The sequence below is a fragment of the Theropithecus gelada genome, chromosome 1 (genome assembly GCF_003255815.1).
Source record: "Theropithecus gelada isolate Dixy chromosome 1, Tgel_1.0, whole genome shotgun sequence".
Lineage (NCBI taxonomy): Eukaryota > Metazoa > Chordata > Mammalia > Primates > Cercopithecidae > Theropithecus > Theropithecus gelada.
In genome coordinates this window covers 203,049,967-203,194,145 of record NC_037668.1, presented here as the reverse complement: position 1 = coordinate 203,194,145, position 144,179 = coordinate 203,049,967, and the positions used below count along the sequence as shown (strand labels likewise).

The 144,179-nt window shown below is 43.4% G+C and overlaps 3 protein-coding genes and 1 pseudogene across 5 annotated transcripts; 1 reads left to right on the top strand and 3 right to left on the bottom strand.

Annotated features, from left to right (window-relative positions):
- Positions 1-7,186: 7,186 nt before the first annotated feature.
- LOC112615709 lies at positions 7,187-7,277 on the bottom strand (annotated as a pseudogene).
- A 41,395-nt stretch (positions 7,278-48,672) lies between these two features.
- On the top strand, positions 48,673-69,386 carry CCSAP (centriole, cilia and spindle associated protein). The gene is made up of 4 exons (XM_025391140.1): positions 48,673-49,043; positions 49,442-49,856; positions 65,167-65,435; positions 66,759-69,386. Exons 2-4 carry the CDS (start codon positions 49,490-49,492, stop codon positions 66,933-66,935), a joined length of 813 nt encoding a protein of 270 aa, XP_025246925.1. The 5' UTR covers positions 48,673-49,043; positions 49,442-49,489; the 3' UTR covers positions 66,936-69,386.
- A 17,128-nt stretch (positions 69,387-86,514) lies between these two features.
- Positions 86,515-88,047, bottom strand: SPHAR (S-phase response (cyclin related)). Its single transcript, XM_025401382.1, has 2 exons — positions 88,044-88,047; positions 86,515-86,916 (listed from the first exon to the last, which is right to left on the bottom strand). The coding sequence occupies exons 1-2, from the start codon at positions 88,045-88,047 to the stop codon at positions 86,693-86,695; spliced, it is 228 nt and encodes a 75-aa protein (XP_025257167.1). The 3' UTR covers positions 86,515-86,692.
- Positions 86,515-121,280, bottom strand: RAB4A (RAB4A, member RAS oncogene family). Of its 3 annotated transcripts, none has more exons than XM_025391146.1 (8): positions 120,972-121,280; positions 105,024-105,104; positions 102,795-102,909; positions 96,166-96,228; positions 94,433-94,587; positions 92,988-93,083; positions 89,059-89,195; positions 86,515-88,238 (listed from the first exon to the last, which is right to left on the bottom strand). In XM_025391146.1, exons 1-7 carry the CDS (start codon positions 121,000-121,002, stop codon positions 89,080-89,082), a joined length of 657 nt encoding a protein of 218 aa, XP_025246931.1. In that variant the 5' UTR covers positions 121,003-121,280; the 3' UTR covers positions 86,515-88,238; positions 89,059-89,079. The 3 variants fall into 3 exon arrangements, with proteins under 3 accessions (XP_025246931.1, XP_025246932.1, XP_025246935.1); XM_025391147.1 differs by having other exon boundaries at positions 94,433-94,549; positions 120,972-121,238; XM_025391150.1 differs by lacking the exons at positions 102,795-102,909; positions 105,024-105,104 and having other exon boundaries at positions 94,433-94,549.
- Positions 121,281-144,179: the final 22,899 nt, after the last annotated feature.

Sequence of the window (144,179 nt, the reverse complement as noted above, 5' to 3'; positions counted from 1 at the left end):
TAGGATCGAAGTTGGGTCTTCTTGGCAGAACAGGCCCTCAAGTCCCTACCTGGAAAATCTTTCTGTCCTCTGAAAGTGGTAGGAAAACAGGCTAAGTATGAGCCCTTCAAAAACTCTGTGTGTGTGTTCATGTATGCGTGTGCAGGTGCACGTGTGTGCTCCTTTTGCCTTGAGTCTTCTTGTGAGATTTCAATACCCTTATTATTCTCAGGTAAGGCAGGTGCTTGCAAACAAAGATGCTGATTTTTGAAACTCTCTCTGGTGTGGGTTTTAGGAGCCTGGTTTCGAAGTCAAAGTGAGCATACACACACTCTGCCATCTCTGAGTTCAGCCTCTTTAATATGAGAGTCATAGGGTGGAAAGGAAGTTCCAAGAATAGTGATAATTCCAGATATTCTTCTGCTTCGTTAAGATCAACAGATGTAATGACTCATACGTCTCAGACTGTGTTCAAGGAATAAGAAAAAATCTGAAAGAACCAGAATTAAGCAACCTTGGTATGACGGTCTCAACTTCTCTAATGCAAAATGACAGATGTCACTTTTGTTTCAGTCACTTTTCCGTATGGTCCCATGAACTTCCAATATGAGTAGAAGAAAAAGGTGTCCTCTTAGGAATGACACTGATTTTGATTATGTATTTGAAGGGGCTGAAATGATATTGCAATGAGAAAAGAAATGGGTAAAAATGTAAACAAATGATTCATCATGTTGGAAATGGGCACGTGGCTCAGCCCTTCTTACAATGTGTGAGCAGATCATTTTCCACAGACAGGGATTAAAAAACACTTTGTGCCTTTATAGAAAACAAAAGTAATACCGCCACTCTGTCCAGCTTGGGTTTCCAAAGAACAAAATCTTGAGCATTTCCTGTGAGCCTGGACTCCCGAGCAGAAACCACCTCATCTCCGACTTTTGCAGGGTTGATGTTGGAGGAAGTAACACAGCGTTGTGCATGATAATTATGAGAGGACTTGGTGTTTTTCCACCATGAAAAGGTGGGTATAAACATGGTGATCTTGCGGGCTTTAGACACAAAACATTAAGGGCAGGCGCGGTGGTTCACACCTTTAATCCCAGCACTTTGGGAGACTGAGGTAGGTGGAGCACAAGGTCAGGAGATCAAGACCATCCTGGCCAAGATGGTGAAACCCTGTCTCTACTGAAAATACAAAAACTAGCCGGGAGTGGCGGCACGTAGTCCCAGCTACTTGGGAGGTTGAGGCAGGAGAATTGCCTGAACCCAGGAGGCAAAAGCTGTAGTGAGCCGAGATCACGCCACTGCACTCCAGCCTGGGCAACAGAGTCAGACTCCGTCTCAAAACAAAACAAAACAAAACAAAACCCAAAAAACGTTAACTACTTGTTGGACTTTTTGTTGGATGAGCTAGTCTTAGTGAAGCCTAGTTACCTTCCCCTTTTTTGCCCACAAACTTTTCTCCTTTTGAAAGACTTTGTCTCTGAATATTCCCTTGACAGATAAAATAAATGTTATGATCTGAATAGTCATACTTCTTCCAAATTCATATGCTGAAGCCTGAATCCCTAAGGGGATGGTATGAGGAGGTGAGGCCTTTGGGAGGTAATTAGGTCGTGAAAGTAGAGCCTTCATGATGTGATTAGTGTCTTTCTAGAAGAAGAAGCAGGCCAGGTGCAGTGGTTTAACTTCTTGGTCTGCCTCTCCATCTGCTCAGACATCTCCAACCAGCTACCGTCACTGTCCTGGTTGAGCAGAAGAACATAAACTGGGGCCGGGTGTGGTGGCTCATGCCTGTAATCCCAGCACTTTGGGAGGCCTAGGCAGGAGTTATTGCTTGAGGTCAAGAATTCAAGACCAGTCTTGGCAACATAGTGAGACCCTGTCTCCCCAAATAGTTTTTTTTTTTTTTTGAGATGGAGTCTCGCTCTGTCGCCCAGGTTGGAGTGCAGTGGCGCAATCTCCACTCACTGCAAGCTCCGCCTCCCGGGTTCATGCCATTCTCCTGCCTCAGCCTCCCATGTAGCTGGGACTACAGGCACCCACCACCACGCCCGGCTAACTTTTGTATTTTTAGTAGAGACGGGGTTTCACCGTGTTAGCCAGGATGGTCTCGATCTCCTGACCTCGTGATCAGCCCGTCTCGGCCTCCCAAAGTGCTAGGATTACAGGCGTGAGCCACCACGACCGGCCCCAAATAGTTTTTTAAAAATAGTTGGGTGCGGTGGTATACACCTGTAGTTCCAGCTACTTGGGAAGCTGAGGTGGGAGGATCACTGTAACCCAGGTGTTTGAGGCTGCGGTGAGCTGTGTTTGTACCACCTCTCCCTGGGCCACAGAGTGAGACCCCAAATCGAAATAAATAAAAAAGAAGAAATGAGAGAGCTTGCTCTCTCTCTCTCTCTCTCCACCATGGAGGATACAATGAGAAGATGGCCATCTGCAAGCCAAGAATCGACCCTCACCAGACACCAGATCTGCCCGTGCCTTGATCTCGGCCTCCAGAACTGTGAGACACAAATTTCTGTTGTTTGGAGCTGCCCAATTTGTTGGTTTTGTTATGGAAGCCTGAATAGATGAAGACATCTACCATTCCCGTTTCTCCAGAGATCTCTTTAAAGAAGGAATTCCTCCTCACCCCTAAAACTTGCTGTTACATTCCAGGACAGAGCTATTTTCAACTAAATGTGTAACAAATACCCATTTATGACTGTACAATAGGAGGTCACGTTCATGACCTAGCTGCAATGCCTCTTTTTCTATTTTTGAGACGGAGTTTCACTCTTGTTGCCCAGGCTGGAGTGCAATGACGCCATCTCGACTCACCACAACCTCCGCCTCCCGGGTTCAAGCAATATTTCCTGCCTCAGCCTCCTGGGTAGCTGGGATTACAGGCATGCACCACCATGCCCAGTTAATTTTGTATTTTTCAGTAGAGACGGGGTTCCTCCATGTTAGTCAGGTTGGTGTCGAACTCCTGACCTCAGGTGATCTGCCCGCCCCGGCCTCCCAAAGTGTTGGGATTATAGGCAGGAGCCACTGCTCCTGGCCTGCAATGCCTTTTTTATGAGCTGCAGGATGTTGTACTGTGGGGTTCATGATTATTTCTTATAAAATTATCGTATGTCTTTTTTCATAAGGTGCAAATCCTCGCAAGAGGCTGCAATGTTTTTTTTTCTTTGTTTATTTATTTATACATTGTCTCATTCCAGGAAGGATTTATGATAGTTTATACAAGATTATAGAAGATAAAATAAGAATAACTAAGTGAAGAAACTGGGATATAGAGATTGGAAAGCTAAGATGCATCTAGGAGTGGATTAGTAGTACACAGGCAGGTGCAGAGTGAACCATAAATTTGGTTCTGAGATTATTAACAGCTATGCTGAGAGGGACATACAAGCAGGTTTATGACTGATTTATCTTTGTGTGTGTGTGTGTGTGTGTGTGTGTGTGTGTGTGTGTGTGTGTGTGTGTGATCGAGTTTCGCTCTTGTTGCCCAGGCTGGAGTGCAATGGCGCGATCTCAGCTCACCGCAACCTCCGCCTCCCGGATTCAAGCGACTCCCCTGCCTCAGCCTCCTGAGTAGCTGGGATTATAGGCACCCGCCACAGGCCTGGTTAATTTTTGTATTTTTAATAGAGACAGGGTTTCGCCATGTCAGCCGGGCTGGTCTTGAACCCCTGACTTCAGGTGATCCACCTACCTTGGCCTCCCAAAGTGCTAAGATTTCAGAGATGAGCCACTGCTCCCGGCCAATCATGACTTTCTATTCTGATGCTTAGACATTTTGGGAGCCTTACTGACCCTGGAAGACTGTCCTCCCAGGGTTGGCCAGTTTCCAAAGATAGTAAAGGGCTAGGACTCTCAGCATGCCCTTCAGAAGCAAACCAACTACTCCAGAGCCCACAGCCCCAGCCACCTTCTCTGTGGGGCTGTCATCCTCTGGACCACTCTCCCTTACCCAAGTCACCAGAGGGCTGGCTACCAGACAACCGGGGACAGTTTCTATGTCCCAGAGTCTGCTGAAATAATAGACACCAGCCAAGCCCAAGCTTGCATGTGTTGCCTTTCCTTCCCTAGATACCACAGTCAAGGCTCTTCCCCATCGTCCTCTCCTGCTCCTTCCTCCTGACCCACGCTGGTGCTTCCCCAGTGGCCCTACATCCTGTACCCTGCCTCCTGTTTCTAGGGACCTGTGCATACGAACTGCTTCCTTCCTGACAGTCATTTCTATTCCTGTTTTTCTTACCATCGCTGAGTAAGACAATCCAGGTACAGTTCACAATAATTCATGGTGTCCAGTGAGAAAAAGAAGCCAATTGCTCAGAAGTACAATGGTTCATAAAACTGAGGCCAGATGTCACTGCCTCCTGTGAGCCCTCTTAAAGAAAGTGTCATGAAGTAAGCAACGTCCTCAAAGCCACATCCATAGTGGAGCCCCCCGGGACCCATTAGAATGCTTCCTCAGCAAGGAATAGGAAACTGACTAAAAGGGACCTAAACGTGAAAGTTCAGAGGTAGAGTGGTTCCGGGGAATTTACAGCTCCAGCGGAGCTTGGCTTGTTTAGGATTTTTTGGTTTTTTATTTGTTTGTTTGTTTTTGCTTCACCCCTGAGCACTTTCTGATACCTAATAGATCTGTTTAACTTAATATTATGGGAAAATACTCCCTCTGTCCCCCAGACTGGAGGGCAGTGACGCCATAATAGCTCATTATAACCTCGAACCCCTGGGCTCAAGTGATCCTCCTGCCTCAGCCTCCAGAGTAGAAGGATTGGGCGGCAGGAGATGAAACCCCTGCAGAAGGGCAAGTCAGGCAGAGGTGGACTGAGGCCAGCACCTGCTCCCTAAACTTGCAGCATTGCCTGAGTCTCCCAGAGTCTCCACACATCCCCAGGGCACAGCAGGGTGAGGGTGGGGGAATAGCTCATTTAAATCCTGAAACAACTTCATCATTAATCATTTAATGGAGTTGGTATGGAAATAACACGATTATTTGCTCTTGGGAGAAAATAGGGGCTCAAAACAAAAGTAAAACTTGATTATAGAAAAATCCAGGGCCAGGCGTGGTGGCTCAAGCCTGTAATCCCAGCACTTTGGGAGGCCGAGACGGCCGGATCACGAGGTCGGGAGATCGAGACCATCCTGGCTTACACGGTGAAACCCCGTCTCTACTAAAAAATACAAATAAAATAAAATAAAGCCGGGCGAGGTGGCGGGCGCCTGTAGTCCCAGCTACTCGGGAGGCTGAGGCAGGAGAATGGCATGAACCTGGGAGGCAGAGCTTGCAGTGAGCTGAAATCCAGCCACTGCACTCCAGCCTGGGCGGCAGAGCGAGACTCCGTCTCAAAAAAAAAGAAAAAAAAAAAAAAAGAAAAATCTGGTTTTGTTTTTGCATGGTTGAGCTCTCAGGTTCCAGGGAAGCTCGGTGCACAGTATTTTGGCATTTGCTGTGCAAACAGTTGTTTCGTGCTCACTAATACCCAGTTCTGTAGCTGTAGGCAGGACTCAGGGTGAGCCTCAAATTTTCTCTTTCGTTCTATAGGAAAATAGTTTGTCTATATTTCTTCATTTTTTGACAATGGGCATTATTGCTGTGGCGTTTATTTGGTAAGTAAACACTCCTGAGGCACTGTTCTAGTCAGTGGGCACAGGTGAGTGAATAAAGCGGAAAGTGTGCACCCTCATTGAATCCTCACACGTGCATGAGAAAAGGTGTTTTAATCCCAGCTCAACCATTTACTAGCCGTAGAACCTTCGGCAAATTATCAAATCCCTCTGTGTCTTGGTTTCCTCATTTGCCAAATAGAAAATGGTAATAATCAAAATTTGTTGTTTAGAGTAAGTGAGTTACTATCATAACAGTGTCTGTTCTGTAGTAAGGAGGAATGAATGCTAGCTATTATAATGTGTAATCTTACGGCCAGGGGTAAATTTATTTGTGTTTTATTGGAAAAGTGTCAGATGATTAGGGATATTGTAATCCCTAATGGCACGGTACATCAGTTTGGATTAGATGCAGCTGTGAGTAAGAGACACTGTTAGTGACAAGATATAAATGTATTTCTCCTTCCTATAAAAGTCTGGCAGTAGGTAGTCCAGGGCCAGAATTGTGAGTCTGCTCCACAGAATCCTCAGACACCCAGGTTTCTTCTATGTTGCTGTCCATGATCTCAATTCATATGGTTGCCTCCTGGTCCAATATGGTTGCACAGGTCCAGTCATCACACAAACATTCCAGCCAGAAGGAAGGAGGAAGGGAAAGGACATGAGCGGCTGTCTTTACGGAAAACTTTTGGAAGCTGCCATGGGATACTGCCACTTACATCTCATTAGTCAGAACTTGGTCATATGACCATATGTTACTTCAAAGGCGATGAAGAAAAGTAATTTTTATTTTGGGGGTGCATATGCTCAAATAAAAATTGGGGGTTCAATGAAGATGGAAAAAAGGAGAATGCTTTTGGATGGCAACTAGCAATTTCTGATGAACACAGTAGTTTAGGTATATTTTATGTATGTCCATGTACTTAAAAAAACACTTGTTGAGACCAGCCCTGGGCAACATAGTGAAACCCCATCTCTATAGAAAATACAAAAATTAGCGGCCGGGTGCGGTGGCTCATGCCTGTAATCCCAGCACTTTGGGAGGCCAAAGCGGGTGGATCACCTGAGGTCAGAAGTTCGAGACCAGCCTGGCCAACACAGTGAAACCCTGTCTCTACTAAAAATACAAAAAAATTAGCCGGGCATGGTGGCAGGTGCCTATATTCCCAGCTTCTCAGGAGGCTGAGGCAGGAGAATCACTTGTACCCGGGAGGCAGAGGTTGCCGTGAGCGGAGAGTGCACCACTGCACTCCAGCCTGGGCAAGAAGAGCGAAACCCCGTCTCTAAAATAAAATAAAATAAAATAAAATAAAATAAAATAAAATAATTAGCCGGGCGTGGTGGAATGTGCCTGTAGTTCCAGCTACTCACGAAGCTGAGAAGTGGGAGGATCACTTGAGCCCAGGAGGTCAAGGCTGCAGTGAGCTGTGATGGTGCCACTGCACTCCAGCCGGGGCAACAGAATAAGACCCTGTCTCAAGAAACAAACTTATTGAGCATGTAGGCAAGGTGGGTCTTAGAGGTTCCCTTCTGGGCAGTCTTTCGTTCAGTCTCTCATGAATGATCGAGGCAACATTTCCCATCTGATTTGCTTTTGCAGACAAATTTATTTGTTTATTCTTTTTGGGGAGGTCATGCTAATCTTCTCCGTATCGTTGCAATTTTAGTATATGTGCTGCCGAAGTGAGCATTCCGAGACAGATTTCTTAAAAAAAATTTTCCACTAGCGATGTTGTCTGATGCTGAACTCTGAGGGTAAATCATTCCGTTTTACTTGCCTGATACTTTGATTTTTGCTGGGGAGTCACCCTTAGCCTATAATTACCCCTAGGCCTTGAGTGAAAATAATCGACCAATATTAAATTTCAGCCAGATGCAGTGACTCATGCCTATAATCCCAGCACTTTGGGAGGCCAAGGGGAGTGGATCACTTGAGCCCACGAGTTCAAGACCAGCCTGGGTAACATGGCGAAAGCCCACCTCTACAAAAAATACAAAAATTAGCTGGGTGTGGTGCTGCCTGCCTGTGGTCCCAGCTACTCGGGAAACTGAGTGGGGAGGATCACCTGAGCCTGGGAGGTCGAGGCTCCTGTGAGTTGTGATCACACCCCTGCACTTGAGCCTGGGTGAGAGTGAGACCCTGTCTCAAAAAATATATATATTATATTATTATATATAAATTAATAATTAATATATTAAAATAATAATTAATACATTAACATAATTAATAATATATATTATATATTACATATAAATTTAATATATATATATTAAATCTCTCTGACCCAGAATCACAGAACCTTAAAGCTGGAATGGCCTACGAGAGCATTCAGCCCCTACCCTTCCTTATTCACATGCTGAGAGGGGCGGTGGCTTCCCGGGGCTCCCCTTGCTAGTGCTAGGGGCGTGTGGCCCCATCAAAACCCCTCTGCCTCCTGACACCAGGGGAAGGGTCAGCATTCAGGCCGAGGCCAGCAGGCCTCAGTCACGAGGCACCAGGCTGCGCTCAGGGAGGTTGCAACTGACGCTTGATTCTCCCTTAATCCCCCAGTGACCTGTCCCAGTTCCACAAGTACACATTTCTGAGCCCTGCTTGAGACAAAACTCCGCTTTGAACTTGTATCCTTTTGCTCTCTGAGCATCTCCTCCTCCTCCCTTCAGCCGCCCGCTCCACTGTCTGCCCCACCGCACATGCCAACCTGTCATTGTACCCATCCCTGGGGGTGGGGAGGAATTCCATGCCCTCTGGCCAGGTCTAGGTGCCCCGAATAGCTGGATTGCATGTAGTCTGTTGCCCTAATAGTAAACAATCCAAAGTGATTAATAGTAATAATAAACCATCTGCTAATGATTGAGCCTGTGTCTGATGGGTTAAGATGGTCCCTCGATTGATGCCATTCTGACTCGCATTCTAACTTTTTCAGGGTGGGCCAGAAGGGCTGGAGTTAGCCTGGCACTGGCATCCCTGGGCAGGCTGTCACAGAGGGGCACTCCAGCCTGCCTGGGTGACAGAGTGAGACCCTCTTCTAAAAAAATTTTTAAAAAGCAAATGTATGACCTGTTCTTAGAAAAACAACAGTTTTATAGTTACCCATGCTCCCAGTTAAAATATAACTCTATATTTAGAGTAAAAATATAACTCTAATGTAATTCAAATAAAAATACTAACATTAATTCCTTTTTGGGGGAAAAAAAAAACCCACTCTGGTTTGAACCATCCTTTAATGCATGGGGCAGGGAGGGACCTGATAAATGTAGGGGGAGAGATGGTGTCTATTTTGATCCAGAATGCGGTGGTGAAAGTGCTGCTTGATATGCTGGAAGCTCTTTTCCTCCACCTGCTGCTTGCTGTGTGTGTCAGCCCAGTGAGGGTGGTGTTTCCTGATGACTGGGCCTCAGGCCGCCTCATCAGAGTCCCCTAGGGCAGATGGGAACATGCAGATTCCAGGGCTCCCATCCAGTCAGCAACTAGGGCAGGACACCTGGACCCTGCAGATTATCTAAGTCCTGGATGATCCTCAAGTGGATGAATGTTGGTGAATGTTTGCTCCAGGGAACAGAAGTGTCCCATCCCCAGCAGAGCCTAGGTTGCTAAGGTCCGTGGGCTTGTACTGCTGCTGTAGCCCCAGGTCTTGGCCCCTGACTCCTGGAACTGGGAGCTGTGCTTCCCGGGATGGCTCTGACAATTAGCACTTCAGATCTTGGGATAAGGAAGGCCTCCAGGCAATGCTGCCTTAAGGAAAAAACAACTCAGAAGGGCCTGATGCGGGGGCAAGATGGGGAGGGCCCTTCATGAACATCGCTTACAGCTCCAGTATTCGTCAAAGAGCAGTTACTCATGCGGGACACAGGCGGCAAGGCGGTGGCCCCTGCAGAGCTGGCAGGCAGGACCCTGGATGCTAACCCAGGATGCAGCATTGATGTCCTCTGAGGTGGCGGGTGGCAAAGTCTCCCAACAAATCCACCTTCAACACTGCAAAGAAATGCGTTTTAGCATGGCAGGCTCTGCTCCTGCCTAGCCCCTGGCAGGGCATTGTCTTGTGACACCCCTACGCCCCTAGGTGTACACACACTCTATCCTGTGCTTGTAAAATGTGGGTGACATGTCATATACAGATCTAATCACAGGCCCCCCAGAGAATCATCGAGCAGATGGTGTGGTCCCCTTGACATTCACACCTGGTGGCTGCTGAAACCCTAGAAAGAGAGTGCAATTAGCAAACAAACCACCTTGGCTTCATATATTCGTTTCTCTTGCCAAGTGAGAAATTTCACCCTTCAAGAAAGATTTTTCTTCCATGAAGGTTGTGTTTTTCTGCCTGCTCAGTGTGAGACTTTACAGATGGCTCCTACTTTAATTTTAAAGTAGATGATAGTAACAACCCTAATATGACCGCTGCCGCCAACAGCTACTGAGATGCCCTGCATGGGTAGAAGGACTCACACTTTGCAAAGCACTCTTCTGTTAACGCAAAATCTATAGAGACAGGGAGCAACCAGTTCTGCCCCCTCCCCTCATTCCTTCTGCAAATTTGCATTGCGTGCCTACTATGTGCAAGTGGGCTTTGCAAAGAGAAGAAATCCAGCTCCCGGTGCCAAGCCAGACACAGCATGTTGGCAGGACAGAAGCAAGCAAACAGTGCACGCCACTGTGATGAGGGCAAGGAGAGAGGTGCGTGTGGACAGAGAGAGACTTCCAGAAAGGGGCACTGCCTCCAGAGAGCCCTGGACATGGATCAGTAGATTCACAGGGAAACATACTAAGGATAGAAGGTTTCTCACCCAGAGATCTGTGGATGTTCAACACAGCATTGCTGGAGCTTAGGCTAAGCGTGGGCTGGAGGAGATGGGGATGGAAAGGCAGGCAGAGGCCAGAGCGGGAAAGGTTTTTTGTATCCTGCCAAGGGGTTTGGCTTTCCCTCCGCAGGAGCTGCCTAAGACCTTAAGCAATGGGGCACCTTAAGTAAGGTTGCTGAGGAAGATGCTGGAGGAGGCGTGTGCAAGCCTCATGCACAGCTGACAGCCAGAAAGAAAGACCTGGCAGATGAATTCGTTCTGCACTTGATCCAGTAGAGGGAAGTTTGCAGACTTAAGTGTCCGTTATGGATCAGTTTGCCCACTACCCTTCAGGCTGTGTTTCAAGAAAGATATCAGTGTCCTGGATAGATCTATTGCATGAAGACATCCCTCATGCCTGAGACAGAGGTGGCAGGACTGACAGAACCAGCCACCAAATTCATCTTCAAACAATCAATGGGGAAAACACTTGCCACAATCTGAGAGACAGTTAATATATTCCTACCTGAAGAAAACATAAAATTAACCTTAAAAAGACCCAAATAGAAAAGCAAACAACGGACATATGTAAACAAATAAGAGCTTAAGGTAAATAATATATAGAAGCACTGGGAACATAAAACAAGAAATCTCTAAATCAATACACATGAAGAATATTTAACACTGGGAGTGACCGAGGTAGTGATCATCTAAGCAGCTTAATCAGTCCTTTCACAAATCAGATTGACAGACTAAGAACCAAACACAGACCTCTGAGACGTGCCGGGGAGCTGCAGTGAGGTGGGCCCTCCCGCACACTGCTGGGGGTATGGAAATTGGAAATGTTTCTAGAAAGCAATTTGGAAAATGAAAGCCAAAAGCCATAAAAATGTCTTATTCTGTGTTCTTACTTTCAGAAATCTATCTGAAGGGAATAATAAAGGAAGCAGCAAAGATGTGAATCTGAAGACAATGAGCGTCGTGCTGTTTACGCTAATCCTGAACTGAGTAGGAAGTGATGGGTCATGTAAGGTTACAGCCTAGCATGACGGTTTATGGCCTGTGGTCTATGATGTACTGCTGTGTGGCCACTAGAGGCATATACTCAAAGGTTTTGAAGTGATATAGGAAAACGACTGTGACGCCATATTCTATAAAAAAGCAGCATATTACATCATAAAATCAGCATGCTCCCAATTTTATTTTTTAAAATGTGTATAAGCTGGGTGCAGTAGCTCATGCCTGTAATTCCAGCACTTTGGGAGGCTGAGAGCAGAGGATCTCTTGAGCCCAAGAGTTTCAGACCAGCTTGGGCAACATAGCAAGACCACATCTCTACAAAAACCAAAAATTAAAAAATTAGCCAGGTGTGGTGGTACAGGCCTGTAATCCTAGTTAGAGGCTGAAGCAGGAGGATTACTTGAGCCCAAGGTTTCGAGGCTGCAGTGAGCTATGGACAGAGCAAGACCCCTGTGTATCTTAAAATACATAAATTAAAATTTAAAAATAAAAAATAGGTCGGGCACAGTGGCTCATGCCTCTAATCCCAGCACTTTGGGAAACCAAGGAGGGCAGATCACCTGAGGTGAGGAGTTCAAAATCAGCCTGGCCAACATGGTGAAACCCCGTCTTTACTAAAGATACAAAAATTAGCCAACTGTGGTGGCGGGCACCTATAATCCCAGTTACTGAGGAGGCTGAGGCAGGAGAATTGCTTGAACCCAGGAGGCAGAGGTTGCAGTGAGCAGAGATCTCGCCGCTGCAGTCCAGCCTGGGCGATAGAGTGAGGCTCTGTCTCAAAAATAAATAAATGAATAGATAGATAAATAAATAAATAAAAATAAAAATAAATAAAATGTGTATGAAATAAACTTAAATAAATACTAGAAGCACATGTCTCCACGTGGGGAGGTTATGAGTGTTTTCTTTTAAAGGAATGTTTCTAATTCTCTAAATTTTGCCAGTTTTCTTTTTTCTTTTTCCTTTTTTTTGAGATGGAGTTTCGCTCTTGTTGCCCAGGCTGGAGTGCGGTGGTGCGATCTCAGCTCACCGCAAACTCCGCCTCCCGGGTTCAAGCGATTCTTTTGCCTCAGTCTCTTAAGTAGCTGGGATTACAGGCATGTGCCACCACACCCAGCTAATTGTGCATTTTTAGTAGAGATGGGGTTCCTCCATGTTGGTCAGGCTGGTCTCAAACTCCTAACCTCAGGTGATCCACCCGCCGTGGCCTACCAAAGTGCTGGGATTACAGCCATGAGCCACCGCGCCCGGCCTTTGCCAGTTTTCTACAATAAATATGACCTCTCTAATAATTATTTTAAAAAACTTAACCTAAAATGCATGTTTACCACATTCAAATGGCCTTGGTGAGTCCCTGAAGGCACAGCAAGTTGGTGCCGCCTTCAGCTGCGGTTGGGCCAGATGGAGTGTTGTGGGCTCTTTGGTCGGCCAGGCGGGGAGAGGGTTCTGTTCGGGCTGCCTCATCTGCCCCTGCAGAGGGCCTGCGCAGAGGTGGCCACTCAGTGCTCCCCCATGGGTGAGGGAGAGACTGCCCTTCTCCCTGCAGGGGAGGTGGGGGCTTGGGTGCAATTATACTGCATGGGGCAGGTTCTCTGGGCCCTCTTGCTTCCTTTTCTGTACCCGTCCCTTACTCCCTGCACCCTCTCCTACCCCACAGGCTGGCTTCCAGGGCCTTCATGATGCCACCTGGCTGAGAAGCACCCTCCTGCGTGTGCACCTGTGCCACCTGTGCCGCAGTGAGCCAGTCTTAATTTCCAATCACAGAGAAAAGGGAGCGGATTATACTCGCTCTGGAGAAGACATAAATGATAAATTGACTGACTTTACTAAGCCAGGGATTCCTTGTATTTTAGAGTGTTTCCCAAAAAACACAAAGGTCATGATCTTAGTCCCTATAGGTGACTATAACAAAATACCACAGACTAGGTTGTTTATAAACAACAGAAATGGATTGTTGACAGTTCTGGAAGCTGGGAAGTCCAAGGTCAAGGTACCAGCAGATCTGGTGTCTGGTGAGCGCTTCTCTGCTTTACAGATGGCGCCTCCTTGTTGAGTTCCCACACAGCAGAAGGGGTGGACAGGCTCCCCTGGGCCTCCTCATAAGGGCACTGATCCCATTCATGAGGGCAGAGCCTATTCATGAGGGCAGAGCCTACTTCCCAAAAACCCTGGCTCTCAATCCACCACATTGCGGATTCGATTTCAACAGATGAATTTTGCAGGGACACAAATGTTCAGACCAGAGAATCATCTTTATGGAAGTATTTTAGGCCATGGGACGGGCCGATGAGAGCTATTTTGGAGCTCGGGCTGTGGGACAGTAGCTCATCACTCACCGCAGAGGACTGGAGGAGGTTTCTCCTTACCTTTCTGCCCTGCAGCAGAGGCAGGGAGGCTGAGGTCAGAGTGGGCTCCTTACCTTTCTGAAGGGGTGAGGGAGTAGCTCTGAAAGCCTGATCCAGCAGGATAGTTTGAATGTTTGACCCTCCAAATCTCATGTTGAAATCTGATTTCCAGTGTTTGAGATGGGCCTGGTGGGAGGTGCTTTGGTCATGGGAGCGGATCCCTCAGGAGTGGCTTCTGCCTTTCTCACAGTAATGAGGAAGTCCTCACTCTTAGTAAAAGAGCCTGGCACCTCCTCTTTCTCTCTCTCTTTTTTTTTTTTTTTTTTTTAGACAGAGTCTCGCTCTGTCACACAGACTGGAGTGCAGTGGCACGATCTCAGCTCACTGCAACCTCCGCCTTCCAGGTTCAAGCTATTCTCCTGCCTCAGCCTCCCAAGTAGCTGGGATTACATGGGTGCGCCACCACACCCAGCTAATTTTTGTATTTTTAGTAGAGATGGCATTTCACCATGTTGATCAGGCTGGTCTCGAACTCCTGACCACAAGTGATCTGCCCGCCTCAGCCTCCCAAAGTGCTGGGATTACAGTCGTGAGCCACCGTGCCTGGCCTTTCTCTATCTTTTCCTTTCTCTCTTGATGTGTTATCTCTGCACATGCTGGCTCTCCTTCCCCTTCTACCATGAGTGGAGGCTCCCTGAAGCCCTCACCAGAAGCAGATAAATTGACTGACTTTACTAAGCCAGGGATTCCTTGCTTAGTACCATGCTTCTTGTACAGCTTGCAGAGCCGTGAGCCAAATAAGCTTCTTTTCTTTATAAACTACCCAGCATCAGGCATTCCTTTACATCAGCAGCACAAACAGGCTAAGATACCCAGTGACCCTGGGATGCTATTGGGATTAGCCCTGGACCGCCCTGAGAAGTTGACTCTTATAGGGTGCCATTGGGTTTACATTAACAGCCATGAGGTGTCTGCCGAGTGGCAGCATTGTCACAGGCATTAGTAGTACCTATGGGCAGCTGTCTTTTCTGTTTTGCTCACTAGCTGGAAGAATGTCTGCAGAGTGAACATACAGTGACAGTCATATCCAGCTTCCATAGGCTCACAGCACAGACAGTTATGGAGGGCTTCTTCTTCTTCGTTTTTTTTGATATGGAGTCTTGCTCTGTCACTCAGGCTGGAGTGCAGTGGCACAATCTCAGCTCACCGCAACCTCTGCCTCCTGGGTTCAAGTGATTCTCCTGCCTCAGCCTCCTGAGTAGCTGGGATTACAGTCACGCGCCACCATGCCCGGCCAAGTTTTGTGTTTTTGTGGAGATAGGATTTCACCATGTTGGCCAGGCTGGTCTTGAACTCGAGACCTCAGATGATTCGCCCACCTTGGCCCTCCCAAAGTGTTGGGATTACAGGCGTGAGCCACCGCACCTGGTCTGGAGGGCTTCTTTAAGAAAAGGAGACTGGGCGCAGTGACTCATGCCTGTAATCCCAGCACTTTGGGAGGCCGAGGTGGGTGGATCACAAGGTCAGGAGTTCGAGACCAGTGTGGCCAACATGATGAAAACCTGTCTCTACTAAAAAAATACAAAAATCACCCAGGCATAGTGGTGTGTGCCTGTAATCCCAGCTACTTGGGAGGCTGCAACAGGAGAATTGCTTGAACCGGGAGGCAGAGGTTGCAGTGAGCAGAGATCTGGCCACTGCACTGCAGCCTGGGCGAAGGAGCAAGACTTCGTCTCAAAAAAAAAAAAGGTTCAAAATAATTTATTTAGACTGAAAAATCATAACAATTGTAGGCTTTATAGAGAATGGTGTAAACCCAGGAGGCGGAGCTTGCAGTGAGCTGAGATCCGGCCACTGCACTCCAGCCTGGGCGGCAGAGCGAGACTCTGTCTCAAAAAAAAAAAAAAAAAAAAAAAAAGGCCTTGCAGGCCATGTTATCCTAAGATGTAGGACAATCACATATTTTTTGTGAATTAGCTCACTTGCCTGTCTCCGAAGTGCTTGTCTGCAGACTAGCTTCTGTCACCATTGATTTCCACTCTGTTGTGTCACCTTTGCTCACATGCCCAGTGCTGGGCTCAGTAGGGGACATTCAGGCCATGGCACAGCTCCTGTGCTGCACCATGGCCTCGGGGTGCCCAGTGAGTCAGCACAGTGGGCAGGAGGAGGTGTGGGAGCTGTACCCGAGATGGCTACGTGTGGAAGTGACTACCACTTCCTGCTCATCATCAGACAGCCCGCCAGACCCAAGTTAAAGGATCTCCATCCCAACACCCCTCTAGCTAGATCCTGAATCCCCTGTGGCTACCCCTTCCCATGTAGAGGGAAGTGTAATCAAGGGAAAGTTGTAGGAAAGATACCTTACTTTTGCAAACTTTACCAAAACCTGACCTTTTACATAAGCATTGAAAAGTTCCTCTCAGAGTCTTGATAGGTACCTGTGCAAATAAGGGTCCCTAAAACTGAAGCTTAATTAGCTTTACTATACAGTCACTTTGGTGAATATTTGCTGCAAATATTTGTTGAATTGAGTAAAAGACATGGGCCCAGGCTTTGAAAAGCTCACACCACAGTGCAGAGACCCAAACTTGCAGAACCCAGGACATCTTGTCCCAAGCTAGGTTCCTGAGTCTACCTGAGCACGGCCTGTGCAGCAGACCGCAGAGCCAGAGAAAGCCTGGATTTGGCCTGACCGCTTAGAGAGTCAAACACTATTCACCCTTCTAGAGCCTTCTTTCATAGTGTGTCTTCATACTCAGATATCAGGACCCAAAGACTTGAAGCTGAGGGCTGCCGTGGAGAACAACAGGACCACTTGTCCTAGTTTCGCAAACAGTGTGTTTTTAAGCAGTTTTAAGGAGTGGACCACAGAGGGGGCCAGCAGTTTTGTTCAGAGGACTTGGTAAAGTGGCTTGTGTTTTTCCAGATGTTCCCTAAAGTGGCTGAATAAACCTACGCCTCAGTCCCTCATTTTGGTTGTCAGGGAATGTGTGTCATGTTTCAAACCACAGCCCTCGGTGTTCTATGAGCTGTGGATGGAAGCCGTCTGCCCGGGTTTAGGTGGAATACCACCAGGTAAGGATGTTTGTTCTCTGAATCACTTCTGCCGGGCATTCTCCAAGTAGATTCCATTCCTGTTTCTCGGAGAAGCTGGATCTAGTCCTCTGTCAGTGGTTGTAAGAAGATGTTGTTGAGCTCTCCACTGATGTGTTGTGAGAGGACTGGGCTGAATGCAATAGCAAATCAGAAAGCTTAGAAAGGGGCCAGACACAGTGGCTCATGCCTGTAATCCCAGCACTTTGGGAGGCCGAGGTGTGTGGATCACTTGAGGTCAGGTGTTCGAGACCAGCCTGGCCAACATGGCAAAACCCTATCTTTACTAAAAAAAAAAAAAAAAAAAAAAAAATACAAAAATTAGCCAGGTGTGGTGGCACACACCTGTAATTCCAGCTACTTGGGAGACTGAGGCAGGACACTTGCTTGAACCCAGGAGGTGGAGGTTGCAGTGAGCCCAGACCACACCACTGCACTCCAGCCTGGGTGACAGAATGAGATTCCATATCCAGAAAAAAAAAAGAAAGAAAGAAAGAAAAGAAAAAGAAAAAAGAAAGAAAGAAAGCTTAGAAAGGGTTTCCAGCTTCCCAAACAAATTAGGTCATCAGTGTCTTTAGGAACTAAGTCATATATTAACATTCTATTTCACATCTCAATTCTTTACATCTTCCCCTCAAACTTAGTTCCCCAACCTCTAAGGAATTTTTCCATCATGTGCTGACTAAGCCATTATTGTCATAAAACCCAAAATCTGAATCCCAAAGAAATTAATCTGAAAATCCTTGATTCTGTAACGGGCTTGGTTTGCTACTTCCATTTCATGCAAACTGCCTGCCGAAAAAGAACTGTAAAATCTCTCTCCTTTCTTATGCAGCGAGTGCCCTTTTTCTGTGTGTGCAGGAAGCCTCCTAAGCTACTGCAGAGAAGTGGGGAGCTATTTATAAATGCAGCACACGATGGTGCTGGGCTCGGCAAGTGCATCACCCAGAACCGGACGTTTAGGGAGGAGGACATGGTATCATTTACCCTCTAATCTGCCCTGGCCTGCTGCCCAGGGAATGCCATCTGAGCCCTTGAGGGAGCCCCACGGGAAAGTTCAGTCCCTGAGGACCCCAGCTGGTTGGTTTGAAAATGTCTGCAGCTGTAACTTGCACTGGGCGTGGAGAACTCACTGGCACTCAGTTTTCTGTGTCAGTTCATACCCCTAGAGAAGTTCTCATGAGTTACAACGGAGATTGGAGTTTCCCACAGCCCCAGCATCCTGCGCTGTCCTCTGAGGTAACAGCAGCGTGCAGGGCAGAGCGAGATGTTTTAACGGAGCCGCAGACTCCAGGCCCAGATGATCCAGAACTGGGCTTTCCTATGGTGCTCCATGCTCCTGGATATAATTTGAAACTTTTTTTTTTTTTAATGATTTTTAATGCATCACAGGGAATGGTAGAAGTACCGAAAAGATTAGAATCAGGTAAGCATTTCTTCCTTTTTTTGAGAAGGAAAATAGAGTAGATCGTAAGAAACTGTCGGGTTGCTTGACGTAGCTTCCTGAGCACTCCTGGGGTTGATTGCTGAGCATATGATTTATGAACATTAGGAAGAAATACAGATTGCCAGGAATCTGTGCTAGTTCAGAAGAGCAGGCCATGCCAAACTCACACTATTCCTTGTTTAGAGGATAGTCCTTGGTTCATACCTCAGAAGAATCCCATAGAAAGCATATTTTAACATTTTATCAAGCATTTGACATAAAATCCCATGTATAAAATAAAGAAATATGGTCTTGGTGGTAGCACAGTTGGACAGGTGAAAGGTCAATTGATTGAACATCTACATTAAAAAACCTGCACTGTCCCAATTACCCTGATTTGCTCATTACACATTGTACACATGTATCGAAATATCACATGTATCCCCAAAATATATACATCTATGATATATCACTCTTAAAAATAAAAAATAAGATAAGAGAGGAAAAAACCCTTGAAGGTAAGAACATGGATCATGTTTAAGGATCTCTTGATGTGGTTGCATAAGAGATTTTAGTTTGGGGTAGGTTAAATTTTAATCACTAAATTCCCTTCCAACCATAGAACATCTATTCACAGTGTAAATTTAAAAGGAGAAAACCACCTTGGGACTTTCAAAAATACTGCGATGTGGTTAGAATCCTAGAGTTCTCAGATTTAAATATGTCTACCCCATATGTCATTTCCACGCTCCTTTTTGAAGATTTGCTGTATTTTTATTTCTCACTAAATTTGCATGGGGCTAAGTGTAATTATTTGTATATAATAAATTATATAATACAAGAAAAAAACTGGATCAGTATTATCCTGGAGAATGAAGTAGTCTATTTTTGAATTTCAATGTTCAGAAATATTAAACTTGCTGCCAAATCTGTCAATAATAAAATACTTATAGGGAAGGCTAGTATGTCAACAACACAATTCAACTTAGAAGCTTGACAGGCCTGGAAAGATGGGCTCAGACCAACAAGTCAAATGAGAGCCCGGATAAATGTCAAGTTTGGATTTAGATTTTTAACCATGGGGGAAACATCTTGGCAATTCATGTGAAAAAGAACTGGGGAGTCAAATATAAAGAATTTATTTTATTTTATTTTTTTTTGAGACAGGGTTTCACTCTGTCACTCGGGCTGGAGTGCAGTGGTGCCATCACGGCTCACTGCAGCCTTGACCTCCTGGCTCAAGGGATCCTTCCACCTCAGGCTCCTGAGTAGCTGGGACTACAGGCGTGCACCACCATGCCTAGTAAACTTTTAAACTATTTTTGGTAGAGATGAGGTTTTGCCGTGTTGCCCAGGCTGGTCTCAAACTCCTGGGCTCAAGTGATCTTCCTGCCTTCGCCTCTCGGAGTGCTGAGATTACAGGCATGAGCTACCACGCCAAGCCAGAAACATTTTAATGTTTAAAACATATGTATGTTTTTAGTTTTTTACTTTAAGAAAACCAACAAAATGCATATTATAAAAATCAGGAAAAAATAAAGAAGCAGCGGAGAAGAAAAATGCCCATATTCCCACCAAGGAGAAGCCATTTGTAAAGGAGCAAAGATGAGGCTGGGGAGGCGAGGAGTGAGCTTGGCCAGGGCTCAGGGGCACGGATTTGGCTTCTGAGGTTCCATTTCCTTATCGCTAAAGCGAAGGGATTGACTCGATGATCTGTTAGGACCCTTCTCATGTTAGGAATGAATGACTTACTGATAGGATATGGCTGTCTGCAACAGCTGAAAGGCTCTGAGGCTATCAAAGGAAGCAGATTGAGCAATGCTGTTCTGAATTTCAGAAGATGAAACCCCACAAGTGGGTGAGGTGATACTTAAATAAACCAAGAAAACTTTACTCTGTATTTCCAGAACTAGAGAGGGCTACTTGTGCTATGGTTTGAATATGGTTTGTTTGGCCTTGCCAAGGCTCAGGTTGAAATTTAATCCCAGTGTTGGAGGTGGGGCCTGGTGGGAGGTATTCATGATCAGGTTGGTGCATCTGACCTCACAGTAATGAGTGAACTTTCCCTCTACCCGTTCCCATGAGAGTTTGCCTGAGAGCAAATTGTTAAAAAGAGCCTGGCACCTCCCTTCTCTCTCTCTTGCTTCCCTCCTCTCACCTTATGACCCCTGTTTCCCCTTACCTCTCACCACGAGTAGAAGCAGCCTGAAAGCCCTCCCTAGAAGCAGATCCTGGCACCATGCTTATTGTACAGCATGCAGAACTGTGAGCCAAATAAACCTCTTTTCTTTATAAATTACCCAGTCTCAGGTCTTCCTTTATAACAACACAAACTGACTAAGACAAGTTGTCAAGTGTCAAGTACACTGATATGGGGTAAACCAATGATCACTTGTCACTTTCAGTTTGGTTAAGAGAAGATTTCTTTTTTAGACGGAGTTTTACTCTTGCTGTCCAGGCTGGAGTGCAATGGTGCGATCTTGGCTCACTGCAACCTCCAACTCCCAGGTTCAAGTGATTCTCCTGCCTCAGCCTCCCAAGTAGCTGGGATTACAGGCATGTGCCACCACGCCCAGCTAATTTTGTATTTTTAGTAGAAACGGGGTTTCACCATGTTGGTCAGGCTGGTCTCGAACTCCTGACCTCAGGTGATCCACCTGCCACGGCCTCCCAAAGTGCTGGGATTACAGGCGTGAGCCACCACATCCGGCTGGCTAAGAGATTTCTGAAATTCCTCTAAATTCCTGAATCTCAACCCCTATAAAAGCCTCATTTGGCAGGGCGTAGTGGCTCATGCCTGTAATCCCAGCACTTTTGAAGGCAGAAGCAGGTGGATTACCTGCAGTCAGGGGTTCGAGACCAGCCTGACCAATGTGGTGAAACCCTATCTCTACTAAAAACACAAAAATTAGCCAGGGTTGGTGGCGCATGCCTGTAATCCCAGCTACTTGAGAAGCTGAGGCAGGAGAGTTGCTAGAACCCGGGAGGCGGAGGTTGCAGTGAGATGAGATCATGCCATTGCACTGCAGCCTGGGCAACAAGTGCGAAACTCTGTCTTGGAAAAAAAAAAAAAGAAAAAAGAAAACCTCATTAATCCACACACCATTTATTAAGAAATTGCATTTGTTGAGAAAGGAAATTCCTTCCAGGCAGTGACTCACGCCTATAATCCCAATACTTTGAGAGGCCAAGTCAAGTGAATTGCTTGAGCCTAGGAGTTTGAAACCAGCCTGGGCAACATGGTGAAAATTTGTCTCTACAAAAAACACAAAAATTAGCCAGGTGGGTGGTGTGCACCATGGTTCCAGCTACTCTGGATGCTCAGGTGAGAGAATCAGCTGAACCCAGGGAGGCTGAGGCTGCAGTGAGCTGTGATTGTGCCACTGTACTCCACCTGGGTGAAAAGTGAGACCCTGTCTCATAAAAAAAAAGGAGAGAAATTCTTACTCAATGCTAAAGGTGTTGAAATAATTCTTCCTCTGCATTTTCAAAACACTCCGAGAGGCAAAGGCAGGAAGATCACTTGAGCCCAGGAGTTTGAGACCAGCCTGGGCAACACGGCAAAACCTCATCTCTACCAAAAATAGTTTAAAAGTTTACCAGGCATCCTGGCTACAACGGTGAAACCCCGTCTCTACTAAAAAAAATACAAAAAACTAGCCGGGCGACGTGGCGGGCGCCTGTAGTCCCAGCTACTCGGGAGGCTGAAGCAGGAGAATGGCGTAAACCCGGGAGGCGGAGCTTGCAGTGAGCTGAGATCCGGCCACTGCACTCCAGCCTGGGCAGCAGAGAGAGACTCCGTCTCAAAAAAAAAAAAAAAAAAGTTTACCAGGCATGGTGGTGCACGCTTGTAGTCCCAGCTACTCAGGAGCCCGAGGTGGAAGGATCCCTTGAGCCAGGAGGTCAAGGCTGCAGTGAGCCGTGAAACATAAAAACATAAAAAAGGAAAACATTATTAAATAGCAAGGCTTTTTCTTCTTTTGAGACAAGTCTCACTCTCATCCGGGCTGGAGTGCAGTGGTGTGATTATAGCTCACTGCAACCTCAAATTCCTGGGCTCAAGCCATCCTCCTCAGCCTCCTGAATAGTTGGGATGACAGGTGTGAACTGCCATGCCTGGCTAATTTTTTCTGTGCGTGTGTGTGTGTGTGTGGAGATGAGGGTCTCACTATGTTGCCCAGGCTGATCTCAAATTCCTGGCCTCAAGTGATTCTCCCACCTTGGCCTCCCAAACTGCTGGGATGACCGATAGGACCCACTGTGTGCCTGACAAGACTTTTTCAAAGAGAGCCCAATACATTGAAGATCATTGCTATACCTTTTCATGTTCCTGGTCTAACTACAAATGTATACATATGAAAGGTTTTTTGTTTTCACAGCATGCCATTACATAATGATGTCTAACTATGAAAGCCTGGTTATGCTCATTAATTAGTCCTACAATTAGCTGTACCATTGCAAAAGCATGTAACCAACCTAAATACTCATCAATTGATGTGTGGATAAAGAAAATATGGTGTGTAGATACACCATGGAATACTACTCAGCCATAAAAAAGAATGAAACAATGTTTTTTGCAGCAATTTGGATGGAACTGAAAGCCACTGTTCTAAGTGAGGTAACTTGGGAATGGAAAATCAAATACCATATGTTCTTACTTATAAGTGGGAGGGGAGCTAAGCTATGGGTACACAAAAACATACAGGGTGGTATAATAGACTTTGGAGACTCAGAAGGGGGAGGGTGGGAGGGGAGTGAGGGATAAAAAACTACACATTGCGTACAGTGTACACTATTCGGGTGATGGGTGCACCAAAATCTCAGACTTCACTGCTATATGTTTCATCCATGTAACCCAAACCCACTGGTATCCCAAAAGCTATTGAAATAAAAAAAGTATGTATTAGTCCCTTATCACATTGCTATAAAAACTACTCAAGACTGGGTAATTTATAGAGAAAGAGGGTTTAATTACTCACAGTTCCACAGGCTGTACAGGTAGCATGGCTGGGAATGCCTCAGGAAACTTACAATCATGATGGAAGGTGAAAGGGAAGCAAGGAAAGTCTTATGTGGCCAGAGAAGGAGGAAGAGAGAAAAGGGGGAGATGCTACACACTTTTAAACAACCAGATCTCGTGAGAACTCTCTCACTATGATGAGAACAGCAAGGAGGAAGTACGCCCCCATCATCCAATCTCCTCACCTCCTACCAGGTCCCTCCTCCAATGTTGGGGATTACAATTCAACATGAGATTTGGACGGGGACACAAATCCAAACCGTATCAATATATATAATAAAAAATAAAAAGGTGGATAATAAGGAGAAAAAAATAATTATCTGTACCCAGATGCATTTTAATTTGCATTATACATTGCACTGACGTCCAGAAAAATATAGCCCTTTAAATACTATAAATCAAAAATTTTCACAAATTTTCCTCTCCTACTGGCCTTCTTCCTGCTTTTTCCTTTCTGCTTTTAAGTTTTCAGTGATAAGGAATTCTCTGTAGATTTCAGTATCAGCCTTGATTTTAAGATGGTGATTTGCTTGGAAAATGCTGGTATTCCTGCAAGACTGGAAGTTAACAACTCTCGGATAAAGTTCAGGGAGGATAACTGCGTGGCTGACAGCTCTTGAATCCTGCTCTCTCACAAATGTCACACACGTCACAGGCTGGTGGGAATCGGGAAGACACGGGGGTCCCGTCGCGAGCTGTCTGACCACTCTCCTTCCTCCTCTCCCAGCCAGCGGAGGCATTTCTTCTCTCAGGCCTTTCATTTACTGTCACCTGTGCCTGGGACTCATTTCCTTGCCATGTTTGCACAGCTTCAGTGTCTGCTCAAATGTCCCCTCTTCAGAGAAGTCTTCCCCCGGTTTACATGTCCTTCAATTCCAGAAATTATCCTACTTGCTTTTTCACTTGTTTGTTCTGTGACCTCCTGGAGGGCAGGTCTTGTTCATGCTGTACCTTCTGTCCCTACACGGGTGCCAGGAACCCAGGAGGGGCTTCATCAGTATCTGTTGAGCAGATGTCAGGTCCCTGCCTCAAAGACCTTGCAGTCTGGTAGGGAGAGGCGAACAACAAGGATTCCACAAGGTAATTCCTGAAATGCAAGTACGTGCCAAAAATCGTCTGGGAGAAGAAGTGCTCCGTGTTTCCTGAGAGTTGGTGCTCGTCAAGGTATTGAGGTATAATATTCCTGAGTTGAGTTTAAGGACAAGTCAGAGTCCAGCCACCTGACACCAGGACAAGGGGGTTGCAGGGGGAACAGCGCATCCAGACAGAATCCCAGAAGTGTGGTGGCCCATCCCACATTGGAAGGCCCAGATGGCTGCCCTTGGCAGAGACAGAGCTCAGTGAGTAAACCCATGGGCTCCCTTGCACTTTCTATTTTTTCAGTTGAGGTCATGTGACCAGATCTAAAAATGATGCGTGATACTTCCTGGCCAAGGATGTTAAGAGCTGGTGTGTCTCCTCCCTCCCTTCCTTCCCTTTCTCCTCCCTTGGGACCACGGATGGCCATGTTGCGATGGCCGTGTGACAAGAAGGGGTCCTGGATCTCTGACTCACTGCCTGGCAGAGAGCCTGCTCTTTGTCTGGGTGAGTAATAAATCTGGAATTGGCTTCTGTAGATGCTGGCGGTGAATACACCCATCTGATACACTGACCGAGTACAGAATGCTCACAGGCATTGTCCTTATCCAGATGAGATGAACAAAAAGTAAAAATCTCATATAGCTTTCTCTACTTTTCTAGAGAGTGAGCATTCTCACCTCAGTTTCATCTAAAACAACACTTTTTCTATCTATCTTGCTTTGTCTTAGATCATTGGTGTTGCTTTAAAGAAATATCTGAGACTGGAGGATTTGTAAAGAAAAAAAGGGTTATTTGGCTCATGGTTCTGCTGATCAGAAGCCTGGGCATCCGGTGAGGGCTCACGCTGCTTCCACTCATGTGCAAGTCAAAGGTGAGCTGGCATGGGCGGAGATCACATAGCAAGAGAAGCCAGAGAGAGAGCGAGAGGGGAGGTGCCCGTGTCTTTCTACCAATCAACTTTCACAGCAATTAATAGAGAGAGAACTCGTTACTTCAAGGACTGTACCAAGCCATTCATGAGGGATCCATCCCCAGGACGCAGACGCTTCCCATTCAGCCCCACCTCCAACTTTGGGGACCACATTCCAATATGAGAGTTGGAGAGAACAAACATCCAAACTATAGCATGCTTGTTTAAGCGTTATTGATCAGATTTTCTTTTTCTTTTTCTTTTTCTTTTTCTTTTTTTTTGAGACCGGGTCTTGCTCTGTTGCTCATGCCAGAGTGCAGGACATCATCTCATTTTACTGCAACCTCCACCTCCCGGGTTCAAGTCATTCTCCTGCTTCAGCCTCCCGAGTAGCTGGGACTACAGGCACACACCACTATGCCCTGCTAATTTTTGTATTTTTAGTAGAGATGGGGTTTCACCATGTTGTCCAGGCCAGTCTCGAACTTCTGACCTCATGATCTGCTGGCCTCAACCTCCCAATGTGCTGGGATTACAGATGTGACCCACCGCGCCCGGCCAATCATATTTTCTTTAATAAAAGACTCATTTGCAGAACAAACAAACAAACAAACAAACAAAAAACCCACCAAGGCATAAAATAAATGAAATTAGCGTCAATGGAGGCTGGTTAACCACCTGCCCACAGTGAAGCCTTCAGTGTGTGTTATCTGGCTTATTCCTCATAACACCTCTGTGATGTAGATATTGTCACTATCTGCATTTTTCAGGTTTGGAAACTAAGTCTTACAGAAGCGAATGGCTAGTCTGGGTGACACTGGGAGTGGGTAGGGAAAGCCGGGGTTTCAGCCCAGCTCTGTCTGACGGCAAAGCACTTGCTCCTAACTCCTGAGTGACTCCACTGGTCTAATTCAGTCGTCCACTGAAGGCTCAAATCTTCAACAAGGATCTTTTACTTCCTACCTGGTAGAACAGCCAATCACAGCTCTGGTCTTTTTTAATTTGTAAGAAAGTTCTTCTTTACCCAAAGGGAAAATCTGCCTCCCGGGACTCTCGTAAATGCTTCTTGACTAGAGTCATTTATTTCTTCCTATACTGGGACTGCTACGTTATGTATGTATCTTTCCATTTTAAGAAAACAAAGGATTTGTCTAGGAAAAGGAAAGAGCTAATAAACTGTTTCCAGATATTATAGTTTTCCACTGCAGAGAGAGGAGTTATGCAACAGCAATGATTATTATAAAATAGTGCATTTCAACATCCTAGCAAGGAATGCATATGGCGTTGGCCGATGGTTCTAGGATCCATAGCCCCGCCGATGCTATAGTCTTGTTGGTCTTTTAACATCCTGCACATCTAAATCACGTATTTGAAACACCTTTATTGTGAATCATGGACAGCAGTGTTCCCCTTGAATCATCCTAGGGGCTTAAATCAGGTGCACACTCTCAAAATACAATGTATATTCTTCCTGTATGAATGACTAATATGATGTCATTCATAACAAATTCTAGTCTCAGCTCTGATTCCCTTTCACTAGGACCTTATACATGCATTCTTGACCGGGTGCAGTGGCTCACGCCTGTAATGCCAGCACTTTGGGAGGCCGAGGTGGGCAGATCACAAGGTCAGGAGATCGAGACCATCTTGGCTAACATGGTGAAACTCTGTCTGTACTAAAAACACAAAAAATTAGCCAGGCGTGGTGGTGGGCACCTGTAGTCCCAGCTACTCAGGAGGCTGAGGCAGGAGAATTGCTTGAACCCGGGAGGCGGAGGTTGCAGTGAGCCAAGATTGTGCCACTGCACTCCAGCCTGGGCGACAGAGTGAGATTCTGTCTCAAAATTAATTAATTAATTAATTAAAATGTGTTCTCAGCTCCAGACTAAGGGGATGTAGAGGAACCAATATCTCAGCAGCTTCTGAATTTCAGAAGGTCCACGAAAAAAGATTTGTTATATCCTACCTCTTCAACAGGGATTCTAACCTAACTTCGTCATATGATCAGAAGCCTCAGATACTGTTTTCTCAACCTCTGATTCCTACATCGACTGTGTGCTTTTGTTTAGTCTGTAGCAGTGTACAGTTAGGGGGCATGGTTCACAAGACCACTCTCACTTCAAACATCGATTGCAAATTTGAGGCTTCCCAAGACCACTGTCAAGGTTTGATAATTCTCTAGAAGGACTCATAGAACTCACTGAAAGCTGAAATACCCATAGTTACAGTTTACAGTTTTTTTTGTTTTGCTTTATTTTTGTTTTTGTTATAATTTTTTTTCGACAGGGTTTTGCTCTATCACCCAGGGTGGAGTGCAGTGGTGCATTCATAGCTCACTACAGCCTCAGTCTCCCAGGCTCAAGTGATCTTCCTGCCTTAGCCTCCAACATGGCTGGGACTACAGGCACATATGACCGCGCCCAGCTAATTTTTTTTTTTTTAATTTTGATATTTAGCAGAGACAGGGTCTTGTTTTGTTGCCCAGACTGATCTCAAACTCCTAGGCTTAAGTGATCCTCCTGTCTTGGTCTCCCAAAGTGTTAAGATTAGAGGTGTGAGCCACTGCACCTAGCTGGTTATAGTTTACTACAGTGAAAGGATACAGATTAAAGTCAGCCAAGCCAGGCGCCGTGGCTCACAACTGTAATCCCAGCACTTTGGGAGGTGGGGAGATCACCTGAGGTCACAAGTTCAAGACCAGCCTGGCCAACATGGTGAAACCCCCATCTCTACTAAAAATGCAAAAAAATTAGCCAAGCATGGTGGCGGGCACCTGTAGTCCCAGCTACTCGGGAGACTGAGGCATGAGACTCACTTGAACCGGGTGGTGGAGGTTGCAGTGAGCCAAGATCACGCCATTGCACTCCAGCCTGGGCGACAGAGTGAGAACCCATCTCAAAAGTTTATGTCTTAAGTAATAAGAAAAAGAAGAAAAAACCTAACCCACAGCTAACGAGCAGAAGGAAAAATAAAAATCACAGCAGGGACAAATAAAAAGAGAAGAAAAACAACAGGCCTATTGTAACCCCCGTCCCCTCCACCTCCACTGGAACAGGCGCTGGTATCCACAGCTGAGAGACCCATAGACAGTTCACATCATAGGACTCTGTGCAGACAACTCCCAGTATCAGCCCAGAGCCGGGTAGACTCGATGGGTGGTTAGACCCAGAAAAGAGACAACAATTACTGCAGTTCGGCTTGCAGGAAGCTGCATCCATAAGAAAAGGGGGAGAGTACTACATCAAGGGAACACCCCATGGGACGAAAGAATCTGAACAACAGCCTTCAGCCCTGGACCTTCTCTCCGACAGAGACTACCCAAATGAGAAGGAACCAGAAAACCAACCCTAGTAATGTGACAAAACAAGGCTCTTCGGTACCCCCGCAAAATCACACTAATTCACCAGCAATGGATTCAACAAACCAAGAAAAATCCCTGATTTACCTGAAAAATAATTTAGGAGGTTAGTTATTAAGCTAATCAGGGAGGGAGCAGAGGAAGGCAAAGCCCGATGCAAGGAAATCCAAAATATGATACAAGAAGCGAAGGGAGAAATGTTCAGGGAAATAGATAGCTTAAAGAAAAAGCAATAAAAAAATCAGGAAACTTTGTACACACATTTAGAAATGTGAAATGCTCTGGAAAGTCTCAGCAATAGAATTGAACAAGTAGAAGAAAGAAATTCAGAGCTTGAAGACAAGGTCTTCGAATTAACCCAATCCAATAATGACAAAGAAAAAAGAATAAGAAAATATGAACAAAGCCTCCAAGAAGTCTGGGATTATGTTAAACAACCAAAACAGAATAATTAGTGTTCCTGAGGAAGAAGAGAATGTTAAAAACTTTGAAAACATATTTGGGGGAATAATCAAGGAAAACTTCCCCGGCCTCACTAGAGACCTAGACAGCGAAATACAAGAAGCACAAAGAACACCCAGGAGATTCATTGCAAAAAGATCTTCACCTAGCCACATTGTCATCAGGTTATCCAAAGTTAAGACAAAGGAAAGAATCTTAAGAGCTGTGAGACAGAAGCGCCAGGTAACCTATAAAGGAAAACTTATCAAATTTACAGCAGATTTCTCAGCAGAAACCCTACAAGCTAGAAGGGATTGGGATCCTATCTTCAGCCTGCTCAAACAAAGCAATTATCAGCCAAGAATTTTTGTATCCAGTGAAATTAAGCATCATATATGAAGGAAAGATACAGTCTTTTTCAGACAAACAAATGCTGAGAGAATTCACCACTACCAATCCACCACTAAAAGAACTGCTAAAAGGAGTTCTAAATTTGGAAACAAATCCTGGAAACACATCAAAACAGAACCTCTTTAAAGCATAAATCACACAGGATCTGTAAAGCAAAAATACAAGTTAAAAAGCAAAAACAAAAAACAAAAGCCACAGGCAACAAAGAGCATGATGAATGCATGTTGAATTTAATACTGACATTGACTGTAAATGTCCTAAAGGGCTCCATTTAAAAGATACAGAACTGCAGAATGGATAAGAACTCATCAACCAACTATCTGCTGCCTTCAGGAGACTCACCTAGCACATAAGGACTCATATAAACTTAAAGTAACGGGGTAGAAAAAGGCATTTCATGTAAATGGACACCAAAAGTGAGCAGGGGTAGCTATTCTTATATCAGACAAAACAAACCTTAAAGCAACAGCTGTTAAAAGAGACAAAGAGAGACATTATATAATGGTAAAAAACCTTGTCCAACAGGAAAATATCACAATCCTAAACATATATGCACCTGACACTAGAGTTTCAAAATTTATAAAACAATTGCTAACAGACCTAAGAAGTGAGATAGACTGCAACATAATATTAGTGGGGGACTTCAGTCCTCCACTGGCAGCACTAGACAGGTCATCAAGACAGAAGGTCAACAAAGAAACAATGGATTTAAACTATACGTTGGAACAAATGGACTTAACAGATACATACAGAACAACATTTCATCCAACAATCGCAGAATACACATTCTACTCAACAGTGTGTGGAACTTTCTCTGAGATAGACCATATGGTAGGCCATAAAATGAGGCTAAATACATTTAAGAAAATTGAAATTATATCAAGCACTCTTTCAGATCACAATGGAATAAAACTGGAAATCAACTCCAAAAGGAACCTTCAAAACCATGCAAATACATGGAAATTAAATAACCTGCTCCTGAATGAGCATTGGATCAAAAATGAAATCAAGATAGAAATTAAAAAATTCTTTGAACTGACCAACAATAATGACACAACCTATCAAAACCTGTGGGATATGGCAAACATGGTGCTAAGTGGAAAGTTCACAGCCCTAAATGCCTACATCAAAAAGACGGAATGAGCACAAACTGACGCTCCAAGGTCACACCTCAAGGAACTAGAGAAACAAGAACAAACCAAACCCAAACCCAGCAGAAGAAAGGAAATAACCTAGATCAGAGCAGAACTAAATGAAATTGAAACAAATAAGAAAAAAAAATAAAAGACAAATGAAACAAAGCTGATTCTTTGAAAAGATAAATACAATTGATTGACTATTATATAATTGATTAACCAAGAAAAGAAGGGAGAAAATCCAAGTAACCTCACTAAGAAATGAAACAGGAGATATTATAACTGACACCACTGAAATACAGAAGATCATTCAAAGCTACTATGAACAACTTTATGCACATAAACTAGAAAACCTACAAGAGATGTGTAAATTCCTAGAAACATACAACCTTCCTAGCTTAAATTATGAAGAATTAGATACCCTGAACAGACAAATAATGAGCAGTGAGATTCAAATGGTAATTTAAAAATTACCCAAAAAACACAAAAAAGTCCAGGACCAGACAGATTCACAGCAGAATTCTAGAAGACATTCAAAGAAGAGTTGGTACTAATCCTTTTGACACTATTCCACAAGATAGAGAAAGAAGGAACCCTCCCTAATTCATTCTATGAAGCCAGCATCACCCTAATACCAAAACCAGGAAAGGACATAATCAAAAAAGAAAACTACAGACTGATATCCTTGATGAAGATAGATGCTAAAATCCTTAACAAAATACTAGCTAACCGAATCCAACAACATATCAAAAAGATAATCCACCATGATCAAGTGGGTTTCGTACTAGGGATGCAGGGATGGTTTAACATATGCAAATCAATTCATGTGATACACCACATAAACAGAATTAAAAACAAAAATCACATGATCATTTCAATAGATGCAGAAAAAGCATTTGACAAAATCCAGCATCCCTTTATGATTAAAGCTGTCAGCAAAATCTGCATACAAGGGACATACCTTAATGTAATAAAAACCATCTATGACAAACCGGCAGCTAACATGATACTGAATGGAGAAAAGTTGAAAGCATTCCCTCTGAGAACTGGAACAAGACAAGGATGCCCACTCTCACCGCTCCTCTTCAACACAGTACTGGAAGTCCTAGCCAGGGCAATCAGATAAGAGAAAGAAATGAAGGGCATCCAAATCGGTAAAGAGGAAGTCAAACTGTCCCTGTTTGCTGACAATATGATTGCTTACCTTGAAAACCCTAAGAACGCCTCCAGAAAGCTCCTAGAACTGATAAAAGAATTCAGCAAAGTTTCCAGATACAAGACTAATGTACACAAATCAGTAGCTCTTCTATACACCAATAGTGACCCAGTGTAGAATCAAATCAAGAACACAACCCCTTTTATAATAGCTGCAAAACAAAACAAAACAAAACAAAACAAAAAAAACACACACACACACAACAACTTAGGAATATACCTAACCAAGAAGTCAAAAGACTTTACAAGGAAAACTGCAAAACACTGTGGAAAGAAATCATAGACAACACAAACAAATGGAAACACATCCCATGCTCATGGATGGGTAGAATCAATATTGTGAAAATGACCACACTGCCAAAAGCAATCTACAAATTCAGTGCAATTCCCATCAAAATACCACCATCAGTCTTCACAGAATTAGAAAAAAAATTATAAAATTTGTATGGAACCAAAAAAGATCCCACATAGCCACAGCAAGACTAAACAAAAAGAACAAATCTGGACGCATTACACTACCTGATTTCAAAGTACACTATAAGGCCATAGTCACCAAAACAGTGTGGTACTGGTACAAACACAGGCCCATAGACCAACGGAACAGAATAGAGAACCCAGAAATAAACCCAAATATTTACAGCCAACTGATTTTCGACAAAGCAAACAAAAACACAAAATGGGGAAAGGACACTCCTTTCAACAAATGGTGCTGGGATAATTGGCTAGCCACATGTTGGAGAATGGAACTGGATCCTCGTCTCTCACCTTATATAAAAATCAACTCAAGATGGATTAAGGACTTAAACGTAAGACTTGAAACTGTAAAAATTATAGAATATAACATTGGAAAAACCCTTCTAGACATTGGCTTAGGCAAGGATTTCATGACCAAGAACCCCAAAGTGAATGCAATATAAACAAAGCTAAATAGCTGGAACCTAATTAAACTAAAAAGCTTTTGCACAGCAAAAGGAACAGTCGGCAGAGTAAACAGACAGCCCACAGAGTGGGAGAAAAATCTTCACAATTGATACATCTGACAAAGGACTAATATCCAGAATCGACAACAAACTCAAACAAATCAGTAAGAAAAAAACAAACAATTCCATCAAAAAGTGGGCTAAGGACATGAATAGACAGTTCTCAAAAGAAGATATGCAAATGGCCAACCAACATATGAAAAAATGCTCAACATCACTAATGATCAGGGAAATGGAAATCAAAACCACAATGTGATACCACCTCACTCCTGCAAGAATGGTCATAATTAAAAAAAAAAAAAAATCAAAAAACAGTAGATGTTGGTGTGGAAGTAGTGAACAGGGAACACTTCTACACTGCTGGTGGGAATGTAAACTAGTATAGCTGCTATGGAGAACAGTGTGGAGATTCCTAAGAAACTAAAAGTAGAACTACCATTTGATCCAGCAATCCCACTACTGGGTATTTACCCAGAGGAAAAGAAATCATTATTCAAAAAAGATAATTGCACATGCATGTTTATAACAGCACAATTCACAGTTGCAAAATCATGGAACCAAATCAAATGCCCATCAATCAGTGAGTGGATAAAGAAACTGTGATCAAATACCTATATGATTGAATACCACACAGCCATAAAAAGGAATGAATTAACAGCATTTGCAATGACCTGGATGAGATTGGAGACTATTACTCTAAGTAGCTCAGGAATGAAAAACCAAACATCATATGTTCTCACTGATATGTGGGAGCTAAGCTGTGAGTATATAAAGGGGTAAGAATGATGCAATGGACTTTGGTGACTTGGGGGGAAAAATGGGAGTGGGCAAGGGGATAGAAAACTACAAATATGGTTCAGTGTATACTGCTCAGGTGATGGGTGCACCATAATCTCACAAATCACCACTAAAGAACTTACTCGTGTAACCAAACACTATCTGTACCCCAATAACTTATGGAAAAATAAAATAAAAAAGAAAAACAACAGAGAAAGCCAATGAAAGGGGATTCTTGAAAAAGATCCACAAAATTTACAAATCTTTAGGTAGATTGACCATGAAAAAGAGAAGACTCAAGTTACTAAAGTGAGAAGTACAAGTGGGGACATATTGATTTTCCAGGAATGAAAAGAATTATAAGAGAGTAGTAGGAACAACTATATGCCAACAAATTATGTACACATAGATGAAATGCACAAATTCATAGAAACACACAATGTATCAAGAGTGAATCATGAAGAAACAGAAAATATGAATAGATATATAAGTAATAAGGAGACTGTATTGGTAATCAAAAACCTGTCAACAAAGAAAACCCTGGACAAGATTGCTTCATTGGTGCATTTTACCAAGTATTTAGAGAGGATTTAACACCAAATCCTTCTCACATTCTGCTGAAATGTTAGAGAGAACACTTGTTAACGTAACCTTTGAGGCCAGCATTACTCAAACACCAAAACCAAAGACAGCAAAAGAAAACCACAAATCTCTACTTACAAATATTGATGCAAATAAAAAGCTTCAACAAAACACTGAGAAACAAAATTAGCAGCATAGTAAAAGGATTATACCCCATGACCAAGTGAGATTTACTCTCAGAATGTAAGGATAGTTCAACTATGAAAACAAATCTGACCAGGTGCAGTGGCTCATGCCTATAATCCCAGAATTTTGGGAGGCCAAGGTGGCAGGATCACTTGAGCCCACGAATTCAAGACCAACCTGGGTGACACAGTGAGACCTCATCTCTACAAAAAAATTAAAAAATGAGGCAGGAGCATCACTTGAGCCGGGAGGTTGAGGCTGCAGTGAGCTGTGATAGTGTGCCACAGCATTCCCACCTGGGTGATGGAAGTGAGACCCTATCCCTGCCCCGCCCCCTCCAAAATCAATCAATCAATGTATACTCCATGATAACAGAATGAAGGAAACAAATCCTACGAACATTTTAATTGATTCAGAAAAATATCGTTTGACAAAATTCAACACTTGTTTGTGACCAAAACTCAGAAAAAACCTAGGACTGGAAATAAACTTCCTCAACATAATAAAGGCCATATATGAAACCCCACAGCTAGCATTGCCTTCAATGGTGAATAACTGAAAGCTTTCCCCCAAGATCAGATACAAGACAAGGTTGCCTTCTTTTGCTATTTCTGCTCAACATAGCATTGGAAGTCCTAGCCAGAGCAGTTAGGTAAGAAAAAGAAATAAAAACCATTCAAATTAGAAAGTAAGAAGTAAAATTACCTGTTTGCAGATAAATGATCTTATATATAGAAAACCCTAAAGACATATAACATACACACGAACTGTCAGGACTAATAAATGACTTCCACAAAGTTGCAGAATACAAAATTAACATAGAAAAATCAGTTGCATTTGCATAAACTGACAATCAACAATCCAACGAGAAATTTTTTAAAATTCTATTTACAATAGCAACAAAAAGAATAAAATACTTAGGAATAAATTTAATCAAGGATGCAAAATCTTGCGCATTTAAACTACAAATTGTTGCCAGGCATGGTGGTGTGTGCCTGCAGTCCCAGCTACTCAGGGGGCTGAGGTGAGAGGATCAGTTGAGCCCAGGAGTTTGAGACCAGCCTGGGCAACATAATGAGACCCTGTCTTTTAAAAAAACAGATTAAAATTATAAAAGATTGGTGAGATAAATTAAAGAAGATACTAGTAAATGGAAAGACATCTCATGTTAATGGATTGGAAGATTTAATACTAATAAGATGCTATTACTACCCAAAATAACCTACATATTTAATACAATCTCTATCAAAAGCCCAACAATTTTTTTTTGCAGAAATGGAAAAACCCATCTTAAAATACATATGGAATTTTAAGGCACCTCGAATAGCTAAAACAGTCTGGAAAAGAAGAACAATGTTGGAAGACTCACACTTCCCAATTTCAAAACATATTGCAAAGCTGTAGTAGTCAAAACAGTATGGTATGCACAAAAAGCCAGACATCTAGACCAATGGAATACAGAGCCCAGTAATCAGCCCTCAGACATATGGTCAAATGATTTTTGACAAGGATGCCAAGACCATTCAATGGGAAAAGTAAAGTCTTTTCAACAAATAGTGCTAGGAAAATTGGATATTTACTCATAAAAGAATGAAGCTGGACCCTTACCTAACACCATAAACAAAATTTAACTCAAAATGGGTCAAAGACCTAAATGTAAGACCTAAACCTTTAAAATTCTTAGAAGAAAAAGTTGGGCAAAAGCTACATAACATTGGCTTTGGCAGTGATTTATTGGATATAATACTGAAGGCACAGGCAAAAACATAAGAAATAGACAAATTGAGCTTTACAAATTTTTTTTTTTAAAATTGTGCATCAAAAGAAGCTATCACTAGAATAATAGGAAATCTACAGAATGGGAGAAAATATTTGCAAATCATATACCTGATAAGGGATTGGTATTCAAATGCATAGAAAACTCTTAAAATTCAATAACAGAAAAACAAACAGTTCAATTCAAAAATAGGCAAATAACATGAATAGACATTTTGCAAAGAAGATATACAAATGACCAAGAGCCCATGAAAAGATGCTGAACATCACTAACATTAGGAAAATGCAAATCAAAACGACAATGAGATACCACCTCACACATATCAGGATGGCTATTATTAAAAAAACAAACAATATATTAAGAGTGGACAAGGATATGGAGAAATTGGAATCCTTGTGCATTGCTGGCGGAGATAAAAATGGTGGCTCAGTGTGGTGTTTCATGCCTGTAATCCCAGCAATTTGAGAGGCTGAGGTGGGCAGATTGCTTGAGCTCAGGATGTCAAGACCAGCCTGAGCAACATGGTGAAACCCCATCTCTACAAAAAATACAAAAATTAGCCAGGTATGGTGGTGCGTGTCTATGGTCCCAGCTACTTGGGAGGCTGAGGTAGTAGGATCACTTGAACCCAGGAGGGAAAAGTTGCAGTGAGCCGAGATTGTACCACGGCACTCCAGCCTGGACACGAGATCCTGTCTCAAAAAAAAAAAAAAAGTACAGTTTCTGTCAAAAATAGTATGGCAGTTCCTCAAAAAAAATTAAAAATAGAATTACCATATGATACAGTGATTCCACTGCTGGGCATATACCAAAGAATTGAAAGCAGGGTCTGGAAGAGATATTTGTACATCCATGTTCATAGCAGCATTATTCACAATAGCTAAAATACAGAGGCAACCAAAGTATCTGTTGACAGACAAATGGATAAGCAAAGTGTGGTCTATCCAGACAATGCAATATTATTCAGCCTTGAAAAGAGGAAAACGCTGACACATTACTACATTGTGGTTGAACCTTAGAAGACATTATTTTAAGTGACATAAGCCAGACTGTATGATTCACTTACATGAGGTACCCTAGAGTAGGCAAATTCATAGAGGCAGAAAATGGAATAGTGATAACTAGGGACTTGGGGCAGAGGAGAATAGAGAAATATCGTTTAATAGGCACAGTTTTAGTTTGAGATGATGAAAAATTCTGGAGGCGGACATTGGTGATATTTGCACACAACATAAATGCACTTAGTGTTACTGAATTGTACACTTACAAATGGTTAAAATGGTAATTTTTTTCTTTTTTTATTTCTTAAAATGGTAAGTTTTATGTTACATATATTTTACTACAACAACAGAAAATCATTTGCATTTTATAAGTTACATCAATCCTTACAGAATTTAAAATTTCCTAAGCAATAGCCAAACAAAGGCACCTGCCTCTAGAACAGGGTTTCTCAAGCTCAGCACTACTGATATTTTGAACCAGATAATTCTTTGTTGTGGGCAGTGTCCTGTGTCTTGTGGGGTATGTAGTAGCATCCCTGCTGTCTTCCCACTCAATGTCAGTAGCAATCCCCTCCCCTTCTGTGACAACCAAAAATGTCTCTGGACATTGCCGAATGCTGCCCTCCCGGGGCACAAAATCACCACCAGTTGAGAACCACGAATAAGAGTTCTGAAATCCCCCACTCAGTCCCGAATACTGACAGTTGTCTAGGCAGCATCAGTTTGCAAGTCTACAGTCATAAATCCATTCCTTGAGATATCAGTAGTTAGAAGTATCTGATACAGTCCTTTCCAACCAACACTCTGAGACAGTCCTTTGTTGTAGATCTAAGTTTTAGAATCTATAGCTTAGAGTAGAGCCAGTCCATATCACAAAGAATCATTTTCCTTTCCAGTGTGCATGAAATATTTTCTTAATTCATTTGAACTCATAAATAAGACAGACAAATGAGCAAGGTTATTTACCCAATTCTTTGTCGTATCTCACATGGCAGAGAATAGGTTCACGTCATCCTGCTATATCACAAAATGGTTGGATCATAAAACCACATTCCTAATCATTGCTGCCACCATTGGGGAATAAATTCTTGGCCATGCGCAAATCTGAACTGGAAACAAACTTGTCTAAGGACAAGAAACAGAAACAAAAGTAATGAGATGGGGTGGCAGCAGGGACGGGGTGGTGAGATGCACAGAGAAACAGAGTCAAGGAAGATAAATTCTGTTTACATTTGAGATTCACTTCAGGAGCCAAAAAAAAAAAAGGTGCTCCTGGGCTTACCTGGCCAGGAAGTGCACTTTTTTGGTCATTTAAGTTTAATTGGTTCTAGAAGTTGAGTCCGCTTGGATATCTCAATGAGATATCCAAAACTGTCAAAGTATGTGCAATGAACTGAATTGTATATGTTGAAGTGCTAATCCAAAATTCTTATGTTGAAACCCTGACCTCCGATGTGACTATATTTGGAGATGAGGCCTGTGAGGAGGTGTTAAAGGTTGAATGGGGTCATAAGACTTAAGCCCTGATCTGATAGGGCTGATGCCCTCATAAGAAGAGGAAGAGACCCCAGAACTCTCAGCCATGTGAGGATACAGGGAGATAGGGGCCATCTACAAGCCAGGAAGAAAACCCTTTGCCAGAAACCAATGATGCGGCACTTTACTCTTGGATTTCACAGCCATAACTGTGAGAAATAAAGTTCTGTTGTTTAAGCCACCCAGTCTATGGAACTTTTTTTATGGCAGCTCTAGTAGACTAATGGAGTATAATTCCCCAAAAAGTTATCAACATGACTCTCTTACAAACACAAAGTTTTTCTTTCTTTTTTTTTTTTTTCAGATGGAGTTTCACTCTTGTTGCCCAGGTTGGAATGCAATGGCATGATATCGGCTCTCCACAACCTCTGCCTACCAGGTTGAAGTGATTCTCCTGCTTCAGCCTCCCAAGTAGCTGGGATTACAGGCATGCACCACCATGCCTGGCTAATTTTGTATTTTTAGTTGAGACAGGGTTTCTCCATGTTGGTCAGGCTGGTCTCGAACTCCCGACCTCAGGTGATCCGCCCGCCTCGGCCTCTCGAAGTGCTGGGATTACAGGCGTGAGCCACCGCGCCTGGCCTGATTTATTTTAATCCATCAATGATGGGATCAGCATGATAACAAGCCTGGCTCTGTATTAGACTTTTTAAATGAGAGACTTATACCAGCTACATTCATTTCCTCACTATTCACACATCCCTTAGCTTCCCAGATTTGACATTTACCCTCTCACTTTATTAAACCTCATTTTTTATTTTTTATTTTTATTTACTTTATTTGGAGACAGGGTCTCACTCTTGTCACCCAGGCTCGAGTGCAGTGGCATGATGTCAGCTCACTGCAACCTCCGCCTCCTGGGTTCAAGCCATTCTTGTGTCTCAGCCTCCCGAGAAGCTGGGACTACAGGCATGCATCAATCACGATTGAATAATTTTTGTATTTTTTGGTAGAGATGGGGTTTCACCATGTTGGCCAGGCTGGTCTTGAACTTCTGACCTCAGGTGATCCACTACCCTTGGCCTCCCAAAGTGCTGGGATTACAGGCATGAGCCACTGTGCCCAGTCAAAACCTCATTTTTTAAGCAGATGGGTCTTGCTCTGTCACCCCGGTTGGAGTGAAGTGGTATGATCATAGCTCACTGCAGCCTTGATATCCTGGGGTCAAACAATCCTCCCACCTCAACCTCCTGAGTAGCTGGGACTATAGGCATGCTCCACCATGCCTGGGTAATATTTTTTATTTTTTAAGAGACAGGGTCTTGTTACATTGCCCAGGCTGGTCTTGAACTCCTGGCCTCAAGTGGTCCTTCTGCCTTGGCCTCCTAAAGTACTGGGATTACAGGCATGAGCCACCATGGCTGGCAAAACCTCATTCTTGAAACTCACCATGAACTATTCTACTGCGAAACCCAAGTTTTCTTCATTCCTCACTATCCTAAATTACATAGTACTAGTGACAACTGTTCACCTGCAGTTTGAAGACCCTAACCCAGTTCTCTGCTTTTGTTTCTGGATACATCTGTTCTTTGTCATTCTTTCTTATGTGGAGCCATCCCCAAAGCACTGGGGTCATCCTGCTTAACAATAAAAAGAGTTACCACGTATTGATTGCTTATTCAATGCAGACACACTTCTCACTACTTCATAAATTGCAATTTTATCCACTCCTCACGAGAACTGTTATTATCTCTGTTTCATGCCTAGGGACACTGAAACATAGAGAAGTTACCTGACCAAAGTCACGTAGTTAGTGGCAAAACCAAGACTCAAACTCAGGCAGTCTGGTTCTGCCTTGAGGCAGACTACGCAGTCTCCACCTTCTCTATCTTTTGCCTTTGAGTGCCTGGCCAATTATCCCTTGGCCAATCTCAAATGGCTATTAACTCCAGAGTCAACCATCTCTGAGCTCCAATTCCACCACTGCTACTTATTAGCTGTGTAATCTTAGCTGAGTTCTTTATTAGATCTAGTCCTCAATTTCATCATCTGTAAAATGGGCACATAATAGATTCTATTTCTAATTCTCACAGAGTTGCTATGAGAATTAATCGAGCTAATATGAGTAAAATGCCTGACATTGAGAAGGCATTGGATGCTGGTACTATTAGTCATCTAATTATATGTTGTTTGTCTGTGGAACAGAGGACTTAGGTTCTTTTCCTGGGATCCATAAGCCAGCATGGGGAAGGGTTACAGGCAGGCAAATGTTTTGTGTGTACATTTATTTTTTCTGGGGAGAAAGTCCATAAGTTCGATCATATTCTCAAAGGAGTATATGACCCCCAAAAGTTGGGAACCGCCGAGCTTTGAATGAGTCTAAAAGGGCCCGGCATGGTGGCTCATGTCTGTAATCCCAGCACTTCGAGAGGCTGAGGCGGGTGGATCACCTGAGGTCAGGAGTTCAAGACCAACCTGGGCAACATGGCAAAACCTCGTCTCTATTAAAAATACAAAAATTAGCCCAGCATGTCGGCGTGTGCCTGTAATCCCAGCCACTTGGGAGGCTGAGGCAGGAGAATAGCTCGAACCAGGGAGGCAGAGGTTGCAGTGAGTCGAGATCATGCTACTGCTCTCCAGCCTGGGTGACACAGCAAGACTCCGTCTCAAAAATGAACAAATAAATAAATAAGCCTAAAGGTTGAGACCTGCGTCTTTTACATTTCCTGCCCTCAGCACAACCAGGGATACAGCAAGTTTTCACTAATGTGCATGGAATTGAATCCTCACTGGAACGCAGCAATGTCAAGGCCGTGGACAGTAGGGATCCTGACGTTGTCACCTGTCTTCATTCTACACAAAGATGCCCACTGTGAAAAGTTTTCTGAAATCGCTTCTTCAGTCCAATAACAACATTTCAAAGCTGAGTATTTCACATGCTGCATTGGGAAACGGTGCTGATTACATCCCTCAAACTGCACAACTGTGACCTTCACTGCTTGCTGAAGTGTGCAGGGGGCAGCTGTTGATGTGGCGGGTCTGTGTTAGCATTCTTTGCCTTACCTTCATTTGAGGACTTAAGATAATAGCAGCTACCACAGAAAGAATGCAAACAAAAACTCTTTTATTTTAATTTGTATCCATTCTTATGGTTTCTTTATACCCCTCCTCAATTCAAAATGAATCTAAGCACATTTGGATATTGATTTCAATTAAGATATTTAATATGTCTTATCTTCTGTGAACTAGTCCATTTTTGCGTTGATATAAAGGAATTCCAGAAATTGGGTAACTTATTTAAAAAAAAAAGGAGGTTTTTTTGGCTCATGGTTCTGCAGGCTGTATAAGAAGCACGGTGCTGGCATCTGCTTCTTGCAGGGGGGCAGGGGGTGGCAGGGGGCAGGAAGCTCACAGCCATAGCAGAAGGGGAAAAGGCAACAGGTATGTCACACGGAAAAAGAGGGAGCAAGAGAGATGCCAAGCACTTTTAAACAGCCAGCTCCCACATGAGCTAATAGAGCGAGAACTCACTCATTACTGCTGGGAGGGCACCAAACCATGCCTGAGGGATCCGCCCCCATGAGCCAAACACCTCCCACCAGACCTCACCTCCAGCAGCGGGGATCAATTTTAACATGAGATTTGGAACGTACAAGTACCCGAACTGTATCACCTTTCTATGTGGCATCTGTATAGTTTTATATGACATACTGCTGCCAGTCTCACTGAATTTTTTCTTTTGAGATGGAGTCTTGCTCTATTGCCCAGGCTGGAGTACAGTGGTGTGATCCGCAACCTCCGCCTCCCGGGTTCAAGCAATTCTCCTGCCTCAGCCTCCTGAGTAGCTGGGATTACAGGTGCCTGCCACCACGCCCGGCAAATTTTTGTATTTTTAGTAGAGATGGGGTTTCACCATGTTGGCCAGGCTGGTCTCAAACTCCTGACCTCAGGTGATCCATCTGCCTTAGCCTCCCAGAGTGCTGGGATTACAGGCATGAACCACTGTGAGTGCTGAAGCTCAGTTAGGCGGGCCCTGCCTGCAGACCCTTTGTGTGGATCTGGCCTTTCCTCTCTGCAGGGCAATGAAGGGGCTTGATGTGTGTATGACTGTGTACCACTTGGGACACTGTGGCTGGTCAGCCCCCGCCAAGGTGATAAGGGAGGGGATAGACAAGTGAGACATGGTCTGATAGACAAGACTCACCCTAGCAAGTTATTGCATGTAAGGCACCCAGTCTCAGAGGTGGGTCTGACATTCTGATTCTGTGACTGGGAGAAAGAAAGTGTCGCTAATAGAAATCAGGAATATAGAAAAAGGGACTGTTGGAGGATGGAGGTGGGGGGAGACAAGAAAAATGTAGATATGATCACAGCAGAAGGTGTTGGCAAGCTGTGCACAAGGAGACAATGATTAATAAGTTGAAAGGGTGGTCTGGACCTCCAGAGAGGCCAGACATTGAGATATTTATAATGACCCTCATGTGGTCACCTGTGCAGAGATGGTATGTTAAGAGAGATGAGGAAAGGATGGGGAATCCTTGGTTTAAAATGGAGGAGAGACTGGGCACAGTGGCTCATGCCTGTAATCCCAGCACTTTGGGAGGCCAAGGTGGGTAGATCACTTGAGGTCAGGATTTCGAGACCACCCTGGCCAACATGGTGAAACCCCATCTCTGCTAAAAATACAAAAATTAGCTGGGCGTCGTGTTGCACTCCTGTAATCCCAGCTACTTGGGAGGTTGAGGCAAGAGAATCACTTGAGCCCAGGAGGCAGAGGTTGCAGTGAGTGGAGACTGCACCACTGCACTCCAGCCTGGGAGACAGAGTGAGACTCATCTCAAAAAAAAAAAAAAAAAAAAGGAAGAGAAGGCATAGGAAGCTATCAAAGAAACTGAGAGGCCAAGTCAAGAGGAAGGAGGCAGGACAGTCCGATGTATTAAACAAAATACTTAATTGCACACTGTAGAAATCAACTCTGGGCTGGGCACAGTGGGAGGCAGGTGCCTGTAATCCTGGAACATTGGGAGGTGGGGTTGCTTAAGCCCAGGAGTTCAAGACCAGCCTTCAGCATGACATAACCCTATCTCTACAAAATATACAAAAAAAAAAAAAATTAGTTGGGCATGGTGGTGTATGCCTCTAGTCCCAGCTACTCAGCAGGCTGAGGTGGGAGCATCATGGGATCCCAGAGAAGGTGATTGCACCACTGCACTCCAGTCTAGGCGACAGAATGAGACCCCATAAAAAAAAAGACAAAGAAAAAGAAAAAAAAAACCACTCTGATTAATTTTAGGATAAACCACGCATATTTAAAAGATTCTCTGGAAGGGCTGAAACACCAGGTTTGGTGCTCTGGAAGGAAGAATACTAATAGAGACTGCCACTCTTTTGGGGTACTAGATATGCTGTATCCCACCCCTGACACCATTAGCTCTAGATGCTGACATTTTTCTCAGCACTGTGGCCACTGCTGCTCTAAGAGTTTGGTCTTTAAATTGGCATTTCAGTCAAAGAGAGATCCTCCTGGTCTTTGTTTCTATGCATCATAGACCCTGAATCGAAGTCTGGGGATGGGGTACCTGGAGAGCAGAGGTAGGTCTCACGACTGCACCCTATTTACAAGGAAGGCTTGCAAATATCTGACTTTTCTCGCTTCTACACCGGCACGAGAATTCATAAAAAGTGTCAAGTGGATAGGGGATGTCTCCTGAGTATGCTTGTATTTGGAAGGAGCGGTGGGGGGCTGAGAGAGAGAACAGCACCATCCAGAGACAAATGGGAAGGAGAGGGCAGTGGAGGGAGGGAGCACTTTGTGGGAGGAGTGGGTACAGAGCACGTGAATTGGGAAGGAGTCAGGAGGAGTGGGTTCAGAGCATGTGAGATGGAAGATCAGCTTTTTCTCAGAAGCAAGGAAGAGGGAAGTCAAGGAAGCCCTCGGAGGATGGCCTCCCCTGGCTCAGAAGAAAAAAGTTATTCAGACAGGATGGGCTGGCAAGCCGAGGGAGTGATAGTGCCAGAGGCTTAGGGTGGAAGGGCTCTGAGAGGTTCAGCCATGCCACCTGAGAGGTGGACAGCCTTCATGTCCCTGTGAGGCTGCCTGTTCTGCTCCTGGCCAGACTTGGTCGCTAGCAGGTTTTCTCATGTGGAATCTGTAGGACTACGTGGCAAATATCTATTGTTTATCTTTCAGATGTACAGCTCCAGACCTTCCTTTTTTCTTTTGGAGATGGAGTCTCACTCTGTCGCCCAGGCTGGAGCATGGTGGTGCGATCTTGGCTGACTGCAACCTCCCCTTCCTGGGTTCAAGCGATTTCCCTGCCTCAGCCTTCTAAGTAACTGGGACTACCAGTTACTTAGGCACCCATCACCATGCCCAGCTAAATTTTGTATTTTTAGTAGAGATGGAGTTTCACCATGTTGGCCAGCTTGGTCTTGAACTCCTGACCTCAGGTGATCTATCCATCTAGGCCTCTCAAAGTGCTGGGATTACAGGTGTGAGCCACTGTGCCCGGCCAGATCTTCCTTTCTATTGGCTCCCCAATCTCCACCAGGGGGAGATGCCCCTCCTCACCCAGGGCTGCCTCCCAGCCAGGGCTTCCTCTGCTGAAATTAAGGGCACAGATCTTCCCTCTCCTGCCTATGCCTGGATCTTGCAGCCTGGTTTCTGGAGTCCCCTTGGTGTTTCCTAAATTTTCACTCTTTCCATTTTTTTTTTTTTTTGCGAGCCTCTTAGGCTAGGGGTCCTGGTATCGTCAGTGACCTGTTAGGTTCTGGGCCGCATTGCAGGAGGTGAGCAGCGGGTGAACAATTACCACCTGAGCTCCGCCTCCTGTCCGATCAGCAGCAGCGTTATGTTCTCATAGGAGTGCGAACCCTCTTGTGAACTGTGCATGCGAGGGATCTAAGCTGCGCACTCCTTATGAGAATCTATCTAATGCCTGATGATCTGAGGTGGGACAGTTTCATCACTAAACCACGCCGCCTTGCCACCCCACATCCGTGGAAAAATTGTCTTCCACAAAACTGGTCCTTGGTGCTAAAAAGTTTGGGGACCACTGCCTTAGGCCATTCCTAAAAGTTCCCTCTTGCTTAAGAAACCAGTCCCAAGCCAGTAATGTTTGCCACAGTTCTATCTTTTATCTCTGCTCGTCAGTCCTCATCTCATCTGCAGAACAAATGGACACCCTCGTCCACTGTGTCTGTCCTTCAGTGTTGTATGATTGGGGGATTCTCTGGAGGAAGGCTTACCTCCTCTGATATAGAAATACAATCTTAGAGATTCTGCTTGTGACTATATTTGATTATTTAACAGCTGGACCTTACATATAGTCAATTATATCCCTTCCCACCCCATGAGTGCGGTCCAACTTGGTCTTTCTCATCATCTTCTTGTTATTTTAACACAAAGGCAAATGTATAGATGGCCACTTATTGCTTCATCTGCTCACTGCTCTTCCCTGTCCCCCTGTGGTTCTCGTGGGGCTGTCGACCCCAGCCTCTCACTCTGTCCCCATCTACAGTGATAGGGATGTGACCTGGGCTTGGGCAATCAGATCATCTCATGCCCCTGGAAACAGCTGCGCATATGACCGGAAGAATCTTTGTCTATAATTGGAATACCAAGAAGTTCTCTTTTGCTGGTGGTCTTTGGCTCAGACAATATAAGCTTGAGGTTATAAGTGGCACTTTCTCCAGCTATATGGAGGAAGTCCTTTTCCAGTGGGAGAAGAAGAGGCCAGCCTTCAGCAGGAAAACAGAGCTCAAAGATGAAGAGAAGGAAAGACAGTCCCAGTGACATTGGTTGAACCCCTGGCTCTAGTTCTGCCTGAGCCCACAAATATCCTTTCTGTTTAAGCTATTTTGAATTTTTTTTGTCACTTCCAAATGGATAAGTCCTGACATAATAATATGCTTAAATATTAAAATGAAGTAATACATTTTAATTATGAAAAATAGACAAGTAAAAAGAAAAACCCCAAATCATTCCTAACCTTATTTATTTTTATTTTAATTTTTTTCTGAGACAGAGTCTTGTTCTGTTGCTCAGGTTGGAGTGCAATGGTATGATCTCAGCTTATCTCTGCCTCCCAGGTTCAAGCAGTTCTCCTGTCAACCTCCAGAGTAGCTGGGACCACAGGCAGGCACCACCAAGTCCAGCTAAGTTTTGTATTTTTGGTAAAGATGAGATTTCGCCATGCTGGCCAGGCTGGTCTCAAACTCCTGACCTCAGGTGATCCGTCTGCCTTAGCCTCCCAGAGTACCCTTATATTCGTGTGTGTGTGTGCATGTGTGTTGTGTTGAAGATTGTAAAATATGCCCGCAAATTCCTTCATCCAGTATGCAATCTCTTTTGGAATGTGAATTTTCCTCTCCCCTTATGCAGAAGGGAAGTTTATTTCTCTCCCTTGACTCTTAGCCTTGTGATTTATTTAAACGTGAGAATGCAGCAGGAGATGTATATGACCTTGAGATGCCAGTACAACCTTCTGGAGGGTGTGACCAAGACAGCTCAACCCACAGCCCACCCCACTGCCAGGTATGTGAGGGAGGTGTACTAGTTCGTTTTGTGCTGTTATAAAGGAATACCGGAGGCTGGGTAATTTATAAAGAAAACAGGTTTATTTGGCTCATGGTTCTGCAGGCTATACAGGAAGCATAGTGTCAGCATCTGCTTCTGGTGAGGCCTCAGGGAGCTTCCAATCATGGTGGAAAGGGAAGGGAAGCTGTCATGTCACATGGAGAGAGAAAGGGAGCGAGAGAGAGAGGAGGACATGCCAGGATCTTTTTGAACAACCAACTCTCATGCAAACTAAAAGAGTGAGAACTCACTCATTACTGAAGAACGGCGCCAAGCCATGCATGAGGGATCTGCTCCCATGACCCACACACTTCCCACTAGGCCCCATCTCCAACATTGGGGACCAATTTCAACTTCAAATTTGGAGGAGAGAATTATCCCAACTATATTAGGAGGTCATCTTGAACCCTGCTGTCTCTCCATCAGAATCCAACGGTGGAGGAACTGCCCAGCTAACCCTCAGAATCATAAGAAATAATAAATCTTAGCTGTTTTAAACCACTAAGTTTTGGAGTGAATTATGCAGCAAAAGCTGAAACTGATGGTGTCCTGCATGTCCCATAGAACTGCATATAACCATTTCCCCACCTTATTCAATCTTTATTAAGGCTACTTTGGTTGCAAACATCATAAACCAACCCCAGCCAGCTTAAACAAAAGGAAAGTGCATTAGAATGTCCCTAATGTAAGTCAAGGAAGAGAAAATAAAGTTGGGAAGGGGAGAAATCACGGCGTCCGCGGACTCATTAGCAGCAGGGTATCATGGAGTTTCCGTCCAGAAGAGACTGCCATTAACACAATCCCGTGCTAATGACTGGACTAGTAACTTCAAGTTTTCAGAGCAGACGGTCTGAGCCTCCCCATTTTGGGCCAGTATCCGCCTCTGAATCATTTAGCTATGATGAGGTGGGGGGCGCTGGTGGGAGGCAGGATGCGGACACGTAGAAAGTAGGTGAATTCGTGGGAATCCTGACGTGGAAGCCGTGAGTGCTACTCACGGCCTGGGCCTGCTTTTTAACTGCTACATATATTTTGATTTTCCAAAAGTTTTTTTCCTTTCAAATCTTTTTGCGGCTACTGTATCAAGGCTCTTTTTTAAGAAACGGAAAATAGTGTAGGACCACTTTGGAAACTGTAACAAATGGGGCAACGTTGTACACTTCTGCACAACGTAACTGGATCTGTGAAGGTTTTAAGTGCAAAAAGGGAAAATAGTGCGGGGCCACTTTTGAAACTGTAACAAATGGGGCAATGTTGTACACTTCTGCACAACGTAACTGAATCTGTCAAGGTTTTATGTGCAAACGGGTCTCTGAGCAAGTGAAATGGTTTTGATGAAAATCTAAAAGAATTTGGGGGGTGTAGACATAAAAGGGAGCCAGAGTAACAGGTGTTGTGAACACAGAGAGGAAGAACGGGTAGGCTTCGAATGGGGACAGAGAGTGTCGCCCCCAGTCGCAGCCTGGGGGGCTACATTTCTGAAGGGAGCATCTCTTGCCCCTAACTGACGACTCCTGCAGAGTGACGCGTGCTGGGACCAGGGTGAGCGGGCACCTCGAATAAGTGGGCCAGGGACCTGGGCCTGGGCCCCTTGGACTGTCAGGCCCGCCCGCACCCCCACACCTCGCGCTCTGCACGGAAGCAGCCGCCCCCACGGAGCGGGCGGAGGCCCAGGGGCCAGGAGCGCGCGGGGAGGCTCCGGGACTGAGGCGGCGCCACCGCCTCCCGCCTGCTGCTGGAGCGCGGGCAGCCGCGGCGACATCTTGTTCAGGAGGAAAGCGCGCGGGAGAGCGAGGCGCGCTTTAGCTGCTGCGCCACGCGCACCTCGGGCCTGGGCGCAGAGGATCGGCCGGGCGTGGCGGGAAGGAGGTAAGGCAGCCCCGCGGGACCGCACGCCTAGCTCAGGGGGCGTCTCGGGAGACCCCAGGATCACCCGATTACGGGCCCCGCCGCTCCCCTGCCTCGCTCTTCCTCCCGCTCAGCCCCCGTTTCCCGCGGTCCCCTCGCCCCAGCCCGCAGCCTCCCTGCCTTCCACCCTCTGAGCAGCCCTCCTCGGCGTCGCGCCCCTCGACCCCAGCAGCCCGGGTCCCCGCCTCTGCTCTTGGTCCAGGCCGCCAAGTGAGGCCGCCCCCGCCCCGCCCCCGCCCCGCCCCCGCCGGGACCCGCCCCCTGCTCCCGTCCGGGCGGGGCTCCGGGTTTAAACGTCGCGGCGGGCAGGGCCGGCGGAGGGGCGGGGCGGCCTCTGTGTCGTGTACCGGGTCCCGTAGGCTGCGGGCAGCGCGGAGCGGCTGGCGCTTGAGACGGCGGACGGCACCATGTCCCCGGGGAGCGGGGTGAAGAGCGAGTACATGAAGCGCTACCAGGAGCCGCGCTGGGACGAGTACGGGCCGTGCTACCGCGAGCTGCTGCACTACCGCCTGGGCCGCCGGCTGCTGGAGCAGGCGCACGCGCCCTGGCTCTGGGACGACTGGGGCCCGGCCGGCTCCTCGGAGGACTCGGCGTCGTCAGAGTCGTCGGGCGCCGGGGGCCCAGCACCCCGGTGCGCCCCGCCCTCGCCCCCGCCGCCGGTAGAGCAGGCTGCCCAGGAGGAAGCGGAACGGCGGGCGCGCGGGGCCCCGGAGGAGCAGGGCGCGGAGGCCGGGGACGCGGAGGCCGAGGACGCGGAGGACGCGGCTCTGCCAGGTACTGGGCCTGGAGGGGAACGCGAGGGGCCTGCGCGCAGGGACAGTTTGCTCGAAGCTCGCAGCAGCTGATCTCTATTTCTTGCGCCGCTTGGAGTGGGCTCTTCCTTTTTTTTTTTTTCCGGTTGACAGAATCAGGTGGCAGCCTTTGCCACCCTTTATTTGCTTAATTAGGTGGCTTTCGATGGAGCCAGCGGTGAACTCAATTCAAGCGCCGCTGGCTCAGTCCGGGGTCTTTCCTTGTGGGCCTCTGCGGCTTGGCGAACCACTGAGTCCCATCTGCTTATTTCTAAGCGCCCATTTTTGATCAGAGGAGCCCCAGCTTTCATCACATTCTCAAAGGTGACCCAAAAGGTTAAGAACCGCAGGACTAAGCTTTCTGTCTGATGAATGGGGCCGTTGTTTTTCGTATTAACTCCCCGACCTCGCTGCGCTGTCCCTAAAGAATATTTTGCATTTGTTTACATGGAGTGTTGTATAACTTGGCTGTGAGAGCATCTTTGTAAGTGCTAGGTCCTCTCCCCTTCCGTCCCACCGCATCCTCCCTCGCCCCTCCAGATCCGAAAGCACCGGTGGCGCTGCGCGTGTTTTCAGCCATGGCCCTTCACCTTCTTTCCTGCCCAGAGGGTTGTAGACTGGGGACTGTCAGCATGTGAGGCTGGTGCCGAGGACCCAGTTCAACGCCTCAGTACAGCCTGGAGTAACCAATGGTTCCTTCCTGCTCCTCTTACGTTGGCCAGACACCACCAGATCACTGGATTTTAAAAAGGCTTGAGTGAGGAAAACATGGAAGATGTATTGGGAAAATGTATTCCTAGATCAATCACTGATCTAGGAATATGTATGTTGTCATTTAATGTTCAAAACAATCCCAAAAGAGACCCTGTTTTAATCTGTGTGTGTGTGTGTGTGTGTGTGTGTGTGTGTGTGTGTTTTCATTTGAGACGGAGTCTCGCTCTGTAGCCCAGGCTGGAGTGCAGTGGCGCGATCTCAGCTCACTGCAACCTCTGCCTCCCGGGTTCAAGCGATTCTCCTGCCTCAGCCTCCGGAGTAGCTGGGATTACGCGCACGCGCCACCACGCTCGGCTAATTTTTGTGTTTTTGGTGGAGACGGGGTTTCACCATGTTGGTCAGGCTGATCTCAAACTCCGGACCTCGTGATGCGCCCGCCTCGGCCTCCCGAAGTGTTGGGATTACAGGAGTGAGTCACCATGCTCGGCCCTAGTCTCAGTTTTATAGATGAAGAAACGGAAGCTCAGAATCAGTGACTTTATTCACTTATGTGTTTATTTTTGTTTACCCGATTGCAAGCCAATCAGACTCTTCCTGGCTTCTCTGTGAGAGGCTGAGGAGGAGATGAAATTTCGGCTGTGAGCCGGGTTGCTTTGCTCTTGGTTTTACCATCTTCAGCTATTTTCAGCACATCATGGGAGGCAGGGCTGCCTCCTGCCATCATCATGTTACTTGTGAATTCCCACAAATCCTGATGCTTCAGTGATCACTGCTAGAAATGCAAATAACAGAAGGTGGAGGGGGTAGGGAACATGCCTTCCAGATTATTCCTGTGGGTGCTGATCTGCTAGCTAAATTGAGATGTACTTTATCAGGCTAAATGGCTTTTCTCTCCCCCATCTTTTATGGTTTGTGATGGAGCTGTCAAATGTTTATATGCAATGTAAATACAATTTTTAGGTAGCATTGTGCTATGGATAGTGCCTGTGTTTACCAGCTCCGGTAAGCTCTGAGTTCATGATCCTTTTGGTTTCCTTAGAGAGAGCGTCCTCTCAGTTATTTCTTCCCTGCTAACATTTCTGGTTTAGGCATCAGGAAGAAGAAAGGATATTTTCTGCTTTCAGGACTCACAATCACAGCATCTTTTGTTTTGCTCCCACCTGTAAGAGGCCCTCTTGACTCCTGTGTTGCTTGCACAAGATTAAATATCCTGGTTTTTAAGTGGATGGTTTTAAATACTAGTGCAATGAGCACTCTTTTGAGTTTCTATGAAATATAAAAGTTCTTACTTTCCCTGAAGCCACAGATGCATATAGAATCACGTAGTTCCATCTGACTTACTACAAAAGCATATCAGCCTCCTGCCACACATAACACCCTGGTTTTTCCTTTGGTATTTATTTCTGTACCTCCAAGTTAACATGGCTTTTATTGATATTTGATTGCTTTTTTTTTTTTTTTTTCCAGTTTTTAACGTTATCTGTTGACTTTAATTCTTTTTTACTGCTCTCCTCACCCACACAGACACGACCCATCTCCACACCTGCTCAGTACAGTCGTCATAGAGTTTGTTGGATTCATAATTAGTATCCACCATATTGTGCCCATGGAAAAAGTTACTCAAAGCTGACCCATACTGTTTCCCATGATTCCCTTTTTTCTTTCACAATATAACCAACACATCAGGTTCTCTATCACTCTTGTCATCTAAAGTCACCCCTCCCAGGGCCCCTGACCTACTTCTATCCGGGCTGGCTGCTGCTCCTGTGGCCTGCTGCTGCTCTTGTGGCCTGCTGCTGCTCTTGTGGCCTGCTGCCTGGTTGGCATCTTGGGAGGGCCCTTGGCCATCCTCCTAGGACCTTTCTTGGCTTCTCTCTTGGGTTTGAGTCTCTGTTGTGTGGCTCTCATGTCATTTTCTTTCTTGGTTTACCCCTTCTTGGTGGAGCACATCTTCTAGTAGATTCCCGAGAAAGGATGGTTCAGAGGTTAGTTTTCTTTGAATGCCAAGAGGTAGCTTTATTCTACCCTTATAATTTGGTGAGTGTGGCTGGGCATGGAATTCTAGGTTGGAAAAGTTGTCTGGAGGCATTCCTCCTTATGTGTTATGACTGCTGATGTTACAGCCTGCATTGTTATGATTGTTGATCTTGATCTTTCATAGGTAACGTGTCCCTCTCAGGAAGCTTTCAGGATCTTTCAGATCCTATTTTTCTTTTAAATTTAAGAGCTCTTGAATTGTTTTCTGGGCTGCCATTTATTCCCTTCCTTCCCTCACTCCTTTCCTTCCCTTTTTATTTCTTTTTAAAACACAGTATCTGGTTCCTGATTCATGCATATAGGGTTTTATCTTACTGAGGATATATATTAGAAGTTTTTGTTTGTTTTCTTCTCTTCCTATGTTTCTTCAGCAGTCTCTCACCCCTGCCTCTCTTTGTTTCTTTTTGCTGGCAATTCTCTATTTCATGTTAGGCACTTTTCTGAAATGTCTAATGATCCTTGGTTTTTTATTCCTATTTAAGGAATGGATACTAAAAAGCTGTTAGGAAATTCTGTGTGTGTATGTGTATGTGTGTGTGTGTGTGTGTGTGTGTGTGAGAGATTATTTTCCTCCCATAGCCAATATGCTGTGAAGAGTGGTCTAGACTGTCTCCCATTCCTTACTTCATAGTCACGTTTTCTTTTTAGGTTAGATTTTATTTTTAGCAAAGTTTACATATGCAGTAATTTTAAAAATTTAACTTAAAATGAAAAAAATATGATCTTGCCCCATTTCCACGTATGTCCCTTGCTGCTTTCAACTCAATTTCACTTTCCTTTCAGCACTGGCCACCCTCTTTTCATTTAAACTTATCTGTTGGCTTTTTTGATTGTGAACATTATTTACTGACTTCCCATTATGAACATTATTTACTGACTTCCCATTATAGGAGATGAAGATTTAGCTCAGGATCTTAGCTCTGCCTTCCCTACTCTACCCCCAGACACATACCAACACCCATCTCCACCAGATCCCCACAATATTAGCTATATGATTGCTTTGTTTAATCTCTGTTCTGTGTTTGAATTATGACTGTGTAAATATTTGCAGGTGAGCCATGTAATATATATCTGATTACATTTTTTTTTGTTAAAATGTATGGTTTTCCTGAAATTAATAATTGTTTCACTTTTTTATTGCTCATTTCGTTTTTGTTTTTTGCGCCTACTCCAGTAATAGGATTATTTAAAAATAAGCTACCTATCACTGCCTATCACTGTTTCTTATTTCTTATTTGTTTTAGCTATCACTAATGCCTGAAATGGTCTGATAGTACTGTGAAACTTGCCATATGTCAGATATATTGGGTGTTCTATTCATCTGATTTTATTTTTTTCCCTTGGAGACATTTTTTTTTTTTTTTTTTGAGCCCTTGATCTTCTTGTTCCAGTCTAGATTTTATACTGTCCAGCCCTGGCACAGCTGCTGAACTGGGCTTTCTTTACCATTTCCCTCCTTTGTGTGATCCCCTGTCTTGCACATCTCCAGTCTTCCTTTTGCTTGGCCTATTCTTTCCTTCTGATGGAACACATCCTGAGGATCTACAGAGTGGGAGTCAGAAATTTTGTAACCTTGCATATCTGAAAATGCCTTTATTATATCCAGGATTGATATTTTGGCGAGGTAGATAAATCTAGATTGGAAACCTCAGCATTTGAGGCGTTATGGTAACACTGAATCCTAGCTTCTGGTCATAGTGTTGAGAAGTACCATGCCATTCTGACACCCGCTTTGTGTGTGTGACCCCACTATGTTTGTTTTTGTTGTTTTGTTGGAAACTTTTAGGAGATTCTTTTTATCTTTTTTATTTTATCTTTTTATCTTTTTAGGAGATGTTCTGAAATTTTGTGATGTGCCTGTGTGTGTCTTTTTTTCATTCATTTGGCTGGCCCTTTTCATTCTGGAAGCTTCTCTCAGTTCAGTGATATTTCCTATTTTCCTGTTTAAAAATAATTTTCTGTGCTCCATATGCTTTATTTTCTCTTTCTATAATTATCCTTAGTTGGATGGTGTACCTCCTGGATCAGTCTTCTAACATTTTTACTTAAAAATGTTTCTACATTGGAATTTTGAATTTTTGGTTCTATTTTCTGGGAGAACCCTTCAATTTTATCTCCCAACATTTCTATTGAAATTTTTAATTCTCACCTTAGCTTTAAATTCCCAAGAGATCATCTATTTTTGGTCCCTAATGTTCTTTACATTAAAAAAAAATAATAGCATTCTGTTTTCAGATTTCTTTTAACCTACAAAGAAAAAATAAATAAATAAAAGAAAAGAAAAGGCCAGAAATATCTTTTCAAAGCTGTCTTCCATTCCCTGCCTTGCCTTTTTCTGCATAATTTTGGTCTCTTCCTTACTAATAGAGGATGTGCTCAGATGTTTGCTCTTAGCCTGTCTGCTCATATTTAAGAGTAAGGCCTGAAAGAGCTTTTTAGGAGCTCTGTGCATGGGGGATGCCTGTTTTCTGTAATTGGATGAGGACCCAGCTGTTCCTCTGGGGACTCCAAACATGTATACTTGCCAGCGTCTCTTGAGTGAGCTGCCCAGACAGTGCATCTGCAGTCTCCTGTCTCATGGGGAATAAGCCTGGCACCAGCATCCTGGGAACAGAGGCAGAGGAAGGTGCTGAGGAGGGGGCTCCTTTACCATGAGGCCTTTCACCTAATTCTGTTTTCAGGAAGCTGTTTCCTTTGGCTTCTGCTGTCCCTAGGGTCATCTGAAGTCCAAGCCTCCCCTGCTTCTGCCACTTGAGACTGAAATCCACAGGCCTTCTGGGTAGGAGAGGAGCGACTACCTGGCACATGAGCTAGGGGAAAGAATATAGAAGTGTCAATTGCTATGTAACAAAATTACCTTGAAAATGAGTAGCTTAAAATTAGTAAAAACAGTTGTTCCTTGGTATCTGTGAGAGATTGCATCCAAAATACCCCCACAGATACCAAAATCCGTGCATCTTCAAGTCCCTATGTAAAATGGTGTAGTATTTGCATATAACCTGTGCACATCCCCCGAATACTTTAAATCATCTCTAGATAACTTATAATACCTAATACAATTAAATACTATGTAGTTTTTCTACCGTATTTTTAATTTGTATTACTTTTTATTGTTGTATTATTTTTTGTTTATTTTTCTCAAATATTTTCAATTCATGGTTGAGTGAGTCTGCAGATGCAGAACCCCCGGATATGGAGGCCCCCGGCCTGCTGTCCTCCTTTGCTGCTGCTGTGGTTTCCTGGGCTGGAAGTTGGCCCTGGGCAGTGAGATACCTTGTCTGCAGCCTGTACTGGAAGGCTGCAGGCTAGAGGGACCTGGCTGGGCTGTTGCTGGGACCCTCACATGCATGACCTCTTCCTGTGCCTGGCCTTCCTCAGAACACACTGGCTGGCCTATAAGGACAGCGTCCGGAGACAGACCCAGGTGGATGCTGCGTTGCTTGTTCTCTTTTATCCTCAGGAGCTTTGCAGGCCCTTTCTCACCCCATTCTACCCTCGCTGGGGAAGTCATTACTTGGTGCAGTTATTTTCACAACACCCTAGTATAAAAGTCTGCCCAGGTTCAAGGGGAGGACCCATGGATCCCAACTCTCAACAGAACACATCCATATTATAGTCAGAAGAGCACGAGGGCTGGGGTGCTGATTGATACTGAACTTTTGGAAAAGAGAATCCACATCACTAGCTTTCTGAGGAAGCTGGCGCCTTGTACAACTGTTTCATTTTTTTTTTTTTCTTTTGAGACAGGGTCTCAGTCTGTTGCCTAGGCTGGAGTGCAATGGCATGATCTAAGCTCACTGCAGCATTGACCTCCTGGGTTCAAGTAATCCTCCAGCCTCAGCCTCCTGAGTAGCTGGGACCACAGGTGTGCGTCACTATACCTGGCTAATTTTTAATTTTGATTTTTAGTAGAGATGAGGTCTTGCTGTGTTGCCTAGCTGGTCTTAAACTCCTGAGCTCAAGCAATCCTCTGGCCTTGGCCTCCCAAAGTGCTGGGATGATAGATGTGAGCCACCACACCTGGCTCATGTCATTCTTTCTAGGGCTCAGCTTCTGTCCTGGAGGCCTTTCCCCTCTGGCAGTTAGGATTCATCCTACTCAGTTCTGTGAGGCCATTTTTACCTCTTCACCTGCTTTTCTTTTCCTCCAAATTTTATTGATGCTTTTTGCCCGATGTTATCACCTCCCTTGCTCTCTGTCCTTGTGGCTTTATACCTTTTTTGCTTCACTTTAGTAGGATTTGGAGGGGAAGAGAGTCTAAGCTTTAAGGAACTATAAGGCACAGGTTTTCAGTGCAGATTTAACCTGAACCCTCCAATTTGCTATATTTGTTTAACTGATTTTTATTTTTACTTTTTTCTCTGTTTCTTGATCAGACTTGCCAGAGGTTTGTGAATTTGTTTAGTTTTTCCCCACACTAAGGATTTGTGGATTCTCTTTATTGTATATTTTCATTCATTTATTATTATTTTTTCCTTAGTTTAATTTTTCTAACTTTTTGAGATGGATGCTTATCATTGATTTTTTTTGCCCCCTGCCTTTCTTTTTTGATATGTTCATGTCAGGTTATAAATTTCCCTCTGATAACTGTTTTAGCTACATCACATATGTTTTACCATATAACATTTTTATTCTAACTCATTTTCAAATTTTCATTATGATTTTTAAAAATAGTCACAAAAATTCATAAAATTTAACATTTATATATAGTATTTACATAAAGAAACATTTATTTTTTAAAGAAAACATATATTCCAGCCTGGTCAACATGGCAAAAGCCCATCTCTACTAAAAATACAAAAATTAGGTGGGTGTGGTGGCGCGTGCCTGTAATCCCAGCTATTTGGGTGACTGAGGCACAAGAATCAACTGAAGCTAGGAGGTGGAGGTCGCAGTGAGCTGAGATCACGCCATTGCACTGCAACCTGGGTGACAGAGCGAGACTGTCTCAAAACAAACAAACAGACAAACAAAAAAACCTAATGCAAACGTTATGCTCAATGAGGAAACTAGAAACATCCTCAATAATATCAGAATTAAGAAAGGAATGCCCTCTATTACCACTACTTGAAATTTTGAAAAATGGTGCTGAAATATATATAATACATGTTATGATTTTAACCATTTTATTATTTATTTGTTAATTATTATTATTTGAGATGGAATCTTACTCTGTAACCTAGGCGGGGGTACAGTGGCATGATCTTGGCTCACTGCAACCTCTGCCTCCCAGGTTCAAGTGATCCTCCCACCTCAGCCTCTTGAGTAGCTGGGACCACTGGCATGTGCCACCACACCTGGCTAATTTTTTGTATTTTTAGTAGAGTCAGGGTTTCCCCATGTTGTCCAGGCTGGTTCAGGCGATGTACCTACCTCAGCCTCCCAAAGTGCTGGGATTACAGGCGTGAGCCATGTGCCTGGCCTTATTTATTTTTGAGACAGGGTCTTGCTCTGTCATCCAGGCTCAAGTGCAGTGGCACAGTCATCACTCACTGCAGCCTCAACCTCCTGGGCTCAAGAATCCTCCCACCTCAGCCTCCCAAGTAGCTTCTACTGCAGCTGCATGCCACCATACTTGGCTAATTAAGAAAAAAAATAAAATGGGGGGGAGGAGCTGGCACTGGGCATAGTGGTTTATGCCTATACTCCCAACACTTTGGGAGGCTGAGGTGGGCAGATCACTTGAGCCCAGGAGTTCAAGACCTGGGCTTGAACCCTGGGATATATGATGGAACCCTGTCTCTTCCAAAAAATACAAAATTAGTCAGGTGTGATGGTGTGCACCTGTAGTCCCAGCTACTTGGGAGGCTGAAGTAGGAGGATTGCTTAACTCTGGGAGGAAGAGGTTGCAGTGAGCCAAGATCATGCTACTGCACTCCAGCCTGGGCAACAGAGTGAGACCCTGTATGAAAAAACATTTTTTTTTTTTTTTGGTAGAGACAGGATTTTTCTATGCTGGCCAGGCTGGTGTTAAACTCCTGGGCTCAAGTGATCCTCCTGCCTCAGCCTTCCAAATGCTGGGATTACAGGCGTGAGCCACCGTGCCTGGCCTTCTTTAACTGATTTAAAGTGTACAGTTTGGCCGGGTGCAGTGGCTCACGCCTGTAATCCCAGCACTTTGGGAGGCTTTGGGAGGCCAAGGTGGGTGGATCACTTGAGGTCAGGAGTTCGAGATCAGCCTGGCCAACATGGTGAAACCCCCATCTCTACTAAAAAATACAAAAAATTAGCCAGGCGTGGTGTCGGGCGCGTGTAGTCCCAGCTACTGGGGAGGCTGAGGCAGGAGACTCGCTGGAACCCGGGAAGTGGAGGTTGCAGTGAGCTGAGATCGTGCCTCTGCACTCTAGCCTGGGCGACAGAGTGAGACTCCATTTCTAAATAAATAAATAAATAAATAAATAAATAAAGTGTACAGCTCAGTGGCATTAAGTACCTTCACATTTTTGTGCAACCCTGTTTTCACTTTGACCTATAGGTTATTTAGAAATGTTTTTAAATTTCAAAACTGGGAGGGATTTTTTGAAGTTTTTTTGTTGTATCTAGTTTAATTACATTGTGGTTAGAGAATACATTCTAGAGAATTTCAGTTTCGTAAATATCTTAAGATTTCTTTATGGCCTTGGATATGCAGATTTGTATAAATGTTCCATATATGATTGATAAACATTTATATTCTGCAGTTGTTGGGTTCAATGTTCTATATATACTCATTAGGTCAAGTTTATTAATTCTGTTTAAATACATTTGGAAAATCAGATGTTCAGTATAGCGCTCTCTGTGATGATGGGCGTATTCTCCATTTGTGCTGTCTACCAGGGTAGCCACTAGCCACATGGGTATTGAGCACTTGAACGATAACTAGTGTAACTGAGGAACTGAATCTTTAATTTTATTTACTTTTAATTAATTAATTACAATTTATATTTACTAACCACATCTGGTTCATGGCTATTGTATTGGAGCGCCCAGTTCTAAATTGAGACTGAATTTATTTTTATTTGAATGATCTGCCAATTACTGAGAGGGGCATTGTAATCTTCCACCGTAACTGGTGGATGATGCTGTTGTTGTTTGAAGAAGTCTTTATTTTAAACTATTTTTTCAAACAGGATTTTAGAATCATATACTTACTGTTTGGAAAAAACTCTCAAACTCTTTTCTCCGTTGTCACACAACAACCATCAACACAGACTTCTGTGACCCCAAAATATGTGGGGCTATTTCCCCACCAGCAAGCAAGCAAGCAATCAGTTCCAACACTGTCTGCCTGGAGATAGCGTCAGGTCCCACAGGTTGAAGGCTCAGTCTCACAGACTGCCCCCTCCTTCCCACCAGTCGAAAGTCCAGGCTTTGGGAACTTCTGACCGACTATCTTCAAACTGGGGTTCCCATGATCCCCATTTAGGTTTGATTAATTTGCTGGAGTGGCTCACAGAACTCAGGGAAACACTCAATGTTTGCCAGTTTATTATAAAGGATATTAGAGGCCGGGCACGGTGGCTCACGCCTGTAATCCCAGCACTTTGGGATGCCGAGGCAGGTGGATCACTTGAAGTCAGGAGTTCGAGACCAGCCTGGTTAACATGATGAAACCCCGTCTCTACTAAAAATACAAAAATTTGCTGGGCATTGTGGCACACACCTGTAATCTCAGCTGTTTGGGAGGCTGAGGCAAGAGAATTCTTGAGCCCAGCACACACCTGTAATCCCAGCTATTTGGGAGGCGGAGGTTGCTGTGAACTGAGATCGCAACATTGCATTCCACCTGGGGAACAGAGCAAGATTCTGTCTCTTATAATAATAATAATAATAATACTACTAGGATATTAGAAAGGACACAGATGAAGAGATGAACGGGGTGAGATATGGGGAAGGGGTGAGAAGCTTCCATACTCTCTCGCCAGCCTCCAGGAACCTCCCGAGCTCAGCTACAATCGGAAGGTTGAAAGATTAGTGTCCTGCCTAGGGGCAGGGCAAAGGAGAGCAGGAGAGATTCGGTTTCTGGGGGCCTGCCCCTGAGGTTTAACACACCCAACATTATAACAAAAGGCTGGAACAAGGGCTATGGGAGTTAGGAGCCACGAACTATGGACAAAAACGAATACACACAGAGACACACACACGGGTATAATAATACCACACTTATATACACTTCTCTTGTGCCAGCCACTATTTCAAGAGTTTTACAAAAGAGTTTTATAAATATTAATGTTACGGTGATGAGTTTTCCCTTTTCTCTTCTGTATTTTCCATCTTTTCTCTCCTCCTATTGCAGATAATTCCTGTGTCTTTTTCTATAAGCACAACTATTTTGTAGTCTGAATAAGACTCCTTGGATTTCAGGCCTCTTGCTTCTCCAAGTCCCCCTTGTTGCCTACCCTCCTGTGTGCCTGGTTATCTTTACCACACACTGGTCTTTGTGTTGGAAAAGCTATTTCGAGGAATAATTTGAGGCCTAAGGGTTTCCTGAGAAGATTTTTTAGTTTCTTATGTTGGGTACCCATAGACATTGTTAACCTGGGGCTGCTTTTGAATTTCATTTAGCTTTTCCACGTCATCCTTAGTGGGGAGGGTGTGTCCAGTGGCCTCCCAGAACCAGGATGGGTAGGCTCCACTCTATTCAGTCCTCAGCCAGCTGGGGTCTGGTTCCCCAACCCCACACCTCCCCTCTGGCACCAATGACCACCGAGCTGCCATGGCAGAGTCTCTTCATCTTCATCGTACCAATCTCTCTGTAATTTTTGGACTGTTAATTGTGCTTTCTTTTTCTGAAACTCTTTGCTCAGCCTCTTTCCTGGTTATTACTTTTTTACTCTCTTGCTACCCTTCCTCTGCCCCCGTCTCGGGTTCTCCTTTCTTTGCCTGCGCATTAAATAACGGTGTCCCCAGGCCTGTTTGTGCCTCCTGTCTTCTGGCTCTGCGTTTCTTCTGGGTGACCTGGTCCACACCCAGAGCCGTGGCTTTCATCTCATGCTATTGTCTTTCCTGAGCTCCAGTTGAAGGTCTGGCCGCTGGGACCAGGAGTGTCTTGCATCTGAGGTGACAAGCACCCTTTCCTGATCCTTTGGGGAGTCTATGCCAGAGGACAGCATGACTGTCCACTCAGAACACCTCCAGGAGCCACAGAACCCAGCACCCACATGGTCCTTCCTGGTGTCCTCATGGTGTCTGTCTATCCACCTGTCAGTCTGATGCAGTGCTGCTGGGCTGTCTGCTTTGGAGGGGCCTTATTTTTTTTTTTGAGATGGAGTTTTGCTCTTGTTGCCCAGGCTAAAGTGCAATGGTGCGATCTCGGCTCACTGCAACCTCTGCCTCCTGGGTTCAAGCGATTCTCCTGCCTCAGTCTCCCGAGTAGCTGGGATCATAGGTGTGTGCCACCACGTCTGGCTAATTTTTGTGCTTTTAGTAGAGACGGGGCTTCACCATGTTGGTCAGGCTGGTCTCGAACTCCAGACCTCAGGTGATCCACCAGCGTTGGCCTCCCAAAGTGCTGGGGTTACAGGCTTGAGCCACCGTGCTTGGCTGGAGGGGCCTTGTTAAAAAAAGCATCCTGGCACCACCTCCCAGCTGGTCTGATCAGTGTGTTTTTCTAACTGGCCTCTCTGCCCCTATTTCTGATCTCACCCATCTTCCACGTGTGGAGCCAGGGGCCTCATTCCTAAAATACAAATAGGACCATGTCATTTTGCAGCTTAAAGTCCTCCCGTGATGATTCTTCATCTCCAGAATAAAATAAAAATGCCAGAGTTTGGCATGGAAAGCCTTTATTTTCCCCACGCTATCTGCTCCAGGCCTTCATCCATGGCCTCTACGTACTTGCCACTTTGAACTACTTATAATTCCTTTTTTTCTCTTCTCTCCGTGCCATTGAAGAAGCCACGCCCTCTTTCTGGAATTCTCTTTCCTGTTTTCTGCCCGGCTAGCCCCAGATTGCCCTTTCAGCAAAATCCTTATTGCCTTCTATGGGCAGGCTTCTGTGGGAGATCTGGGCTAGACACGCCTGGAACAGGAGGAAGAGAGGGGAAGTGAATCAGTGAAGATGACGTGGGTGGCTGCTCTTCTCTCAGAGTCTCTCAGCATCACTGTGCCACTCTACAGTTCTTGCTTGCACTTCCCCACTTCTCTTTCCCTTTCGTCTTGGTCCTGATGATCTCTTCTTTCCTTTTCTTCTTAAACACCAGGGAAGAGGAGAGGAGAGTGTATGGACACATCACTCAGATAAACGTTTGAGCAGTGAATGGATATCGTCTCATGATGAAATGGAAGGCTGGTGTCCTGCCTCATCCCCAGCAACTCCAGTGCTGGGTTTAAAGAGATGATGCACACCAATGCAGAACATTACACCCAGATTCAGACATGAAGTGTCTGTTCCTTCAAATGTTTAGTAATAAATGCAATGGTTTACTAGAGTCAGGGTCATCCCTGAAGGCAGACATGGCAGATAACCTCTGAAGGTTTCTTACAAGTATGTGCCAGTTTGCATGCACTGCCCACGCAGGGGTTCCTTCAACTTTAAAGGGAAGTAGAAATAGCCAAGAGAAGACTCACAACTAAAAGTAATGGCAAAATTCTGTCCTACAGAGGTGATGAGACCTTATATAGATTGTAATAGCAGTCTATAAAATAAATCATCACTGATGGCTGGGTGCGGTGGCTCAGGCCTGTAATCCCAGCGCTTTGGGAGGCTGAGGCAGGAGGATTGTTTGAGGCCAGGAGTTTAAGACCAGCCTGATCAACATAGTGAGACCCCATCTCTACAAAAAAAAAAAAAAAAAAATTAGTTTAATTACCCGGGCCTGGTGACGCACACCCAGGAGGCTGAGGTGGGAGGATCACTTGACCCCAGAACATTGAGGCTGCAGTGAGCTATGATTGCACCACTGCACTCCAGCCTGGGCGACAGAGCAAGACCCTGTCTCTGAAAAAGGAAACAAAAAAATAACATCATGACCAACAGCAAAACTCTGGAGCATCTGAAACAAAGGGTCTCCTGTGGCCTAAACAACTGGGGCACCTCAGATGGAGCCCTAGACCCATCAGGAACTCTTACTTCAGCGGAGCTATAGGTGGAAGGAAACAGGCTCACAAAGGGTTTATACCGAATTGCATTGATTTCGTAAAAAAAGAAAGGCTTGGCTGGGCACGGTTGCTCATGTCTGTAATCCCAGCACTTTGGGAGGCCGAGATGGGCGGATCACGAGGTCAGGAGATCGAGTTACACTGTGAAACCCCATCTCTACTAAAAATACAAAAAAAATTAGCCAGGCATGGTGGTGGGCACCTGTCCCAGCCACTTGGGAGGTTGAGGCAGGAGAATGGCGTGAACCCTGGAGGCGGAGCTTGCAGTGAGCTGAGATTGCCCACTGCACTCCAGCCTGAGCGACAGAGTGAGACTGTCTCAAAAAAAAAAAAAAAAAAAGCTTACAAAATAATAAATGGGAAAATCATAAAAGGTAATTCAGGGGAACAGGTATTTTTTGGAGTACATCCTTGCTATCTGAGGTTCCCCTTAGGTGGGGCAGCCACATTTACCACCGGGGGTTCCCCAGAATTTAGGGCTGTGGTACAGACCCGGGCCTGATTCATGGAATCATTTCCGTTGCAAGCGTTGGGGAAGCTCCCTTAAAACTGGGGCCGTCTTTTTTTTTTTTTTTTTTTTTTTTTGGAGACAGAGTCTCGCTCTGTCGCCAAGCTGGAGTGCAGTGGCGCAATCTCGGCTCACTGCAGCCTCCACCTCCCAGGTTCAAGCGATTCCCCTGCGCCAGCCTCCCGAGTAGCTGGGACTACAGGCACGCGCCACTATGCCCGGCTAATTTTTTTTTTTTTTGGTATTTTAGTAGAGACAGGGTTTCACCTTGTTGGCCAGGATGGTCTCGATCTCCTGACCTTGTGATCCCCTCACCTCGGCCTCCCAAAGTGCTGGGATTACAGGTGTGAGCCACCGCGCCCGGCTGGGGCCCTCATTTTTAACTCTCCCCACGGGGAATGCCTGGCTGCGCACCTAGGCCGTAACGATGGAAACCACTGCTTGTTGGGCGGAGGGGCTTTCCAGTGAAGGAGGCGGCTCTCAGGAGGAGCCCAGAAGGACTAAGGAGCATTTTCGGGTGGAGTAACTCAAACGTCTACTTTCTGCAGCTGCTGGAGAATGACCACAAATCCAGATCTTTCCCTGAAGGAAAGCAAAATTGAGATGATTGGATTTATTTTGGGGGATTGCGGAGAAAACCCTTAGGGCGTGGTGCTGTCTAGCTTTTAACATTCCAGGTGCTAAATCTCAGAATCGGCGTGGCAGTGGTTGCTTTTGAATAGGCTTGGTTCAATCTTGGTATATTTGCTGTTGATTTTAAAATGAGATAAATGGTTTGAAAATTATGCTAACTTGTTCCCGTGTTTCTGCTTTAAGTGGATCATATGAGTTGAGCCATACATGAAAATGTTACTGACTTAATTAAGCATTATGATTTTTCAACCTAAATATTTTAAGTAATCACATATAAATCTGATTTCAAAGTATTTTCATCTCATTTACCTCTCTTCAAAAGCACTGCCAGTGAAAGATGTAGAAGACAAACCTGAACAACAAACCAGAACAAGAGAAACTGACAAATCACCCACCAGTCCTGAGCCTCGACAGCAACCAAGTGCCTTATTTGCTAGAGGAAACAGGAAAGCGGTCAAAAGTCCCCAAAGATCATCGAGTAAAATAAAAGAAAACAAGCATCCATTTGCTCTTTATGGCTGGGGAGAAAAACAGACGGATACAGGAAGCCAGAAGACTCACAACGTCTGCGCGTCCGCTCCTGTGCACGAGGTGCGCTCTGGGCCCTTGTGGTTCTGCGTTCCCTTTGAGAGTGGCGAGCTGGGCCATGCGCCTGTCGTCTGGCATCACGTCCTTTGGTCACTGAGTGCTTTGGGCCCATGGGAAATCTTGCGTGGTGGGTTGGGGAACTCCAGAATGGAACCTCTGATTAACCAAAGGAGGATTCTGTACGTTGGTGGCCTGGAGAGCGAGGGGTTTTGGCTGGGAGTTAGCTAGAAGGGTTTAGTGACACCAAGCCAGGCAAAGACGTAGATGGAGTTGGGGTTCACAAGTTCCTGCGGGGCCGGGAGGTCAGGAGGAGCAGCACAGCTAAGGCTGGTAATGGCCCATCTGGATTTGCCACTGGTCTCTTGAGCCATTTTAGTTTCCTTCAGCTTGGATAACCTGGCACTTCTTTGACTCCTTTATCTTTGGTTTGTCTGATTGATTGCTTGGCATCTGCCATAGACTCCCTTTTGCTCTTCTGATTAAATTCAAATGGCTGCATTTCCCCTGTTCATCTGTAACAAATGCGTTTTACTCTCAGGAGCTTTAGTCCTTCCCTGACTTAGCCTTAGCTTGTCTCCCTGTGTCAAGACCCGGAAACATTTCAAATGAGAGGACCTTTATGGGTGTAGTCACAAAACATGTATGTTAGCATTAATACTGTTAGGATAGCCTAAAGCAAAGGATGCGTTTAAGGAAGCAGAAAGGGAAACTGCAAACTGCTTGAGTTCTGGATAAATAGCATAATGAAAATTGCACTGAACAGACATCTGAACCCCAGCAGATGGTGTTATTTGGAGTGATATTTGAGACAACAAAGCTGCTGTTTAACAAAAGATCTCTGACAAGTCCATGGGATTAATTTTAACAGGATTTATCTGTAGTATAAGACATCTTAGGTGGTAAAATCCCTTGAGATGTCTTTGGTCTACTGATGTTAAACATTTAAAAGTTCTTTTATTTTCCCTGCTTTTTGTGAGCTGTTTATAAGTGTTTGATGAAATACTTATGCTTAATGCCAAGCAGTTCGGACAGCTTTCCAGAGCCAACTCTAGAGGTACATGCAAATTGGTTGCTTACCATTTCCAACATTTAGTTTGCTGTTGCTTAGTTTCATTATCCCTGACATGAATCAAGTGAGAATAGCATGAAGTGAGAATGGCTCTTCTGTGGAAGGTTTTATGTAAAGGAAGAACTATATAGAGAGGCAGGTCTTGACTCTGCCCCGCTGCAGGTGACCTGGCAGTAGCCAGCTTCATTGCAACCTTTGTTGAACATTAGTATAATAGCCCGTTAAGTTGCTATCCTTTTATTTTGAACTCTCTTTAGATTCATGAATCAGCATTACGAGCCAAGAACAGAAGACAGGTGGAGAAAAGGAGACTGGTTGCTCAAAGACAGCGTGCTCACTCTGTGGATGTGGAGAAGAACAGAAAGGTGAAGGCTTCCTCCTCAGAGAACCCGTGGATGACAGAATACATGAGGTGCTATTCGGCAAGAGCTTAAAGAAACACTTGCGTGGACAGCCTCTTTTAAAAAGTGTAAATGACTGAAAGGAAAAACAAAACAAAAACCATCAAAAGAAACTGGACACAGGTTTAAGAAACCAACTGATTATGCAAGGTTTTTTTTAGGGAATTTGTAAAAGATTGTTTTATTTTGATGAATATTGGTCACCTACCTCGGCAGTAGGGCAGACAGTTGAAGCCATAGATATTTGGTTATTTATGAAGATAATTCCCTAAATCTTTGATATTCTTATAAGGGTTTTGTTTTAAAGCATCTTAATCTTTTAAGATACTGACACCAAATGCCTTTAAATGGCGACAGATGCTTACACTTCAGTATTCTTTTCATAAGTTTAGGTAGAGCCTATTTTCATCTTGTTCTAAATAACTTTCCAGATTCCATAGCTATAAGATCATTCCATCCTACAGCATAAGACTCGTTTTCCTTATGTGCTGTTTTGTTTGTGAAAGAATATCAAGTCAAAAATGAGTGTCAACACTACTATTGATTCCATGTATAATGAAACTAGAACTTTGCTAGTTCCTGAAAAATTTTAACTTATTTGTATTTCAGTTCAGCAGCATCTTTGTGTAGACTGTGATATTTAAGAATTATCTGGGCTGGGCGAGGGTCTCTTTTTCAGTGATCATCTAGGCAGTTATTATTTAATAGTTTAATAGCTCAAATACATTCCAATAGACAAAGTGCACACAACACAATATGTGTGTAGAGTAGTAGTTTCTTTTGAGTAGTCAAAGACTCCCATTTTTATTGCAAGTTTTTTTTTTTTTTTTTTTTTTTAGAACACATACTGTGGATTCAGTCCTTTGTCACACTTGACCTTTTGGCATACACCCCCTGTGGACTTTTGCCTCTTCTGTAATGGCTGGCAATGACATTTCGAACTTACAATCTGGAATTGCATTTGGTACACTGGCATTGCTTGTTCCACTGGGATGGGGACCAGTGTTAACATGCCTGTTAGACAGACTGCCCACCTCTACTTTCTCTACTTTTTCTTTACAGCACTTAACAATAACAAAGTCTTGATGATGTGTGATGTACAGTATTCAGACTTTAGGTTGAAATACATTACTCTTTGATTCCTAGCCAGTAGATCTTATCTACACTTCAATGGGAGAGAATGGTGGTGTGTGGGTAGGCAGAAATTTATGTAAATAGTGCTCCTTCTCTTTAGTGTGTTTGCTTTGGGGGTAGAAAATGGTTTTAACAAACACTGGTTTCCATCAAATGAATGACATCTTCTCCATCCTGTGGAGACAAGAATCTGCTAGAAGGACATATGCTAAGTCTCTTATGAGAGATAAGAAAGGTGCTTTGCCTGTGCCAGCTTGGCACCGAAGATGTGTGAGTGGACATGAGGCTGAGCATTACCTTGGTATTTTTCTCCGGGTCTTTGGAAGACCATAGTCAATTTTTAGAACAGATTGCTTTCATTCCCCATAAAATCTTCACACATGATCATAACTGTTTAAGCTTTGAAAACACATACTGAAGTATTGTGAGCTTAAAAAACCTTTTAAAATATTTGCGTAGTTTTGAGGTGAATTTGTTTCCTTAGAGATCTTTCCTAATCATTGAGATGCATATTTCAAAAGAGGAAATTTTACATGTTGTCCAAAACAGCCTTGCTAGTAACTGGTGAATTTTGGTATTAACTATTATTAAAGTCTTTAAACGACACAGGTACCTAAAGATCACCTTAATGTGGCAATATGTGATGGTGTAGCTAGCTGATTGTGAAAACTGTTCCTTTAAAGTCGCTTCTTGCATGTTCGGTGTTAGCCATCCAGCTCAGGCTTGTGTTGCAGCTGACAATCAGGAAAGATGGCCTTAGAGAGTGGTTCAGACCCCACACTGACGGACTGCCTTAGAAACCCAACTTCCTCTAGACTTTGAACAGCCAGACTTTTCTCTCGTTTAGAAAACAAAGTTGTACTTAATGTACTTACTACTTAAAACTCCAGACAGAGATAAAACATAGAAGGCAATTATGGGCAAATGTTTTCCTCTTTTTAAGTGGAAGACAAATGAACGGGATTTTTAAAGTACTTTTAAAGTGCAAGAATAGTGAATAAATCAGTATGAATTGTAAGCCTTCATCTTACGTCCAAGTCCTTAGTTGGTTAGGGTTTCTTTTCTTTTTTTTTAAAGAGTGACAATTACCTTTTGAACCTGTGCAGATTTTATAGTTGTTACAATTTGATGATCCTACTTCTTTCTTTTTATTCTAGAAATGAATGTAGTTGTAATCATGTTCCTAATTCTTGGGACAACCTGCAAGACAGTGAGATAGTTTAAAAACTACCTTTCATGTTGAAAAAGCCTGAAACCGAGAATCCAATGATACTTAAAAACAAATGCTACATAAAACTCTTTTCAAAATTTTGATTTTAAGTTCTTAATTAAAACAATTTGTCATAAATATGCTTTTTGTTTTTTATGTTACCAATTTTAATATAAGATAAAAGTAATAGAATATTGAAGCACTATTGTCTAGCACTCTGCTGGACATTAAGTCTGCGGGTGAGAAGTGAATGGAATCGATTCTTTGTCTTTTAACTGCCCTTATTTAGGAGCTGTTAAAATACTTGGCACCTCTGGTTATATATATGTTCTCCCCCCTAAAATTTCTAAGCACATGATTCATTTTAAAAATGAATAGATGTATAATAGGCTATAGATGATCTTGCATATTATGTAGGAGGCACATATTTATACCATTTCATATGTAGTATCTTTGTCATTGTGTTCCATCAAAGAATACAATTGCTAGCAACTTGAAGGGTATTATACTTAGGTCACTTGAACTCAGCTGACTAAATGGTAAGAAAGAGAGCAAGCAACATGGCTGTTATTGGAAGCCATAACTTCCAGAAGAGAATTCTGCACAATTTGTAAGTTAAGAAAAATCTGTAGGGTCTTCCACTATCCTTTTTTAGGTTGATAATGCTGTACTGGGCACAGACTTTGTAATTTATGTTACAAAGTCTGTTGTATGTTATGGTACGGTCGCCTCTCAGTATCCATGGGGCATTGGTTCCAGGCCTCCCTTAGGATGCCAAACTGCATGGATACTCAAGCCCCTTCTATAAAATGGTGTAGAATTTGCATATAACCTAGAAACATCCTCCTGTATACTTTAAATCATCTCTAGATTACTTAAAATACCTAATACAATGTAAATGCTCTGTAAATAGTTGTTATACTGTATTGTTTAGGGAATAATGACAAGGAAAAAAGCCTGTACATGTTCAGCACAAATGAAACCATCCTTTTTTCCCTCAAATATTTTCAATTTGTATGTGGTTGAATCCATGGACGCAGAACTCACGGATACAAAGGGTCAACTGCACTTTGTTTAAAGTGTTCAAAAGTATGACCAGCAAAGAGGAGGGGGAGCAAAGCATATATCAGAATTAAAACAATTTTTCTTGTTGACTGCTTTGGTTAAAAAACCGTGTGATGCACAGTTTTACATTTCACTGGACTAGATAAAAAATGGTGCTAATATTTATGTAGCTTGATGCTGTAGTTGCTTTGGTATCAAACTTAATACCTGATCCATATAAGGTCCTTACTATATAATTTTGTGATCAGTTAAATGATATTTTAAAGAGTGATCTTCAAAATATGACCTGGTCATTTCACAATGTTTGCATTTAAAATGAATTTTTGTACTACAGGGTGGATATGGAGTTATTCAGTGCAAGTGTGCGCTTAATACCAAACCCTATGCAAGGAGTTATGTCTAGATTTTTGGTCCAAATTTGCCTCCTTCAAGCCTACTAGTGTGAGATGGAAACAAATCGATTGCTCTTTTAATATTATTTCCATTTTGAAATTCTGGACACTTGAATGAAGACAGTAGAGGCTTCTTTTTGGATGTATCTTATAATTATAAGAAAACTTTATTTAGGGAAGGTTTCCCTGTGCTATTGTAAGTTTGTTTTGAGCACTGCATTCACTTTAAAAATTCGGAGGAACAAAGTCTGGGCACATATAATCACAAAGCCCAGGCCACACAGTAATTTGGGGTTGTATTTTCTAAGAACAATGTATTGTTTTTAGCTTATAGTTAATATTGTATTTACTTGGAAAAATGTGAATAAAGTTAATTAACATTACAGGCTGAGACTCTTTTGTGAGAAGTAATTCTGCTTAGTACATATATGACTTGAAGAAAATGTATGATCATATTGACTCCTAAATGGATTTTTCAGTAGATAAATGTTTAATAAGATACATTAGTTATGTCCATGAGAAGATAGTGTATTATACACTTTGAGTTGAGCTATAATTTTTCCCAGTCTTTTCCATCACATCTTACTGTTTTCCAAGTTACAAAAGTAATAGTGTATGGTTAAAATAACTCAAAAAGAAGTATAGACTTGACTGGGTGTGGTGACTCATGCCTGTAATCCCGCACTTTGGGAGGCTGAAGCAGGCAGATCACTTGAGGTCAGGAGTTCGTGACCAGCCTGGCCAACATGGTGAAACCCTGTCTTTACTAAAAATACAAAAATTAGCCAGGCGTGATGGCATGTGCCTGTAATCCCAGCTACTCGGGAGGCTGAGGCAGGAGAATCGCTTTAACCCAGGAGGCAGAGGTTGCAGTGAGCCGAGATCATGCCATTGTACCCCAGCCTGGGCGACAGAGCAAAACTCCGCCTCAAAAAAAAAAAAAAAAAGTATAGAGTTAAAAGTGAAAGTTAAAAGTGAAAAGTGAAAGTTCCCTTCTCATCGAAATTCTACTCCTCTTCTTAGAATAAACCATTTTTAAATTTTGTGTGTAAACTTGCAGACCTTTTTCTAAGCATTTATGGAGATACATACACACGTTTTGTTTTGCACAAATATTGGATAACGCTATGGACAGTCTCCAATTTTTTTCCCCTTAATATCTTAGGGAAGAGTCTAGCTCCAGGAAGATGGAGGGAGCACACATTTCCCCCACTTTGTTCTTACTGAACACGTCTATAAAATATAGATGGACTGCGTCACACAGCTATTTGAGGACTCTGAAAAGTAAACAGCAACACACGGATTGGGTACACTAGACTTCTAAGGACCACTGAAGTGGTGGTGGGTCTTCCTTTTTTTTTGATTCTTCATGTATCGTCCAGCCTTAACACAGGCCAAAACACAGAAGTGAGCACTGTGGTGCGGAGATCCAGAAGCAGCCTGGCTCCAGGAACAGGAGGGGAGGGAACAGCGGAAGCTCAGAGAGTGGGGGAAATGCCCCCCTTACCTCTCCTTTTCCCCATTTTTTTTTGTGCTGAAGCTCCCAGGTAACCCCCTGGCTGCCAGTGGGAGCCTGCAGGAGCCGGAAGCCTGAGGGAGAGCCTCGCACATCTCCACTGAGTAGAGCAGCATCACCAAGAGCACGGGAGTGAGCCGATGCGCGTTTTTTCTCTCTGAAGGATATGGCTGAATTGCAGAAGTGGGCAATTTTGGGCCACAGGACCAAAAAAAGGGGAGCCCCAGGGAACTAGAAAGTGCTAGGGAGAGAGCAGAGAGGGAAGAGCTTAAGAAAGTGACTCCACAAAGTTTTTTATGAACACCTGAGCCCTTCCCCACCTACTCACACTGTTCACAGTGCTTATGGGTAGAGCTGATCCTAAGTCCATACCAAAGACAGCAGAGAACTGAGCTTACAGGTGAGCCCTGTGAGGCCTCAGACTGACCGCAAGATGGGGCCTATATGAGATGAATCCAAATAGCACTGCAAAAGCTTTGAAGACTGAAGTGACATTGGGACCAAAACTCAGAGAAGGAAGGTTGGAGTCTTCGGCGTGAGCCTCACCCGATCAATTTCCTGCTATAATAAAACAAAAATATCAACATTTTCTATAGGACTTAAAAGTCGCGTCTCGTCATGTAACATTCAAAATGTCTAGAATACAATTCCAAATTATTCAGCATATAAAGAACCATGAAAATAATTCTAATGGGAAAAGACAACAGAAGTAATTATAGACTTTAAAGTAGTTAATAATAAAAAGCTTAAATAAGCAGTCATTCCTGAAACATATTAAAATAGAAATTATCAGTAAAGAAATAGATGATATAAAGCAGAAGCAAAGGAAAATATTAGAGCTGAAAAATACTATAACATTTTAAAAATTAACTGGATAGATTCAATGGAATGGAGATGACAAAAGAAAGACAGATTGATAAAATCATCCAATATGAACAGAAAAAAGTCCCTGAAAAACGAACAGACTTTCAGGGACCTGTCGGATGGTATTGACAGGTCTCAGTCATGTCACAGATGGATAAGAGAGTGCAGTGCTGGCCGGGTGCGGTGGCTCATGCCTATAGTCTCAGCACTTTGGGAGGCTGAGGTGGGCAGATCACGAGGTCAGGAGTTCAAGACCATCATGGCCAACATGGCAAAACCCCGTCTCCACAAAAAATACAAAACTTAGCTGGGCATGGTGGTGGGTGCCTGTAATCCCAGCTACTCGGGAGGCTGAGGCAGGCAGGAGAATCGTTTGAACCTGGGAGGCGGAGGTTTCAGTGAACCAAGGTTGTGCTATTGCACTCCAGCCTGGGCGACAGGGCGAGACTCTGTCTCAAACAAAAAAGTGCAGTGCTTAACAAACATCTGTATAATTAATGGCTGAAAAATTCCCAAGATGGGTGAAATCTTACAGATTCAAGAGGCTGAGTAAATCCTAAACAGGATAAATTCAAAGAAGTCAGTGCCCAGACACATCATAAACTGCTGAAAACTAAAAGACATCTTGAAAACAGCCAGAGAAAAATGACGCATTATCTATAGGGAAACAACAATTTGAATGACATCAGAATTTTCATCAGAAACCATGGAGGTCAGAAGGAAGTGGCCCATTTTTTAAAGTGCTGCAAGAAAATCACTGTCAATTCAGAATTCTTTTCCAATGAGATATCCCTCAGGAATGAAAGTGAAATAAAGACATTGTCAGAGGCATGAAAACAGAGAGGACTGGCAGCAGCTGACCTGCTCAAAGGAACTGCACAGGCAGCTGGTCCTTCAGAGGAAAACAGCACCAAAAGGAAACTTGCAACATCAGGAATGAAGAAAAGCAACCAAAATGGGTAAAATAGAATAGACTAGTCTCCTCTTGAGTTTTTATAACATGTTTGATTGTTGAAAGCAAAAAATATAACATCATCTGATAAGGTTTTCAACTTATGTAGATGCAATCTATAAGACAACTGTAACAGAAAGAGGGGCGAGTAAAGGCACCCACATGGTGGGAAGGTTTCTGTATTCCAAGTAAATTTAAGTGACAAAAATGGTTCTAAATAGGCTAATGTTTTCCTTTCAAAACTTTATACAAAGATATGGTCAAAATCATAATAGATAACATGGAATACTAAAAATGTTCAAATAGGCCAGGTGTGGCGGCCCACGCCTGTTAATCCCAAGACTTTGGGAGGCCCAGGCAGGTGGATCACCTGAGGTCAGGAGTTTGAGACCAGCCTGGCCAACATAGAGAAACCCTGTCTCTACTGAAAATACAAAAATTAGCCGGGTATGGTGGTGGGTGCCTGTAGTCTCAGCTACTCAGGAGGCTGAGGCAGGAGACTCACTTGAACCCAGAATCTCGGAGGCAGAGGTTTGCAGGGAGCCAAGATCACGCCACTGCACTCCAGCCTGGGCGACAGGGCAAGACTCCATCTCAACAACAACAAAAAAGTTCAAATAACCCCAAAGAAAACAGGAAAAGGGGGAACCAAAGAACAAAAAACAGAGAAAAAGAAGCCACACACATTAGTAATTACATTAAATGTAAATAGTATAAACACACCAACTAAAAGACAGTATCAGAATGATTTTTCAAAAACATGATTCAGCTATATGATGTCTGTAAGAAATTCATTTTAAATGCAATCATATGAGTAGGTTAATAGTAAAGGACAGAAAAAGATAGACCAGGTCGGGCGCGGTGGCTCACACCTATAATCCCAGTACTTTGGGAGGCTGAGGAGGGATCACTTGAGGCCAGGAGTTCAAGACCAGCCTGGTCAATATGGTGAAACCCTGTCTCTAAAACAACAAAAACAAATACAAAAATTAGCCTGGTGTGGTGGCACATGCCTGTAATCCCAGTTACTCAGGAGGCTGAGGCATAAGACTTGGTTGAACCTGGGAGGTGGAGGTTGCAGTGAGCCAAGATCGCGCCACTGCACTCCAGCCTGGACGACTCTGTCTCAAAAAAATAAATAAATAAAAAATAAAAAATAAAAAAATATAATAAAAACGCTAACCAAAAAAGAAAGCAATAGCGAAATTGATTTCAGAGCAAAGGAAATTACCAGGGATAAAGAGGGTTTTTATACAAAAGGTTCAGTTCACCAAGAAGATGCACCACGTTTAAAGGTGTACGCACCTGGCAGCAGAACTTCACAGAGCTTCTGTGCCCACAGTGCACAAGCATAGTGACACTCTCTAAAACCTGCTGGACTTACTCTAAGTGTGGCAAGCGTCATCCCTAAAAAATGAGACAGTACAAGAAAAATAGAACATAAGATTCTCCGTATGCCCAGGAAAAGCAGGGTTATGACAGGAAGCAGATGGCGATGGTGGACAGGTGAATTACTGGAAAAAGGCTAACATGACAAAGAAGATTGTGCTGAGGCAATATATGTGAAGCAAATCTGACAACTGAAAGGAGAACTAGACAAATTCACCATTACAGTTGAAGACTTTAATACTCCTAACAGTAATAGAACTAACAGAAAATCAGCCAAGACAGAAGAATTGAGTATCATTAATCAAGTGGCTGTAATTGACATTTATAGCACTCCACCCAACAACACGTGATACATATATTCTTCCAAGGGCACATGGAACATTCTCTAAGACCATATCCTGGTTTATAAAATAAACCTTAAAGAATGTAAAATAACTGAAATCATACAAAATTTGTTTCTGACCATAAATGGAATTGAACTAAAATTCAGTCATAGAAAGATAACAGGAAAATCTGAAATTGCCTGGAAGTTAAACAACATACTCATAAATAAACCACCAAAGAGGAATTCTCAAGAGAAATCAGAAAGTATTTTAAAGGGAAGAAAAGTGAAATTATAGCGTATTAAAGTATGTGGGCACACATAATGCAGTGCTTAGAAGGACGTTTATTGCATTGAGTGCTTTTATTATGAAAGAAGGTTTCAGATCAATAATCTGAGCTTCCACAGTAACAGAAAACTGTAAGTAAAATGAACCCACATCTAGCAGAACAAAGGAAGAAAAAAAGCAGACACCAATGAAATTGAAAACAAAAATGGAATATGAATGAAGCCGGGAGCTGTTGCTTTGAAAAAATTATTGAGAAACCTCTAGTAAGACTGAACATTTTAAAAAAAAGAAGCCATGCATATCAACATCAGGAATGCAATGATTTACATTTTACTGATTTTTTTTTTTTTTTTTTTTTTTTTAAATCGGGTCTCACTTTGTCATCCAGGCTGGAGGGCAGTGGCGCAAACACGGCTCACTGCAGCCTCGAACTCCTGGGCTCAAGTGATCCTTCCACCTCAGCCCCCCCAAGTAGCTGGGACTACAGGCATGTGCCACCACACCCAGGTGATTTTTGTATTTTTTTTGTAGAGATAGGGTTTCGCCATCTTGCCCAGGCTGGACTTGAACTTCTGGGTTCAAGGGATCCCAAAGTCAGGTGTGAACTTACTGATTATTAGTGATGCTAGCATCTTTTTCTTATTAATCAGTCATCTTTACTTCTTTGATGAATGGCCTGCTTATGTGCTTTGCCAATCCTTTTAAAATTGTTTTGGAAAAAAATATAGAAAAGCTCACTGACTTTTTTTTTTAAGTGAGTTTCTTTCTCTTACTGACCTTGTTAGGATCTCTCTATATATCTGATATCCATCTTCAGACAGATATTTTGTGAATATTTTATACAGCCCATTGCTTTCCTTTATGCTTTCTTTTGTCTTATGGAAAATATCAATTTGCATACTCAAATCTGAAACCTTTCCTTTACAGATGGGGGACTTTGTGTCACTTTCAGAAAGATTTACCCTTCGATTATAAAAAATGCAACATTGTCATCCAATGGTTTAAAAGAAAAACCTTGCTTCCGGTGTTAGTGCTTTAATCCAACGGAAGTTAATTTTTTGTGAATATGAAGTAAAAATCTAACCTTCCTTTTTTTTGAGACCAAGTCTCACTCTGTTGCTCAGGCTGGAGTAGAGTGGTGTGATCACAGCTCACTGCAGCCTTGACCTCCCTGGGCTCAGGTGATCCTCCCACATCAGCCTCCCATCACTGGGACAGCAAGCATGCACCACCACACCCGGTTACTGCTTGCATTTTTAGTAGAGATGGGGTTTTGCCATGTTGCCCAGGCTGGTCTCCAATTCCTGGGCTCAAGCCATCTGCTGGCCTCAGCCTCCCAAATTACTGGGATTACAGGTGTGAGCCACCCTGCCTGGCCCAACCTTTCTTTTTTAATCAAATGGGTAGCAGATGGGTTTAACACCATCTGGTGAACAGTCCTTTCTGATATAGAGTGTTACATCATTTTTTAAAAAATAAATTCCTATAGATACATGGGAAGGTTTTTAGGTGCTGCTCTTCTGTGGATCAGTTTGGACAAACCTGAGCTCACCATATTCTTCTAAACTGCAAAATAAATTTTGCATTTACTTCGTATCTGGGAGGCCAAGTCTCCACATGCCCACCTTGTTCTCTTTTCTTGGTTATTTTCTAAATATAAACTTTAAAATGAGCACGTCAAATTCTATTTTTAATTCCATTTGGCAGTTTCATTAAACTGCACTGAATTTACTAATTTTGGAAGATTAACAGCTTTCTAATATTGAGTATTTTTATCCCCAAATATAGTATGTCTCCATTTAGGTCGGTCTTCCTATATTTATTTCAGCAGGATTTAAAGTTTTCATGAATAAAAAGTCTTGCACACCTCTCGTTGGATTTGCTCCCCACCTCCATCAAATTTTCTAAATGGTTCCTGCCCATGTGTAGGGAAAGGACTAAATTGGAAGGAAAACTATTACCTTTTCTGATAAATGGGAGGAGCATATGAGTGAAAACAAAAATTAAGGATGCTGTCATTAACCAAATGGTTTTGCAATTACCTCAAAAGAGAACTGGAAATGACCCAGTTCATCAGTAAGAAACTGGCTAAAGAAAACATTATTTCCACAAAATGGAACCCTATGTAGCCTTTAATGGAAAGCTCTCAATGTACTGAGAAGTGGAAAGAGCTCCAAGAGAGTTTAGGTGTACAAAAGATGCTATACGTAACATGTTACCTTTTAAGAAAGTGAAGGCTAATATCTGTATCTACATTAAGAACCTCTGGATTCACAAACTAACTAGTGGCTGCTTGCAGGGCTAGAGGAAGAAATGGAGTGATGGGATGGGCAGGGAGCCTTCAGTGTTCACCCTTTCATGCGGCTTTGATTTTTAAACCATAAGAATGCATTAACCATTAAAAAATAATCCTAGAGAAAACAAAAGAGAAACAAATACAAACAACCACTCTTCAAGATATGCCCTCCCACTGAAGAGTCTCAGCTGTGTGATTCTTAAGCTGGACTAATAACTGAGCCGCCTGGAGGGTCCTGCAAGTGGAGCTTCCCACTCAGGAGGCCACTGTCTGGCAGCGGAGAGGAGAACAGCGCGGGACCCTCCACTTCCTGCTGGTCTGGAATGGGGCTCTGGCACATTACAATATTTAAAACTCTGCAAGCTTTGGATGATAAGGTATAAATCCTGGATTTTCACCCAAAAATGAACCTTTTCTAGGAACAGAATTTTGACATGATCCTGTTAACCCACAATAAAATACACAGTACAGCATCTTCAGACTGCTGCTGATGCTCATCCAGCATTTCTGAAAGCCCTGGGTCTGACTTCATCTCTCCCTTGTTCTAGACCCAGGTTCTGCTTCACTTTCTTCCACAGCAGGGACTGTCGCCGGGGCGTCCCACGATGTGTACATCATAATGTGATGCTCCAGAAGCCTGTGTGACTGCTACTTGTAGAATAAAAGGACACAGTCTTCATGGTTACCATAAAATGGATGGCCAATATTACAATTTAATAAAGACAAAATGTAAACCATAAATCTCTTTTAAAAAGTTGTGCATTTTAAATAGTTGGGTTTCCTGTTCTGTAAGTGGGAGGGTAAACTGGTCAAGTTCTTCAGAGGGCAATGTAGCTTTATTGATATTTAAGGAGTATGCCTTTGATTTAGCAATTTTGCTCCTAAAAGTTTTCTGATACATCCATATGTGCAGATACACTGAACAAAGGTGTTCACACGGTGCAGGACACGGATCAGAGTGTGTCACATCCACACTGCCTGCCTCGAGTCATAAGCTGGACCTCGACAGGAGGAAATGCAAAAAAGGAAAGCGTGGAAGAGTCTTAAAGCATGCTAAGAACACAAATGGGCCAGGTGCTGTGGTTTACGCCTATAATCTCAGTACTTTGGGAGGCCGAGGCAGGAGGATCGCTAGAGCCCAGGAATTCAAGACTGGGCTGGGAAGCATAGCAAAATTCCATCTCTACAAAACAAAAAAATTAGCCAGACATGGCAGTGCGCAACTGTGGTCCCAGCTACTTGGGAGGCTTGAGGTAAGAGGATCGCTTGAGCCCGGGAGGCTGAGGCTGCAGTGAGCTGTGATCACACCACTGCACTCCAGGCTGGGTGACAGAGTGAGATCCTGTCTCAAAAATAATAGAAACTCACAAATGGAAGGACACTCTGCCTCCAGTATTTTCATATGAAAAGCAGTGTTCAGAGAAGTGCGTCTGAGGTCCTCACATGAGCAGTTCAAGGGGCTAAGGGGTTGGCTGTGGGAGGTGAGCCTGTATCTGCAGCTAGGAATTTTACTGTGCACATATGCTTTTGATTTTACTAATGAAAGATGGTCCAAACCAGTTAAGGATGACTATTTTGGTCGTGTGTGGTGGCTCACGCCTGTAATCCCAGCACTTTGGGAGGCCAAGGTGGGCAGATCACTTGAGGTCAGGAGTTTGAGACCAGCCTGGCCAACATGGTGAAACCCTATCTCTACTAAAAACACAAAAATTAGCCGGGCATAATGGCAGGCACCTGTACTCACGAGGCTGAGGCAGGAAAATCACTTGAACCCGGGAGGTGGAGGTTGCAGTGAGCCAAGATCACACCACTGCACTCCAGGCTATGCAACAAGAGCAAAACTCCATTAAAAAAAAAAAAAAAGGGATGACTATTTTGTGAAAATTAACATCGCTATTAGTTCATGTTTTACTGTTCTTAACACTTAGGTTATTGACTAATACCTGTGACAACTGCTGCATCCATTTCTGTTTCATTGTTTTAGAGTATCAGGATTTCAGAAGAACTGGGAAGTTCCTCTGTGTCCAGGATGCTGTCTGGTTTTTGAGAACCTGGGAAGTCTGGACTAAGCACATACTTTCTGGCAACAGCCTCCTAGGACAACCTCTCGTGCTGCCCCATGGACAATGCATGGCAACCCAGCCTGCTCCTGCGATGCCCTCAGGCCTCGACCTGTGCTCACTTGTGGATACTTACACTCAGCCCCCGTTTGTCATCTGTGCTTTCTACAATGACCACGTAGCTAAATGTTTTCTTGAAGCCCAGCTCAAGTATTCCTTTGCTGTGTAGTGTCACCCAGCCATGGAACAAACCTGTATAATTTCACCCAGCCATGGAACAAACCTGTATAATATCACCCAGCCATGGTACAAACCAGAGTAAAGTATCATCCCCACAGAAGATCCCTGTGAACAAACACCAGACTCCATGCCTAAACTTCAGGCCACTAGACGTTTCCTAAAATGTAACTACATATGGTAGAAGTCTGGAGCAACAGGCTAGCATTTAAAGCCAAAATTATTCCTGGAAATAAAGAAGAGGAAGAGAGGATAGCCAGTAGTAGAATACTTGCATAGTTACAGATTAAAGAAAAATTCATGAGTGAAAAATGAAATTTTTCTTCTACTCTTGCTCAAGGACTAAGTAGAGATGAGTAGCGCAGGTGAGGGCTAGCGTGGGTCAATAGTTTATTGGCAGACAGCACAGGAATGCTGCCAGAATGAATACAGTAACTGCTGCGGCTAGAAAGGCAGATCCAATCATACAGGATGGAGAATAGCCTCCCTGCGAAGGCCTCACAGGCACCTTCTTACCTTGATGAGAGGAAGATCTAACCAACACGTCAGTACCAGACTGCCTTAACCGCTGAGCAGCAGACTGTGACAGGCATTCTGAAAGTCAATGGACATGCGTTTTCACTCATTTACTTCCAACCTGTAATACTTTTAATTTAATGAATTCAATTTGGTGGAGGCAGAGTCAAAAAAAAGCAAGCTACCAAACTTGCAAGATTTTCTAAAAAATCAAAACATGGTTTCACAATGATAAGTTTACCCCTCACTCCAGATAATTTAGTACTAGCTGGGTGCTGTGGCATATGCCTGTAATCCCAGCACTTTGGGAGGCTGGGGCAGGAGGATCACTTGAGCCCAGGAGTTTGAGACAAGCCTGGGCAAAATAGTGAGAGCCCATCTCTAAAAAAAAAAATAATTAGTGGTTGGGTGCGGTGGCTCACACCTGTAATCCCAGCACTTTGGGAGGCCGAGATGGGCAGATCATGAGGTCAGGAGTTGGAGACCAGCCTGACCAATATAGTGAAACCCCGTCTCTACTGAAAACACAAAAATTAGCCAGGTGTGGTGGTGTGTGCCTGTAATCCCAGCTACTCAGGAGGCTAAGGCAGGAAAATCGCTTGGACCTGGGAGGCAGAGGTTGCAATGAGCTGAGATCACGCCACTGCACTCCAGCCTGGGCGACAGTGAGACTCTGTCTCAAAATAAATAAATAAATAAATAAAAATAATTAGCTGGGCATGGTGGTGTGCTCCTGTAGTCCCAGCTACTTGAGAGGCTGAGGTGGGAGGACAGCTTGAGGTCAGGAGGTCGAGGTTGCAGTGAGCTGTGATTGCACCACTGTGCTCCTGCCTGGGTGACACACTGAGACCCGGTCTCACAAATATATATATATTTTTTAATGGAAAATACTCCTATACCAATTAAAATCAGAAATGTTTATAGTTCTTAAAACAAATTTTCATAATATTTGAAATTTTCATAATAAAATGTTGGGGAAAAAGGATTCCAGTCAACAGAAATCCCAGTTCCTCGTCCACTGTGCCATGCAGAGGGGCCTGCAACCAGGACTGCTGCCTGCTCCCTGGGTTTGGCCTTGGGCCAGCCCTTTGCCTGGAAGGCTCAGGCCCCTCATTTGTGAGATGGGCCTAATGACCCACTGCAATGGGTTGTTCTGCAGGTTAAATTAAATGCTAAATGTGAGAATACTCTTAAGTTGTAAAATATGCTATGCCCCTTCAAGGTTTTACTGTTACAGACATTTCAATTGATAGTATTATAAACAGGTTCTTGTTAAACTAAATATTATCTAGTGTTTCTCCAGCACACTATGGTTTTAAAGAAGAAAGGTGGCCACTGAGTCCTATACTTTGTTAAGGGATGGGAGATGCAGTGAACAGCAAAAGGAGCCCTCGGCAACCGCAGATCCTCACAGTGGGATCTCTCCAAGTGTAGGAGTCAAGTTCTCATAGCTCAGATAGGGCTGAAGTTTGGAAAAATCAGATAGAAACACATAAAAAGAACCTAAATAGAATTCAGAATTTAAGTGTCAGGTGAAAAGAGTGAGTCTTGAAATTAGGGCAGGAAAGCTATTTGTCATTCCTCTATTCCTTTGAAAAGGCAGCAGAGTTACTAAGTTTCCAAGATCTAATTATAGTTCTGGCCTCTGCTTCAACATGGGGACTTGTCAACTGTAACTTAGAGTGTGTAATTAACAGAAGTGAGAGATTCAACACATTTCACCCCTAATCATTTATGAGGCAGCATAAAATACTACAACAACTGATCATGGCTAGGCCTTAGATCAGAGGCTCATGGACAATTATAACCTCAATTGCATCTGACAACCCTCGAGCTAAAGCTCCCCATTCTTATAATATCAAATCCTGCTAAGATGGAGAACACAGCAGGCATAACTGCTTGTTCACAGGCTGTGCTGTGAGATGTGCCAAGAGTCAAGAAGGAGTGCAGACAGAATCCTGTGCACTCCTGTTGTTGTTTACCTGACAACAAAACACGAGGCCTAAATATTGGAAGCTATCAATCCCGGAAGGTCAAACATGTACTGTAGTCAATATTCAAAAACAAAGTGAAGGAAGGAAGGGTTTTAACTGCCTCTTTGGAAATTTTGCGAAGTGGGATCTTGCAGTGGATAGGCTGCACCAGCGATACGCAGATACGCTGGGAAGTCTTAGGGATACACCTGGCTCTGTGATCATTTTTTCCCACAAGCCCTGGGGTCCCTCCTATGTGCCAGGCATCAGGCACACCAAAGCTGTGTCCCAGGGAGCTCTTAGCCCAGGAGAGAAGACAAACAAGGACAAGGTACAATCAATGAGATCAATAGCAAGAAAGGAGGTCCGGACAGAGAATCATGAGCGCTAGGTGTCTGCATATGCTGAGGTCAGAGACAGCGCCACAGCAGAGAAGTTTTCACTGCACCCCAAAGAGCAGCAGGCCTTTCGCTCGACTGACTTGGGGGGCTGGCTGAGGAGCATTCCGGGTGAGGAACTTGAGTCCCCACAGAGACTGTGAGAAGCCAAGGGTGTTCAGAGATGTGCACGAAGTGTCCTATAAAAGCACCATTTTCCCCTGAAAGTGAGAATAGTACAAGGGCATGGTAGGTACCTTTATGGCCATGCAAACCAATATGATGACTTTTCTGTAAAAGGTAATAATGGGGTAGATTAACCCAAAATCAATCATATTATAAAATTTCCTATTCAACTTAAAATTCTTTGAGGGCTCACACTCAAACATACAGAAATTAGCATTTTTACTATCATACATCATTCCTTGGTCCATCAATATTTAGTAAACTTAATTATTTTCATGACATTTTAGAATGCAAAATACTCAGAAATTAAGCAAGTTTGTTTTCTTCACTCTAGTTTTCTTTAAAATGAAGTTTACACATTGCATCAAGAAGTTACAGAGTTTTGAGAGCACAGGCTTATCCAATTTCCATGGAGTTTTCCACAGACACTTCATGACAATGCCCTACAGCATGAAGGAGGACACCGAGATTATTGCAAGAAATGGAGGACCAGGTGTGGCGGCTCATGCCTATAATCCCAAGGCTTTGGGAGGTCAAGATGGGAGGAATGCTTTAGGCCAGAAGTTTGAGACCAGCCTAAGAAACATGGAGGCAAAACATTAAAAAAAAATTAGCCAGGTTAAGTGGTGCATGCCTGTAGTCCCAGCTACTCAGGAGGCTGAGGCACGAGAATTGCTTGAGCCCAGGAGGTTGAGGCTGTGGTGAGCTATGATTGTGCCACTGCACTCCAGCCTGGGTGACAGCAAGACTGTGTCTCTGAAAATTAAAAAAGAAAACAAAGAACAACAACAAACAAAAAAAGGAAGGGCTCAACCCACCTTCTATATAGTTACATATGGTCCAGACAAGTGTGCATCAAAGTTAAATGTTTCCTTTACAGTAAAATACATTCTTCAAAATAGAGTAGTTTGAAGATGAGATCTTTAAATTTGTAGAGATGATTTAAAGTAAATATGCCTCATGTTACTACATTGGCAGGAGTGTTTTAAAACCAGTACAACAAGGGGTACCAGCCCTCCAAAGCCATGCTGGTTATGTATAGCAGGCTGATGGTCCTGGTGTCCCTGCTAAAGGTACACTGCCCCTGAGCCAGGGAACAGCACTTCTGTACAACTGGACACACGCTGGGAAGTCACTGCCTCCAATGCTTCACGAAAGACACATTTTGCTGTTTTAGCACATACCAGAAGAAAACCAACTTTATATGATTGCAAGATATGAAAAACATAAATAGCCTTGGCTTTGTAAGTTCCCAATGGTATGGAAAATTTCATAAAATTTTTAGAAAATGCTATTGTCAAAGATGCATACTGACCTTTTTTTTTTTTTTTTTTTAGATGGAGTCTTTCTCTGTTGCCCAGGCTGGAGAGCAATGGCATGATCTCAGCTCACTACAACCTCTGCCTCCTGGGTTCAAGCAATTCTCCCACCTCAGCCTCCCAAGTAGCTGGGACTACAGGCACCCACCATCACCCCTGGCTAATTTTTGTATTTTTAGTAGAGATGGGGTTATACCATGTTGGCCACGCTGGTCTTGAACTCCTGACCTCAAGTGATCCACCCACCTCAGCCTCCCAAAGTGCTGGGATTACAGGCGTGAGCCACCGCACCCGGCCCTGATGTATTTTTGGGTGAAATGACAGATGCCTCAGATGTTTTCAAGTACTATAGCATGAAAACGCTGGGTAAAGATAAAGAAAACAAGATCGCAAAATGTAGGCAATTGTTGAAGCTGGCTGATATAGTGGTTCATTAGGCTATTTTTCTCTATATTTGTGTATATTTGAAAATCTTCATTATAAAAAATTTATAAGTATATAAAGGGAGAATCTGGGGGGGCCAGGCATGGTGGCTCATGCCTGTAATCTCAGCACTTTGGAAGGCTGAGGTGGGAAGATCCCTTGAGGCCAGGAGTTTGAGACCAGCCTGGGCAACACAGTGAGACGCTGTCTCTACAAAAAATAAAATTAAGAAAAAAGAAAGAAAGAAAGAAAAAGAACAAAAAATGAGGGGGAAATATGAAGGGAAAAAAGTACATAAATGCTCTTTTAAATGAAAAAACAGATTCCCTAACCAAATTATTTTCTATCAGTAGGCAGTGTTTCCTAACCTTTGAGGCTGGTGACCAACAACTTGGGTCACTTGTCCTACTGAAAGTGGTAAATCTTGTGTTCTCAGATAAATTCCTCTAAAATTCTAAAACAACCCTTTAAAGAAATAAATACAATAGGGAAATAACCAAGTCAACGAGTGGAACAAACTCAGATTGTACATACATGAGTAGTTAGATGGATCAGGAAAGAGGTGCTTCACAAATGGCACCATAAAACATTAAAAATTCACGGGTTTTTTTAAAGCACCTCTAATTTGCCTCCAAAAACATAAAAAGATGACAGAAAATAAGGAAACATCATCTGCTGTGTCACAGTACAAATTACAGATCATTTAAGTTTCTAATTTTAGCATCAGATTCTTTAAATACTATTATTGATCTGCTAGGAATCAATGTTCTTGAATTCAGCAATTCTTATACTAGCCACAAGTAATGTTTTCAACAAAACCATTACAGATTCCCAAATTGTGATGTTCTCATTTTTACTTAAATGCTGGACTGTAAAAGAATAAATTACGATCTCCAGTTTAAATGGTTTTTATAATCTTTTTCTAGGAAGACTGAATAATTACTTTCCTAGAAATCTAAATTAAGAGCTTCCTGAAAATTTAATGAGTTACGGGAAATAGAAACATAACATTTATTACTAGCCTGAACAATACCGAATTATCTCCCCTCCTCATTCTCCCTAAAGGCAAAGCCTGATTAAGAACCACCATGGTTTGGTTCTCCAGCAACTTTTATTGGTCAAAGGATGCAGAAGGATATATGGTGTCTGTGGGTTAATTAACAGGATCGTTTATAAAACAACTTTACATTTATCTTATTTTTAAAATTCTTGCTTTTGAATAAGCTGATGTGTTAGAATAGACATGCTCCTATCCCATGCAAAAAGCTGTTCAAAAATGAGCAGCTTGCAAATCTATCATAAATGAGACATTGAATAAAACATTCTTACAGTGAGGTCTAAGAAGTAGTTCAGTCTGAGAATTTGCTTCAGATACTTTTTGAAATAAAATATTCAAGGCATAAAAAAAGCGAAACTCAAAATATCTAAAACAGATACATACTGGTATTTTTATCCTAGTTACTTCCCAGAGTTTTTGTGTGTCTCTGTGCTCTGCTGATTAAAATAAACAACAAAAGCAGTAGGCATCTTCTAACTAAAAGTTAATTTACTAGTCTTCAACTAAAAAGTCACAGTGGAAGAACATATATAAGGTGAAGAAAGCTTTTTAACCTTTCAGACTTAAATAATACTGTATTTCAACTTTAAAGAAAGGTTCCACCATATATTTTTTGCACTGACATTTTAAAATATAAGAACAAGTCTTTGTAATACAATATACACTTCAATATACCCAATATACCTTATATGAATTAAAAACATGTCAACTTGATAACTGTAGTAAGGCATTTAAGTATTCAGCAGAAGCCATAAAGAAATTTCTTAATGAGTGGTGTCCTTTTCATATTAACTGGATTTAGCAGGTTTCCTTAAAATGAACAGGAAACAAAAGATATGAAAAACAGGCAGTGATGCCATTCTACTGAATTCCAGAAAAAGCACAGTACAAACAATGTGTTTTCTAGCAGGGAGACCAGACAGACCAGCAAACTGGAAATGGATGAGCGGCCCCAGCTTGCATGGTCTATTGTATTTTATCCACCGCTGAGAGAAGTATTAGTAGCCCGGTAGGTTTGGGTAAAGGTACCAGAATCCTCAGTGCTAGTCTCATAGCCTAAAACAGAGCAGGTACTCCACATATACTTCCTGAACTGACCTGGATGAAGAGGCTTTAAAATCAACAGAGCTGGACAGTATAAAGTTCACGGAAAAACTCCATTTTTCATTTTATTTTTTTTGGTATGTTAGTGAATGTCTACTGATCTAGTATTTCAAGTGTGGATCACGTAAACACCATGTAGAATGTAGTAAACAGAATTAAATAAGAAACACACTGGCTATCAATGCCAGAGTCTTTGAATATCAGGTCATAAATATAACCAATTGTGCAATATAACCAACATGATGAGAAGAGCACACCTCACAACCGACAATTTTAGTTCATATGATTAAAAAAAATAAAATCTGAAACTGCATTTAGTGCCACATTCTATCATATCATACATCAGATTCCATGCTGCGGAGCTGCACTGGGCTACAGGACATACAGTACATAGCATGTTTATAGCATGTTTTAAACCGAAAGTGAAAGGGAAAATATGAAACAGAAAATTTTTACATACACATCTAACGGTGTTGTCCATTTAATTCGATTTATATGATTTGCGGTGCCACTTTGACCAGCTTGCAGAACACCCCAAATTCTCTTTTCCCCATAAAGATCTACTTCCATACAGAGTAGAAAAGGATGGTGGTAAAAAAAACTTCAGATTCTTCAGGTTCCAACGATTGTGTCCCAAATGCCACTGTATGAACACCTAAAAAATAATAAGAACAATGTCAAAATCTGCACAATTATAAATGCAAAAGTAAATACAGCTTAAAGCCTAAAAGAGAATTCGTGAACATCTCGTCTTTCAATACTTGTCTGTGTCTACTACATGATGTCGACTATAAATAAAACGTCCACTGTGGTAAATGGGAAAAAAGAAGAAGCTTTAAAAAGTTAAAGGGAGACATTTGTCAATTTCATAAATGGGTCTCCTGTTTTAGCAAAAGGCACATTCATTTAGACCTCAATCAATCCAGGAAAGGCTCCTCACTGACATAAGGAATTAGGATATCTCACCCTCTCCCGTCAACCACCACCTGCCCTTCCTTTCTTTCTGAACAAGAACATGAGAATTTCCTATAGGGTGTAAATTCTTTCAGTTAGAACATCCAACTTTAACTTACGGGATATTCTCCTTCTCTTTTTTTTTTTTTTTCTGAGACCGTCTCACTTTATCACCCAGGCTGGAGTGCAGTGGTGCGATCTTGGCTTACTGAAACCTCTGCCTCCCAGGCTCAAGCAATTCTCCTAAGTTTCATGAGTAGCTGGGACTACAGGTGCATGACACTATGCTTGGCTAATTTTTTGTATTTTGTAGAGATAAGTGTTTCACCATGATGCCTAGGCTGGTCTCAAACTCCTGAACTAAAGCGACTGGCCCACCTCAGCCTCCCACAGTGCTGGAATTAGAGCCACTGCACCCGGCTGGGATCCTCTCTTTTTCATACTGCAGCTTCCCAAAGCTTTCACAGGCCTCTGCACTTCAGCTTGTCAGGAACTCAGGGCAGTGAGGTGTCCAAACCCACCTGTGCGCTCTCCCATGGCTCCTAACAACCACACTCCTGAGCATTCGGGGCCTGTGCGCGTCGCGGTGACCTCAGCTGTCTCAAGGCAGCATCTCCGTACTGAATACCCGAGCCCATTCTTTCTGGGTCCAGCTCACCTAAGGACCAAGCAAGTCTTCTTTAAAAAAAAGTTTTATGTTTCTGAGATCCCAAAAATAGATTTAAAAAAAAAAAAAAAAAAAGCAAAGTACGGAACCCTGCGTATATATCCCACCATTCTGAATAAAGAGGAAAAAACAATTTACATGTTTGCTTGCACCAGCACAAAACGTCTCTAGCACGATACATAAGGAACGGCTGATTTGGAGGAGTTCTAGATGGCCGGGGACAGGAGGGGGTGGTAACAGCGGGACTTTCCACTGCATACTCTTTTATACTTCTTGAATTTCAAATTATGTGAATATATTATTTATATAAAATAACTTAAAATTAAATTACAAAGATACAATTTTTCACTTATCGGATGGGCCAAAAGTCCAAGTATGATGATACTACACGCTGTGGACATGGCTTTAGTGAAATAAGCCCATCACTAGGAGAAAATGTGACCGCCTCTACACCAAGATCCCAAATGCTTATGTTCTCTGACCCAGCAATTCCACTTCTGCGCATCTGTCTGACACACAGACTCATGCACATGCAAAAAAAAAAAATATATATATATATATATATATATATAAAAGTATTTACTGTAACATTACTTATAATAGCAAAATACTGGCAACAACCCAGATGTCCAAAGTAGACTGGCTACATAAATTATGGCAACACATACATGAAATATAGGTTGAGCGGTCCTTATCCAAAATACTTGAAACCAGAAGTATTTTGGATTTTTTCAGATTTTGAAATATTTCCATTATACTTACCAGTTCAGCATCCCTAATCTGAAAATCTGAAATTTGAAGTGCTCCAATGAGCATTTCCTTTCAGTGGCAATGTTGGCAATTAAAAAGTTTCAGATTTTGGAACATTTTGGATTAGGGATACTCAACCCATGTTATATATTACACACACACATTACGTATGACATTATGTGTTATATATATGTACATTAGGTATATGTATATATGGGAACTATACGCTGATTTGTCATGATTTATAGGTTATATAATAGTAAGTAAAAAGCAAGGCGTGGTAGTCTATCATATATTTTATATAAAAAAAGGGAAGAAAACAATGGTTTTTGAATGTATTACCCATTAAAAAAAATAAAAAGTACTGCTGAAGAATCCTAATTTATACGCTTATTTTTTTTAACCTAGAGGTACTTATGATTTTGATGATCTCAGAAAAAAATACATCTTGAAGACTGTATATGAGTTGCTCTATCTGATGTATTCAGGGATACAATATTAAAATAGCAAGGTCATGTAAATACAACCTCATGCTGAGCTTAGTAATACTCAACAGCAAGCCAACTGTAATGATTTATGTTACAGAGTCTTGGTTTTTGTACCAAGCTTAGTAATTTTTTTTTCTTTCTGATAAAAAAAAAATACAAAAGGATGACGCATCCACTTCTGTTGAAACCCAGCCCTTCCAACTGGGCCCGACTCTCCTCCTTCCTCCTTTACCTAGCACCCTCCTTCTTCCCTGCCCTCTCCTTGCCCATTCTTCTCTCCGTTCCCCCTTTTTAAACATGCTGCAATTTCTCCCATCACCCACACCCCTGACTTTAAATTAACCCTTTGCACCCTACAGTGCCAGCCTGCGCTTCCTCAGGAGAGGAGTGGACACTCTGCTTGCTCACTTCCTACTTCTTCCTGATGGATGGCCAGCCATCTTCTACCTTCATAATTCTGCTGAAACTGTTCTTGATCAAATTGATCACTGACTTTCTATTCCGCATCCCAATGTGTGTTTTTCAGCTCAGTCTTAGCTTATGAGGCTTCCCTCTGTTACTATTACAGTACATAATGAACACTCCTTTGATTTACTTATAATTAGGGCTTAAGTGACACCCACATTCCCTTGATTTTCTTCACACATTTCTGACCATTTCCTTTTTCATCTTTTTTGTAGATTCCTCTTCCCCTGCTCATCCTTCATCTCCAGGGTTCTGTTGATCACTGCTCTCCTTAAACACTGTTCTCTGGATGATCACATTGCTTCCACAGTTTTAGCTGTTCCTATATATTGATGGTTCCCAAATTTATACTGCCAGCCAGGAACTCTTCCCCAAGCTTACTAGATAACTCCATGTGCATGTCCCAGTGTCACCACAAAGGCTGCACATTTGCAACAGAGCCATCTTTATTCCCTCACACTCCCTGCTTTTCCTCTGGCTCCACCGCATCTCTGTCCAGACACCCCAGTGTGACAGCTGTGAGTCATCCTTGGTTCCTCCTCCCCTGCTGGCCTCTCCTGCTCACCCTGTCCCACCTAAGAACCAGTTGTCCTGTTCCACTATTGGGCATATGAGTCATAAGATGCTACTGCCTAAATATATCTTAGATCCATCTCTCTCTCTCCATCTCTGCTTCCATATCCTTGTTAAAGCATTAATCAGTCATTTCTTACTAGGATTACTCAAAAATGCCTTATAACTGGTATCCTGGCCTCCAACTCTGTCCTCTCTTCAGTCTGTTTTCAACATAACTCCCTACATACATGACTTATCTCAGGTCACAACCCGATCACATCACCCACCTGCTGACAACCCACCACCTACAGCAGTGGTTCTCAACCTTGGATGAACATTAGAACCGCATGAGTGAACATTTAAAAACGCTGATGCCTCGACCATACTTCAGCCCCATTAATTCAGCGTCTCCAGAGGCAGAGCCTGGGATTAGAACTTTTAACGCATCTCAGTGACTCTAGTGTTCATCCAGGGTTGAGAATTGGTAATCTACAAGATAAAGTTCTAGATCCTTGATGAGGACTGGCTGGTTCCTGCCTTTCTTCAACCTTTTCTCCTGCTATTCTATCTTCCTCACTCCCTTTGCTGGCTCACTCCCTTTGCTGGCTCACTCCCTTTGCTGGCTCACTCTTCGTTATATTCTGAAAGCCTGAGCTCATCTAATACCTCCTCCTGGAAGCCCTCCCTGACACCTCCTCTATCCTCTGGCTGTGGCAGGTCCCCTTCTTCATGTTACCCTGAGCCTGTGCATCCCTCAATTACCACATCAGCCTCGTGATATTATAATTATCCTCTGACTGTCTCCCACGGAAGACAGTTTCTTGGGGGACAAGGGGTGTGATTTATTCATTTTTGTATCCCAGCATCTGACAAAGAATAGGCACTCAGATGTTTGAATGAATCAATTAAAAGGTGATGCCTATATATAGTTACTTTAGTAAATGACAATTACATAGTATTTTGTCAGCTGCCTACATTAGGATTATTTTGAATTATTTTAACTGAAGCAACAAACACAAAAATGAGGCATTTTATAATTGAGGCATGCTCAGTGAGCTTCAGAAACAAAATTACTCTGGACGCCATAGCTCCATGATGCCCGATCTGCAAAGATCAACACCACACCATGCACCTGTAACTCCCTTACACATGACCACTGGTCCAACAGAATTAGCATGCTGTTGACAGAGTGGACAAAGGCCTATTCTTCCTCCTTTTAGTGAAGGACCCAAGAAATACTATAATTCTAAATGCAAACACTCCCTGAAACCTTGACTACCCCTCCACAGCTGAGTTGGTGTGCCCATCCACCTTCATCACCATGGAAACCATCCTGATAAGGAAGGGCTTTCACCTCAGCCAGGAGAACATGACCTTTGAACCCATATGTGATGATTTTAGGTTGGCAGGTACAGAGAGAATAGTCTTTATTAAACCACTCCTGAAACTATTAATTAAAAGGTGATCTACTGAGCTAGAGTGTAAAATATGCAGAAGAAAATTTGACTAATGGAAAGGCTTTTACCTGATTCAATTTTGTTAAGTATTTTTCTTGCACACTGTACAAAAGCCTCTTCTACATTCTCCCCTGTTAGTGCACTTGTTTCCAAAAACATCAGCTCTAAAATGGACATCAAACAAAATAAAGTCATATTTAGAAGATGATCATAATTTTCACTTACTAAAAGTCTGTGCAGCATTCTCTTAGAAAAGCAGACAAAATATAATTTATAACCTAAAACCATATATTTCTGTCAATATAAAACCAATATATGTCGTTATGTGTTTTTTAAATGTTAGAAGAATTCCAGCACCGGACTGAAAAGTCACTGGAATCTTGTGCTAGCCCTTCACCTGGTGAAAGGCCTGAGCAAGCCACCAGGCTTCCCCAGCTGAGTGACCAGCCATCAGGAAGGAGCTGGCTCGCCAAAATGGCCCTGCCACTGATTTCAGGCAAAGTTGCAATGTCCTTCAAACAATCTGAGCGTCACCACAAATATGACCTACAAGTGTTTACACTTTTTAGGGGACTATACTGCAGTTTGTCATACAGCCCATGAAGAGATAGTATAGGAATTAATATTCTTTCTACCCACTAGAGTGGCTGTTCATCTCAGCAGAAAGGCCTGTTCTGCTTGCTCTCTCAGCAAACCACAGCCTCGCTAGCCTCTTGTATCCTCACTTGTAAAAATGAGTTTAGATGACATCTAAATTCCTTTTCATCTTTGTTAACATTCCAAACTTCTGATTTCTAAACAGTTTTTTAAAAACTGTCATGATGGCGTATGGATTTCTCTCATGTTTATTTTCTTAGCAAGAAACTAGTAAAGTTACAATATAATTTGGAATCTTAGGGTCCAATCAAATATTGATATTAGCATATTACAGTCTTTGGTTCTAAAAATTATTTAAAATGTCTGAATTTTTAAAAAATCATTCTCTTATCCATTAATAAAGCAACCATTAATTTTATGTGGCATTTTCACGTATTCTACATGGAAATTCAAAAAAATTTCAAAGTCACCTATAACCAAATGACTTAAGTTTAGCAAATGAAGCCAATAAGCCAAGTATTTCTTCTGCTTCCCTTTCTATTTGGGCTAATACTTTACCAAATTTCCTTCAAAATACATTAAAAAATAATGACATCATTTGGTTAGAGTCTTTAAAGATTATTGTTATAAATTTCACTTTAGCCCAAGATCTCTAATATTCAAAGACCTTCGACTGAAAAGTCATTACATAATGTTACTACATTTGCTTTTATCATTATAGTAACTTCTGCAGGCAGAATGCAATACACTAACAATATGCTAAACAGGTCTAATTTATAGTAAAAACAATTGGAAATTCCACATTTCCTAAATCTAGTTTAATCTCGAAATTCCAATATATGTTTTAAATTCAAAGAAATGCTTTTATCCTCAAATATGCCATTTGAAAAATAGTAAGAAGTAAAAGGTCACTTGCCATTTTCTTGAGCAAATCTGGAGGCTTCTAAGAAGGTAACTTCACGATCTGCATCCAGGTCCTTCTTGTTTCCACAAAGGATGATCACAATGTTCTGACTCGCTAGCATTCGGGCATCTGTTAACCAATTAGTAAGCGCATTGTAGGTTTCTCGGCTGCGTAATATAAGATTGTGAAAATAATACATGTATTTTATAAAACTAGCAACTCTTTCCAGTCATTCTCACTACTCACACCGCTTTTCAACATTTCAGGGTAATGGCACCAACACCTTTAAGGTAACTCAGACAACGTGAATGCACCAAACATATACCATATCCACAGAGTTTGTTTCGTTTTGTTTCTGGTAAAATGAGACAGTAAGTCAGATATTTTGTCATTTTTTGTTTGCCCAGTCATGGGGCAAAAGGAAAGATATATTCCTTCATTCATTTGACATCTACTGAGCTCTTAGCATGTGCAAGGTACTAGACTGTGGTAGGCAAGATTTCACAGCTAACTGCTGCCACTTAATGAATCCTTGCAATGTGCCAGCACTTTGTTTTACAGGACTTTATCACATTGATTCTTTATAAGGATTCCATGACACAGACTGCCATTATTCTCCTTTTCCCTGAGAAATCCAAGGCCCAGAGAGATTAATTACATTGCCCTAGGTCATACAGCAGCCAGTGGCAAAGCCAGGACTTGACCAGCTCTGTCTGGCTCCAGAACCAACTCTCAGACTTACTATTTTTGGCCCTCATGTGTCTAAGGACCGAGTTCTTCTCATGGCACTTTGCTAGCCTGACTGATGACTTCACACTTTAGCAGGCAGAGCCTTTCACTGCTGGGGCAAGTGCAGGAAGTGCTGGGCCAGAAACTGCCTGCTTCCTCTCAGAATGCCTGTCTCCAGGGACACAGATTGGAAGAGGGAAGCGGCTGACCGACAGCCTCTCACTGGACAGGCTCCTACCCAGAAAGGGCTCCCAGGTGATGCCATTTAGATGACACGTTTCTGAGATAGTGCTACTCAGATCAGTGCTGTCGAATGGGATTTCCTCATGGATAGGAATGTTCTATAATCTGTTCTGATATGGTAGTCACCAGCCACGTGTAGCTACTGAGGACCTAAAATGTGGCCAGTGCAATCGAGGAACAGAATTTTTTATTTTATTTCAGTTAAATTGCCATATGTCACAAACAGCTACTATCTAAGTGCTTCACATTAACTAATTTAAATCTCCCAATGACCTCCTGAGGATCATGGGATTATTACTACCTCCATCTTACAGACAAGGAAACTAAGGCCCAGGCAGCTGAAGCAGCTGGCCTGAGAGGATCACCCAGCTAGTGACTGCAACTGGGATTTGAACCAAGCAATCTCAGCCCAGCGTCTGTGTCCTCGCCCTCTCTCAACTCACTTCTAATAACTTACCGTACATAAAGCTTTGTGAACCTTAAGGAAAGTGTTGTCCAAGCATCATGTCAAGAAACGTAATGCAATAAGATAGATTGCTTCATCTACCTAAAACCTTACAAACACATTTCTCTGCATGGGAAACCAGTGGTAGGGGCTTGTTCAAAGACCTCTGAGACCCCAGAGGGAAGGGCTAAGGGGCTTCCTGGATGCCAGCCACACCACCGTCCCCAGACACACAAAGCACACACTGCATGGAAGGCACCTCGCCAAGACCAGCCTTTGGGCTGCAGGGCACTGAGCAGCCTCCTTCACCACGGGGAGCTGGCATTACCTGGTGATATCATAGACAAGGAGAGCCCCGGCCGCGCCTCGGTAATAACTTCTCGTCACGGACCTGGAAGAATTACACTGGTTTTACTTTCAACCAATTGAGACCCTTTACCGTATCCCACCTTCCCATGAAAAAACACCCACGCTTGCTCTGTAAACCACGGCACAGGGACAGACGCCGGTTTAAAAGAGAAATGATTCAAAGACACCTGAACATACGTGAGAGGGGTTACTCTGCCTGAAATCACATCACCGTGACAAGTAGGAGATTCCTTCAAAGCGGATGCAGCTCTCTGATGGATGTCTCCTTTGAGAACTCCTAGCAGGGTGAGCTGTCTGCAGGTGGAAGCCAGCACCACCGCCTAGATGGCCACTAAGGGGCTCAGCAATCCACTCGCTTCTCTGTGGGCTCCTCATCTAACCACTCCCTGGCACAGCTCTCTCCATCTCTTCCAGTTCTCACCACCTCTTGGGGCGGTGGAATCCATAGTCACCATGGCCCTGCACCCATCTGCATCCCTGCCCCATCACCATGGGGAAACTGAGTGTGCCAGCATGTCATACCCACTCTCACATTCAAGAAGGCGTCTTTCGTTGAAGGCGTCTTTCGGTCACACGTTTTCCCTTACATTGTCAATCTCTCCCTCTTTGCTAGATTCTTCCCATTAGTGGCCTGACACCTATAATCCCAGCACTTTAGGAGGCCCAGGAGGGAGGACTGCTTGAGGCCAGGAGTTTGAGACCAGCCTGGGTAAGACGACAGACCCTGTCTCTATAAAAAATTAGCCAGGCATGGCAGTGCACACCTATAATCCCAGCTACTCAGGAGGCTGAGGCAGGAGGACTGCTTGAGCCCAGGAGTTCGAGGTGATCATGAGCTATGATCATGCCACTGCGCTCCAGCCTGGGCAACAGAAAAAAAAAAAAAAAAAAAGCCAGGAGAGTTCAGGATTTTTCCTATTAGCAAAACAAAAATAAATTGGCTCTGGTGCCATCCATCTTAAAACACAAAACAGAAATATGCTGCACAATCTTTTCAGCTACTGTCCCACTGTCTGCTCTTCTCCACATCCAACTCTGTTTTCTTGAGACAGAGTTTTGCTCGTTACCCAGGCTATAGCGCAATAGCGCGATCTCAGCTCACTGCAACTTCACCTCCCAGGTTCAAGCAATTCTCCTGCCTCAGTCTCCCGAGTAGCTGGGATTACAGGCACCCGCCACCACGGGATTTCACCATGTTAGCCAGGCTGGTCTCAAACTCCTGACCTCAGATGATCCACCCACCTCTGCCTTCAAAAGTGCTGTGATTACAGGCGTGAGCCACCACGCCTGGCCCCACATCCAACTTTCTGAAAGAGCTGTCTTTACCTGCAGCTTCCTCTTCTTCACCTCCAACCCGGTATCTTTCTCTGCTACTCCCCAAAAGCCTGTCAAGATCCCCACCCTCTGTGCACCCGAAGCTCACTCACTCGCGCAGCCTCTGCGCCCTGCACTCTGCTAGTCTTCCTCCCATGCACCAGCCACTTCTCTAGCTCTGGTCATTCTTCTGAATCTGCCCTGCTGGGACTGCAATTCCCCAGAGCTGGGTCCTGGGCTCTCTTAACATTCGACTCAAATTTTGTCTCCAGCTCAGATCCAAGTGCTGCCTCCGTATCTCCATGAGACTGCCTGATAAACATGTCAAACTTAACATTTGCACAGCAGAACTCTTTTTGGTTCCACCCTCCAGGCCCGTCCTGGCCTAGCAAGAGGCATCACTACCCCCGCTGTTTCTAAAGCAAATCAGCTCCACGTTCATCCTCAACTCCTGTCCACTTCCACATTCACTCCGCCTGCCTAGTCCGGTCTCCTAAACAGATCCTGTGTCTGCCCACGCTGCTGTCCCTGCTGCCACATGTGGCCCACAGTCCATTCTCAGAGTAGCCCAACTCATCAAGGCCCACGACAGGACACACCCCTCACTGTACCTGGCCCTTTGGCCCCATTCTCTTCCCTGCTCCCAGCCCCTGCCACTCCCATCTGGGCTCGTCACACCGCTGGCTCTCCTTGTCCCTTGGGTCTCATTAACACTGTCTCCTCGGCAACGTTCCCCAAGCACCCCCATCCAGTGGACCCCCTCTGTCTATCTCAGTGCGTTGTCTCCTGGGTGGCACCATCCCACTTGGTGGGATGCTCTGTCTCTGTCTCTGTGTTGGCTGCTGCCTCCCCTCCACGGGGCAGGGCTCTGCTGTCTCACTCACCAGAGGACCCCGGTCCCTAGCACAGGGCCTGGACAACTGCTAGCCAGACATTTCCAGAACTTAACTGTGGCCTAGTTTTAAAAAAACATATTTGGTCTTCATCCCAGGTTCCTGGCACAGAGGCCTAAACCCCTGTGATTTCCTTAATGATAAAGGTGTCTTTTGTAAGCCAAGGAGATAACTGTGGGAAGAGGAGCAGGCTAGAGAACCTTGGGATGGGGGCTGTGGCCGTGGGAGCCCTCGCCGTGTGAGGAGAGCGCTGGAACTTCTAGCCTCGCCTCAGCCCTCTGGGGAGGAAAGAGGAGCTGGATGGAGATTGAGTCACTCATCAATGGACAATGTTTTAATCAATCATGCCTATGTAAAAAAAAAAAAAAAAAAAAACCCACAAAAAAACCAAAATGATGGGGTTCAGAGAGTTCCTGGGCTGGTGGTGGCATGGAGGTGCTGGGAGAGTGGCCCATCCCCATACCACGTCCTCCTGAGCATCTCCTCCACTGGGCTGTGCCTGAATTGACACCTATCTAACAAACCAGTAAATGCCAGGAAAAAAATGTTTTTCCTGAGTTGTGTGAATCATTCTAAAGAATTCTCCAACCTGACAGGGATGTGAAGGATGGAGGGCGTGGGAACTGCCAGATCTGTAGTTGGCCAAGAAGTGCAGGAAGCCTGGGCACTATAGTGGTGACTGGCATCTGAAGTGGGGGTGGCAGTCTAGGAGACTAAGCCCTTAGCCTGGAGGGTCTCCATTAACTCTGGGTAGTGTCAGAAGTGAAGTATTGGACACCCAGTTGGTGTCAGAGAATCCAACTGGCTGGTGTGAAGAAAAACCCCATAGACTTGATGTCAGAAAAAAAAAAAAAAGACACCACAGAAATGAACAGTGCCTATCCTTGGAGAACAAGGAAACCCTGGAGCTTGCAACAAACAAACAAACTTACTAATTATTACTTTGCTACTTGGAAAAGAAGAGCTACTTTTAAATGTTCTTTTTAGCTCTTAGTCAGGAAGCTTCAAACTCTTCATGTAGCTTGAAGCTTTTCCTCTCTGCCTTGAGACTGTTACCAGGAGAGGCACACGCTTTAAGGACTGGCGGCAGGTGCAGGTGCAGAGTGGACTGTATGCTTCACCCCCTCAACCTCCTAGGGCAGGGGGAAAGGCCTCGCTTCTTACATCTATTAAGAGGCAGCGCCTTTCTATTCTTGCTCAGCAGGCACCTAGCTTCTAGAGGAAGAGGGAACTAACAGTTCTCTTCAAGATAAGCTATATCACATCTACTTCTTAAAATTTTACTTTCGGATTTATTTTACAACACTGTCTTTTGACAAATGGTTTCTTATATAAATTATTCAAGTAGACAAATTTACACATTTAAGAGTACTACTCTGAGGTGTTAAATTTTCTTACAAAAGTCATTTTAACCAACATAATACATGTGGATAGCTTTAAAGTGAAATGTTACTTAAAGTCTCTAAATTAAACACAGGTATCTCCTGCCTCACTCCTCTCTGGGAGCCTTACTCTCCACAAGCAAGGCGAGTTCTCTTTCTGGTAACTGGGTTTCCTTTAATTAAGTCATTAAAAGAGCACATACTGTACCCCTATGTGCTAGACACTATTCTGGGCACAGGGGAAACAAACAGAAAACTCAAAAACCCTTACACTCATGGATCTTAGAGTTTCTTTCTTCCCACTTCTACAAAAGGTTTAGGAAACTGTGAATTTCAGAGCTGTTTCTTCCCGCTCTGACAAGAGTCGTGAGCTCAGACTCCTCACTTGTTCCCCTGGTCCTCCTGGAAGGGCAGTGCCATCACATCTTAGTTTTCCCTCACCGTCCCTCTAGACCTGTGCCATTCTGAGCTGGATCTTCCTGCTGGCTTCATTTTCCCCTTTCTCGGTTCATGCCCTTGTCCTGGTGAAGTATATCCTCCTAAACTTTCTAAGAAAGTACATTTCTAAGAAGTCTCTAAGAAAGATAATCTTGGCTTCCTGCTCATTCTTGCACATCTGTTGGTATTCAGCCTTTACTCGCACAGTTACAGTTTGGCTAAGTTTAGAATTTTAGGTTGAAGAATTATTTCACCCTGAGTTTTGAAGGCAATACTTCCATTTCTTTTAGCCTCCAATGTTGCTGTGGCAGGGTTCAAAGCAATTCCATTTCTCACACTGTATATGTGGCTGCTTTTTCCCTCTTGGAACCTTTTTGGTCTCCTTTACTTCATCTCTGGTGTTCCGAAATTTCACATGACATGCTCTGGTCTGGACTTTTTCCTTACTATGTTTGATTTTAGGTGGGCCAATTAATCTGGAATCTCATTCCTTCAGTGAAACGTTTTCTTCTATTGTTTCTCTTCTGGAACTCCTAATAGTCAGGCATTGCATCTTCTGGATTAATTCTGAATGATTCTTTACGTCATCTCTCCCATTTTTCACCATGAGTTTACTTATTATTCTAATTGCTCTTTTTAAGTATGACTTTGTTTCTATTACTTACTTCAATGCAATCTCTGCTCTTCTTTCTGAGGATACTGTGGTTTTAGTGTGATTTTCTTATTCCCTGAAAGTTCTAGCTTCTTTACTTTGAGCTCTTTCTTTTGCTATAGAAACTTTCTTCAAATTTCTGCCTGATCATTAAGAGCAAGGAATGAAAAAGTCTAAAAGCAGCTCTTTATGTGTGGGTGAAGCGGGTGGGCTTGGAGGGTTTCACTGTCAGATGACTGGATAGAGATGGGGCTGTTTCACTGGGAAAGCAAAACACAGTACCTTCAAGTCTTTCCTTTCCGACTATTCATTTTTCTAGAGAAGGCTCTTTTCTCTTTTCTCTTATGTGGGACATACACACCTGGCTGCCAGTGACCAGGGAAGAGGTGGGCGGCGGGGGGGAGGGGGGGGGCGGCGGTTGGGGGCCAGAGGCTTTCACTTTCACTTAATTTCCCTCTTTTCAGGCCTGACCCCGTGCCCTCAGGTGGGCCTTATGACCTTGAGTCTAGACCCCATTTCAACGTAAAAGACTGAACCTCTTATTTCGTGTGTAAACATGAACCTCTATAACGTCTACCTCCTGTAGAACCTGATGCTTCCAAATGCTGACCTTTTCTGGGACTCTGGAGGAAGAAATGGCTTCCCCCATTACAGCACTTAAGGCAGAGCTCCTTCTGCTGTCACAGCACCATCTACTTCCTATCTTTAAGAAATTTTTTGGAAATCTCTCAACCATAATTGTGCACTCTCTCAATCTTGGCCTTTTTGTATTAATTCAATTTCAGTTACTTAGTAGATATTTCAGTGGGGTTCTGAGAAGGAAAAGGCATACATGTCTAGTTGAATCCACCGCGTTTAATCAATGCTTCCAGAAAAATGATGGTGATTAAAGGTGGTTATGGTATTTTTGAAGCAATTATTGAACTTCAATTACTTAATTAATTTTTGAGACAGAGTTTTGTTCTTGTTGCCCAGGCTGGACTACAATGGCATGATTTCAGCTCACTGCAACCTCCACTTCCCAGGTTCAGGCGATTTTCCTGCCTCAGCCTCCAGAGTAGCTGGGATTACAGGCACCTGCCGCCACGCCCAGCTAATTATTTTTATTTTTAGTAGAGAAGGGGTTACACCATGTTGGCCAGGCTGGTCTTGAACTCCTGACCTCAGGTGAGGAAGTCTACCTTGGCCTCCCAAAGTGCTGGGATTACAGGCATGAGCCACTGTGCCCGGCCAAACTTCAATTATTTAATGTAAGATATATACTCAACTTTAAGTGAAACGTTTACAAATGGGGTGGATTTCACTGAATTATAAAACTATCTGTTCTGACTGTGCATCTGTGCAAAAAACACAACTAAAATATTCATCTATTTTCTTACTTTAGTAGTTACAGAATACTAAACATGTAACCTCATTTGCAGTGACTGAAGTCATTCTGAGCCTCAATTATGACCCTATTGTAATAAAAGTGTGGAGAGAATATTTTGTGGAGTGTGTAACAAACATCAGAACATGCTCTAGTTAATGTAAAACAAAACAAACCCTCACAAGAGGTTTTCAAAAGTTCTTCTTTAAAAAAGGAACACAGAAAAACAAACTTGTGCTTTGATGTGAATCTAGAAACATACTGTACAATACACAGTGTCACATCCTCCTGAGAACGGGTCAGCCTCCGAATGATAATGCGGTTGCCTGGAAATCCTCCTGTATTCTTTAGTAATTCATGCTGCACAGAGCTAACCTGAATTTTAGCTGTCTTGTCAAGCAAGTTTCCAAAAATGAAGTTTCTGAGATTAGGACAAGGAAGGGGTGTGTTGGGGAGGGGATGAGACCTTACATATTGAGAGAATATCATCAAGTATTTCAAATCAAATTTTCAAATATTTTTATTAAGTTAGAGAAAAGCTACCTGAATCGTTCTTGTCCTGCTGTATCCCATATTTGTAACTTTACATATTTACCACCAACATTTATTATCTTTGAACCAAATTCCACTCCTATTGTATGATTTGAGTCATCTTTGACTAAAAAAGAAAAACAAGAACAGCATATTTAATTTTAGAACATTAACAGGCTTATAAATTTAAACAAGTGACACTAAAACCAAGAGTTACACCAATGGGGAATGGACATTAGCCATTCATTTCTCCAACATTCCACTGAGAAGATGCATTTAGTTTAAAAGATAATACACATAGCCCCTATTCTCCAACAGACATAAAGATTTTTCTCAAAACCCCTAAACAAATCATACATTTAAAAACCTACGCCTGAAGGTAGCCCTGCCATACTCGAACCACATGCAATTGTGCGCTGTGAAGATGCTCACAGATGGCGACTGCTGACGTACCAGGTACCATTCTGAAGGGCGTAACGCCCAGTGACAGGTCTGGAACTCAGTAAGTAATGAGGTGGAGACAGTTTCAACTACTGTATTTGAATGGTTAAATATTCTAAAGAAATAACAGTGAATGGAAGGAAAAGCAGGGGAAAAGGGAAAAGGAGGAAAAAAATTGAACCAAAGAATAAACACCCTCCAACAAAGCCCAAAACACCCTCCAACAAAGCCCAAAACAAAACCCTATGCGATCTACAGGTGTTTGAGCTTTTATTAATTGTAGTGTTCTATGGAAATGATTTGGGATGAATTTGTTGGAGAAATTAGTACTATTTGAATGGGCAGGAGAGAGGCAAAATAAGTATTTTGCTAAACCCAGCGGGATTACACTGCCTATGAAAGAACATTTCGGTGATGATGAACAGATAAGCTAAAATTGAATATCATGGCTATACAGTCCATTGGCTAGTTTGTATTTTGTAATTGCAGAACAAAATTTAATTTTTCCAGGGATCAGGGATGCCACTTGGCAACTGGATTTATTATTCACAGGGCAGAGGGTGCATAAATGGTTACAGTGACTATGCTAGTCTGTTTCATGCCCAGACAGTATAGAACTAGTACGGAAATTCCATTAGGAGTAAACTACCAGGAAAAATGCAGAGTAAAATCCTTCAAAAAACAACAGCTAAAGGCCAGGGGCATCCTGGTTACAAAGAGAGACCTTCCGTTCATCACTGTTGTGAGGAGTTGTGGGGAGGACCATGCAGGGGAGTTCTCTGAGGAGGAGAGAGTGATTACATAAGCTGAGTACTTGGCCCAGTACCCTCTGGGTATTCTTTTCTAAGACTATACCATGCAAAGTCTTGGCAACTTGTAAATAAACTATCCAGTGAATGAACACTTGCTAAATTCAGTAAGGACCAGTTCTGTGACTAAGACACACTGGGTCCATGTCACTAAACAAACAGGCTCCAACAAGCTCTTGGTTGATGAAAATGGAAGTAGCAGAGTAAATTTCTAGCATTTTATTATTCTTCAAAGCTTTCCGCCAAGCCACCCCATACTGGCTCTTTCTCCTTTTTACCCACCACCTACAGTGTCTCACGTAAACTTTCTTAAGATACACTTAATTAAAAAAGACATTCTGTTTTTGAGCCTTCACCCACCTGCCACCAACTAGACAGGTCTTTCTCCACAATTCTTTCCATTATTATAAAAGCATTTTTTTTTATTTTAAGGGCCTTTCAAACCTACAGTCTTCTACAGCTTTCCAAGGTCTCACATGGTTTGAAATAAAAAATTCAACCTCCCTTACCAAAACAGCGAAGGTTGATGGTAAAAGATGGGCTGTGTGGTCAAGAGGTCTGTTCCTGGCCTATAAAACAGGATTGATGACAGCAACTGCCTTACCTGCCTTAACTACAATACAAGCCCACTATGAGGACCAAATGTTGTTATTTTATCCAAAATGTATGCCTAGAGTTTCTCTGGCTGCTCTGTCAGGAAATGGGATTCCTGCCAGAGAACCCCTTTGCTATCTTCAATATCACTATAAGATCTCTCAGCATTTGGAAAATGTACAGTATAAGTAATCATATATTGAACCATTGTTAAACTGAAATGCTAACTTAATAAAAAATCACATCACCCAAAGTTTAATAACATAACCCTTCAACTTACTTTCAAACTATTACTTTTTTCCTCTGAAAAAAGTTTAAGTTTTACTGTAAACAAATCTGAGCAAGAGAGGGCTCTCAGAAGACATGCATGGGAGAATGACCATTTGATGACACTTACATTTTTTTTCAATAAACTGATGAAGTAAGCAAGATTTGCCAGTTCCTGCATTTCCAATAACCAAGAACTTAAACAAAAAATCTGAAAGATAAAAAGAGACTGTGAAAATAACTTCAAAATGGTGCTATGAATTTCTTCTTAGATCATGATCATAAAATTTAGTACCTTAGTTGTTAATATAACAGGAAAAAGAGGTAACTGAGTATCTTGTGAAATGACAATATACGTGTTGACTTACCTTCTGACATTTAAGGATTTTAGATATTTGGCTGACATGTTAAGTCAGTGGTTTTCCAAACTGTGCTCTCTGAATAATTACTTTGCAAGGTGAAAGTTTGAAAACTACTGTTGGAATGAATAAAACTTGTCCCTCTGCTAGCCACTATTCAAAGAAATATGCATATTCAGTTGGCAGCAAACTTAGTTTAGAAATTTCAAGTGTTTTCTGTACAAAACAGTAAGCCTGGTAGACTTTGAAGAGTCTACTTCTTTCTTCTTTTTAAAAAGCAGGGGAAAAGGGAAAAGGAGGAAAAAAATAAGTTTTGTCTGCACTTGCAGATTTATGTGGTCTTGCTTCTTTTCCCTCATCTGTAATTTGTTAGCAGCATAAGCCATGTTTAGATCAGCACTTCAAGTGTGAAATTTGTCTGATTCAATGACAAACTGAATAATTTCTTCTTTACACATAGTAATACATTCAATTTGGGATATTATTTTTTATAAAATGGAAGTAAAGGATTTCCAAATAGAAATTGTTAATTAGCATGATGTAGTATAGGTAAACTTCATATTACCCATATTAATTCACTTTGTTTTTTGTGTTATCAAAGAACCGTACGTAGTTCTGCATAGCTTAGGAGCTGAGGAGCTCGGGAGCACCAGAACACCAACTCCCTCCCCATTTCACTCAGCTGCTAAGTTCACTCCCTACCCTTGCTCCTGACCCACCACTGCTAATCTCCACTGCTGCCTGACTCCTTCTGTGGTCTCAAAGGCTCTGCTCTGTATTCCTGGCTCCCCTGTTTGTACCTTTGAAAGTGTCACCTCCACACTCTTTTCCAGATCAGACCAAGCACTTCCTCCTCAATTAAGCTCCAAGAGTGTGTTCCTTTACTGATGCTTGGCCTAGCTCTGTCACCTGTTTCTTAAGAACTATGTTAATCACCACTGAGAGATGAAGCCTATTCAACCTCTCATAATATTCACATGGTTACAGGCAATCAAACTAAAAATAACGTTATTAGAATTTTGTTGGCATTAAAAAATTCCAGGCTAAGCGCGTTGGCTCACAACTGTAATACCAGCACTTTGGAAGGTTAAGGAGGGAGGACTACTTGAGCCCAGGAGTTCAAGGTCACCCTGGGCAACATATGAAATTCTGTTCCTAAAAAAAATAAAAATAAAAAACTTAGCTGGGTGTGGTAGCACACACCTGTAGTCCCAGCTACTTGCGAGGCTGAGGAGGGTACACACCTGAGTCCAGGGGTTCAAGGCTGCAACGAGTTAGGATCACACCACTACACCCCAGCTTGGGTGACAGAGCACTCTGTCTGTAAACTAATTATTCAATGGATAGGTTAAAGAGTAAAATGGGGCCAGGCGCGGTGGCTCAAGCCTGTAATCCCAGCACTTTGGGAGGCCGAGACGGGCGGATCACGAGGTCAGGAGATCGAGACCATCCTGGCTAACACTGTGAAACCCCGTCTCTACTAAAAAATACAAAAAACTAGCCGGGCGCAGTGGCGGGCGCCTGTAGTCCCAGCTACTCGGGAGGCTGAGGCAGGAGAATGGTGTGAACTCGGGAGGCGGAGCTTGCAGTGAGCTGAGATCCGGCCACTGCACTCCAGCCTGGGCGACAGAGCCAGACTTTGTCTCAAAAAAAAATAAAAAAAAAAAAAAAAAACTAGCTGGGCGAGGTGGCGGGCGCCTGTGGTCCCAGCTACTCGGGAGGCTGAGGCAGGAGAATGGCGTAAACCCAGGAGGCGGAGCTTGCAGTGAGCTGAGATCCAGCCACTGCACTCCAGCCTGCGCGAGAGAGCGAGACTCCGTCTCAAAAAAAAAAAAAAAAGAGTAAAATGGACAAAACTGAGGAGAGAATTAGTGAATCAGAATAAAACCTGGAGATTTCAGTAGGCTGTACCGAGAGCTGAGGACAGAACATATAAAAGAACTCAAGAGACATGGAGGATTGAAGGAAAATATCTAACATGAGTCTAACAGGAATTTTAAAATTAAAAAAATAAGAGAATGAGGGTATACCGAGAGACTACATTTAAAGAAATAATGGCTGAGAATTTTATAGAATTAAAATTAAAGGATTGTTCAAATAAAAATAACTCTGAACCATGAGAAGAATAAATAAGGATAAACCTACACATAAATAAATACGTAATTGTGAAACTGCAGAATAAACACAAAGACTGTAAAAGCAATAAGAAAGAAAGGAAAAAAGGCTTATAAAGAAACTAGGTATCTTGATTCCAAAGGTCCAAAAACAACGGGGTACTATCCTCACACAGCTGAGAAGAGGGGCAACACTGCTGCATTTGATGTGCAAAAAAATTACCCTTAAAGCCTAGGTGGTCTTCCACTTCCAGGACAATGGAGGAGAAGAACTTTTTCCTATTTTTCTCACTAAGAACAACTAAAAACCCTAGAAAAAGATGGGCGTGATGGCTCATGCCTGTAATCCCAGCACTTTGGGAGACCGAGGCAGGTGGATCACCTGAGTCAGGAGTTCGAGACCAGCCTGGCCAACAGCAAAACCCTGTCTCTACTAAAAGTACAAAAATGAGGCAGGCGTGGTGATGGGTGCCTGTAATCCCAGCTACTCAGAAGGCTGAGGCAGGAGAATCGCTGGAACCTGGGAGGTGGATTGCAATGGGCTGAGATTGTGCCACTGCACTCCAGCCTGGGCGACAGAACAAAACTCCGTTCAAAACAAAACAAAACAAAAACCACCCTAGAAAAGAAATAGAAAAGACTCTGAGGCCAGGCGCGGTGGCTCATGCCTGTAATCCCTACACTTTGGGAGGCTGAGACAGGCAGATCACCTGAGGTCAGGAGTTCAAGATCAGCCTGGCCAACACGATGAAACCCTGTCTCTACTAACAATCTTTTAAAAATTTAAAAAAATTAGTCGGGCATGGTGGAGAGCACCTGTAATCCCAGCTACTCAGGAGGCTGAGGCAGGAGAATCGCTTGAACCTGGGAGGCAGAGGTTGCAGTGAAGCAAGATTGCGCCACTGCACCCCAGCCTGGGCAGCAAGAGTGAAACTCCGTCTCAAAAAAAAAAAAAAAGACTCTGAAAGGGTGGAGCAATAGAAGGCCAGTGTACCAGAGATTTCAGTGTACCAGGAATTTCAGGGCCCAAGGAATGATTTGGAAGGAAGTTTCCTGGGTTCTTTTTGCCTCTTATATCCTAGGCTTGGAGCAGAACAAGCTGGCAACCCAGAAATGCCAATGGATGCAGACAAAAAAAAGTCCTAGCGAAAGCCTGCTCTCTGTAGCCATGGGACCAAAAAAGGGGCAGCCAAGCAAGAGAGAGGAAAACTCTGCCACAATAATGACTCTATTCTAGCCAAGTACCACAGCAAAAACTACAGTCCAACCTGTACCCATGCCAACGAAGGCCGAATGGGGAGCCTAAACTTCCACCCTTGCAAGGCTACACCCAAGCGTATCAATATTCCCATAAAGATGGTGTCAGAGAAGATCAAGTAGGGAGCTAGGGCTTTCATCTCTGCTGGCTGGGTAATGAGCTCTTCTGTGCCCCTGCCACAGTGTCAGTGGAGGTCACCAGGGAAAGGGGGATGAGAACATTCTAATCCTTACCCAGCAGTAACAAGATGAATTCCTCTCACGTGTCAATGGAAGCAAGTGGGGAATCTGAACTTCTAGATTCCAGAATCCAGACATGATGGCAGTGATCAGGTAGTGTCCAAGACAGGAAGACAATTAAAAGACTTAAATAAAGATCTAAGGTCCTATAACAAAATAGAAAAATATCCAGGTTTCAGTTGAAAACTCCTCATCATACCAAGAACCAGGAAGACCTCAAACTGAAAGAAAAAAGGTAACAGACATATTCCTATATCAAGATGACAAATGTTAGAATTATCTGACAAAGATTTTAAAGCAGCCATCATAAAAATGTTCCAACAAGTAACACAAACATGCTTGAAATAAATGAAAAAATTAGAAATCATCAGCAAAGAACTAGAAAGTCTCAGCAAAGAACTAGAAGATACACAGAAGAACCAACCAGAAATTTTAAAACAGAAAAATAAAACTACCAAAATAAAAGTTCAGTGGATCGGCTTGACAGCAGAATGGAAGTGACAGGAAAGAATCAGTGAACTAGATGACAAAATGATAAAGTATCCAATCTGAACAACAAAGAATAAAAGGCTGAAATAAATAAACAGAGCCTCAAAGACCTGGTGACAATAAAAAAGATCTAACATTCATGTCACTGGAGTCCTGGAAGGAGAGGACAAAGAGCAAGTGATTGAAAAAAGCACTCCAAGAAATAGCACTGAAAACTTAAATTTGGTGAGAGACATCAATCTACAGATTTGAAATGATGAATGAACCCAAACAGGATAAACCCAAACAAGTCTGTGACAAGATCATAACTAAACTTCTGAAAACTGAAGAGAAATAAAAAGTCTTACAGGTAGCCAGAGAAAAACGATACTGTATCTACAAGAGAAATACAATTCAAATAACAGCAGATTTGTCATCTGAAGCCAGGGAGGCCATAAGAGAGTGATTGTATTTTTCAAGTGCTCAAAGAAAGAAAACCTTTCAACCCAGAACCCTATGTCCTGTGAAACTATTTTTCTGGAATAAAGGGTAAATGAAGACATTCTCTGATTAAAAAAAAAAAATTAACAGAATTTATCACCAAGAAATCTGCCTGCAAAAGAACAGCTAAAGGAATTTCTCTGAACAGGAAGAAAATGATAAAAGAAGGAATCTTGGAACATCAGAGTGGAAGAAAGAACACGGAAAGCAAAAATATGGGCAAATACAATAAGGCTTTCCTTCTTATCTTGAGTCTTCTTCATTATGTTTAACTGTTTAAGAAAAATAGTATTATCTATATGATTCTAAAATATGTAAAGGAAATACTTAAGACAATTAAAACAAGACAGGATAAAAAGATGAAAATAGTGAACTATGATATATATATATATAACTATGATAAGTTATATATATATAAAGTAAGACATAGAGTGACCACTGAAACAGCCATGAGCAGAGATACATTCAAAAACACTCTTGGTAAATCAAACAGAATTCTTTAAAAACGGCCAGTCAAGGCAGGCTGGAAAAGAAAACTGAGAAATAAAATGGCAAAACTGAGTCATACAATATCAATAATTATATTAAATGTAAATGGAATAAATACACCAATTAAATGACAAAGATTGGAAGACTGACTTAAAAAGCATGACCTAATCATACACCATCTACAAGAAACTCACTTCAGTTATAATGATATGGACTGCTGAAAGAATGGAAAAGGATATATCATGCAAACATTAATCAAAGAAAAACAGGGCTGGCTGTATTAATATCATATAGACTTCAGAACAAAGAAAATAACCAGAGACAGAAAGGGCCATTACATAACTATTAATACATAAGGGTAAAGCCACCAATAAGATATAGGTATCTTGAACATGTATATGCCAAACGGCTGTAAAATATGTCAAGCAAAAACTAACAGAATTAAAAGGACAGACAAACCCACCATTATAGCCCGAGATTTTAACGCTAAGTAAAATGTTAACTGGATGGTTGGCAGTTTCTTACAAAACTAAACATTTAAGTACCATATGATTCAGCAACTGCACTCGTAGACATTCATCTCGGAGAAATGAAGACTTTGTGTCATATAAAACCCTGTATATGAATGTTTATGGCAGTTGTATTGGTATAGCCCAAAACTGGAAACAACCCAGATGTTCTTTAACAGGTAAATTGTTAGACAATCTTTGGTACACTCATAACAAGGAATGCTACTCAGCAATAACAAGGATTAAATTGTCAACACATGCAATAACCTGGATGTATCTCCAGAGAATTATACTGAGTGAAAAAGTCAATCCCAAAAAATTGCAAGTGCAAGATTCCATTTATATAACATTCTTAAAATGACAAAACTATAGAAATGGAGAATAGATTCGTGGTTGCCAAAGGCTAAGGGAAATGTGGTGATAGGAAGGAAGTCTGTGCCTATAAAAGGGCAACAGGAGAGATCTTTGTGGTGATGGAAGTGTCCTGGATCTGTGTCAACGTCAATATCCTAGTTGTGATATTCTGCAATGATTTTGTAAGTTTTTCCCATTGGAGAAAACTAGGAAAAGGGTGCATGAGAACTCCGTATTTTTTCTTACAACTATATGAATCTACAATGATCTCAAAATAGAAAGCTTAACTGAAAAAAAAATATTATATTATCAGACAATGACTCTGTAAGTTTACTATGCACAGTCCCCAAACTGGAAGAATTAGCAAAGGATTCAAGAAGGAAACAATACCAGAAGGAAGGAGTAGCAGAAAAGCAGCTGAGCTGTCTATTAATTCTTTTTCTGTGTGGTGATACATGTATTTAGATAACATAGATAATACTATACGGACGATGAATTATTCCTTGGTAGATGATGAGAATCCACCTTCAGGAGGAGTTTCAGTTAGTGCTGAATTACCTGGATCTCACAGAAATCATTCTGGCAGGAATGTATGGCATCATGTTCTCTCAGAGTGTTCAACATTTGCTGGTTTGCAGCAATGATGATCTCACTCATCACGACTCCATATCAGAATATGGCAGAATCTGTACTAGTTTTATGGGTTTATTTTGCATTTTTAATCTGTGGTTTTCTCTTTCTTTTTCCTTGCTTAACAGTGGATGACATATATATAGCATACCAAGTGTATGTTTTATATGTTAAGTGTATAGTGCTTAACAACTACAAAAAGGCTTAACAGGAACAGGTGAATAGCCATATTACAGAGTAATTAATGAAGGGAAAATGCCTATGTAGGTTATATAAGATAACTAAATGTGAACTGGTTAAATAATTGTGTCCACCTAAATTAGATTTGGTGTTTATTATAGTGAACGTTAACTTGAGGGCTCAAACTCACGATAAATTTTTCTCGTTCAGTTTATGATAATTACATTCACCTGATGAGGGTTTCCTATAGAATGAATTAAGCTTGAAGGGAAAGACCACACCCCAAAGCAGAAAATCTAAAACAGATACATCCTACTAATGTACTTTTAACTTTCCACATGAAATGTCAAATGAGATGACAGGAAAGGTATCAAATAATTAGAATTCAATCTTGGGCAAATGTCAGCCATTCAGGAACACAGACAAAATAAAGACTAGGAAAAAATGGCCTCCTACCCACTGAAATAGCAAACATAAAGCCAAAAAAGATTAACTCTACAGGAGACACCTCATTTGGAATTGACTGACTTGTTTTACATTCACTTCAAACAGCACTATTACCTAATGCCCCAAACTGCAGCAGATCAAAGGTATATACTGAAGTAGGACTGTGAACTACAGACACAAAGGCAGATGGGGACAGCAGGGGATGAGCTAGAAAGTGACCATAATAGCACAGCACATTTTGTGCAGCAGTTGATAGTCAAGGATGACCTTGAGTGTTGAAGAAAATTAAGCTATATTCAGCAGACAAGATGACCTCTGCCTTCCTAGTTTTTTCCCCAAGCAATGGTCTTGCTTTCGAGATTTCCAAAGGTCAGAAAGGAAGCACGAATGTATGGCCTCTCACCGTATGATGCACTTCATGTGTCTTACTTCCTGGCAGAAGAGGCTAAGTGCCGTGGTATAGCATTAGAATTTGGGTAGAATGGAGTCATTTAAACAAGGTTTCCTTCTTTAGGAATTAAAGGCTTAGGATCTGTGATTATGAAAACTGAGATAAGAGATGCTGAAGGTTCTGAGGAGGAATAGGCTTTAAGGCAAAACAATAAATTGCAAATTCAGAGATTAAGTTGAAAATACCTGTAAGTCAACACAGTGGAGATTTGGGGAAGCAGTTCTCATAAGGGCTGAATGTGAAAAGAGAAGCTAAGTGAGAAAAAGGCTGCCAAGTGTCCACTGACTGATCATCAGCATCCCTGGTGAAACCAACATCGCTTCAGGTGGGGGCAAAATCCTAATTACAGTCAGTTGAAGAATGAAGGAAGACAGACACTGTTGACAAAAAGTACTGACAGCTCTTATAAGCAATTTAGCTGTGAGGGAAAGGAGAGACAGAGGTTGTTAAAGAAGGAAGGCGCAAAGCCAGGAAGCTACCAGTGGAAAGAGAAAGGAGGGGAACAGACATGATGGGTGAAGTGGGGACCTGAAGCTTTAGAGATGGGGTCCACAGTAGAAGGCTGGGGTTAGTTTTAGATAAGAGAGACCTTCTTCTGAGACGACATAGAAAGGGTTAAGGATGAGGTAAGCAAGTTTGCAGACATGGCATCTTTTCCTTACATCTACTGGTGGTCATCTACTAGGAGTGAGAGAATGGGCTTGAGGAGATGCGTGAAGGTTTAAAATAGCTGATGTGGAGAAAGACAGAGGTGACCAGGATAAGAAAAATGATTGCTAAGTATTACTGAGTACCCAGCTGGAAGCAGAGACCATACATCTGCAATGATCTCAATCTAAAAGGAGCTCTGTCTGCACAGCTGGCAAGGCAGACGGCTGGGTAGCCAGGGCTGGAGCTGTGCAAAGTGTGTGTAGCTGAAAGAAAAAGGACGAGGTGGAAGGAAATGCCATGGGTGTCTTATCTGAAGAGAGAGCAGCTCATTGCCTGAAAAGAAGAAAGGGGCCAGGCATGGTGGATCATGCCTGTAATCCCAGCACTTTGGGAGGCCAAGGTGGGCAGATCACTTGAGGTTAGGAGATCGAGACCAGCCTGGCCAACATGGTGAAACCCGACTCTACTAAAAATACAAAAATTAGCCAGGTGTGGTGGCACACACTTGTAATCCCAGCGACTCAGGAGGCTGAGGCACAAGAATCACTTGAACCTAGGAGGTGGATGTTTCAGTGAGCTGAGATAGTGCCACTGCACTCCAGACTGGGCAACAGAGTGAGACTCTGTCTCAAAACAAACAAACGAACATAAATAAAAAAAAAAAAGAAGAAGAAAGGGAGGAGACGGACCAGCAGCCTGCAGCTCTGAAAGTGAAGAATGGATGGAGTTGGAGTGGTCAGAATGGGATAGGTGACAAAGTCCAGGGAGCAGCCAGGGAAGGGAGTACCTGAAGAGGTGGTAGAAGAGATGTAACTTCATCCTGACTAGAGATCAAGTCAAGGAACTGTGGAGCTGAGTTGTTGACTGACCTCTGCAAGGACACTGCAGTGACCCAGGATCCGTCAGGAGTTGGAGCAAAGAACAAGACCATATGACAGATGACCTTGTTGAGTAAGGACTATCCCCAGGGTCATCAGATAACAGCAACGAGGAGCTGGGAGAGGACAGAATATAAGATGACAGGTACTTTAAAGGACAAAAAGTTTTGGTACAATGGTCAGGGAGGAATTGAACAGTGGAAACCTTGATGAAATGCTGGTTAGGAGAGGTGGAAGGTTTGGGCAGCAGAGGAACACATGACTTGTGGAGGAGAAGAATAAGAAGTAAAGGAGGTAGAACATGCAGCAAAAGTTAATCATGGGACTCTGCAGTGTGCCTGTGGGAGCCGCGGTTCACCTAAGCCTGAATTAAACGTTGTCGGCACAGAGGAATCCTGACCCTTGTAAATTTAACATTTGCAGCATAGGCTCCCCAACAATTGCTCCAGGTTCGTGATTGGGTCTTTGGTTTTCCTGACCCATTCGTTGGGATCACATGCACTGAGGAAGCTGATGTGAGGAAGCCAGTTACTTAGCAGGCCAGCTCTTTGCTATTTTCCACTGATATAACAATTTTTATTTATATATATATATAAAAAATAATTATATATAATTGTAAATGATTTATATATAAACTTTAAAATACATATATACATATAATGTATCTACATTATATATAGATATATAGTTCTTCTAAAGCGGAAAACTACTCCCATCCTGGCCTAGGAGGCTCTCATATCCTCATGAACCCAGGTTCCAGGTGCTGTGGAAGCTGCCACAGGGGTAGCGGTGCGGATGCTGAATGGCAAGCTGCAAGACAGTCAGCACAGCTGCTCAAGTCACTGTGACGAAGAACTTTGGAATGAAACCCAATTTTCTTACCTTTTAATCATGTAAACTGGCCCTAATTTAACTTTCCTTTGCATCTTTCAGGGTAAACAGTAACTTAAACCATGTTAAGAAGTTAGCTCAAAAGACTCTGAAACCAAATAGATCCAGGAGGTAAGGATGGGGAAGAATTAAAAATGGACTCTAACTTTATCTTCTAGGCAAACACAGGAAAAATAGAAGACGGGTATAGGCGTGAGTAGTTTGTTGGGTTTGGGACGTATTGTGTTCAGATGCCAGGAGGCCACCGAGGTGTAGTTAGGTAGCTGAAAATAAGACCTGTAGTTTGAGTGAAGGATGCGACGAGAAATATAGATGTTACAGTCATCAGCGCATCAGCAGTAAATCACAGGCATGGGCTGGAATACTTTACAGTTTAAATGACCATGAGAAAGAATAATATTTTGTTTTTTCAAAAAATCGTGTTTTCAGAGTCTCCCTGGACCAACAGCACCTGCATGGCCCGGAAGCTGGTCAGATGCAGATCTCCCTCACCCTCTAAGTCAGGATCTACATTTTAACACACCAGGGGTCTCGTGTGCACATTAGTTTGATAAGCACTGGTGCAATGTTTCCCAAACTTTGGTACTTGAAATGTTCACCAGCTTTCAGTGAATGAGAAAAAGAAAATGACAAACATGTCTAATCATATATTTATTCAACTTAAAGAAATGTCCTTTGTTTTGGTGTTACAGGATTCCTTTGCTGACATGTTTACCTGTTCTTTCATGAAATTAAGGTAAAGGGCAATTGGGGTGATTTCCCTAACAGCAAGTTATTTCATACTTTATTGGAACCAGGTGACTTTGAAATGCTATTTACAGCCGGGCGTGGTGGCTCACGCCTGTAATCCCAGCACTTTGGGAGGCTGAGGAGGGCGGATCATGAGGTCAGGAGTTTGGAGGCCAGCCTGACCAACATAGTGAAACCCTGTCTCTACTAAAAATACAAAAAAAATTAGCTAGGTGTGGTGGCGGGCACCCGTAGTCCCAGCTACTTGGGAGGCTGAGGCAGGAGAATCGCTTGAACCCAGGAGGTGGAAGTTGCACCACTGCACTCCAGCCTGGGCAACAGTGCGAGACTCTGTCTCAAAGAAAAAAAAAAAAAAGAAAAGAAATGTTACTTCCTTTATCAAGGATATCTTCTTCACTCCATCTTGCTTTGTCATCCTAAATTTCTCCATGAGTCGTATTTTGATGAGCAAAGCCTATATTTTAGTTTCTTAGGGCTGTCATCACAAAGAACCACAAACTGGGAAGCTTAAAACAACAGAAGTTTATTGTCTCACAGTCTGGAGGCCAGGCATTCAAATTTAAAGTGCTGGTAGGGTCAAGCTCTCTCTGAAGGCTCTAGGGAAGGATCCCTCCTTACCTCTCTCTGGCTTCTGGTGGTTGCCAGCCATCCCTTGGCACTCCTTAGCTGCTAGATGCATCCTTCCAATCTTGGCCTCCATCCTCACATCTCTTTCTCCCCGAATACATGTGTGTCTAAGTTTCCCTCGTCTTATAAGGACACCAGGCAACGAATTAGGGCCCACCGTAATTCAGTATGATGACCTCATCTTAACTTGATTACATCTGCAAAGATCTTATTTCCAAATGCGGTCACATTCATGGGTACTAGGGGTTAGGACTTAAACAGATATTTTGGGGAACACAATTTAACCCAAACAGCCTACAATGATACAGTTTTAAAGGAAAATATTCTGATAATTCTCAAAATTATATGGCAAGGCCGGGCGCGGTGGCTCAAGCCTGTAATCCCAGCACTTTGGGAGGCCGAGACGGGCGGATCACGAGGTCAGGAGATCGAGACCATCCTGGCTAACACGGTGAAACCCCGTCTCTACTAAAATACAAAAAAAAAATTAGCCGGGCGAGGTGGCGGGCGCCTGTACTCCCAGCTACTCGGGAGGCTGAGGCAGGAGAATGGCGGGAACCCGGGAGGCGGAGCTTGCAGTGAGCTGAGATTTGGCCACTGCACTCCAGCCTGGGCAACAGAGCCAGACTCCGTCTCAAAAAAAATTAAAAAAAAAAAATTATATGGCAAATACTGTAATACTGTGCTGTTTTCAAAATGAAGCACAAAATAAAAACATTAAGAGTATATTTTAATAAAAATGAGCATAGAACCAGCAATTTGAGTTGTATTCTTTTCATATATTATTCCCATTGTAGATGGCATAAACTCTAATATATGTAGAGATTTTGTATTAGATTTTTCCTCACTCTCAAACTGCCCCAGCACTTAAATTTTAAAAGAAATTTCTGGCATTTTCCCACTACATATACTTTTTAGCTCCTTTCTGAACATTGCTGCTTGGCATCAAAATTACTTTCAGCCAGTTTGTCATCTCCCAGGTCTCAGATGGCTGAAGCAGAGTTCCTTGGGAAGTCCCAAGCCGTACTAACCGGCCAGGGCTTTAAGAATGTAGTGTATCTAATAACATTTGGGAGAATTTTGTTTCATATTCAGATTAAGGGTTACATCCGAAACCTAAGATTTCAATTTGCTTCACGATATTACATAAAGTACGATATTCATGTGGTGACTTCAAAGCAACAAAAAATGTTCAACACTACTCAGTCTATGGAAGGTGAAATACTGTTTTAATATGTTAAAAAGCATATTATATGAACACATTAATGAAAGGTAGCTCATTAACAGTACATTTTAGCAGGGCACAGTGGCTCATGCCTGTGATCTCAACACTTTGGGAGGTGGAGGCATGAGGATCACTTGAGCCCAGGAGTTCGAGATGAGACTGCAACAGTGAGAGACCTCGTCTTGACAAAAAAAATAAAAAAATAAAAAAAATTAGCCAGGTGTGGTGGCATGCACCTGTGGTCCCAGCTGCTCAGGAGGATGAAGTGGGAGGATTACTTGAGCTAGGGAGGTGGAGGCTGCAGTGAACCATGATTGTGTCACTGCACTCTAGTCTGGGTGACAGAGTGAGGTCCTGTCACAAAAAGAAAAAAAAAAGAGAAAAAAACCCCAAAACAAAAACCCAGTACATTTCATGCACTGGCCCTTGATTTTTCCTCATCTCTCTGTCAAGCTACACAGAGCTTCCTTTTACAGAAGAGCAAATGAGCACAGAGTACAAAGGAGTTTAAAGGTTAGGCAAACATTCCTTCACCAGCTCAGAGGCAAATATCCAGAAGGGAGCCTGACTGTTTCACTTTTAAGGAACAATGCCATATAAATATGGCCACTGATACGTCCAAGTGACAGCCTAGGACTTGGTTCTAGGTGACTTTTACTTCAGCTTGGCAAACTTCAGCTGTCCTGCTTGCTCTTTCTAAAGCTCATTTTCTTTTTTGGAGAGTCTCACTCTGTCATCCAGGTTGGAGTGCAGTGGCGCAATCTTGGCTCACTGCAACCTTTGCCTCCTGGGTTCAAGCAATTCTCATGCCTCAGCCTCCCGAGTAGCTGGGACTACAAGCGTACCACCATGCCCAGGTAATTTTTCATATTTTTAATAGGGTTGGGGTTTCGCCATGTTGGCCAGGCTGGTATCGAACTCCTGAGCTCAAGTGATCTGCCCCCTCGGCCTTCCAAAGTGCTGGGATTACAGGCGTGAGCCATCACGTCTGGCCTCATTTTCTATTTATTAGTTTCTACTAGTTTTCGATTAATTTCCTCTATTAGAAGAAAAGATTCAATTCAGAATTGCAAAGTAAAAACATACTTGGAAGTTATCATGAAATAAGAATACTAATGGTTAAAGCCTTATGATCAGAATGCAATCAATCTGTGAAGCTCAAAAGTTCAGTTAACTGTGTCTGAAGTGGAGATGCCAAAGATATGCTCTATTTTATCAGTTGTTATCATTGCGTAAACGAAAAATGAAACATAAAAGGTCCTTTCTTACTGATTCATGACCCCCACTTGCTTTTCTTCTTTGGACATTCCACCCTTCCCTTGTGCTCTGTGCTCCTTACTCAGGTTAAAGAAACTCAGCGTGGGCTAAAGAGCACTTGAAAATAAAGAAGTGCAAAGATGCAACCAAAAATTGCTAAAGAGCATGTTTTCCTTACAACATTTCTGACTGTGGTTCTCTACAGGAAGAACCAGACCACTGCCATTTGCAGAAGCATTTGCAAACACTTGTCCTGATGAAGGCATCGACTTACTGGAGGATTTCCTAAGCCTTCTAGGAACAGATGTCATGCCCCTGTGTCACCAAGAACAGGGCAGTACCAGTCACAGGAGTCACTCACTGAAGGTGGACCAAAGGCACTGTGACCCCAGCATGGAAGCCCTTCCAAAAGTTCCCATTTTTTCTTACAAGACAGACTCACGCCTTCCTCAAGGCCCTCTCCTCTCTGTCTCCTCATCCATCTCTCCAGTGTGGTGCTCAAAACACACCCTTCTTGAGTTGCCCTTCCCACAGGCCTGAGATGTTTTGTGTGTTGCCTGGTTAATGCCTCCCCGACACCCCCTGTCTGGGTCACCTTTCTTTCTAACACACTTTCACGGACCACACTCCTTAAGAACTCTTGGCTGGTTTTTAATTATTCACTCATTAGTATCACAATTGGATGAATACTGCATTCCCTCAATAGACGGTACGCTCCATGAGACTAGAGCCGTGTTTGCTGTCTTTCTGCAGGACTTACAGCCCTCCCAGCACGGTGCCCGCTTCCCTGATGCCATTCCACAGTATTTGTTGCCGAGAAGGAGGCAGCACGCCAGGACAGATGGAGACAGGACTAATTTGGCTTGAGGTATGTAATTTTGAACTTGAGCCTCTCTCTGGGACTGTAAAACTCCAAATCAAAGTCTTAATCTGAGAATACACACATCTGAAAGACTGATTAGGGACTGGTAAACATCTATTAATATTCAACTCTGATAGAAAGTACAAGTTGTTTATTCTTACCACGCAAGGCCAAAAAAGGGGAGAAAAAAAAAAAAAACCACCACACAGTATATGCACTGGGAAAGCTTTCGCTTATTCAAAACAGTATTTGTCGAGCACCTCCAGGTCTGGGTGCTGCAGGGGAAACAAAGATTAAACAGCCAAGGCTTTGCTTCCAAGGTGCTTACTGTCTTAAGGATACAAGGCATGTTTATAAATAGCCAAAATGCAACTCAGAAAAGACTAAAAAACACTGAGAGGGAGGGAGAAATAAACGAAGAGGTCTCCGGAGGAAGAGATGAATTAGTCTATCAGTAACTCCTCACCGTAATCCCAATGTAAAGCAAGGAATTCCAAACCAGGAAAGGTCAAACTGAAGTATTTGAGGAACACAGGCGTCGCCCTAAGCCCTTCACACGGCTCGCTGGGGATAATATAGCAGCTGAAACGGAACATCAAGCTGGCTTTCCAAACCTTCAGTTATTTACATTAGACTGAGAGGGGAAAAGCGCTAACAGTGCAGGCGCAGAGAAAGAGCAAGAGGAAACTTGAAAAGGCGGATCACGCCAATGCGCTGTGCACAGCCCCGCCCGCGCCCGGCGCACCCGCTACCCCATCCGAGCTCCCCGCGGCCCGCGTCCCCCATCTCGGTCCTAGGCCCAGACACCTCCGAGACCCGTCCCCCGGCTCCGGCCGGCGCCACCGCCACCCTCAACACCCCCGCAGCCCAAGCCCGGTCCCGCGCCGGCGACGGCCCCCGCGGCCCGATCCGCGCGCCCAGCCACCCGGGCCTCGTACCGTAGGTTTCGGACATGGCCGTCTGCGACATCTTGGGAGCGGCGCCGCCTCTCGACGGGTCACCGGCTGCACTCGCCCGCGGTCCGCTGGCGCGTCTCGGTGGGGAAGAACCTGGGGCGGGAGACCGGAGGAGGGAGGGGCCCGACCGGTCCCCACGGCAACCGCCGGCCTCCCAGCGGCTGCGGCCCAGCCGGACTCCAGCTCCGCGCAGGCGCAGGGACCTCCACCCTCCGTCCGGCCGCGACCGCGAGGAGGAAGAGGAGATGGGCTACCCGAGGCCCGGCCCACGCCGCGTTCGCGCGTGCGCACGGGGAGGCCGGGGCGGGGCGTATGGGGACTTCGGCGCGCGCCGGAAGCACGTGCGCGGGCTGGGTCCCCTGGCGATGTGCCCCGAGGCTGGGCGAGCGGTGGGTGGGGGCGTTGCGGGCTGAGTCCCGATTTCCCTCAGGGAAGGTCGGGTAGAGGCAGGCGGTGGGCAGGTTTGGGGGTGACAGAGGGCTGGGGACAGTGGGGTCCAGTTACCGAACAGAGGAGGAAGGTGCCTGCACTGGGGAGGAAAGCAGTCCATTTGCCACACTGGCCCGTCTCAGTTAAAAACATTGTCTTCGGTCATCATCTGAGGCTGTCAGCCAGGAAGAAACTTCCCTGACGCAGTTACGATCGAGGCCAGAACTTGGTTAATGTGTAACAAGGGGGCAGTAGGCCCCAGGTGTCCAGCCAGAGGCCGCCCTGTGAATGGGAGGCGGGTTCATTTACCCGTTGGGAAGCTAAGCTTTCACTCCAAACTGCCCGGCCGTCTTGAATGGAGCTGAGCAGGTGTGGGCAGAATGACAGAAGCTCAAGATGCCCAGATGCTGAAGGGTCATCGCAAGACTACAGACAGCAGCCTCTCCATATCCCATTTTAGAGGGTTCTGGATTACGGCTGAGAACCATCTCCTGGCCCTCAGCTGGGGATGTGTTTCCAAATTTAGGAGTTTTTTTGTTTTTATTTTTTAACAGGGCCTGGCTCTGTTAGCGCAGCCCTGTCAATTCTCCTACCTCAGCCTCCTGAGTAGCTGAGGCTAGGGGCACACAGCACCACACCACGCCAATTTTTAAATTTTTTGTACAGATGGGGTCTTGTTATGTTGCCCAGGCTGGTCTTGAACTCCTGAGTTCAAGCATCCTCCCTCCTTGGCCTCCCAAGTTGCTGGGATTACAGGCGTGAATCATCTCACCTGGCCTTGGATAGTTTGGTTTCAGAAGCAAAACTGAGTTAGAATCCCCTTCTGTGGGAAATGTAGAGATAAACATTTATGGGAAAGAGAATTTTGGTTGAGGATTTGGCCCATCTGAGCTTGATCAGGGCCACATAGCGCCTCATAGTTCCCAATCTTGTTCACAATAGGTTGTCGAATGCTCAAAATATCCCTGGCTAAGCTCCCAAGTGACCTGGACTGTGTGGAAAATGCCAGTACAAAGTTTTTTTTTTTCCTGAGTCAATTTGGCTCCATCCTCCACATTGGCATCAGAGCTTCCCTCTTCCCCAGGGGCTATTTGGGTCGGTATTTTTCTCTTCTCTCCCATCCTAATAACAAATAAATGCAGTTTTTTTTTTCTAAACCACAGAGAAGGCCCCATGGTGAAAGGTTGTGAGAGCTGCAATTTCCTAAAATTGTTTTGTATATATTTCTTGTTCAATGGCTCAGATCATTTTTTGCTTTCTTGTTTGGTTCTCTGCATGTTGTGTTTGATTTAGGCTCCTGAGTATAGCAGATTGGTTCTGATTAAAACTATTTCAGAGGAAAGACAGTGATCCCAGGAAGTGGGAAGAAAACAGCATCACCTGAAGTCTTTCCTATTCGTTAGATGTTTTCTTCCTGCGAAAAACCACTATGTACAAGAAAGAAGTCAGTGAGCTGCAGTGATAGTGTTATTGACTGAAACTGGACCAGAGATCCCTGAAACCTGGACAAGGTGGTAGAAATACAAATTATGCTGCCACTTCAAAGCTGTGGGCAGTTTTCTACTTTGTGGAAAATGAAGACTTAGGTAGGCCTTTGGGAAAGACTGTTTGTTTTGGAAAAACCACCTAAAGAGACCATTTAGTTTGCAAATGTAACTGCAGTATCACAATTGGAAGAAGAAATATGCAAGGGCGAGGTTTGAAGGAGCCTTCAGTTCAGTATCCTCGAATGATACTATGGAAGGTTCTTTGCATCTTAGTAACTTTGGGTCTTTGAAAGAAAACAAATTTCTTCAAAATGTTTTTAGAGACTGCTTTGATTCTGAGGCACTGCTGATTATATGGAAGAAAAAATTATTGCAAAATTAATTTGTGTTTTCTCCAGTTATCATCTCCTTTCTCATTGGGGGAGGTTTGTGACAGAGTAAAAACAGATATACAAAAGCCTAGACATGTTGGAGATTTGTCTAAGGGAAATGTAATTATGGAGAAGGATTTTTTTGAGCTGAAACTAGATCCCACTTTTTTCCAGGTCAGTGGTCCTTCAAGTATCTGGTACTTTCCTTCCTGCTTCCTGACAATGCTAAAGGATGTGGCAGGACCTCGCATTTAATGCCCAATGTGAAGAGCCCTAGGGCTTGATGCATGGGATTCTTGGAGTGAGGCCTGGTGGAGGGCACTGGTCACAGCCTCGGTGGAATGGCGACTCTCTTTGGTAACTGGAATTGAAGAAAATGAGTGGACTTGTGTCTGAGCACTTGGGAACTCAGCAATCCCTGGGTGTTACCTTGAGAAGGAGCCACGTTCTGGACATACAAGTGGAGACTTGAAACTGGAAGCTCAATTCCACAGGCAGGCTGGTGGAGACTATGACATGTAACTCACATCTTCAAGAAAGTAGAGACCTCAGAGGTCACTGGGCCACTTTACCTTCCACTGTCAAAAAAACTATGTCTGTGATCAGATACCCCTGTTGCTAGGGAATATTTGTCAGAATGGGCTAGATTAACTGCAGTAATGCAGATCTCTCAACCCATTTATGACTTACACAGCAAAGTTCCTCACTCAGACTACCTGTCCACTCCCACTAGCAGAGACTTGCTCATGGGCCCTCCTAGACCCAGGCTGACCGAATGTATTTTATCTAAACACACCTCCACAGTCACTCAGGTAGGAGTGGCAATGCACTAGGACCAATTGTGCATTAGCTAGAGAGGCACTTACCAGGAATTAATTGCTATAAGAACTTGTATTTACATTTTGTGGGCTAAAGCAAGTCCTGTGGCAACGCTTAATTTCAAAGAGGACAGGAAATGCAATATTATTGTGTCCCTGAAAGAAAGGAGAAGAGAAAGTCTGTGGAAAGACATTATGGCTACCACTGGAATTTTCACCCGTCCAGGCAGCTCACCGTGCTTTTATTTGAAACAATTTTATTGAAGTATAATAGGCATAACTGCACATATGTATGTATGTATGTATTTATTTTATTTTTTGAGATGGAGTCTTGCTTTGTTGCATAGGCTGGAATGCAGTGGCATGATCTCAGCTCACTATGATCTCTGCCTCCTGGGTTCAAGTGATTCTCCTGCCTCAGCCTTCTGAGTAGCTGGGATTGCAGTCATACAGCCACGTACCACCACACCTGGCTAAGTTTTGTATTTTTAGTAGCAACGGGGTTTCGCCATGTTGGCCGTGCTGGTCTTGAACTCCTGACCTCAGGTGATCCACCTGCCTCGGCCTCCCAAAGTGCTGGGATTACAGGCGTGAGCCATGGCGTCCGGCCTGCAAATATTTAAAGTGTACATTTTGATAATTTTTGATATATGTGTACACTTGTGCTTGCTGCTCCAGGAGACTGCTATTTCTAGGCCTTTTCTGTGGACGGAGGCATTTTTGTGATTGTTTTATCTCATTTATTGCTTAGGACAAATAATTTCTTGTGAGGTTTAGTGGTGGTTTTGGGGTTGATAGTATAGGTGTTTATCACAGTCCACCTCCAAGTGGTAATACACTATACAGAGTGTAAGAAACAACCATTTACCTCCATCCTCCCTCAGCATCTGTGCTGAGGATGTTGTACTTCTACATATGTTGTACACCCACATACATTGTTATTGTTTTTACTTAATAAGCTACTAATTCTCTCTCTCTCTTCCTTTTAATTGTGGTAAAATAGACATAAAATGTACCATCTCAACCATCTTGAAATGTACAGTTCAGTGGCATTAAATACATTCCCATTGTTGTGCAACCATCACCACCATCCATCTCCAGAATGCTTCATCTTGCAAACCTGAAACTCTACCTGTTCAACAATAACTCCTCAATTCACTTCTCCCCACAGTGCCTGGCAACCACCATTTTACTTCCTGTCTCTAGGAATTGGCCTCTCTAGATACAGTACCTCATATAAATGGAGTCATACAGTATTTGTCTTTTCCTGACTGTCATATTTCACTTAGCATAATGCCCTCAAGATTCATCTGTAACATTGTAGAATATGTCAGAATTTCCTTCCTGTTTAAGACTGAATAATATTCAATACTTCGTACGTATATACTGCACTTCCAGCCAATTCTTTTCAATAGATTTAAACGATAAGAAAAAAGTATTTTATATTTACTCATGTAGTTACCATATCTAGGACTCCTTATTCTCTTGTGCAGATTAGATTTCCATGGTCTCATTTCCCTTTCGCCTGCAGCGCTTTCCTTAACAGATCTTGAAGTGTAGATCCGCTGGTGACTAATTCTTTCAGCTTTTATATATCCAAAAAAGTCTTTATTTCACTTCTGTGTTTGAAGCTATTTTTGCTCAGTTTTGATTTTTAGAGTTTTCAATTTTTTTTTTTTTCCTAACGTGAAGATACTGTTTTAGTGTTTTCCGGCTTATTTTGTTTCCGATAAGGAGTCAACTGCCATTCTGATCTTTATTTCTTTCATGCAATGTGTCTTTTATCTCTGCTTGGTTTTAAGATTTCATCTGTATCACTGGTCTGAAGCAATTTGATTATGATGTGCCTTGGTGTTGATTTTCTTTAAAGTTCTTGTCCTTGAGTTTCACTGAACTTCTCTGGTCTTTGAGTTTATAGTTGCTATCAGATTTGGAATTTTTTCAGCCATTATTTCTTAAAATATTTTTTCTGCCCCTGCCTCTCCTTTCCTTTGGCGATTCTACTGCACAAAATACTAGGTCACTTGAATTTGTCTCCCAGCTAACTCAGGCTTTGTTCATTTTTTGTCAGTCTTTTTTCTTTCTGTTTTTCATTTTTGTGTAATTCCATTGCTGTGTCTTTAAATTCACTCATCTTTCCTATAGTATCTAATCTGCTGTCAATTCCATCCAGCGTAATTTTCCTCTCAGGCATTGCTGTTTCACCTGCAGAAGTTTCACTCGGTGTCTGGACCTACATTCTGGTTTCCGTGTTTAGTAATCACGCTCTCAGGCCCTCCTCCAGCTTCTTGAGCATATGGAACATGTGTCATTTCTACTAACTTTATCATCTAAGTCATTTCTGAGATTGTTTATATTGATTGGCTTTTCTCTTCATTGTAGGTAATATTTTCCTACTTTACAAGCCAGATAATTTTTTATTGAATGCCAGACATTAACAAGTTTACTTTGAGATACATATAACGTTTATTTTTATAAATATTTTTGAGCTTTGTTCAGGGGTGCAGATAAGTTCTTTGGAAAGAGCTTGATGCTTCAAATCTTGTTTTTAGGCGTTTTTGGGGGGTGGGCCCTGAGCAGCGTTCTACTCAACAAGTCCTTGAGTTATGAAGGTTTTCACCATGATTGGCGGAATTGGGAGTTCCTCTGGGCCGTGCATGAGTGCTTGGGATTGTTTTCTGTAATATTTGCAGGTGATTCTTTATCTGGCATGGGGTAGGAGTGCCTACCACGGTAGGAGAAATGCAGGTATTTCTTCACTTGCCTGCACTGCTCAGTAGAAGACTCGAAGGGAACCCTCTGCAAACCTCTGGCACTCTCTCTGTCTCTCTGTCTGTACAACTCTGGGCAACCCCCAGCTCAGGGAGTGCTGCTTCTTCCTCCCGTCTGACTCCAGAGCTCAGTCTGTGGCACTCTTTCTCTGCAGTCACTTACTTGCTCATTCATTTCATCTGGTCTTAAGGCTTTCAATACGATCTAAAGCTGATGATTCCTTAATTTCTAGCTTGCCTAGGCTTCTGTGTACAATTGCTTACTTGATACGTCTACTTGAATGAATGCCTATCAGGCTTCTTAATACTAACGAAATAAAAACCAAGGGCGGGCACGGTGGCTCACGGCTGTAATCCCAGCACTTTGGGAGGCCAAGGCGGGTGAATCACGAGGTCAGGAGTTTAAGACCAGCCTGGATGATATGGTGAAACCCCGTCTCTACTAAAAAATACAAAAAATTAGCCAGGCATGGTGGCGTGCACCTGTAGTCCCATCTACTCAGGAAGCTGAGGCAGGAGAATCGCAGGAACCTGGAAGGCAGAGGTTGCAGTGAGCCAAGATCATGCCACTGCACTCCAGCCTAAGTGACAGAGCCCAGACTGTTGCTCTGGACGAAGCCATTCCGTCTCAAAACAAACAAACAAACTAAACATCCAGATTTCTTGACCAAACTAGTGCCTTCAGCAATTTTTTGTATCTCAGTAAATGGCAGTTTGCCAGGTGTATTAGTCAGGGTCAGGGTTCTCTAGAGGGACAGAACTAATAGGATACGTGTATATATGAAAGGGAGTTTATTGAGGAGAATTGATGCACACGATCACAAGGTAAAGTCCCATGATTGGCTGTCTGCAAGCTGAGGAGCAAGGAAGCCAGTGGTGGATCAGTCCAAGTCCCAAAACCTCAAAAATAGGGAAGGCGACAGTGCAGCCTTCTATCTGTGGGCAAAGGCCCCAGAGGCCCTGGCAAACCACTGGTGTAAGTCTAAGAGTCCGAAAGGTGAAGGACTTGGAGGCTGATGTTCGAGGGCAGGAAGCATCCAGCACAGCAGAAAGATGAAGGCCAGAAGACTCAGCAAGTCTGCTTTATTCTAGCTGCTCTGGTAGCTGATTAGACGGGCCCACCCAGATTGAGGGTGCGTCAGCCTCTCCCAGTCCACCGACTCAGATGTTAATCTCCTTTGGGAACACCCTCACAGACACACCTAGGAACAATACTGTGAATCCTTCAATCAAGTTGACGCTTAATATTAACCATCACACCAGGGCCAAACCTTGGAGTCCTGCCTGACTTCTCATGCCCACATTTGATCCATCAGCAACGCCTACAGGCTGTACTGTCAGAGCATCCAGGATCTGCTTCTGCTACTTGCACTGCCCCCCCCACCCCCACCCCGGTCACCTCCTGCATCAGCCCACCTCACCTCTCTCCTGCCTTTTGCAGCGACCTCCCCTTCCTGCTTCTATGCTTGTCTCCCTGTGTCGTCTTTTCTCAACACAGCTGCTAGAGCAATCCTATTAAAATGTAAATAAACAAAACCAAAAATAAATAACACTTCCCCTTTAAAACAGCCAGTGTTGCCTGTAATCCCAGGACTTTGGGAGGCCAAGGTGGGTGGATCACTTGAGGTCAGGAATTTGAGACCAGCCTGATCAACATAGTAAAACCCTGTCTCTATTAAAACTACAAAAATTAGCTGGATGTGGTGGTGCACACCTGCAATCCCAGCTACTTGGGAGGCCGAGGCAGGAGAATCTTTTGACCCCGGGAGGTAGAGGCTGTAGTGAGCCAAAACCATGCCACTATACTCCAGCCTGGGTGACAGAGAGAGATTCCATCTCAAAAAAAATAAATAAATAATGGATCTCTTATATGCCACCACGTGATTGTGGGAAGGCTATAATAAAACTAGAGTATCATCTAATACTAGTATAATTTATTGAGTACTTGATAAACACTAGGTATAGTGCTAAGTGCTTTATGTGTATTATTATTATTTGTTGTTGTTGTTATTGTTGTTTTTTGAGATGGAGTCTTGCTCATCGCCCAGGCTGAAGTGCAGTGGCGCGATCTCGGCTCACTGCAAGCTCCGCCTCCTGGGTTCACGCCATTCTCCTGTCTCAGCCTCCCGAGTAGCTGGGACTACAGGCGCCCACCACCATGCCCGGCTAATTTTTTTTTTTTTTTTGGTATTTTTAGCAGAGACGGGGTTTCACCGTGTTAGCCAGGATGGTCTAGATCTCCTGACCTCGTGATCCGCCCGCTTTGGCCTCCCAAAGTGCTGGGATTACAGGCGTGAGCCACCGCGCCCGGCCGCTTTACGTGTATTATAAAACCTAATCCTTACAACAGATTTATAAGGGAGGTATTATCCTATTTTACAGATGAAGAAACAAAGGCCCAAATGGATTACATATTTTGTCCAGTTTCCACAGCTAGTATGTATCAATGTTGGAATTTCTCTCTCAAACCAAACCAAACTGAAACCTCTCCTTTTAAAAATGCGGTATAAAAAGCCCAAAACACAGAGCTATGATTCCAAAAGGCATAGAATTATTTAATGCCTAAGGAAAAGAACTCTCCGTTGATCCAGACCCTGTTCTGGATGCTTTGTGTCACTTCCCTTGATCCTTATACCACCTGACAAGGTTACTCTTATCTTTATATTATAGTCAAGGGTGACATCTAAACCAGGGCTCTTTATCGTACTGTGGTGCCAAATAAGTGTGGAGACACAGATAAGAAAGGGTTTATGGTAGAAAACATTCCCAGAGCACTTCTATAAATTCAGCATAAGCTCAGGTTAGCTTTAAGATAGATTATAGTCCTGAAGTTGACATCCAGTCCTCTAATATTAAACTCAGATATTTGAGTTTGTCATCCTCCAAAGCATATAGATTTTGTTTATCTAACAGGAATATGCTACAAATGCTTGATGTAACAGTCTACAACATTAAGCCAAGACTAGAGTTGTGGATAGAGTTCTTGAGTTCAGTGATATGATAATTTCCTACCTTCACCTTCTCATTTGAAAGTTACCACAAATCTTCCATCCATTCTAGTGTGATGCATCTCTGCTTCTTTTTGCATTTAACAGCATTGATACCCAGGGATTATTCATTCGAGTCATTTACATTCTTGTTTTGTATTCAGAAAAAGAGGATTTTCAGGTTCCTCTTTTCTTTTTAATTATATTTCTGTGTTTCCTCCATATTCTGATAAAAGTACCATAGAATTATCTTTTATTTACTTATTTATTTTCAAATACTGTGTTTCAAATTAAATGGCCTGTTTTCAGCCTGGTTTCTTATGAAAAAGATAGTTTACACAACAACTGCTTTAAAAAAAAAAATTCTCCATAGCCCACGCCTGTAATCCCAGCACTTTGAGAGGCCGAGGCGGATGGATCACGAGGTCAGGAGTTCGAGACCAGCCTGGCTAACACAGTGAAACCCCCGTCTCTACTAAAACTGTAAAAATTAGCTGGGCATGGTGGCAGATGCCTATAATCCCAGCTACGCGGTAGGCTGAGGCAGGGGAATCGCTTGAACCCAGGAGGCGGAGGTTGCAGTGAGCCAAGATCACGCCACTGCACTCCAGCCTGAGGAACAGAGTGAGACTCCGTCTCAAAAAAAAAAAAAAAAAAAAAAATTTCTCCCTGAACACCACCAACAGAAATTTTCTTTTATGGGTTGATTTTAACATTTTAATCAGCTTTACTGGGGTATAATTTACATACGACAAAATTCACCGATTTTAAGTGTACAGTGAGTTTTGACAGATGTACACGGTCATGTGACAACTTCAACCTCGTCCCAATATGGAATTTTTCTGTCACCTCCAAGAGTTCTTTTATGCCTTTTTGCAGCCCTTTCTGGGCTGATTTTGAGAAGTTTTGATAGAGGATTATTGGCTTTCACATGGGAAGATGTAACCTACTCCAGGACACTGGGGAGGGGGTTTCCCCACTGCACAGACCAGCCACCATCCAGTCCACCTCTAGACCTCTCAGCAGCCTGTCCTTCTTGCCCTTTCAAGCATCTTCATCTGTGTTCCACCAGCTTCTTATTTGGGACCAGACAGTAGCCAATACCATTTCCATCCATCAGCTTGGTGAAATGTGTCCTTTAATGGAAGACTAATGAGGCCTAATAGAAAAAGCTTCCTGGATTTATTGATGTTCCCTGTGACTTTACAGGAGAGAGAGAGATTTAGGTCAGAGTCATTAGACTTTCTCTTCCTTTCCCTGAAATTGTGTGGACTAGCAGCTAGGCCAGCAGGCATGCAATCAAACACTGTAGTGTCCCACCATGTCACCTTCCTGGATTAGATGACTGTGGCCACTGAAACAAAGTACCACAGACTGAGTGGCTTGGACAACAGAAATCTATTGTCTGACAGTTCTGGAGGCCAGAAGTCTGAGGTCAGGTGTCAGCAGAGTTGCTTCCCTCCTAGAGCTGAGGGAAAATCTGTTCCAGGCCTCTCTCCTGGCTTCAGGTGCCTTACTGGACATGTTTGGTGTTCCCAGCAAGCATCACTCCTATCTCTGCCTTCATTTATTATTATTATTATTATTATTTCTTTTTTTGAAATGGAGTCTTACTCTGTTACCCAAGCTGGAGTGCAGTGGCGTGATCTCAGCTCACTGCAACCTCTGCCTCCTGGGTTCAAGTGATTCTCCCTCCTCAGCCTCCTGAGTAGCTGAGATTACAGGTGCACACCACCATGCCAGGCTAATTGTTGTATTTTTAGTAGAGGTGGGGTTTCACCGTGTTGGCCAGGCTGGTCTTGAACTCCTGACCTCAGGTGATCCACCTCCGTCGGCCTCCCAGAGTACTGGGATTACAGGCATGAGCTGCCGTGCCTGACCGACCCCAGGTATTTCTAATGCAGGTGGTCCCACATTTGGAGAAATCCTGCTGTGGGTTGAGGAATGGTTTTGTTCCTAAAGGATACAGGCACTGCCGCTTGTGGAAAATGGAACAGGGAATAGCAGAGATTGAATAGAGCATTAAATGCTGTGAGTGAGAAAATCCTTATGTCTGAGCAGTGAGGACATGTTGCTTGGAGATGTTTCTCAGTCAGAAATATCTGTGGGTTAGAAACACACTATGGGTTAAATGAGAGCTGGTAGAAAGGGTAGTTGTCAACTCCCCCTGCTCTTTCCTGAGTCTCACTCTCCCTCCTGTATTCTCCCTCCTTTCTTTTCTTTCTTTCTTTCTTTCTTTTTTTTTTTTTTTGAAATGGAGTCCTGCTCTGTTGCCGAGGCTGGAATGCAGTGGTGCGATCTCAGCTCACTGCAACCTCTGTCTCCCGGGTTCAAGCAATTCTCCTACCTCGGCCTCCCAAGTAGCTGGGATTACGGGCACCCACCACCACGCTCAGCTAATTTTTGCATTTTTAGTAGAGACAGGGTTTCACCACGTTGGCCAGGCTGATCTCGAACCCCTGACCTCAGGCGATCCTCCCATCTCAGCCTCCCGAAGTGCTGGGATTACAGGCATGAGCCACCGCACCCGGCCCTCTCCCTCCTTTCTTAGGGAGGATCTCGACTCAGAACTTTTCCTCAATCCTCTCTGTTAAGATGGTTGATTTCCTCCTTAAAGCATTATCTGTGCAGTTTCTTTTAAAAATTTACTCCCCCTGCCCCCATTCTCTAGGAATTGTTGGGTATTGGCTGGGCAAGGAGTTTGGAGCCCTCTGAGCTGATAATGTAAAATCTTTGAGGGGGAGAGATTTGAGCTTTCTTTTTCTTTTTCTTTTTTTTTCTCCTGTAGCATCTGCCCCAGTGTCAGGCACATTTTAGGTGCTCAACAAACATCTATGGAATGAATGAATGAGTGCTGGCACCACCTGTAAGCACATGGTAAGGATGACCGTGGAGAGAATATGCCGAGTCTTTTAATCAGCCCAGATGAGTGCAGTCTGTGTTAAGGCGAAACGCCAGAATCCCAAGGAACAGATTCACCACGCCAGGGTGGGACTCAGGCACTGCTGATACTGACGCATGAGGGAAAACCCTGTGGGTTTTCCTTCCAGGTCCCTTCTTGGTTTGCCCAAAAGAATGTCACATTTTGTTTCAGTTAAGGAGAGGCCTTTCCTTACAGCTGACTTTAAGGAAGCTGGAAATCGTGGTTGTGGGGGAAGTGGCTTTGGAACTTGGGGCCTCTTTGGGACCTGGTAGGCAATGGGGTTTGGGGGCAAGTTTGTGGGATGTGTGTCTGAACAGGAAGGAAGGGAGGAGTAGTGGGGCCAGCCAGGAAACAGCAGACGAATGCAGATTTCTCTTCTCGTGCAGCTTTGCTTAGAGTTGAACATTACCTCCCAGAGATAGATCGACCCCAGCCCTGCAGAGATTGGCTATCCTGCTCTTCAATTTATTTTTAGATGTATGATCTCACTTGAATCTCAAATCCAATAGGATTTCCTGACCCCTCAATGTAGCTCCGCCTGGCATTCCAGAGCAATTCAAGGATCTGGTAGGGCTGACTAGCAATCCACTGCTACATATAGGGGAACAATGAGTTTTAAAGCTGCTTGGAAATCTGTGATTCGAATATCGGGAAATCCTTGACTCTCTATCAAATGTGAAGTTGCTGATTTAAGAAATAAAGTTAAGAAACAATATTCATTAACAGAATGGAATTTAATGAAACCGCTGGTGTTTTGGGGTTATTTTCTGGTCACGTAGTGCCCCCTGGTGGGTTCACTGACATACGTTTCCAGAATGCTGGTTTCCCAGGCTGTGCTTTGTGACAAGGCCGGCACCGGCAGGGTGAGTCCAAGAATTTACAGTTTAGGCCCAGTCCAACGATGCTCTAAAGATTGTCTGCTAACGGAAAATATGAGTTATGAAAATGCTATGGGTTGTATTGTATCCCCCACCAAAAGACATGTTAAAGTCCTAAGCCCCAGTACTTGTGAATGCAAACTTATTTGGGAAAAGGGTCTTTGCAGATGTAATTATGAAGTTAAGGTGAGGTCGTTAGGCCAAGCCCTTAATCCAATATGACTGGCGTTCTTGTAAGAGGAGGAGAGGCTGGGTGCAGTGGCTCCCACCTGTAATCCCTGCGATTTGGGAGGCTGAGGCAGGAGGATCACTTGAGCCCAGGACTTTAAGACTACCCTGGGCAACATATTGGGACCTCATCTCTACTAAAAATTTAAAAATTAGCTAGGCATGGTGGCATGCAGCTGTCTCAGCTACTTGGAAGGCTAGGTGGGAGGATGGCTTGAGTCCAGGAGTCCGAGGCTGCAGTGAGCTATAATCATATCAATGCACTCCAGCCTGGGCAACAAGGGAGACCCTGACTCAAAAAAAAAAGGAAGAGAGAGACACACAAGGAGAGAACGCCATGTGACAATGGAGACAGACACTGGAGTGATGCACCTGCAGACTGAGGATGCACAAGGATTGACAGCACCCCCTAGAAGCCAGCAGTAGGGCGTGGAATAGAGTCTCTCTCAACCCCTCGGAAGGTTCTAACCCTGCTGATGCCTTGATCTTGGACTTCAGCTTCCAGAACTGTGAGATGAGATATGTTTGTTGTTTAAACCTCCCAGTTTGTGCTGCTTTGTGATGGCAGCCCAAGCAGACGAATACAGAAATAACCTGGGATTCGAGTCAGAAGAACTGCTTTGAATCCCATCTACCACTTAGTACCTGAATGACCTTGGGAAAAGAAGTTCAATTTTTCTGAGCCTCAGTTTTATAAACTGCAAAATGGAGAAATACAAAAGTAACTGTTCTCCTGCCTCAGGATCCCTATGAGGATGAAGTGTGACTATGTATATAAAAACATTTTGTTTATTGTACAGCACTGTATACTGCCATCTTATTACATAAAGAAAGGAAGGTGGGAGGTAGTAGAGCGGAATGATTAAGAGCTAGGCTCTGGCCGGGCACAGTGGCTCACGCCTGTAATCCCAGCACTTTGGGAGGCTGAGGTGGGTGGATCACTTGAGGTCAGGAGTTTGACCTGGCCAACATGGTGAAAGCCCGTCTCTACCAGAAAAAAAGAAAGAAAGAAAGAAAGAAATTAGCCAGGTGTGGTGGTAGGTGCCTGTAATCCTAGCTCCTAGCTTCTCAGGTGGCTGAAGCAGAAGAATCACTTGAACTTGGGAGGCAGAGGTTGCAGTGAGACGATATGGTGCCACTGCACTGCAGCCTGGGCAACAGAGTGAGACTCCATCTCAAAAAAAAAAAAGAAAAAAAAAGCTAGACTGTGAAGTCAGTTTGCCAGGGTCTATGAGTGGAAATGTTACAAAGAAGTTTCTTATGAAAACATGACTGTCGAATGAGCCAAAGGCAGTGATGCCCAGGAATGGAGTTGTGGTAACTTAAAGGAATGTATCAGTCATCTATTGCTCTATAATGAACCCCAAAACTTAGTGGCTTCAAATAATGAGCTTATTCTTTCACACAGTCTCCGTGGATCAGGAATCCAGAGCACCTTAATTGGGTGCTTCTCACTTGGCGTCTCTTGTGAGACTGAAGTCACCCAGGGTTTGGACTGGGACTGGAGGACCCACTTCCCCGATGGCTCACCCACTGTGGCTGGCCCTCTCCACAGGTCTGGTGAGTATTTTTACAATATGGCATCTCCTCATTCTTTCCACCTCCCCTTCCTGCCCACCCCACCATGCCCAACGTGTTTTTTCTCTTGTCAGTGATTCTCAACCTGTATGGGGTCACAGGCTCACTGTGACCTAATGAAAACTAGGGACTCTTCCTGAGTAAAGTACACATATGCACTTACACAGAATATTCTAGATAGAATTTCAAGGGGCTCCAAGATTAAGTACCATTGGGTCCACAGAGAGCTCTGTCAAATGTGAATCGAATTGTGTAATTCCCTGTTTAAATCCTTCCGTGACCCCCACTGCCCAAAGGATAAAAAACCTCTTTAGCACACCACGATCTGACTCCAACTTACTTTTAATAACAATAACCTTATCATCACATGGAATGTCTCCTACATGGCAGACACTTTTCACACTCTCTTTCTAATTCTTACAAGAACTCTGCAAGAAGTGGATTTTATGATTCCATTTTAGAGATAAGGAGAAGCTCAGAGCTGAAATCTGGCTGATTCAGCACCTGCCTCACCCCCACCCCACACCCTCAAGTGAATGGTTGAGTTTAGGGGAGCCCGGATTCTTCTGACTCTGAAGCTGGTGTCCTTCCAGGCCTGGCCACCCCACTCTCTGCCCCTTCTCATCTACTGCCAGGCACACTCCTGCTCTGGCGCTTCAGAATCACTCATCATTTCCAGACATGCGGTGGGTTTTGTGCAGGAAGCTTTTTCTACCTTAAAGTTCCTTTCTTCCCATCTTGTCCTCCTTCTCCAACCTTCCTAATCACTGTGCTCTGTGATCCTATTCCTTTGCCAAGACTCAGGGTGTCATGTCTTCCATGAGCTTTTCGTGAACTACTCAGTCACAGCGGGCAGCCCCACTGTGACTTTCCAGTGCTCCTTTACGTATTCCATGGCGACCACCAGGCTGTGTCATAATTTCTTATGTACTCGCCTATATACTTACTACCCCTAGACCGTTTCTTGAAGGCATGTATCAGTCATGCTTTCTAACCTTTTTTTAAATCTAGCTCTTCACAGGATGGGTGTTCACTGTACATTTTTTGAGTGAATGAACGCATGCATGAATGGCATTTTCTGTAAGAATGCCCCCTAGCATGTAAATTATCCAGCTTTTGAATAAAGGTAGCTAGGATCTAGGGTGTCTTGAGGCTTCCGTCTTTCTAGGACATCTCTAATGAGCCTAGGGGTGGCAGTGTGATGCCACACCTGAAAATACTCTGCCATTTTCAAAGCTTTAACATTTTGGCACCCAAGGGGAGAAGCCACAGAGTTTATCTGTGTCTAGCTTTTGTAGTTACCTGTCTCATTTTAACAGGCAGGGAAATTGACACTCTGAGGATGAAAATATTTCCACCCAAGGTCCTGTCATTTAATGTTGTGCTGAATAGGAACCAGGAGCTGGATGTCCTGAGCTGTGTGTTGAGATCTTCTCCCTACAGACAACGGTGAAGACTTGTAAAGGTTCTACGTCTTTGAAATCTTTTTTTTTTTTTTTTTTTAAGATGGAGTTTCGCTCTGTTGCCCAGGCTGGAGTGCAGTGGCGCTATCTTGGCTCACTGCAACTTCCACCTCCTGGATTCAATCCATTCTCCCAGATTCCTGAGTAGCTGGGATTACACGCTGGCTAATTTTTGTATTTTTAGTAGACCCGGGGTTTCACCATGTTGGCCAGGCTGGTCTCGAACTCCTGACCTCAGGTGATCCACCCGTCTTGGCCTCCCAAAGTGCTGAGATTACAGGTGTGAGCCACTGCGCCCGGCCTATCTTTGAAATCTTAAAGGGCAAAGCTGACTTCAAACAGACTTCAAGCAGTTGTTTTTGTATGGCTCCATTTTAATAAGAAAAAATATAAATGTGTAAATGGATACATTGACAAAATGGTAAAAGAATATGCATCAAGTAATAATTGTTATCTCTGGGATTAGATTAAATTAAACTAATTAATTAATTAATTTTGAGATGGAATCTTGTTCTATCGCCCAAGCTAGAGTGCAGTGGCGCATTCTTGGTTCACTGCAATCTCTGCCTCTGGGGTTCAAGAGATTCTCGTGCCTCAGCCTTCCAAGTAGATGGGATGACAGGCGTGCACCACCATGCCTGGTTAATTTTTGTATTTTTAGTAGAGATGGGGTTTCACTGTGTTGACCAGGCTGGTCTTGAACTCCTGGCCCCAACTGCGTGCCTCGGCCTCCCAAAGTCCTGGGATTATAGGCATAAGCCACTGCACCCAGCCTCTGGAATTTTAAATTATTTTTATTTACTTTTTTTTTTAAAATTTACTTTTTAATGTATGTTTTACAATTTTTCTATAAGGTATATAAATTACATATTTGATTTTTAAAGTCTTCTAGTTGATAAAAGAAAAATGCCCTGTGCATTAGATAAGCTATCACTGTAATTTAATTTTCTGACTTTTCTTTCTGAACACAGATAAAATCATGCATATTTTGCACTTAGCACAGGAAGTGGTTTCTAGAGTAGCAGAAAGTCTCAGTAACTTCGAGGTACACAATTCTACCTCCAAGGCAGCATCATCAAGATTATATTTACAAGCATTCAGTTCAGTCAAGTAGTTGTCTCAGGTGCTTGTTTAGATCTCATATCTTCAAGGAATGTCAGGAAGCCTAGAGGCTGAAGAAAGATGCAGAGTATTTTCTAAATGTCGGGCAGTGAGGAAAATCCCTCAGTATTTTCCTTGTGATTAACTTGTTGATAAATTTTCTTAAGAAGTCAAGTAAAAAGAAACTATCCTAAGGGAGCGGGAACAAAGGCGGGACTATTCTGACTCACTCACCTCTGTGTTGACGGTGCCCTTTGGCGTCAGTTTCAAAGTAATTCATTCACATCTGCTCAGCAAGTACTCATTGCAAGCTCATTAATTCCAGGTGCTGTTATGGTTCCTGGGGATGCAGCAGTAAAGAAAGCAGAGTTCCTGACCTCATGGAGCAATACTTGCGTGTGGGAGGAGACAGATGTGGCAAATAAGTAAATATCTAGCACACTAGCACATCAGGGGTGATAAGTACAGTGAAAAAACGAATAGTGAGGAGGTCGGGCCTGCCAGGAGGGCGAGGGGGGGGGGAAGCCATAGTTCTGCTTTCAGTAGGGTGCCTGCAGGATTCTTCCATAAGGAGACATTTGTACCAAGACCAAAGGGGAGGGGGAGGGAGCAAAGGCTGTGGTATCTGGGGAAAGAGCCCTGCAGAAGACAAAGACCCTGAGATGAGAGCATACGGGTGGGGCCTGCAGGGACAGCAGTCGGGGCAGGGAGATCAATGGCATGGGGAGTGAACCAGGCTGTGTAGGGCAGAGTATGGGGTCTTGTAGGCCACTGAAAGCATTTTTCTACTTTTAAATTCTGAGTGAGACTTGATACGATTAAGGGACAGGGCACAAGACAATTACTCACAAGAGGCACTAGGATGCTAAAGACTCATGGAGACTAGGCCATAAGGGACAAAGCCCAGGCATGGGGAGCCATTAGGGGCTGTTGCCCATCCTGAAAGATGATAGAGGCTTGGGGTGGGGGATGGGGAGGGAAGTGACAGGAAATGGCTAGATTCTGGATATAATTGAAGGCAGAATCCACTGGATTTGCTGGGAGATGAAAAGTGGAGTTTTTCCTGAGCAATGGAGTAGATAATGGCTCTATTATCAGAGCAGGTTTCGGCGGATGCGTTTCAGTTACCTACTGCTGAGTGACAAACCATCCTGTACTTAGTGGCATAAAACATCAGCAATCATTTGATTTACTCACCAATTGCAGCCTGGGCAGGGCTCAGTGGGGACGGGTGCAGGTGGGATTCGTTAGGGCAGCTCAAAGGCTGGCTGGAGCCATCTGAAGCTTGTTACTCACGCATCTGGCTGTGGATGCTGGCTGTCAGCTGGGCCCTCAGCTGCGATGTCAGCCGGAACTCCTGCACCTCTTCATGTTGGGGTTCACTCCCTCACAGCATGGCGGTTGGGCTTCAAAAGTGATCTACCAAGAAAACAAGATACGAAGCATGTGACATTTTCATGCCTTGGTCTCAGAAGTCCCATAGTCTCATTTCTGCTGTCCTTTATTGCTTCAAGGAGTCACGAAGATTGGTCCGAGTTCAAAGGGAGGAGACACCGACCCTGGCCCTGGATGGGAGGGTGTCGATGTCACATTGTAGAAGAACATGCGTGATAGGAGATATTGTGCCCATCTTTAGTCAATATCGTCTGCCACATAAAGGATGCAGAAATCAAGATTTTTAGAGCATGAGCTGCTTGTTAATTATCACACAGGGATGTTGAGTAGGCAGGTGGATGTATGAGTCAAGAGAGGTCAAGGTTGGGGAAATAAATGTTGGAGGCTTTATTATACAGCTGGTATTTAAAGCCACCTGGAATGAGGAGAGATGTGGTGGTGGGAGGAGGAGGAGGAGAGAAAGGAGGATCAGGAGAAGAGATAGTTTATTAAGCATTGCATAATTTTTTTTTTGAGATGGAGTCTCATGCTGTCACCCAGGCTGCAGTGCAATGGCGCCATCTCGGCTCACTGCAACATCCGCCTCCCAGGTTCAAGCAATTCTCCTGCCTCAGCCTTCCCAGTAGCTGGGATTACAAGCACATGCTGCCATGCACATCTAATTTTTTGTTTTTTAGTAGAGATGAGGTTTCACCGTGTTGCCCCGTCTGGTCTCGAACTCCTGAGCTCAGGCAATCCACCTGCCTCGGCCTCCCAAAATGCCAGGATTACAGGCGTGAGCCACTGTGCCCAGCCACATTGCATAATTTTTATTGAGTAGCTCTATACTTAGCATTGTGGGAAGTACTTCACACAGCTTAGAGCGAGATGAAGGCCTCCCTGCCCCAGTCCACAGTGAAGCAGGCCTCTATGTACTGGCATAGAACTCAGCTCAGTTTCTGACTCTGTATTTTTCTCTTGCTCCCCGTGCCCCTGGTGCTGGAGCGCTTAATTAGATCTGACAAGGTCTCTTTTGTCCTTGTGCTTTGGCGTATCTTCAGGCTTTCCCTGGATAATGACGGCCAAAAGTATTCGGAGTTTTAGGAAACCTAAAACCTAAAACCTTCGAAAGGGCAATGTCAAGAAATAAATAAATGAATTATTCTATTGTTAAGCAACTCATGTCTGAGTTAGAGAAAACTTGAATTTATGGTGGTTAAAGTATATGTGAGATATTAAAAGAGAGAGAGAAAGGAAAAAAATAAAAACCAGAAAGCCATTTTTTGATCCTTAAGAGATCAGATGAAGTTTCTATGTGAAGCATTGAGAGATCTTTATTTTATGATAAGGCTAAATGTCAGATTGTCAAAAAAAAAGGGTCAAATATAAACTTCTTTGCATAATACATAAATCCATTCATAATCGGACCCTTTCCTTTCCAATCTCCTCTACTAGCAACCTCCAGTATATTCTGGTTATCCTGCTCCAAAAATGCTCTAAACATGCCATGCCTGTGTAACTTCCCTGTGATTTATTCCCCCTCTTCATTCCTGGCCAACTCCTACTCATCCTTCAAAGCGCAGCTTAAATGTCATCTCCTCTACAAAGCAGGTGGTTGTAGTCACCTCTATCAGTGTTCCCATCTTTTGTATATACTTCCTATGATTCTGATCACATTCTGCTTATTATCTTATCACATTCTGTCATGTATATGCTTATCTCCTCAAGCAGACAGTCAGTTTTTCAAGGGCAGTAAACCTGGGTGCGTTTTTGTCTTTTGCAGCCTCAGTCCCAGCAGTGCTGAGCAACAGAAGAGATAAACACCACAGTTTTTAGGAAGTTCAGTTGCATAAGAGATGACAGTAGAGACCCCTGCATGTCTATTGCAGACAGTTACTTACGGGGCTCACAAAAAATATTCTCTGGTTTTGCACAGTGGGATGCACTGTCCTGCAAAGGCTGAAGATTTTGGGGAGGCAACAGACACACCAAACAGGCTTCCTTTCCTATACCTCTCAGTTGCTGACACTATTAAGAAATGAAGACTGGGCAAGGTGGCTCATGCCTGTAATCCCAACACTTTGGGAGGCCGAGGTGGAGGTTATTGCTTATGACCAGGAGTTTGAGACCAGCTGGGCAGCATAGTGAGACCCCATCTCTACCACACACACACACAAAAATTAGCTGGGCGTGGTGGCACGCCCCTGTAGCCCCAGCTACTCAGGCGGCTGAGGTGGGAGGATCACTTGAGCCTGGGATGTTGAGGCTGCAGTGAATCATGATTGCACCACCGCATTCTAGCCTGGGAGACAGAGCAAGACCTTGTCTTAGGAAGGAAGGGAGGGAGGAAGGAAGGAAGGAAGGAAGGAAGGAAGGAAGGAAGGAAGGAAGGAAGGAAGGAAGGAAGGAAGGAAGAAAGGAAAGAAAGGGAAGGCTAATTTGGCTCTATGTCAATTAGGTCAAGTTGGTTGCTAATGTTATTGAAATCTATATCCTTTCTGATTTTCTGTGTACTTATTCTATCAAAAAGAGAGAGATGTTGGAATCTCCCAATATAAATCTCCCAATATATAATTTTGAATTTGTCTATTTTCTCTTTCTACTAGTTTTTCCTTCCTGTGTTTTAATGTTCTGTCCTACCCTGCATCTCCCAAAAAAATAGAAAAATTAGCCAGGCATGATAGTACATGCCTGACTGATTTTTTTTTTTTTTAAGTAGAGACATGCCTGGCTAACTTTTATACCTTTTTTAGTAGTCTCAGTTATTCAGGAGGCTGAGGCATGAGTATCACTTGAACTCAGGAGGCAGAGGTTGCAGTGAGCTGAAATCGTGCCATTGTACTTCAGCCTGGGTAACAGAGCAAGGCTCTGTCTCAAAGCCAAAGAAAATTAGTAACAGAAAATAAATTGATACTAGCCAGGCTTATCTAGAGTTTGGAGAAACAGCATTGCTGACGGAAAATTAGCATAAGCTTTCTGAAGGCTAATTTGGCTCTATGTACCAGGAACTTAAAATGCATATCCCTCTAATCCAGTTATTCTATGTCTAGACATTTATGTTAAGAAAATAGCCATGGATGTGGACAAAGATTTCAGTACCAGATTGTTCGAGACAAAGCAAGTGGCTGGGTGTGGTGGCTCGTGCCTGTAATCCCAGCACTTTGGGAGGCTGAGGTGGGTGGATTGTTTGAGCCCAGGAGTTTGAGATCAGCCTGGGCAACATGGTGAAACCCCATCTCTACTAAAATAATAATAATACAAAAATTAGTTGAGTGTGGCACTGTGTGCCTGTAGTCCCTGCTACTCAGGAGGCTGAGGGCGGAGGATCACTTGAACCCCAGAAGTGGAGGTTGCAGTGAGCCAAAATCACACCACTGTACTCCAGCCTGGGTGACAGAATGAGACCCTCTCTCAAGAAAAAAAAAAAAAAAAAGACAATTCTATTGCTAGTAGCAAAAATAAAAAAAAATTTTTGAAATATCTTAAATGTCCAATAATAGTAGATTAAAAGTTTTGATATGTTCAAATAGAATAGTATGTCGTCATTAAAAATATCTTTATGGAAAAAATATTAGCATGGAAAAACATTCACCATAAAATGTTCATGTGAAAGAAGTGGATTATGAAACAATACACACACTATATCCCAATAATGTGTGTGTGTTTGTGTGTGTGTGTGTGTGTGCGTGTGTGTGTATGTAGAAGGCTAAAAAGTATATATTTATGTTTTAGTCTGTGCCGCTGTAACAAAATATCACAGACTGGGTAATTTATCAACACTAGAAATGTATTTGTCACAGTTGTGGAGACCAGGAAGCCCAAGATCAAGGCACCAGCATGTTTGATGTCTGCTGAGGGCTGCTCTCTGCTTCTGTGAGGCACCTTGTTGCTGAGGGAGAAGACAAAGGCTGAGTCTTCACTTGGTGGAAGAGAAGAAGGGGCTGAACTGGCTCCCTCAAGTCCTTTTATGAGGCACTAATCCAATCACGCGAGCAGAGTCCTCACTGTCTCCCTGTCTAATCACCTACTAAAGACCTCACCTCTTTCTTAATACTGTTACATTGGGGATTATTTTTCAACCTGAATTTTGATTTTGTTTGTTTGTTCGTTCATGACAGACTCTCGTTCTGTCACCCAGGCTGGAGTGCAGTGGTACAACCTCAGCTCACTGCAACCTCCACCTCCCAGGTTCAAATGATTCTCATGCCTCAGCCTCCCGAGTAGCTGGGATTACAGGCGTGTACCACCATGCCCAGCTAATTTTTGTATTTTTAATAGAGATGGGGTTTCACCATGTTAGCCAGGCTGGTCTTGAGCTCCTGACCTCAGGTGACCCACCCACCTCGGCCTCCCAAATTACAGGTGTGAGCCACCACACCTGGCCCCCACAATACATTTAGACCAGAGGTTGGCAAACTTTCTGAGCTGGATAGTAAATATATTTCACTCTGTACAGTCTCTATTGCAACTACTTAACCTTGCTCTCATAGCACAAAAGCAGCCATAGATAAGATGGAAATAAGTGAACATGGCTGTGTTCCAAAAAATCTTTATTTACAAAAATAGGCACCAGGCAGTATTTATCCTGTGGGCTGTAGCTTATGATCCCTGCTTTAGGTAACAAAAAATTGTATCTGAAAGAACACGATGTTGTCTTTTTTTTTTTTTTTTTCACATCTGCCTATATATTTATCACATTTGGCACTCTTTTTCTTCCTTTTTTCTTCTTTTTGAGATCCCACATATTACTTGGTATCATTTTTCTTCTCCCTGAAGTATTTT

Excerpts from the sequence above, each read along its gene's own strand:
- CCSAP (XM_025391140.1), top strand. The coding sequence starts at position 49,490 with ATGTCCCCGGGGAGCGGGGTGAAGAGCGAGTACATGAAGCGCTACCAG. Across the intron at positions 49,857-65,166 it reads GGAGGACGCGGCTCTGCCAG|CACTGCCAGTGAAAGATGTA; the intron begins GTACTGGGCCTG and ends TCTCTTCAAAAG. Across the intron at positions 65,436-66,758 it reads CGTCCGCTCCTGTGCACGAG|ATTCATGAATCAGCATTACG; the intron begins GTGCGCTCTGGG and ends AACTCTCTTTAG.
- RAB4A (XM_025391146.1), bottom strand. The coding sequence starts at position 121,002 with ATGTCGCAGACGGCCATGTCCGAAACCTACG. Across the intron at positions 105,105-120,971 it reads GGCCATGTCCGAAACCTACG|ATTTTTTGTTTAAGTTCTTG; the intron begins GTACGAGGCCCG and ends TTTATCTTTCAG. Across the intron at positions 96,229-102,794 it reads GCAGGACAAGAACGATTCAG|GTCCGTGACGAGAAGTTATT; the intron begins GTAGCTTTTCTC and ends TAATTCTTCCAG.